The following is a 140,605-nucleotide window of genomic DNA, read 5'->3' on the forward strand; positions in this document are numbered from 1 at the left end:
ATTTGAGTCGTCATCACCCCACCGCCACCAACCTCCCAGCGCGGCACAGTGTTGCCAGCATGGCTGGCAGGGCATCCCAGCCATCAATCCTGGCGTAGTGTAATTAACATAAAGCAGAAGCAATTAATGGATTGCATTCCTAGTCCATTAAACCTGCGATGGATTTGGAGTTCCCCCGATCTGACATTTAGTACCTTTTAGCCAGTTAAATACCAATTGCTTATTAAAAAACTGCTCGCTGATGTTTAGTGCCTTCTGCGATGAATGGCTGGCAAGCAAACCAGGTTGTGGGGCAACAACTGCTTGCAGGCCGACTGGAAACGTGCCAGTGCGGAGTCTGAGTTGTTTAGCCAAACGTAATATGTTTTTTTTAATGTGTGTGTGTTGGGGGGAGCAAGGGCACACTGGTCCTGAGTTAGGTAGAGGTATCTGGGAATGATTTTTCTGTGCTGTGTGGTATTTTTGTACTACTCAAGGATGAAGTACAGGATTTCAAGAAGAGAAGAAATCTAAGATACTATGCTTTTATTTCAGGGAATCCCACCCCCAATGTGTTTATAAAGTTTATAAATACACTGCGGGGAAGAATTTGCTCAAAATGGCTTCTTCGCACCATTTTCTATCATCAATTCTTGCTGGGGAAAGACTATTTCTTACCCTGTTCTGTCCTCAGTTATTCAGCATCTCCTCCTGCCAAAATCAAAAGGGACACGGGTGGTGCTGTGGGTTAAACTACAGAGCCTAGGACTTGCCGATCAGAAGGTCGGTGGTTCAAATCCCCGCGACGGGGTGAGCTCCCGTTGCTCGGTCCCTGCTCCTGCCAATCTAGCAGTTCGAAAGAACGTCAAAGTGCAAGTAGATAAATAGGTACCGCTCTGGCGGGAAGGTAAACAGCATTTCCGTGCGCTGCTCTGGTTCGCCAGAAGCGGCTTAGTCGTGCTGGCCACATGACCCGGAAACTGTACGCCAGCTCCCTCGGCCAATAAAGCAAGATGAGCGCCACAACCCCAGAGTCGTCCGCGACTGAACCTAATGGTCAGGGGTCCCTTTACCTTTACCTGCCAAAATCACCATTGTCTGTTTCCCTGCTTGCTTGAGGAAGGGATGTGGCTCAGAGTCAGAGCACACACTTTGCATGCAGAATGTCCCAGGTTCAGTCCTGTGTAGGGTGGGAATATCCTGCACCTGAAACCCTGCAGAATCGCTGTCAGTCCGTGTAGATAAGGGTAATCTAGAGATGGACCAACTGTCTGACTCGGTATATAAGCCAGCTTCCTTCCTATGTTTTTATGAGGCTGCCATCCCACAGCTCTCAAAGTTGCTACTTGCTGTCAAAAAATATCTGTGATGCACCCAAAATGCTATATTGGCCAGTCACATTTGAGCCACATTATGTGACGTCACACTACCCCAAAGCATGCAATACAGAGCGTGATGACACAATGAGGGACTGGCTGTACATCACATTTTGCTGTTTAAAAACACGGACAACCTGACAGACAGACATCCTGCCCCACTGCAGAATGAACGGTGCAATCCTATTCCTGTCTGCTCAGGAAGTCCCACTGAGTTCCATGGGATTTACTTCCAGGTCAGGGTGTATATAGGACTGCAGTCTTGAACGTTTTTGAGTTGCTGTGTTTTTAAACTGAGCTCTTAGAGGGCTTAAAACAGGGGCAGAAAAACTTGTCCTCCAAATATTGTAGGATTCAACCCCATCAACCCCAGCCAGCGTGGAGTTTTAACCAGGTCTTTGGTTGATTTGATAGACATCCCTTGCCCTTTTAAAATGTGTTTTTTTTTGGGGGGAGGGGTGCTATTGGGTTGTTGTTTTTATTTTGATTGTATATTTTGTGGTTTTACATTTTGATTTTGTTCTGTGAACTGCTCTGAGACCTCCGGGTATAGGGCGGTATATAAATATTATTATTATTTTTATTAATGGGAGTTGTAGTTCAGCAACAAATGGAGGGCCAGAAGTTAGTAAAGTTTTTAAATGAGGATAAACAAAAAAAGTTAAATTCTTATGGTCAGTTTACTAACATACTTGCTTCAGAAGCCAGCAGAGGCTTACAGTCTGTTACAGACTGAATGAACAGCAGGATGATAGATGCCATTCAACAATTTCAGGCAACAGTATTAAGAAAGGGGGCGCCAGCACTGATCTTGGCTTTGAGGCGTCCTAAGTATGTGTGAGTGTGTGTCCCTCTTTCCATCTGTGAAATACTGGAGGGCACGTTTTGAGCACCTTGGATGTGAGCACAACAGGATTCTCCAGGGGTTCTGCAAGGTTAACTACCTGCCGGGGGGGGGGGGAGATGCCCGTGGTTATGATTACAAGCCTCGGGTGCAACATAAAGTAGAGGAAACAGCTCTCTTCTTCAAATTTATTCCTAATTTCCACCCTGATGTGCTCTGGGACACGCAGGCTTGTAAGAGTTAACGATGCAAGCATAAGGATTTGTGGGCACAGCTCCAAAGTAGCAGGCGTTGCCATGGCAACATCTGCCATCCTAAAAGCACAAGGATCTTTGCTTGCAGCCTCCAAGATGGGTCCTGAGACAGAAACCCTGGCAGTTCCCAGAGACCGCAGCTTTGGGCCTCGCTCTCGCCAAACCGGATTGTTGACAATTTGGGGGAGCTAGTTAGACAGGGGACTTTTTTGGGAGTGGGGAGGTAGGAAGAGAGACAGAGAGAGGAAGCAGCTGGAATGCAACTGGAATGCAAAACAGGTACACATAACCTACACAATGCACTTGCCTTTTCAGCATGCCTTTACAGTATTATTATACAGCGGTACCGCGGGTTAAATACTTAATTCGTTCCGGAGGTCCGTTCTTAACCTGAAGCACCACTTTAGCTAATGGGACCTCCTGCTGCTGCCGCGCCGCCAGAGCACGATTTCTGTTCTCATCCTGAAGCAAAGTTCTTAACCCGAGGTAGTATTTCTGGGTTAGCAGAGTCTGTAACCTGAAAGCGTATGTAACCTGAAGCGTATGTAACCCGAGGTACCACTGTATATTTAACTTTCTACTAGGACACCTTTAGGGATGCTGGTGGCACTGTGGGTTAAACCACAGAGCCTGGGACTTGCCGATCGGAAGGTCGGCGGTTCAAATCCCCGTAGCAGGGTGAGCTCCTGTTGCTCGGTCCCTGCTCCTGCCAACCTAGCAGTTCTAAAGCACCTCAAAGTGCAAGTAGATAAATAGGTACCGCTCCAGCGGGAAGGTAAACGGCGTTTCCGTGCGCTGCTCTGGTTTGCCAGAAGCAGCTTAGTCATGCTGGCCACATGACCCGGAAGCTGTACGCTGACTCCCTCGGCCAATAAAGCGAGATGAGCGCCGCAACCCCAGAGTCGGCCACGACTGGACCTAATGGTCAGGGGTCCCTTTACCTTTACTTTTAGGACACCTTTAAAATACAAGACACGGATGGGGAACCTGTGGCCCATCAGATATTGTGATGATCCAGCTCCCATCATCCCTTACTACTGGTACCATACTTGCTGGGGCTGAGGTCACACTATCCTATGACCTCATATATTACAGGAGAGACTGTGTGGTGTAGTGGTTAGAGTTTCGTACTAAGAAGGCCTGGGTTCAAATCCCCATTCGGCGTTGAAACTCACTGGCTGACCTTGGGCCAGTCACTGTCTCGCAGCCTAACTTACCTCCCAGGGTTGTTGTGACGATAAAATGTGGGGGGCGACGATCACGGAAGCCACCTTGAGCTCCTTAGAGAAAAAGGTGGGGTATCACTGAAGAAGAAGAAGAAGAAGAGTTTGGATTTGATATCCCACTTTATCACTACCCTAAGGAGTCTCAAAGTGGCTAAGATTCTCCTTTCCCTTCCCCACAACAAACACTCTGTAAGGTGAGTGGGGCTGAGAGACTTCAGAGAAGTGTGACTGGCCCAAGGTCACCCAGCAGCTGCATGTGGAGAAGCAGGGAAGCGAACCCGGTTCACCAGATTACGAGTCCACTGCTCTTAACCACTACACCACACTGGCTCTCACTGCAATAGATAAAATAAATATCCCCCATCCCAGCTTCGAATACTCTCATGCAAATATTTTAACATTTACTAATGTGGGCAAAATGACTAAAATACAAATTTTAAAATAATTTTAAAAACAACCCATGCTGCTAAAAGGGTGCTGGAGCAGAAAATAAATAGTGGAACATGTGTTGGGGGGGAAATGATGATAGGGCTCATTTGTCCAAAATGTCACTGCACACATCAAAGCTGCTCACCCTTCTTTACAAAGACTGAAGAGAAGCACCAAGGCAATCTGCACAGGTGGAGATTGTGCTGCTGTTTTGTTCCTTCCAGAAATTCAGATTTTGTGAGCTCTCGAAATGGATGACGCTTGGTGCGAGGGAACAATAATTTGCTGATTTGCTGTCCAAGTTGGGCAGACTTCAAGCTCTTCCTCCTCTCCATGGTAACCAGCAGTGGCATGTGGCATTAGGAAGCCACAAAAGCTTTGGGCTAATGACAACTGCTGGGATAGCTCAGTCGGTAGAGCATGAGACTCTTAATCTCAGTGCCGTGGGTTTGAGCCCCACGTTAAGCGAGAGATTCCTGCATTGCAGGCGGTGGACTAGATGTCCCTTGTGGTCAATTCCAACTACAGTTCTGCGATTCTATACCACCTACAACTCCCAAAGGGCTTGTCCACACCAGAGTTTACTGTGTGGCGCTGTGGGTTAAACCACAGAGCCTAGGACTTGCCGATCAGAAGGTCGGCGGTTCAAATCCCCGTGACGGGGTGAGCTCCTGTTGCTCGGTCCCTGCTCCTGCCAACCTGGTTCGCCAGAAGCGGCTTAGTCATGCTGGCCACATGACCCGGAAGCTGTATGCCGGCTCCCTCGGCCAGTAAAGCAAGATGAGCGCCGCAACCCCAGAGTCGGTCACGACTGGACCTAATGGTCAGGGATCCCCTTATCCCTTTAAACACTCCTCCTTAAAGAGGAGGGTAATCTTTTCCTAGAGATAAAGCAGGCATAATCTTTGAACGTGCCCGAATAGTCAAGGGGGGGAGGTCAGAATTAATGCTCATTAAATACCGTATTTTTTGCCCTATAGGACGCACCGTCCCATAAGGCGCACCTAGTTTTTCGGGGGGAAATAAAGGGGGGGAATTATTTTTTCCCCCAGGCATGGGGCTGGGGCGGGGGAAGCTCGAGCTTCCCCCGAACCCAGCCCCCAAACAGGCAGCTCTCTGCAAGCCGTGGGAGCCCAGCGCTGGCTCCTGCAGCTTGCGGAGAGGTCCGCGAAGCCTGGACGCGCTGAGCTCAGCGCGCGCAGGCTTCAGTGTGCGGGCAACCCTCCGCAAGCAGCGGGAGCGCTCCCGCTGCTTGGAGAGAGGTCCGCGAAGCAGGGACGCGCTGAGCTCAGCGCGCGCAGGCTTCAGCGTGCGGGCAACTCTCCGCAAGCAATGGGAGCCCAGCACCAGGCTCTTGCTGCTTGCGGAGAGGTGCGCGAACCCTGGAGAGCGAGAGGGGTCGGTGCGCACCGACCCCTCTTGATCTCCAGGCTTCAGCGAAAACCTGCATTCTCCCCATAGGACGCACACACATTTCCCATTCATTTTTGGAGGGGGGAAAGTGCGTCCTATAGGGCGAAAAATACGGTAGTCAACTTTGTCTAATGTCTCTGAAAAACAAACAAACCGGGATGAGTACAGTGGTACCTTGGGTTACATACGCTCCAGGTTACAGACTCCGCTAACCCAGAAATAGGGCTTCAGGTTAAGAACTTTGCTTCAGGATGAGAACAGAAATCATGTTTCGCGGCGGCGCGGCAGTAGCAGGAGATCCCATTAGCTAAAGTGGTGCTTCAGGTTAAGAACAGTTTCAGGTTAAGAACGGACCTCCAGAACGAATTAAGTACTTAACCTGAGGTACCACTGTACTCAATAAATAGGTAATTGGAAGCTCCCTTCATTTCAGCAGCCTAACTTCAGGGGGAAGCGGTTGCTACAATTGGGAGTCAAAAATTCTTACTGCTCTGTTGCAAATTATTCAAGAAATCTACCAGTAGATCCTAATCTGCCTTCTACCAACCCTGTGCAGATGCTCTGTAAAAAGTGAGTGAACAAGATGTGGAAATTCTAGAATTGAAGCTTATTATGGAAGCAACCATATAGCCTCAAGTAAGCAAACCTCACATTACTGAGGAAGGCAAAAAAGAAGAAGTAAAGGTCAGGCTGACATACCAGCACACTGTACCCAGTAAGCTGTGGGAAACCTCACTGATCCATTTTCCAAGTTAGGTGAACGTGACCCAGAACTGAGATTGGATCAAAGTGATTTATGGAGCTGTTATGTACTAAGCTTGGATCCTAGAGCAATAGGCAGGTAGGATCCTAGAATGCAACAACTGATTGGCTTGCAGGAGAAGACCAATCAGGCTCCAGGAGGAAGTTAATCAGCCTATTAGGCTGGTAGGATGCAACAACTGATTGGCCTACAGAAGAAGACCAATCAGGCTCCAGGAAGGAAGCAGAATCAGCCAATCAGACGGGACTCATTGTGTAAATGATGTACAGTGGTACCTCGGGTTAAGTACTTAATTCGTTCCAGAGGTCCGTTCTTAACCTGAAACTGTTCTTAACCTGAAGCACCACTTTAGCTAATGGGGCCTCCTGCTGCTGCCGCGCCGCCGGAACACGATTTCTGTTCTCAACCTGAAGCAAAGTTCTTAACCCGAGGTGCTATTTCTGGGTTAGCGGAGTCTGTAACCTGAAGTGTATGTAACCTGAAGCGTATGTAACCCGAGTTACCACTGTATATAAAAGCTTGAGGTTTGGGGGGAAATTTAATCACTTTACAAGCTGCAATAAAGAGCATGAAATCACTGCAGGACTCAGAGTATATTTCAGGAGTGCCACTTTGATGTATTACAGTATTTTAATATTTTTTTGGAAGCCGCCCAGAGTGGCTGGGAAAGCCCAGCCAGATGGGCAGGGTATAAATAATAAATTATTATTATTATTATTATTATTATTATTATTATTATTATTATTTGGATTTCCATAGGTCAGCCCTGTACGACTGCAGATTTATCACCTGCACCCTCCCAAAAACTTAGGGAAAGTAACCCAAACAAACCTGCATCTGCAACAGAACAGGATGAAATTTAGTGAATTTCATGGGAATTTTCCCCGTAAAAGCTAGCCTGTGCACAGTGCTGATTGGTCGTCCTTTGTGTCAGTCAGTCAGGAAGCCACCTTGTTTTACAGGATTTAAACAGCTGCTTCCGGCCTGCGCCCACAGCCAGCAGACTGATCGCACAGTCAGCAAAACGTAGGCAGGTCTGGTGTGTCCACCCCAAATGCACACACGCACCCATTTCCATTCTGTGAAATGCCAGCTTCAAACTTCTGCACATCACACAACTGTCAAAAGCACAGCACCTCTGTGGAGTTGACAACTTGAGAGGCAGAAAGCGGCTTCCAGCAGCTGCCTGACACATGGAAATTTAGTAGGCGGAATTTTCCCTTCCAATTTATCTTCATACCAGGAAAATATTCATGGGGTCGATTTATCTGGGTCAGGTAGCTACAGATGAAGGCACAGGTTTTTTTTTAAAGAAAAGACGGCAACTCAACATTCCAGCTGTTGCCGCCAGCCTCTCTCTCCATGAGTCAGTCGTCCTCACAGTCTGCATCCTTCCATCTGGACTGGTTTCCCCTCTATGCCCTCCCTCCCATCCCTGAAGGAAACTGCCACTGTGTAAATGGGGGAAGCACCCCATTGCCTTTTAATGTAAATGGCTGTTTGCACAGCAGTGTTGCAAGGGAGGCAATGATTGGTGTAACGGCCTCCCTTGGCACAGCTTTACCCCAGTGACAGATCACTTTGCATCATCCAGTTAAAGCCCTCAAGTGCCTTTGGCCAGCTCCACACGCAGAGAGAGACCTAATAATTCTAGTGCTTTAAGCAGGCACTTTAAACAGTGGCACATCATAAACAAGGCGAGGGCCATGCCAGCTCCTCCAAGCAGCTACATGCATGGGACAGAGTCCAGGAGCCTCAGCTGACGGACGGAGATTCCTGACACCTGTTTGCTGCCAGCTCTAGGGAACGGAAACCGCTTCACACTGTCATTATAAAACAAAAACTACTAAACGCCTCTGTGCATTTGCTCTTTGGGATGTTTTGGACCTGTGGCCCTCCAGATCATAGCTGTCAACCGTCCCGTATTTGGTGGGAAAGTCCCTTATCCCAGCGCTCTGTCCTGCTGCTGTCCCTTATTGATGATGTCCCTTAAATTTCCCGGGTTTCAAAGGAAGCAGCTCCTCTCCCTCCCTGCCTGCCGGCCAGGGAGGACAGAGACTCCAACTGTGTTGCTTGGCTGCGTTGCTCACCCAGTAAGGAGTCTAAGAAGGACTGGGGGGTGGAGCTTGCATGCCTTGTGCCGATCAAATCGGCCGCGTTGCCTGGGGACTCGCCTTTGCTCAGCGCTTCCCAGTGGAGAGGCGACGGTGGTTTTCCTTGCTGCATCCCCTTTGCCAGGTTGCTGCGCTGTGGGAACCACCGCTTGAGGCTTCGTTTGGCTGCTGGCTGGGCTTCCTGTCTTTGGCTTGGAGGGGCTCAGAAGTTGAACATACCTGTGCTGGAAAAATCCCTTATTTTGGCTGCTGATCCCTTATTTCCGAGGCTGCTGGTCCCTTATTTTCAAATCTGTAAGTTGACAGCTGTGCTCCAGATATTGCTGAACTCCAGCTCCCAGCAACCGCAGACAGCCTGGCCAATGGGCAGTAGGAGCTACTATTCCAGATTCACCATCCCTTTTTAAATGCATGTCCAGGTTGTGAATAGTGCCATGCACCTTGCCAGTATTTTGCTGGCCCAATCAGGAAACCCAAATTCTGTCAAGGAACCAATATTGTGGGCTGAAAAGCCAGTAAAATCCAGTTTCTACCAAGCTCTGTCTGTAGCTGTTTCTTTTCTTACATCTACATTCCAGCCTTTCTCCAGGAAATCCGAGGTAGTGTTCCTCCTCCTCATCTCCATTTTATCGGTGGCTTTTTTCAGCTGACGCACAGTTCCGGAACCTCTCAGGTAGGTACTATTACACCTGAACGACAGACTGCACAAGGCACTCGGTTGCACTCTTTCTCACTATGGCAAGTTGTAATGCCTATAATGTTTAGGTAAGGCCTGATATTTTGATGGAAACAGACTGTCAAGTTGTGCACCCATAGCAGTGACCCTAGGAGGAATGACCGCTGGGAGGAGTGCAGAGAGAAGAAACACCCTGGTGCATCTGCAACAGTACAAGCAGACACCTTCACCTGCCCCAGCTGCAACAAAACATGTCTTTCCTATATCGGTCTCTACAGTCAAAGCAGGGACACTCCTCCATTGTCTTCTGAGACAGATGGATGCCAACCAACCAGATATTCTGATGGGTTTTTAATGTTATCATTCTACCTATAATCAAAAAATGTTTTAGGAAGCTGCCTTATAGCAGACCAGACTCTTTGTCCATCCGGTATAGGAATGAGGACTCTCTAGTCCCAAACTTGGGTCTCTAGCTGTTTTTGGACTACAGTTCCCATCATCCCTAACCACTGGTCCTGCTAACTAGGGATGATGGGAGTTGTAATCCCAAAACAGGTAGAGAACGAAGTGTGGAAAATCCTGCTCTAGCCCATCGGCCAAGATCAGTCTGCGAGGCCCAGCTTGCGGGGTTATTGGGTTGTTGTTCTTATTTTGATTGTCCTTTGTGGTTTTATATTTTGATTATGTTCTATGAACCGCCCTGAGACCTCCGGGTATAGGGCTGTGCTGGTCCCGGGGGGAAGGTTACTGTTACCGTAGTCAAAGTTCAGTCCTGAGTCACTAGCCTGGAAATAGTTCACAAGGTGCGAGGCAAGGTCCGAAGCAGGGAGCCGGGCGGGGACAGGAACACTCGAAGATCAGAAGCAGGAAGCCGGGCGGGGAACAGGAACACTGGAGGAACAGGACTGGATGCTGGCCGAAACAGCTCTTCAATGACGACGTTGCTCCCGCAACCTGGGACCGGGCTGACTGGCCTTTATCTTCTCTGAGGCCAGGGGCAGTCCCAGCCCCCAGGAGCCCCGCCTCTCCTGGCCTTAAGGCGAGCACTCCTCCTGGGAGAAACCAGTTCCCTTCACCTCTCTGCCCTAAGCCTCTGCAGTTCAGGAGAGGCTGAAGGGTTACTGGGCCCCGGGGGAGACTCACCTGTAGACACTGAGTCTTCCAGCACCTCTGGGGCCAGAATGGATTCACCTGGTGCCTGCTCCTGAGGATCTGGCACAGGTGCAGGCTCCTCAGAATCCAGGCCTTGCCCCAGTTCAGCCGGCCCTGGAGGCGGGGACTCCTGTGCCGGCTGGGATTCCTCCGGTTCACTCTCAGAATCGGAATCCCAGGCCATCACAAGGGCAGTATATAAATTCAATAAATAATAATAATAAACTACATTCACTTGCTGTGACGTCTGTTGAAGAGCTAGATGGTGAGGTTCAAGCATAACAGGGTTTGCCTTGCCAGCTCATTCCCTGCAAGGAATGCACTGGCAAAGCAGACTCCTGCAGCCAGTAAAATGAAACCTGCCACTCATCAGCCAATAAGTTCAGTCTTGCTCAGTTTGGATGCGTATGCCTGCTCCCCTACTGGGAACAAACACTCACCGTCAAAGACAGTGCTATGGCCCTTTTGGAAACATCCTTGTGCTGTTCTTTAAACTTCCAAAACCCAGTGGTTTAAAGAGCACTATGGGGCTGTTTGCAAAGGGGATTTGTTTGGGATGTTACTTTGCCTAAATACCCTAGGAATTCTTTTTTTAAAAAAAATATGGCAAGGAGCTGCTGTCGAGCTGCCCTCCATCAAGATGATTTTCAGGCTGGGTCAGGATCAGGGCAATATTTCAAAATGCACGTTTTTGGTTGCAGATTTGGAAGGGATTCTCTTCCACAGAGTTCAGGTCTTGAAGGTTTTGCAGATTCACAATCAAGCAGACCTTTGTGCCTGAGCAGAGCAAAAAAAGAGGGAGGCCAGTCCACAGTAGTGAGGAGGCTCCTTCCTGCGTGATGTCTCCGGGAAAAACAGGTCTCTTACCAGTTTGGCATAGAACAACTAGGTAAGCTCTCCTGCAGTGCAGTTATTTTCACATAATTTAAGCAAGACTGCATGTGTATTCCAGAGCATAGCTGTCAACTTACAGATTTGAAAATAGGGGAGCAGCAGCTTTGGAAATAAGGGATCAGCAGCCAAAATAAGGGATTTTCCAAGCACAGGTATGTTCAACTTCTGAGCCCCTCCAAGCCAAAGGCAGAAAGCCCAGCCAGCAGCCAAATGAAGCCTCAAGTGGTGGTTCCCACAGCACAGCAACCCGGCAAAGGGGATGCAGCAAGGGAAACCACCATCACCTCTCCGCTGGGAAGCGCTGAGCAAAGGCGAGTCCCAGGCAACACGGCCGATTTGATCGGCACAAGGCATGCAAGCTTCACCCCCCAGTCATTCTTAGACTCCTTATTGGGTGAGCAACGCAGCCAAGCAACACAGTTGGAGCCTCCCTCCTCCCTGGCCGGCAGGCAGGGAGAGGAGCTGCTTCCTTTGAAACCCGGGAAATTTAAGGGACATCATCAATAAGGGACAGCAGCGGGACACAGCGCTGGGATAAGGGACTTTCCTGCCAAATAAGGGACGGTTGACAGCTATGTTCCAGAGCCTCCCACCCCCGCAAGTGCACTGCTGCAAGCTAGAAATCTGGCATCAGAAAGCCCCCAGAGAAGGTAAGATGACGTTGCATCAAAGCAAGTGTTTCCCCCCGCCCACGCACACACTTTCCACTGCATCCTCCCATCACTTCGCTTATTGCAAGAAGTCCAATCCTTTGGGAGGTCTTGCAGAGCAAACTGCTTCCCCAGCCAACTATAAACGTGCACCCTGAATTTGCCAGTGTATGACTGAACCCTACTCTGAAACAGCAAGCAGTCTGGTAGCACCCATTGTCCCCACCCGCTCTGAGTACAGTGCCTTATCAGGAAGGGATTGCAGTCATTCCCACGCAGGAGCCAATCAGGCAAAAGGAAAGATCAGGCGCACAGTGACACAAGGTCTGCAATAAGGTTTCTTCTCATGGCAGCTATGCTGAACTCCAGCCACAGTCCCACTCCAGGAGATGCGCTCAGGGGGTTAACACAAGATAATAAACTCCAACAAAGTCAGCAGGGAGAGCAGCAGGGAAAATGCCAGGATAAACATTAGAGAGACCCCCCTTCAGCTTCCGCTACCTGTCTGCCCCAGGTCTATGGAAGGTTGCAATATTCCCCAAAGCGAAAATCCGGACAAAGTTGAGCTGCTTTTCTTTTCTCAGCGTTGTTGAGATATTGGGGGGGGGGGGGACATCTTCCCACAAATAAGTTTGGGGCTTTCCTCAGTTTTTGAAAGATTCCCCCCCCACACACACACACAAAATAGCCCGCCCCCCTTGCCATATGTCTGGGTTTTCCTGGACGTTTTTCCAATCTAACGAAATTCCGCCCAGACGCAAAATGGCTTCCTGATTCCCGGAACATGTCCAGGAAAACCAGGTCGTAAGGGAGCCCTAGCAATTTAGGGGTCCTGTGACAACAGATCAAAATAATATTGATTTGATCTTGAAATAATATTGGTTTATTAAAATTGGTTGGTTGGTAAAATCAAAAGCATATTAGATCATTTGTGAGGCCGCCACCCCCAACCCCGAGATTTCGACTGCCAAGAGGCCTCCACAGGATTTAATCCGACACTGAGAATTTCTAACAGGCAGAGTTTGGGTACAGGTGGCTACTCTTCATTAATGTAACATATAGGACTTGGCTATACAAATATAAACGTTTTAAGTGTTTGTTTTAAGTGCATTATACAAATTTGACACTAGATGGCGATGGTGAGCTTATGGCAAATTCAATATATTTTTCAAAACTTTATTATTTTTTAAAAAAGCATTTTCACAGCGTTTTTTATGTGTCTGGATTCCACCATAGTCAATTTCTTACCATACTGTTGGAGTCCCACTCTGCACATATGCCCAGCCTTTCAACCCAGCAATAAACTACAGGACCTGATTTAAGGTTCTGATTTAGTGTGTAAAAATCCCTATACAGTTTAGGACTCGGATTCTTGCTGGAAATGTTTGTGTGGATTCAATCCCACCCAAAGAGAGCAACAATCTGGAAGCCCCCCCCCCCAAAAAAAATATTCCCATACTGTAGTTTTGGTTCCCTTTACAGACACCTGGATTGCTTTAGCTGAGAGGGACAAACTTGCCTGGATTAGACTACCCCACCTCCAAATGGTCTAGTATTGTGAAGCAAGCAGTTGGCTAACTACTTTGTTTCCATGGCAACATATTTGCCAAGCATCAGGGCTAACAATTGTCTTTTGTCAAGACCTAAGAGGCTTGGCTAGGTCTTGCTGGAGGGCTGTTAAGAAAACTCCTGTTCCACTGGTTCGACCACTTCAGCAGATACTTGTCCAGCTGCCAGTCTTACAGTCATAGATTCATCAAGTCGCAAGAGGTCTCTCGTGGTCATCTAGACCAACCCCACAAAAATCTGATAACACCAATGCTCAGAGGTAATGTGTTTCAGTAGACTCAAAACACAAGGGGTGGGGGAAGTTGACTATCACACTCAGGGCCGGATTTAGGTTTGATGAGGCCCTAAGCTACGGAAGGTAATGGGGCCCTTTATATGTCCAGCTGTCCTTTGTCAACAACAAATTGTCACTGTTTTTTGTCTTGAATATATGCTATATGGTAATTTATGAACCTAACAGGTATCTAAAGCCATTTGCACATAACAAATAGGAGCCTACACAACACAAAACACTGTTGCTGTTGTTGTTTAGTCGTTTAGCCGTGTCCGACTCTTTGTGACCCCATGGACCAGAGCACGCCAGGCACCCCTGTCTTTGTTGCTGTATGTAGGTTTTATTTTATTTGTTTTTTATCTTATATTTTGGAAATGTACATCCAGTTTTTTCCCCTTTATTTTTTTTTGGGGGGGCTCCAAGAGAGTGGGGCCCTAAGCTATAGTTTGTTTAGCTTATACATAAATCCGGCACTGATTCACACTTTGGCTAACTTACACGAATTTTGCTTGGCAGAAACATAAAGGTAAAGGTACCCCTGCCCATACGGGCCAGTCGTGACTGACTCTAGGGTTGCGCGCTCATCTCGCTCAAGAGGCCAGGAGCCGGCGCTGTCCGAAGACACTTCCAGGTCACATGGCCAGTGTGACGAAGCTGCGTCTGGCGAGCCCGCACCACACACGGAAACGCCGTTTACCTTCCCGCTATAAAGCGGTCCCTATTTATCTACTTGCACTTAGGGGTGCTTTCGAACTGCTAGGTGGGCAGGAGCTGGGACCGAACGACGGGAGCTCAGCCCGCCGCGGGGATTCGAACCGCCGACCTTTCGATCAGCAAGTCCTAGGCACTGAGGTTTTACCCAGAGCGCCACCCGCGGCAGAAACATACTGAAATCCTTATAAGAGACATGTCACCATCCAAGCCCTGCTAGTTGAGTCCCAGAGATATCTGGCTGGCCACTGCTGAGGACAGGATCTTGAAATAGAAGGTGAAGATGATATCGCACCTTGCCTGCTGCTTTTCAAACCAAAGAACCAAAGCAGCTCACCATGAAGACAAATAAACAATATAACGACATAATAATCCAAACCCTACCACTGAAACCACACACAGAAGGCTTTTATTATTAATCAGGCATCATTAAAAGCAAACAACATGAAAATAAAAAGAGCCATCCGAATACCATCAAATCTCAATAAGGGCCTGATTCCCACCAAACCTCCAATATATCTCCAGTCCTGACCCACAGGCAATCATGTTCTGATCTTAAGTTCTTAAGTTCAGGCCTCCTGCCACTGTTCTCCAACTTCAGCTCACAGCAGTAATATGGGGGCACTGGGGAAGGGGTATTGGGTATTTTTTATTTTGTCATCCTTGGACAGATCTCAGTGTTTGAGGACAGGTGTTTATTCCTGCTGTTCCCGCTAGTAGAAACATAGCCAGACCTATAGGCCTTTGTTCCAGACCACAAAAAATAGTTCTTCCGTTATTCAGTGGGGAGAGGAATACATGCTCAGAGGCAATCTGTCCTATACTATGTCTTTACATGCTTACAGGTTGTGCCCAATGAATGAAAATAGGTTCTTGAGTGGCGTCTCAGGATCCAGGTATTTACAGTGGTAGCTCGGGTTAAGTACTTAAACTGTTCTTAACCTGAAGCACCACTTTAGCTAATGGGGCCTCCTGCTGCTGCCCTGCCGCCGGAGCACGATTTCTGTTCTCATCCTGAAGCAAAGTTCTTAACCCGAGGTACTATTTCTGGGTTAGCAGACTCTGTAACCTGAAGCGTATGTAACCTGAAGCATATGTAACCCGAGGTACCACTGTATTTGTTTTAAGATATTTATGAATTGCCCATCATCCTAAATCTCTAAGAGATTTACAGCAAAAATAAAGTACAGAGTTAGCATGCACCGCAAATAAAACAGTAGAGTATAAGGAAAGTGTCCAGATAAAATTAACGTACCGGAAATGCTTGCTGAAATGAAAATGTTTTCACAGCACGGCAGAATCCATAGAGTGTCAGCATCCATCTCACCTGGAAGAGCATCTGTTTTGCTTACAGAAGGTCCCAGATTCAGCCCCTGCCATCTCCAGTTAGGGCTGGGAGAGAACTCACTCTGAAATCCTGGGGAGCCGCTGGCAGTCAGTGTTGACAATACTGAGCTAAATGGATGAATGGTCTTTGTATAAGGCAACTCCCTGTGTCCCTATCTTTCTATGTATCTCCACTGGATGGTCTGTTCTGAGTATAGTGGTACCTCGGGTTGCATACGCTTCAGGTTACATACGCTTCAGGTTACAAACTCTGCTAAACCAGAAATAATGCTTCAGGTTAAGAACTTTGCTTCAGGATGAGAACAAAAATCGTGCTCCGGCGGCGCAGCAGCAGCGGGAGACCCCATTAGCTAAAGTGGTGCTTCAGGTTAAGAACAGTTTCAGGTTAAGTACGGACCTCCGGAATGAATTAAGTACTTAACCCGAGGTACCACTGTATAAAGAGACTTGATTTCTGGGAAAGAAGGCACTTCCCAAAGCTCAGTCCCTGATCATCTAAGTGGTTCATGTTATTTTATGAATCGCCTTTTGCATGTGTCTTTAGGTGAGGGGAGAGGGACTTTCTTTCATTCATCAGGCAATGGCTTTTTCCACCTGCCTTGCTCCACTATCCAGGCCTAGGAGCCTTTCCCAGACCAGGACTTTGAGAACGGCAGAAGCAGCTGAGAAGACAGAAGCCAAGTTCAGGGATATTTTTTAAAAGTTGTGTGTCCTCACTTCTCTATTTGATCCTTTTACTGTACATGGTTTTTTATGTTTTGTGGAATTTTATGCATTGTGACTTGCCATTATTTTTATTGCTTATAAAAAGGTAAAGGACCCCTGACAGTTAAGGGCAGTCGCGAATGACTCTGGGGTTGCGGTGCTCATCTCGCTTTACTGGCCGAGGGAGCCGGCATTTGTCCGCAGACAGTTTTTCTGGGTCATGTGGCCAGCATGAATAAGCCGCTTCTGGTGAAACCAGAGCAGCACATGGAAATGCCATTTACCTTCCTGCCGGAGCAGTACCTCTTTATCTACTTGCACTTTGACGTGCTTTCGAACTGCTAGGTTGGCAGATGCAGGGACCGAGCAACGGGAGCTCACCCCATCGTGGCGATTCAAACCACCGACCTTCCGATCGGCAAGCCCAAGAGGCTCAGTGATTTAGACCACAGCGCCACCATTATTTATTGTAAGTGTAAATTGTTTAATTATTATTGCTGATATTTAATTTTACTATATACTATTATACAGTAATGGATTATTGAATATTGCTTTATTTGATATAAGCTGCTTATTCTTTATTTGATATAAGCTGCTTATTCTTTCCCAACATCAGGGTCTTTTCCAGGGAGTCTTCTCTTCTCATGAGGTGGCCAAAGTATTGGAGCCTTAGCTTCAGGATCTGTCCTTCCAGTGAGCACTCAGGGCTGATTTCCTTAGAATGGATCGGTTTGATCTTCTTGCAGTCCATGGGACTCTCAAGAGTCTCCCCCAGCACCAGAATTCAAAAGCATCAATTCCTCGGCGATCAGCCTTCTTTATGGTCCAGCTCTCACTTCCATACATCACTACTGGGAAAACCATAGCTTTAACTATACGGACCTGAGCTGCATATGTTAGTACTAACACCCACTGGCGGAGGAAGAGGAGTGCAGGGGGAGCACACCACCCCCAGCAGCATGATCCTGGTGGGGTGCCATAACAGCCGCCCCCCCGCCCGCACTGGGCGCCACGCCCCCACAGGTGGCGCAGCACGTCCCAGGGATGCGCACCAGCCCCACCCCGCCTGCTCTCCACCCCCCAGTGCCAGAGCATGGAGCTCCGCCATTGCTAACATCTTGAACTTGGCTCAGCGGAAGATGGGTAGCGAGTGCAAATCCTGAAAACCAAGGTGTTGCATACTGGCGGTAGTTTGTCCCCACAAACAGCCTAGCCGTTGCATTTTGCACTAGCTGTGACCTCTGGAGCAACCTCAGTGGTAAGTCTCACATAGATCTCTTTGCAGTAATTCAGCCTTGAATGATTGATAAACCGCCCTTTGACTGGATTCTTGGTGCCTGAAAGTTCAAAACATTGGCCCCATCTGCATTAAGCTGTATCAGACTGCATTCAAAAGTCATGACTTCCTCCGGAGAATCCTGGGAACTATAGTTTAAGGGTGCTGAGAGTGGTGTAACAATCAAACCCTCTTCCCAGTGTGGGAATTATAGCTCTGTGAGGGAAATAGCACTCTCCTACTGACTCTCAGCAACTCTGGTTCCCAGGATTCTTGGTAAGGAAGCTATGACTGTTGAAAGTGATATGACGATGCTTTGACTGTCTAGTGCAGATGGCGCCATTGTCTGAAAGAAATCCACACTTCTCATTCTTGCTCATTCCCTGACACAGACAATTGCAGAGATAGCATCCCTTTGTCCTCTCCAAGCTTTCCACTTTAATGAGGAACGCCACCTTCTGGCCACTTGGAAGTCTGCTAGGCAGGTTATTACATAGACATAGAGAGAAAGGAGGGATTGATCCTGCACACTTCTTGCAGGCCAGGCTGTTTTGGGCTGGTGATGGTGGTCTGCTGGCCCTCACCCAAATCCGTGGCTCTACAATTGAGTGTCAGATGCACAACCAGCCCATGAGATCTACACTGTTGCACAAGGCTGTGATTGCTAAGGCTGTTGTAGAATCGAGGGCTGCATTGTGTTGGAAGGATATATGTGTTGGTGCTGGATTACCGTAGTTGCTTCAAGAGATCGCTCATGCCTTTAAATGTGAAATGAGACTAAACACTGGCCAGTAACTAAAGGAGGAGGCTGCCGGCTTCCTTATTCACTCCCACATTTCTGTTGCCCCTTGATATGTACATAAAGAATATATATGTTCCATTTCTCTTTTGATGGTGCCAGTAATTATATTTCAGTGTGCTGGGATTTCAGCCAGAGTAATACACAGTTTATAGTCAAATAACTGGATCTAGGAAACTTAGATGCAAACCTTTTTAGCTTTGAAGCCCACTCCGTGACCTGGGGTGAATCATTCCTTGTAAAAACATGCACACCTTCTGCACATGCAACAGAATAATAATAATAATAATAATAATAATAATAATAATAATAATAATGGCCTATATATAAAGTTGCCTTATACCAAGTCAGAGAATTCCTGCACTCTCGCCTATAATGATTTTCCAACTTTTTGCATTTTAAAATATTCTGTGTCTATCTATCTGTGTCTATCTATACCCCAACCAGTACTGATACAGTGGTACCTCGGGTTAAGAACTTAATTCGTTCCGGAGGTCCAGTCTTAACCTGAAACTGTTCTTAACCTGAAGCACCACTTCAGCTAATGGGGCCTCCCGCTGCTGCTGGAGCATGATTTCTGTTCTCATCCTGAAGCAAAGTTCTTAACCCGAGGTACTATTTCTGGGTTAGCGGAGTCTGTAACCTGAAGCATATGTAACCCGGGGTACCACTGTAATCTGTTCTATAGATAAATATGCAGAGCTGTGTGTACCGGCAGCCACTGCATGCAAGGATTTGTGGACTGGAGCAGCAATCTTGCATGGGCAATAGAAGAGGTGGGACCTGCAAGTAAATGTTGCAGCGTAGATTTCCTCCGCTCAGTGCCTGCAAGTTAGAAACTTGGAATGTCATCCCACAAACTACTGTAGTTCTGTTAGTGCAAGGAACTTTGGCTGTGCCCAATCACACATGTTTTTAGGGCATCTTCCAAATTCCTGAGTCTTGATGTTTGTGAAAAAGACCACCTTTTATATCAGCCTATACACAGTAATCCTGCACATATGACTGATCAGCTCACCTTATATAGATCAGCTAAATGATTAACTTCTGGTGACAACGTTGTATGTTACACATTCATTGACCACTGAGGAAGTGTCCTTGGTTGAAAAATGTTTGGTCTTTAGCCTTACTTTTTATCATTATTTGTCACATTAGCATGATGTGAAGGCATCATTCTTCTTGGTATCATAAACTAGGGTTTCCGTATTTCAAAAAGTGAAAATTCGGATAGAAAAGTTGTTTAGCTTTGGGGGGGGGGCAAAGGTTTGGGGGGGGCATCTCAAATAACATTGAAATATTTGAGCTATTTTAAAGGGAACTTCCTGTCATAAATGCTGTGTTTTAGAAATTTCGTTCCTATGTTTGATGCATGGCCATACAGTTTGTAAGACTGAAGTTGAATTTTCTTTTCATACACATTTTAGCAGGGGCATAGCGTGGGGGGGGGAAGGCTGCCGGGGCCATTGCCCCAGGGCACATTTTCTAGCGGGGGGGTGCGCATGCTACTCACGCTGCCCTCCCCAAGCCAGCCCTCTGCTGTTTTGCGAGGCTGTGGGATCACAAGGTGGGGAAAACCATAAAGCCAGCCCAGGCCTCTACATAACTCCATCCTTATTTCAGACACCGTGATATACAGTGGTACCTCATGTTACATACGCTTCAGGTTACAGACGCTTCAGGTTACAGACTCTGCTAACCCAGAAATAGTGCTTCAGGTTAAGAACTTTGCTTCAAGACGAAAACAGAAATCGTGCAGCGGCGGCAGGAGGTCCCATTAGCTAAAGTGGTGCTTCAGGTTAAGAACAGTTTCAGGTTAAGAACGGACCTCCGGAACGAATTAAGTTCTTAACCCAAGGTACCACCGTATTGATGTATCGCGATGTTTAGCTGCTGCTATATTACGATGTTGAAAAAAGCAGATATCGCCCAGCCCTAGCACCTGCATACAAAGCTTGTGTGTTACGACTGCTGGTATTCAGCCCCCTTAAGCAGCCCCCGGGTGGAAATTGCTGAAATGTCTGGATGTATGGCAGCCCATGTTGGTAGCTCAACCCCCCCCCCCTTTATTTTCCCCTTGAGATTTCACAGAAACAGCTCAACAACTTTTGTGTCTCAACAACTTTTTGAAATATGGCAACTCTACACTCGGCGATTCGAATCTCTATGATGGGGTGAGCTCCCGTTGCTCAGTCCCAGCTCCTGCCAACCTAGCAGTTCGAAAGCACCTCATAGTGCAAGTAGATAAATAGGCACCACTCCAGCGGGAAGGTAAACGGCGTTTCCGTGCGCTGCTCTGGTTCGCCAGAAGCGGCTTAGTCATACTGGCCACATGACCCGGAAGCTGTACGCCGGCTCCCTCGGCCAATAAAGCGAGATTAGGGCCGCACCCCCAGAGTCGGCCACGACTGGACCTAATGGTCAGGGGTCCCTGTACCTTTACCTTTACACTCTGCTCATGCTCAGAGGTGGCCTTCATTATTCCTCCCCGTGCTGAGGCCCTGGCATGGACAAGAAGTTCTGCAACTGGCTTCCTGATGAGCCCTTCCTCCAAAAATCCAATTTTTACACGTGCCTCAAATGAAGTGCTTGTGTCCATCCCATTTAAATGAGCTTAGCATGCACAACCTAGACAGCATCTTAAAAAGCAGAGACATCACCTTGCCAACAAAGGTCCGTATAGTTAAACAATTGTTTTCCCAGTAGTGATGTATGGAAGTGAAAGCTGGACCATCAAGAAGGCTGATCGCTGAAGAATAGATGCTTTTGAATTATGGTGCTGGAGGAGACTCTTGAGAGTCCCATGGACTGCAAGAAGATCAAACCGATCCATTCTTAAGGAAATCAGCCCTGACTGCTCACTGGAAGGACAGATCCTGAAGCTGAGGCTCCAATTCTTTGGCCACCTCACGAGAAGAGAAGTCTCCCTGGAAAAGACCCTGATGTTGGGAAAGATGGAGGGCACAAGGAGAAGGGGACGACAGAGGACAAGATGGTGGGACAGTGTTCTTGAAGCTACCAATATGAGTTTGACCAAACTGCGGGAGACTGTGGGAGACAGGAGTGCCTGGCATGCTCTGGTCCATGGGGTCACAAAGAGTCGGACACGACTAAACAACAACAACAACAACAGCATGCACATTTGCCCATTGGCATGCCATGCCAGGGACTGGTGACCCGGAAGGGCAGCTCTCTCCCCTCTCAAGCTGAGCTGTTGTTATGACCACCATGAACCAGAGTGAATGACAGGCAGGTCCATCGTCTCCCCTCTCCCAGATCAATCAACCCATGAGCGAAAAGAAACCCCTCTCTCTTTCTCCCCTTCTGACCGACACCTGAGGAATTTGCCTGAAGCCACACGGCTGACAGCTCCCAGATGCCGCCCCTGCACAGCCGGTGCATTTACTGCGAGCAACCGAGGGTCACGTATCATAAACCCAGGCAGTGCTACAGATGTCTTCATAATATTTTACAAGAGCTGTGTGCAGCGTTACCCATATTTCAGCTGGGAGCGTGAGAGTGAGAGAAAGCGATAAGAAAGGGGACGGCGTAAAGGAGCACAAGGTTGCGTGGAGCTCACGGTGGAAACTGGAGAAGGCTTTGAGATTTTAAAAGCCTTAACAAAAGGGGGCAGTTGGGGGGGCAGGGAGGGGGGAAGAGAAGAAACTGTTCAAAGTCTGCTTCCTGATCCACCAGCAGTGCGGGATTTAGGGCGGTGCAGGCAGCTCCCCCGAACAGGGCACTGAGCCAAGGAGGCGCAAAATAATAATGAATAAAAAATGGATTTTTGTGAAAATAATACTTTATTGGGGGATTATTTTTGTCCTTGCTCAGGGCACCATGTGACCAAAGTCCACCACCAGTTCTTCCTCCCAACTTTGTTGCTGCCCCTTTTGTCTTACATTTCGCTCTATCAGCTTTCTCCCAGAACTATAGTTCAGGGTTTGCAAAAGAAAAACCCTGGCCACCTAGAAAGTTAACCAAAACTGTGTTTGGAACCGGTGGGAGGTGAAAGCCAAAAGAATGGAATTATGCTTAAATTGCACAGTCCATTGCTGGTCTTGGAGCTCCTGCCACCTGTGATGTGTGGCAGTGGTGGACATTGGACTCTGAAATTTCAGCGGTGCCCTGCGCGATACTAAAATTCCCCCATCCACCTCTCACACTCAGTTCTACAGCACTGTTGCAGCACCCCCTGCAGTGCAGCCAAACCAGTTTCGCTATGCTAAAACCGCCTCTGTGTGTGGCTTTGCACGATAAGGTCCCAGGTTCAGTTGCAGAAAGCAGGACTGCACAATACAGGCAGTGGGGTGTAGTGGTTACAGCAGGTGGTGCCCTCCTGATGTTGTTGAACTACAACTCCCATCATCGCTGACCATTAACCATTTTGAGTAGGCCTGGTGGAGCAGGCATGGTCAAAGAACAACAGGAGAGCACCAGTTTGGTTACCCCAGGTCAGGGTGTTGGGTTGTGGGCTTGGGAGTTGTTTTTGTTGTTGTTTAGTCGTTTAGTCATGTCCGACTCTTTGTGACCCCATGGACCAGAGCACGCCAGGCACTCCTGTCTTCCACTGCCTCCCGCAGTTTGGTCAAACTCATGCTGGTAGCTTCGAGAACACTGTCCCACCATCTCATCCTCTGCCGTCCCCTTCTCCTTGTGCCCTCCATCTTTCCCAACATCAGGGTCTTTTCCAGGGAGTCTTATCTTCTCATCAGGTAACCAAAGTATTGGAGCCTCAGCTTCAGGATCTGTCCTTCCATGAGCACTCAGGGCTGATTTCCTTCAGAATGGAGAGGTTTGATCTTCTTGCAGTCCATGGGACTCTCAAGAGTCTCCTCCAGCACCAGAATTCAAAAGCATCAATTCTTCGGCGATCAGCCTTCTTTATGGTCCAGCTCTCACTTCCATACATCACTACTGGGAAAACCATAGCTTTAACTATATGAACCTTTGTTGGCAAGGTGATGTCTCTGCTTTTTAAGACTAGGGTTCAAATCCTCACTTGCCCCTGAAGTTCATTGGGTGACCCTGGACCTGACACATTCAACCTAACCCCCAAAACCACAGAAAGTTGTTGAGCTTTTTTGATGAAAATGCCAGAAACACACAATTTCCCAGATGCATGGCAGCCCTATTCTGAGGGGTTTTCCCCACCCCAGCTGGTTGAAGGGGCAAAGTGGGAAAAGAAGGAGGTCTTGTGTGTTGGCTCTCGCTAGCGCAACTATTTCGCTGAATACTGAATTTAAAATTAAAATTTAAGACTGATGTTTGCAATCCATGTTTTTGGCAGTCTACGTAATGCAAAGTCTAGCTTCAAAACTGTTAAGAGAAAGACATAACTGCTCTAATTCTGCTTTGCGACTGCAAGAGGGAAAGAATTTGAGATAGACATCCCTTTGGTTCCTTAATCTTGAGAGAAGTATGTGCTTAATGTTATCAGGAAAGTTTAAGAATCGGAGCTCAAGGAAGTATTACGATGATTTGGAGTTTGATTTGTTGCCTCTGCAGCTGGCTGGCTCGTTGCTGATTTATACTGTGGACTCGGTTGTATATGTACCTTTGGGCTATATGTTTTCTAGCCTTGGGGATGTGTTTCTTTAATTATATTCAAATTAATAAAAAGTTAAATATAATGGAAAGTAAATCTGAGTCACATTTCCCACATAACAAACTCAAAACTTCAGAATCCCTCTATCTACTACATAAATTTCAGCTCTATAAGCCAGCCTTCTAGGGCCAATTTCAGCAATAACTCAGAGCAGGAGTGGCTCAAACTATCTTGTTGCCTTGGATGAAAATAGCTTGTTGCACTGGGATCGGAGGATCAGTCATGGTTGCCCTACCAGTGAATGAAGCAAGGCATTCATTGGGGTGAGGGCGTGACTGGGAGCCATTACTGCTGTAACCCTGAGAGTTCTCCAAAGTAGCCCACGAGTACCTGGTAAATTTGACAACTCCAAGCAGCTGAATTGATTGACTTGAATCCAGACTAAGTTAGTATTTGTTGTTGATTAATCGCCTTCCACAGGTTAAAAGCTTTGGGATGCAACTCAGCTGGTGGGTTTGCATAGGAGAAAGGAGACACAGAGGTGGAATCTAGGCACATATAAAAAACATTGTGAAAATGCTTTTTAAAAAAACGTTATGAAATAATATATTGAATTTGCCATATCTCACCATCACCATCTAGTGTTGCATTTGTATAATGCACTTTACAACACACTTAAGACGTTTTATTTGCAGCTGTATAGGTGAGTCCAGAGAGGACAAACTTCCTAAACACTCTTCCTGACCTAACTTGTGCTGGCCTTTCCTAAAGTGTTAGAACAGGGGTCTGCAACCTTTTTCAGCCATGGGCTGGTCCACCATCCCTCAGACCATGTGGGATGGTGATCAGGATTTGTTTTTCAGGGAGATTAGATGATGCTGGCTATTTATTGGGGATTCATTTGTTTGCAGGGAGGTTAGACCAGGCATCCCCAACCTCAGCCCTCCAGATGTTTTGGAACTACAACTCCCATCATCCCTGACCACTGGTCCTGATAGCTAGGGATGATGGGAGTTGTAGTCCCAAAACATCTGGAGGCCCAAGGTTGGGGGTGCCTGGGTTAGACATTGCATCAAAGCAGGCATAGACAAACTTGGTCCTCCAGATGTTTTGAGACTACAATTCCCATCATCTCTGACCACTGGCCCTTTTAGCTAGGGAGGGTGGGAGTTGTAGTCCAGAAACATCTGGAGCACCAAGTTTGCCTATGCCTGCATCAAAGCGAGTGTTATCCTGCAATATCCTGATCGTAAAAAAAAGTTCATTCTTTTAGAGAGGCAGGTCTGTTGCCTCCCCACTAACTATAATGGCGCAACCTTAATTTGCAGGTACATGACTGAACCCCATCTGAAGCCGGAGGCGGCAGTGGTGGCGGCAGCTGAGGAGGCGGCCTGAGGGAGGAGGAAAAGGAGGGGATGGGGAGGGACGCAGAAGAGCGGCTCTTCATCGGCCGCCACCACAACACAACCGCCTCATGCCGGGCTTGCGGGCGGCGTGGGCAAGAGTCTCTCTCCCTCCCTCCCTCTCTCTCGGGCGGGGAAGGGCTGATGGAACTCCTCACGCCAGGACAACGGCAGCCCCGACATGCTGCTTAGCATCCCCTCCAACCAGTGCAGCATCTTAATGTAGTGATTTCCCCCTCTGCATCACTTTCATAACTCTATTTTTATAAATCATTTGCCCACCCATAATTCAAATTTTTACTACAAGTTTTCTGTCAATCCTACCAATGTATGTAACTCTTTAGAATAGCTTTTCAACTAAATTATAAACTTTCCCCATTCCTTATTAAAGAGGTCCTCTTCCTGGTTTCTAATTCTGCCTGTAAGCTTAGCCATCTTGACATCATTCATCAGTTTTGTCTGCCCCTCTTCTTTGGTGGGAGTTTTAGACCCTTAGGATCATCTAGTCCAACCCCCTGCAAAACAGAGTCAGTCGCAGCAAAAGCAGCATGGCTCCATCAGTGCCGAATTTCTGTACAAGCTAAGCAAAATCCCTTATTTTGGCTGCTGATCCCTTATTTTCGAGGCTGCTGGTCCCTTATTTTCAAATCTGTAAGTTGACAGCTATGCTCTCTGGCATGTAGCTCACACAGCTTTGCACACAGGAAATTATCAACGTAAGGCCTGAGAGCTGAAAGCAACCCTCCCTGCCTGGTCCTTTTATAACTGGAGGTGCCAGGGGGTTGAATCGGGGGGGGGGGGGGGAACGTCAGCATGCAAGGCCTCTGCCTGTCTCCCTCTGCTGGCACCCGGTAGACACCAGACAGAGGTCTCAACACTGTCACATGAAAACACTATAGCTTTGCAGGGGTTGTGGGGTGTCAGATCAACACAGCCCAGAGAGGATGAATACAGTGGTACCTCGCAAGACGAATGCCTCGCAAGACGAAAAACGCGCAAGACGAAAGGGTTTTCCGTTTTTTGAGTCGTTCCGCAAGACGAATTTCCCTATGGGCTTGCTTCACAAGACGTTTCGTCTTGCGAGTTCTTGCGAGTTTGTTTCCTTTTTCTTATAGCCGCTAAGCCGCTAAGCTGTTAATAGCCGCTAAGCCGCTAATAGCCGCTAAGCCGTGCTTTGAAAGACGAAAAAACCGCAAGACGAAGAGACTCGCAGAATGGATTAATTTCGTCTTGCGAGGCACCACTGTACAGTATTTATCAGAAATATCTTCAGCTCATGGGCTAATCTTGAGAATGGGTGACTTTTGTTCATTCTTGCATTGCAGAAACGGCCTGCAGGACTAGCGAGGAGCCTTGCTTGACTAGCAGCTTCACAATGGCTGTGGGTGAACAGCCGGTTTTAGCCTGGCCTCGTGCACATATCCGCAGGAATCCCCTGGTTTCCTCCAGGCACAAGTGCCACCTGGTGGCCACTTGGAGAGCAGCAACCCCAATCTGTTGACAAAGCCACGTCAACTTGATTAATATCTGACAATTAATAAATATGCACGGTAAATTCATAAAGTTTCTGTGTACTATAAAGTCGCCATAAATCCCAGGCATCTATGGTGTAGATTAAAAGCATATAAATACCAAGGATATAAAATATTACCGATAGTAAAAGAGTTTGTTATATCCCAATTATGTTTCCTACTTTGCTTTTTCATCGCATTATATCTACGTGTGTGTGTGTGATTCTGCTGTTGTACAGTGTAACTGAATCGCATAAAATATGCTGGGCTTTCAAGCCATTTGAGACACTTTAAATGGCAGCGCTTTTAATTTACTTGTTACATTGATGTTAAAGCTCGCGGTAACTTTTATTAATAAAATCGTCGCAGCCACCATGTGCAGAAATGCAAACACAGAATTGTCTTTAGACCACCTACAAAAATAGCAAGCTGCATTAGACCAAGCCAAGCCATTGGCCCATCTAGGTCAATATTGTCAACACTGACAGGCATCAACTCTCTGGATTTCAAGCAGGGGTTTTCCCCAGGGGTTGAACCTGAGACCATCAGTCCTGAAGTGGCAGGACAATGGAAAAGAGGAAGAGGATCCTGGCGAGGTGTGTAGCCGGGACTGACACACAAGCTGGGGATGCGGAAGGAGAGGTTGGTGTAGGACGTACTCACGGGGTGATGGAGGGTGACAAGGGGTTGGGGGTCAATGCACAGGAACCAGAGCAGCAGGACCCACCCCCAGAGCCAGAGGGGCCCCAGTCTCCACGAACTATTGGGATTCCATTCCACCTTTTGTTGCAGACATGGGATTGTTGCGTGTCACATGTCTGTTTACATTCCGGCACAGATTGCTGGGTCCCGTGAGCAGAACTTCCGCTCTGTGTATTGCTTTTGTTTTTGGTCTCTCTATTAGAAGACAGCAAGAAGAGACGACATGTTTCTTTGCCCTGATTTATGTATAATATATCCGTAGTTTTAGTATGTAACTGCAGCCTCAAGCCTCTTCTGTTGTGCAGTTTACACTGCTGAGTAAAGTATGCTCAAGTCTGAGTCACTGATCACGTCGGAACAGAGGTTGATGAATCTCCACAGCGGCAAGGCTGAAGGGAGACGCTCCAGCTCAGGCTGACCAGCTGGCCTTATGACCGCCAGATTCCGACACGAACATGGTGGGGCTCTGAGGTGTAGGAACAGCGGGAGGGACACTCTAGGACAGGGGTCAGCAAACTTTTTCAGCAGGGGGCCGGTCCACTGTCCCTCAGACCTTGTGGAGGGCTGGACTATATTTTGGAGGGGGGGGGAGAACGAATTCCTATGCCCAACAAATAACCCAGAGATGCATTTTAGATAAAAGCACACATTCTGCTCATGTAAAAACACCAGGCAGGCCCCACAAATAACCCAGAGATGCATTTTAAATAAAAGGACACATTCTACTCATGTAAAAACATGCTGATTCCCGGACTGTCCGCAGGCCGGATTGAGAAGGTGATTGGGCCGCATCCGGCCCACGGGCCTTAGGTTGCCTACCCCTGCTCTAGGAGGCTGAGGCAGGCAAGGGCCCACAGCCCAGTTTGCTAGCTGGCCATGTGGGGCTCGCTAGCTCTGGGAGGAGGTGTGTGATTCCTCAGCTGGAGTTGGCTCGGAACAGGTGAGGGTCACCTGTCTCATGAAACCCAGACGCTGCAATCAGCAGGCATAGCTGAGCAGGCAGCAGAGCTGAGGTGCTGTGTCTGCTTGAGTGTCCATGTTGATGGACCTCAGTTTGGATGCTCCAGGTTCTCTGCGGGACTGTGCTTTCAACAGTTGGATTGACCCTAGACTGGGGGACTTGACATACTGACTTGCCGCCCGGGGTTCAGGACATTCTGCATGGAAAGCAGATGCTTTGCCGCTGAGTTATGGTTTTCCCAAAAAAAGTTGTATGCCCATTTCCTTGAGAATAACTTCAGTAGTGAATGTGCACAGAGGACAGCAGATATAATCCAAATGCTTCCTTCAGGTACCCATCACTGCAACCTTTCAACATCACCCTCAATGTCGCCGATAACATACGATGCTCAATACGACTATAGAGAAGCTGAGGACAATTCAAGCAAAGTAGTTTGGGAGCAAAGAAAGATCTGTCACTTTTATGGGTTGCCACCTAGTGCTTTTATTGATTGATAAGTCTGATTACATTTGTGTACTGTCCAGCCAAGTATACAAACAGGCAATATACATTTGTATACTGCCCCATTTGCATAGCGCATACTGGGTGGTCTGCATAAGCCATAAAATACAAAATACCATTCGCAATAAAATAAACCAATTCGCAATAAACCGAAGCAAAATAAATCTCAGCAGCTGCAAAAGGATGCAGGCAACCGGAATCGGCATAAAACGCAGCGGCTAGAATAATTTAATCAGTTTACAAAACCAGCATAATCCCCAGCAGAGAAACCTTGGTGCAAAAAAAATATCCAAAGCACTAGGTGACTTGTGATTAAAAGGCAGAACAAGATCTTCACCTGGTGCCTAAAAAGACTATCGTATGAGCACCAAGCAAGCCTCTCTGGGGAAGGTATTGGATAAACAGGGTGCCACTACTGAAAAGGCCCTTCTTTTTAGGAGCCACCTTCCATATTCCAATGGGCAGAGGAACCTGGAGAAGGACATCCACAGGTCATTTCAAGGTCCAGGCAGGTCTGTGGCTGGGGCCCATTCTGACTGATGGAGCAGAAGGCGTAGAGTCCAAAATGTAGGGGCACCCAGAGCCAATGACAGGCAAAGCCCACAAATTCTAGTTTCCCCCGCACCCTCCCTTCTGAATTCTGCAAGGGTAATGCTGAGACAGAAGAGGAGGACCAAACTGAGTAGCTGGAAAGCAAGCAGGTGGGGGGCTGGCTGAGGTTGGTGGGGCAGTGCCCCATTTGCCTCTGTGTGCCAGCCTCCACCAAAGGAAGAAATAGAACAGGCACAACCTTTTTTTTTAAGGAACACAGGAAGCTGTCTGTATTGTCTACTCTAATTGACAACTGTGACTCTAAGGTAGAGAGCATGGGTAGGCAAACTAAGGCCCGGGGGCCAGATCCGGCCCAATCGCCTTCTAAATCTGGCCCGCGGACGGTCCAGGAATCAGTGTGGTTTTTACATGAGTAGAATGTGTGCTTTTATTTAAAATGCATCTCTGGGTTATTTGTGGGGCATAGGAATTCGTTCATTTCCCCCCCCCCCCAAAAAAAATATAGTCTGGGCCCCCACAAGGTCTGAGGGACAGCAGACCGGCCCCCTGCTGAAAAAGTTTGCTGACCCCTGGTAGAGAGTCTTTCACACCACCAGGGACAGGATTGTTTTTTAGTTAGAACAGTCATGGGTTGAATCTGGACGTTCTGCAAGCAAAGCAGTATACCCTCAATCCGAACTAAGACGTGGTCCTCCCTTCCATTTCAAGTGTGCTAGCGGAGGCCACCTCATGAGAAAAGAAGACTCCCTGGAAAAGACCCTCATGTTGGGAGAGATGGAGGGCGCAAGGAGAAGGGGATGACAGAGGACGAGATGGCTGGACAGTGTTCTTGAAGCTACCAGCATGAGTTTGACCAAACTGCGGGAGGCAGTGGAAGACAGGAGTGCCTGGCGTGCTCTGGTCCAGGGGGTCACGAAGAGTCGGACACGACTGAACGACTAAACAACAACAAGAGGAGGCTGATGAAAGTCATAGTCCAAAACAAGTGGAGGGCTCCACATGGCTGCTATCCCATAACTAAGTTTCTGTAGTGTAGTGGTTATCACGTTCGCCTAACACGCGAAAGGTCCCCAGTTTGAAACCGGGCAGAAACAACATGAAATTTTGAGAGCCAGTGTGGTGTAGTGGTTAAGAGCGGTAGACTTGTAATCTGGGGAACCGGGTTCGCGTCTCCGCTCCTCCACATGCAGCTGCTGGGTGACCTTGGGCTAGCCACACTTCTTTGAAGTCTCTCAGCCCCATTCACCTCACAGAGTGTTTGTTGTGGGGGAGGAAGGGAAAGGAGAATGTTAGCCACTTTGAGACTCCTTCGGGTAGTGATAAAGCGGGATATCAAATCCAAACTCTGCTTCTTCTTCTACTACAGTATGAAGTTCCTGAAGCTATGGTCCTTTGGACTCTCTTTAAGCTGAAGAAAAGCAATGAGAGTGACTAGTGGGGTGCCACAGGGTTCTGTCTTGGGCCCGGTCTTATTCAACATCTTTATCAACGACTTGGATGATGGACTCAAGGGCATCCTGATCAAATTTGCAGATGACACCAAACTGGGAGGGGTGGCTAACACCCCAGAGGACAGGATCACACTTCAAAATGACCTTGACAGATTAGAGAACTGGGCCAAAACAAACAAGATGAATTTTAACAGGGAGAAATGTAAAGTATTGCACTTGGGCAAAAAAAATGAGAGGCACAAATACAAGATGGGTGACACCTGGCTTGAGAGCAGTACATGTGAAAAGGATCTAGGAGTCTTGGTTGACCACAAACTTGACATGAGCCAACAGTGTGACGTGGCAGCTAAAAAAGCCAATGCAATTCTGGGCTGCATCAATAGGAGTATAGCATCTAGATCAAGGGAAGTAATAGTGCCACTGTATTCTGCTCTGGTCAGACCTCACCTGGAGTACTGTGTCCAGTTCTGGGCACCACAGTTCAAGAAGGACACTGACAAACTGGAACGTGTCCAGAGGAGGGCAACCAAAATGGTCAAAGGTCTGGAAACGATACCTTATGAGGAACGGCTAAGGGAGCTGGGCATGTTTAGCCTGGAGAAGAGGAGGTTAAGGGGTGATATGATAGCCATGTTCAAATATATAAAAGGATATCCTATAGAGGAGGGAGAAAGGTTGTTTTCTGCTGCTCCAGAGAAGCGGACACGGAGCAATGGATCCAAACTACAAGAAAGAAGATTCCACCTAAACATTAGGAAGAACTTCCTGACAGTAAGAGCTGTTTGACAGTGGAATTTGCTGCCAAGGAGTGTGGTGGAGTCTCCTTCTTTGGAGGTCTTTAAGCAGAGGCTTGACAACCATATGTCAGGAGTGCTCTGATGCTGTTTCCTGCTTGGCAGAGGGTTGGACTCGATGGCCCTTGTGGTCTCTTCCAACTCTATGATTCTATGAGATTAGCCCAGTCCCTCCCATCCTGCTTTTTAGCAAATGTCTTTTTGTTTCACACTGCTTTTTAGGGTGCCATCTAGGTTTCAAATCCACTGCTATCAGATTTTAAGTTCTTCTCCTGCCTGTTTGAATCGTTTAAGGTTTGGGGGTGTTGCCTATTTAATTGTTAGATTTTTTTACACACATACACATTCACAATTAAGCAAGGGAGTGTTTTCATGCAAAACTTTTTTTTTTAAAGAAAAACATGTTGCCTTTCCAGTTCGTTGCTTAACAGCGACATGTACATTGTTTCTTTATTTTGCTAACCTTACAATTACCACAAAAACACTTTTTAGACTACCTTTTTTAAAATAAAAATAATCACACAATAGAGCTAAATAAAACTATACATTTAAAGCACTCTGATACCACTTCAACTGTCATGGCTCCCCCCAAATAATCCTAGGTAGTGCATTTTGTTAAGGGTGCTCACCCCACAGAGCTACAATTCCCAGCACATTCACAAAATACACTGCCCCGGGTTCTCCATGACTGTTGAAATGGCAGAAGAGTGCTTTAAATATTTGTGTGGTGACTTTTCAGTGGTGGCTCCTTGGCAATGAAATGCCCTCCCCAGCGAGGCTTGACTGAGACATATTTTTGGTGTCATTTAAGTAGCAGGCAAAAATACCTTTCCTAAATTTCCCCAGCGATTTTAATGTGTTCCGGCTATAATTTACTTTCTGTGCCTCTTTTTATATTGATTTCACTATATGTTTCACTACTGATTCTGTTTTATTGTATGTGTTCTTAATTGGCTTTTGCTCTCGTCGTAATTCACCCTGAGAACTTGGTGGTAAACAGTATGTGAATACTTAAAATAAAATGGGGATCTGACCCCAACACACAAGACAAGCTGGCTTACTAGTCACTTATTATCTGTAGATTCTGCTCAAATTTTATTTATAGTCTATTTTAGATAATCTTATAATCTACTTTTAATCTTGGTAATACATTTCTGGAGATTTTATTATTATTATTAAAGAGCCCTTAATTATTATTTTTGGAAGGGAGATGTTAGAAAATTCTTACACTGCATTTTCTCCTTTCTCCCAATCTTACACCCTTGTGCATTTTCCAGAATTTTTCACGACAGAAAGCTCAATGCTGCCCGAAATGCACCTGGCTCCTCCTTTGCATAATGAACCATTGTATATTTGGTTTTGCATCGTAAAGGTTGGGCATCCCATTCTTTGCATAATAAGAAGCTTGACCAGAGAAGCATGGCTACTGAAGTGTTGTCTGCATTGCAGGGTACCACTTTGGACACCAGGTGGCACTAGAGGAAAAGCTCAGAGAACCCCTCCTGCTCCCAATTCTCCTCCCAGGAACTAAAAGTGGCAATAGACTTTATTAGTGCATTGAGCTTATTCTCACCTTATAGCCAACTTTTCTTCTGCAGAGCTGAAGGCATGGGGTTTTCAAGTCATTTCCCAACCAGTTAATGATCACAGCAAGACCTGCTTGACTTCAGCAAGATGGTTGCATCATCATGTTGCCTTCAGACCAGTGAGTTTAGGAAAAGCACTTTCTCACAGGTAGCCTCAATCCCACATCTGTAGCAGGGGGATAACCGTACTGACCTACTGCCCGGTTCTGTTGTAAGCATTGCAGAGATCATTTCTGTAAGATGCTTTGAAAGTAGAGCTAAAAAAAACCAGCTACTCTAGCATTGATCTTCTGCTTTCTAGCAAAATGCCCCTTTGTAATGGGACAATGTCTTATACATGGCAAAGACTGTGCATGCGTGTGTAAAGGTAAAGGGACCCCTGACCATTAGGTCTAGTCGTGGCCGACTCTGGGGTTGCGGCACTCATCTCGCTTTATTGGCCTAGGGAGCCAGTGTACAGCTTCCGGGTCATGTGGCCAGCATGACTAAGCCGCTTCTGGCGAACCACAGCAGCGCACGGAAACATTGTTTACCTTCCCACCGGAGTGGTACCTATTTATCTACTTGCACTTTGACGTGCTTTCGAACTGCTAGGTTGACAGGAGCAGGGACCGAGCAACGGGAGCTCATCCCGTCGCGGGGATTCGAACCGCCAACCTTTTGATCAGCAAGCCCTAGGCTCAGTGGCTTAGACCACAGTGCCACCCATGCGTGTGTACAGGCACGCAAAATGCTGTGAAAATCCGTGTCAGTGAGGGACATCCTCTGTCACTGTCAGGAGTGACGGGCAGATTGATTCCCCAACTCAACGTTGTCCTTACATATATAAGACTTACCTACCTCCTGTTCCCTCCGATCTCGGCCATTAGGAGCGAAGTGTGCTTGGATCTGCACAGTCCCCCCTTTTCACTCTTCTCATTCTTGGTCACACAGGAATGTGATGAACAGAATCTGATTTGTGTTCGTTTGTTCATTAGATTCCACATCTACTGGGGGGGGGGGGTTGGGGGGGGAGAGAGAAGCTGCTGGGCAAAGAAGCACAATTCCTGAGCACTGGCAATCCTGGCTTTGAAGATTTCTGCAAGCTTTGCCCCCATACGTTTACAGCCACGCTTTTGCTTTTTTTGTGTGTAAATCATTTTTACCTACCGTATTTTTCGCTCTATAAGACTCACCAGACCATATGATGCACCTAGTTTTTGGAGGAGGAAAACAAGAAAAAAAATATTCTGAATCCCAGAAGCCAGGACAGCAAGCGGGATCGCAGCTTGCTGTTGTGGCTTATGGGATAGCTGCACGCAACCTATCCTGGAAAGTGGGATGAAGGCTCCCCTTGCCTGGGAGAGGCTGCACGTGGCTAAGGCTCCCCCAAGAGCCGCACTCCCTTTAAAGAGCACGTGGAGCGTGTGTGCACCTCTTGGGGGCCCCAAGAGCCACACACACGTTCCATGAGGCTCTTTAAATGGAGCGCTAAGCAGAGCCTCCCGCCTGCATTCGCTCCATAAGACGCACACACATTCCCCCTTGCTTTTTAGGAGGGGAAAAGTGTGTCTTATAGAGCGAAAAATACAGTACTTTAAACAAGAGGAAAGGGAAAGGACAAACTGCACAGATGTTCAAAGCCAGGCTTTCACATTTTATTTCTTCATTTTAGATGGATGCAGAGTTTTCCCAGAGTTTTTTTTTAGGGAGGATGGTGCTTCCGGCGGGGCTGGAGGCGGGGGGCAGCGGCTGGAGGGTGGCTCCTCTAGCGGGGAAGAGGCAGAGGCTGGACGCGGCGCCTCCCGGCTCAGCTGGCAGCTTCGTGCCACGGTGGCCACGGCAGATGGAGGCTCTGGGGGTGCGGCGCTGCTGCATGGCGGAGGTGGGTGAGGGCGGCGCGCTGATGCCAGGAGGTGCCACATCCAGCTTCCACCTCTTCCCTGGCGCCCTCCAGAACCTGGCACCACTAGCCTCTATGGGTAAGACGCCCCTGCTCACACATCCACCCCCACACCCCTAATTGGATTGGTTCCACACCAAGGTCCATTAGCATGGGTGAGGCAATTTCTTTCCACCATCAATCAGAAAGTAGAATCAAAACAGGGTTTTCTGCCCAGTTCTCACTATAGTGCTATATTACTAGGCAATGCTATTCTTCCATGGCTGAGACTCTTCTGCTTACTCGCCAGTTAGAATTGGCCCACACGGCGTTGTTATTTAAGTATAATGAGAAGGATTTCCGATGTATTTAAAATATAGTCTCCCGGTCTTTGCTCTTTATACACTGATCTGTCAGGGTCTCTTTAAAGCACTAGGCAGTTCACTTTCTTTATATAAATCCAGCAGACCCTCTTCTCCTTAATCGCTTAGTCCTTAGTTAAGGGGATTGAGGAAGTTGGAAATTTTGCCACTGCTCTTACCGTTTGGGGTTTTGAGGCTTGCTGATGAGGATTGCTCGGGTATAGGTTCCCTCCGCCACCTCGCCTCCTAGATGGGATGCAAACTTCAGAGAGTTCCTTTTTTTAACGCTGCTGGACCTTGTCAGTTCTGGGTCACCCCCCGGAGCCTTTTGGGGGGTCGCGTAGCCTCCGCGTTGCCCCCCCAAATTTCCTCTATCAGCTGCTGAACATGGAGAACCCGCGAAGCACACCCACAACGGAAGGCGGAAAAACCCGGAAGCCTCCATTCCAGATTTAATTCAAAGTACAGCTTTTTAAAAAAACCTTTAAAGCCTTGAATGGCTTGGGGCCAGGAATATGCACCTGCCCTAACGTGGAGAGCTTCCTCTAGGTTTTGACATTCCCAGTCCTTTTTTTATAAAACACACACACACACACATACACACACACACACACCAATCAATCAATCAATCAATCAATCAATCTGTTTTTCAAGTTCTGGAATCAATGCTTATCTGCTTTTATTCTTTACTACGCTGGAAGTTTTTATTTTAGATGATCATATATGCCATTTCTATGTTGGAAGCTGTCTGCAGAGACCAATGTTATAGGGCAGCGTTTTATATACCGTATTTTTTGCTCTATAAGACTTTTTCCCTCCTAAAAAGTAAGGGGAAATGTGTGTGCGTCTTATGGAGCGAGTGCAGGCTGCGCAGCTATCCCAGAAGCCAGAACAGCAAGAGGGATAGCTGCTTTCACTGCGCAGTGATCCCTCTTGCTGTTCTGGCTTCTGAGATTCAGAATATTTTTTTCTTGTTTTCCTCCTCCAAAAATTAGGTGCGTCTTGTGGTCTGGTACGTCTTATAGACTGAAAAATACGGTATATTATGGGGGGGGCACATCTTTAAAGTTGTTTAATGTTACAAATATTATGCCTGAATTTTTCCTTTCAACTTGACAGCTCAGGGAAGATACCTAGCGTCAAAAATCATATAAAATCAACTCCTTTGCTATTTTGCCCTTGGAAAAAGGACTCTTTTTCCCTGCCACCTCACCAAGTGTGAACATATATACACACCTCCTACCCCAGGAAATGCCCAGAGGTGACAATTCCTGGACTCAGAGTTAGCCAAGGGAAGAAAATCTCATCACCAGACTTGCCTCAGGCTCCAGACATACTTTGGGTGTGTGGGTACTTAAGACATGTTTGCCTATGCTAATCTTATACTTGGGTGTTGCCCTGACATATCTGTCCATGCTAATCTTGTGTAACGCTCCCCTTTAGTGATGTAGCAATGATGTACTGATGATGCTGTGCAAACTGTATTTTGGGATATGGTGGGAAAGTTTTAAAAGTCAATGTCACCCCATTCTCTGGGTTCACTCGCTGCTGTTTGAACCTGTTGCGTGACAATAAAGAATGTAAGTCTACTGACTGCTGTTTTGCTCCAAATTACTTGGCTGGAACTTCCTTATTTTACTGACCGCGTGGACCCGCGGGGGACTTGTACCCCGAAGAGCTGGGCTGTTGGATAGTCTCTCAACCCAGAATTTTCCTTAACAGTAGCAAAGACCCCTTGTTAGGCTGCAAATGAAGAAGCAGCAGAGCCTCAGAGAGAGGGAAAGGTTAAATATGTTGAGGTTAAAGATGGGTTCTTTAGGGACGCAGGTGGTGCTGTGGGTTAAACCACAGAGCCTAGGACTTGTCGATCAGAAGGTCGCAGTTCGAATCCCCGTGACAGGGCGAGCTCCTGTTGCTTGGTCCCAGCTTCTGCCAACCTAGCAGTTCGAAAGCACGTCAAAGTGCAAGTAGATAAATAGGTACCGCTCTGGCGGGAAGGGAAACGGTGTTTCCGTGCGCTGCTCTGGTTCGCCAGAAGCGGCTTAGTCATGCTGGCCACATGACCCGGAATCTGTACGCCGGCTCCCTTGGCCAATAAAGCGAGATGAGCGCCGCAACCCCAGAGTCGGCCACGACTGGACCTAATGGTCAGGGGTCCCTTTACCTTTACCTTAAAGATGGGTTCTCAAAAAGCTGAAGACCATGGGCCAAATAATATATAATAAATATATAATAATATATAATATATAATATATAATATATAATATATAATATATAATATATAATATATAATATATAATATATAATATATAATATATAATATGGTGACCACAGGTCTCAGCTACGATGGGAGAAACAGCCAATTTTGCTCACGCCTGCTGTGCTTCTGTTGTTGGTGGTTTCCAGGGACGCGGACTTATAAAAAATATTGGGGGGGCCCGGGAAAGCTCATGAATAATAAATAAGCTCATGAATATGCAAATAAAGTGGCGCCGCCTCCTCGTGAGCGAATAGGGGAGAGCGTGCTGCGCCTATTAATCAGCTCCAAAGGAAATTGGGTGGAGCTTTTGCTCGGGAGGGAGGGCAGGAGGCATGCAGCCCGCCCCTCCCTGTGCATTTTGGGCTGGGGGAGGGGCGGCGATGGCGCTCTGCTGGAGGGGCGCCGGAGATTATTGGGGGGGCGGAGCCCCCCCAAACGAATTTTTGAGGGGGCTCGGGCCCCCTCAAGCCCCATGGAGTCGGCGCCTATGGTGGTTTCCTCCACTGCTCTGCTCTTCCTCGCTAGGACAAGCTTCTCGATCGATGCAGCAACCAGATTCAAAAGCAGACACCGGAGGAGCTAAAGAAAAGGACAATAGCCTGTTCTGAAAAGTAACCATTTATTTGAACCAATACAAGAAGTATGAAAGAGTGGGGATGAGGAACACAGGGCAGAGGAGAGAGGTTTGTTTGTAACGCGTCAAACTGTACGACAAATAGCTCCTTCGCTTAAAAATCAATTTTCACACTTTAAAAAACAGTGTAACATACATTAGTGGAGAATCAAAGAGCTTGGCTAAAATGTCACCACAAGGGAAGCTCACATGTACACCCCCCCCCTGCAAAGTTAATCAACGTTTTATTGTGGACGGCAGCATATTACTGGGGTGAAAAGGGAAGAGTGGCCACATCGCCCCAGTAAGGCCTCCTTCCAGCGTTCACTGGAACTTTTAACACTGATCAAGTTGAACCTCGATATGCTTCACTTCCTTGCCCCACAGGAAACTCTCAAGGTCCTTTCACACAACCACTCTGCATGTGGCTGAGCTTGTTTTTTTCTGCTCGGATCTGACCAAAGTAGTCATGTCGTCTGAACTGTTTGCTATAAAGCAAAAGCTACAACTTTACAGCCTCTCTCCGAAAGGCTTCAGAACAGGCTTCAGTTTGTTGTGAACGGGTTCAGGCAACCTTATGCACCCAAATGATGCCTGCATCCAGGCAAGGTGGAAAAATAAGGAAAGGCAGCGAACCACCAGATTTCGTTTGAGAGCTGGCTTTGGGTTTTGAAGTGATGACATAAGGTATTGTCTTGGATGTCTCTCTTGTGCAGCTAAAATTCACTTCTTTGTGACCCGTGGTCTTTGTTTCTGATAAACAAGAAATTCAGATCTGGCACAAGAAATTTAGGATCTAGCTCAAAATGCTTTTTTCAAAAGGCTCAGAGAACAGGAATCGACCATATCCAAAACACAGCCTGCTATTCTGCTGTAAGCTAAGCAGCAAGTTGCAAAGCCTAAAGTTGTTGCAAAAGTTGCAGGTAAGATCTAATGCTCTCGTTCACAAACAGAAGGCCTCTCCAGTTTTGGGTATCCAAGAAAATTCAGATCGTACTAGGTGGATGCCCAGCTTCTCCCCTCCTTCTGCTGCCTTCTACACTGTTCCCCACTAAGGGGACGAGGCAGTGTCATTACAGTGCACGTTGCCAAGGAAAGATTTAGATGCCACCCCAGGTAAAAATTAGACCGTTAATCAAAAAATTAATGAGTTTAATTAAAACAAAATTAATTTTCTCTCTCTGAATTTTATTTCATTATTCTAGGCGACTGGGATAACAATTCACTTCTTGACAGCATGCTAAGAAGAAGATGCGAAAGAAGACTGCACCTGTAAATTGAATGTCTCACCATGAACTTAATCCATGATGAATACAGAGAGGAAGTACTCAATTTAAAGGCGCGGGGGGGGGATCTTTTAGAGTTCTTTAAAGCCCCAAACAGACATGCACACATGCACACCATTTACAAACCTCTAATAAAAGCCCAGATCTAAAATTCAAACCTCCCCCATCAACTCATCAGACATACATTTCCCCACAACTTCCAAATGTAAGACACCAAAAAAGCTAACATCAAAATGCCTTTGTTTTGCCACTGAAACATTGAGACCAGGAGCCAAAGAGGAGGTAGGATCATTTCAGAAGCCACTGAAACGCAGCATGAATGGCTTAGAGATCCTAAGATGTTTTCAATCAGCTGGCAAGTTCTATACACCTTGCAGGATGTTCAGCTGACTGGAGGGAACTGGGGCGGCGGGGGTCGGTCGCATGGCTGGTATCCAAGAATCCAGCCATGCTTTTGGGATATATTTAAAAGAGCTTTCTCTTTTTTAAAAAAGAAGTGTCTTTCTGAACAGTGCTGCAGCATATCATCAGTTCACGTTGTGAAACTCGCTAAGGTCTACTTCCTTACATTTCTGCCTACTGAGAAGATTAAAAGGGATTTTCGGTTTCTCTCTCTTAGCAGGTTAGGCAGCTGAACCATTTTGTGGGTATGTTTAGCTTGGCAAGGGAGCTTTAAGTACCACATACAATGTCCAACTGTGACAGGGGTTGTGTGCTACCTCAGACTAAAAGTGCATTTTTTAAAAAAGTTGAGAGAGGAAAAACAGAATGACATTCGAGTTATTTTAACCTTTCTCCTCCCTGGAAAGCTGCATATGGGAGTAGATATTTAAAAACACACATGCAGACCAACAAATGCAACACAGAAATTGTAGCACAAATACTTGCAAGGGAGAGAAGTGCTAGCGGGTTTTGCTTGAAATGGTTTTAATGCAGTGGTATTATCAAATACCTACTAATTTCCCCAAAGGATGTCTTTTCTTTTTCTTTTTTTAGCCTGACACACAAGTGCTTATAATCACCAGAAGTCCTCATTTTCAGCTCTAGAGAGAAACATCTATTAGCAGCAGCTGGCAAAAAGGATAGTGTTTATGCTGCAACGGGGTGGAGGATAAAGAAAATATGTGCTTCTAGTGCTCTCAACGCTGTTCCCACGAGGTTTACAGGGGTAAGGGGCGGGGGGAAGCACTGTTTGATCTGGTGGAACTGTGGGGTCTTTTACAGAGAGGACCTGGGAATTATCCTTATGAAGGGAAGGCTCTCTTATTTAGCCTGCGCCCTACTGGCAGGATGTCCAGCTGTAAGAGGTCAGGGCACCTGCACCTTTGACAGTTGTGTGGAAGAGGGAATTTCAGCAGGTGTAATTGGTCAGACGATTCACTCTTCTACACAGCTATCATAAGGGACAGGAGCCCTGTTCTGTTTTCCAACTGGCCACCCCTACCTGAACTAAACACACCGACCTTGGCCCATACCAGGCAATGTTGCTGCTAGAGGCTTGGCCTAGGAAGCTAAAGAAGGTGGCCACAATATGGAAACTCGAAGTTTCGATATTGCAGATTTTGGTCCACAGAACCAGTGGTGTAGCGTGGGGGGAGCTGAAGGGGCCATCTACTCGCAGACAGTTTTTTGGGGGGTGCCTCAGCTCCCGTTGCTCAGTCCCTGCTCCTGCCAACCTAGCAGTTCGAAAGCAAGTCAAAGTGCAAGTAGATAAATAGGTACCACTCCAGCGGGAAGGTAAACGGCGTTTCCGTGCACTGCTCTGGTTCACCAGAAGCGGCTTAGTCATGCTGGCCACATGACCTGGAAGCTGTACGCCGGCTCCCTCGGCCAATAAAGCAAGATGAGCGCCGCAATCCCAGAGTCGGTCATGACTGGACCTAATGGCCAGGGGTCCCTTTACCTTTTACATGGCACCATGCCCCATTGTGAGCTGTTGCAACATGTGTGCACCCTGGCCCTCCCTGCGAGCCCAGCGCTGCTTGCTGGGGCGCACGTCTGTTTGCAGTACCCCGCAAGCCCCACCTCGTTCTTGCAAGTCTCACACAGCGATGCTGGGCTTGTGGGGTGTCATGAGCGCGCTCCACTTTGTAGCAGTGGGCAGGGATTGCTCCGGTGGTGCGCCCCACCCATGGCTCCACCCCCACAGTGTACCCTGCGCATGCCCCAGTTGCAAGCGGGGAATGCTTCGCCACTGTGCAGAACTGCAGAACAGGAAAGATGTTCCAAACGGCAGACTGCAGTTCGTTCAAAGCTTCTACTCTGCGGTGGGCTTAGATGTGGTCCCTTGCTGTGGACTCCTGATACCTCTTTACTTCTTTGTCCACTTCCCCAAACTGCAGACCACATGGAGACAACTAGTGGCAAAGAAGAAGGTGCAAATGGGACTTCAGAGGCTGAGAGCTGTTTGCTGGCTGATTAAGGGCATCTAACTCTCAGTATTGCCTTCCCAGATGCAATTCTTCTTGACTCCTATTCCTCAGTCCCCCCCCCCATCTTTTTTTTTTTTTTTTGTTAAGTAGAAGGCAGAAGCTATAATGAATCACAGCCCCCCCCCCCCAAGATGGTGAGCCTCATACCTGTAATACCTTCAGGTGCATAAATAAAATTTGGGTCATTCAGCAGCTTTATTTTTCCTGCTGTTTCAATTCAAACAGATGGCTAACAACAAAAGCAATAATAACGAAAATAAGATGATGGCTATTTTAAACCATTTGTTCTTTCCATCTTTACAGAATACAATGCAAAAAATTTTTTTTATCCAACTGGCCCTTTCCAACAGTTGTAACTAGGGAATGGGGATGGGGTGGGGGGGAGAGAAGACAGCTTTCTGTGAAGAAGTGTAGGGAAACAAAAGGAACTCCCCCCCCCCCTTTAAAGTAACTATATTCGAAGATCAGAGCCTTCTCAAAGAACTCTCCAAGTGATTATTTGTTCACGGTGCAAAAGTGGCACAGATCAAATTAAAGTGGAGTGTGAAACCCATCTATCCTCACAAATCTTGCTTAGCAGCTGCTATATTCTGCCTGTTCAACATGCATGTGTTTTGGGGACTGAGTGAAGAGATGCCAAAACACAGAAATGCTGGTGGAGTCAGAAGAGATGGGAGATGGGCAAGTCTCTAGTGGCACAGGAGTTACAAGCAATAGCACCAAGTCAGCTCCTGCCACCGCACCATATCCAAACCATCCACAAGAAGCGGTTCTTGACAGTGTGACAGGGCTCAGCATACAGAGGCACAAAATGGAATGATGCGGAACCGCTTTGACTGACTGCTGTAGGAAAAGACAAAGCTGAAAACCTCACAACGCCAAACCGAACGAGGAACTGCCACCAGGCTTGGGACTTGCATTGGTGCAAACACTCTGTCTCACCCTTCTCCCCTATAAAAAGCAAGACGAAAGTGGTTGGGAGAAGAGGTGTGCGTGTGGGGCAGGCAGGGAGCAAAAGAGTTAACTCCTAGACCCTGAAAGGAAATTAGCAGGAAATGCAAGTACTAGTGGCATTTCACTTCCGAGGCAGAAGGCTAGCCTACTTCAAACTGATTCTTTTGCACGCTCCCATCAAGTCTCTTACAAAGTTGTAGGATGCTTATCTGTCCTTAGGTATCCAAAAGCGCAGCTGGTGAGAAGCCTGCAGCAATCAATGCTAATACTGTCAAGCTTTCCCTTTTATTGCCGGGAGTTACACCAAAATCTGTCTGCAAAGAGGGAAGATGAAGCTATTAGTGAGCGTCAAAACTCTCTAAAGGGCCCTAAAGTCCTATCTAGATACTACACAATACAGACATTCCATGTGAAAAAACATGCATGGGCATTGTCATGAGAGAAGGGCACGAAGGAGGGGAAGACTGCTACCTGCTTTCTGTGACTTGGTCCTCCAGCCGCTCACCGTATGGAACAAGATGGGGAAATCAACTGCCGAAAGGACTTCTAAGGGTTAAACAATCCCAACACCCTCAGCGTGGAATAATTACTTAGCCGCCACATTGCTGGTGCAGAGAAATGGGATACTTTTTAGGGGGCAGCCAAGGAGAGACAAAAAAGTCTGTCCAGAAAACTCTTGCATCAAGATCCGTGTGCTACGTATAACCAAGTGCTTGAAAGGAAAGCATGCTCATATGAGACAGCTCCTCTAAGTGGCCAATTTTCTTTTAAAAAAAAAAAACAACAAACATACCTGGGGTAAATGGCGGAAATAAAAGAGTTTGCCCGCATCTCACAGCAGAGGTTATTATGTCAGAGATGCCTGCTGCATGTGAAGAGAGCTATCCGAATGACGAGAGAGCCCAGAAAATAATCCAATTTTGGAAGCATGATTTCCAGCTGTCTTTGGAATAGCCACAACAAAGAAGGCTCTCCAGTATGGCACAAAATTTGGCTGGGCTGCTAGTCCTATCCATGTACTGCAAGATAAGAAAAACAAAAGGAAAGAGGTGGTAGGATACTAGATTTTGATTGCATGAAAGGACTGGCTGAAAAAGGAGGAAATTGTCCTTGCTAGCTAATTAGTTTTTAATGGTTGCCTTCCCAAATTACCTGCTCCTGCCCTGCAGCTAGAAAACTGAGTGTTGGCTGAGTGGAGCTGGTGCAAGTGACATTGGCATTGGGAGTCAGGATGAAAACCGGTACCCAGCATCCTGGAACCCAATTCCAGCAAAACGTCAGCAATTCCTAAAACAACGAAAATGGCCCCATGAAGTCCTGGCTTGAGAATTATTTGGGTAATCTCAGAATCCAAAGAGTGTTCTGAGTCAGATAGGTCTTCCCGGTACCCCCCGTCAGTTTTACAGTCTTCATATAGGCCAATGGGAAACAATAACCCTTCACTCTCAAACTGATGCGAAAGTGAGGAACCTGGGGGGGAGACAAATGGCCTGGAGACTCAGAGGGATTTCAAAGTGAAAACAGATTTGGGGGGATTGTGAGATAAGGGGAACAAGGAACACACATACACGCACACACGCACACACCATGTCAATCTTTTGGAGTGAAACCGAACGTGACTCACACCATTAATGTTATGGCTAACCCAACCAATATCAACATTTCTCCTGTGGAGCACAGTAATAAGCACATTTTCATGGATGCATTTGGGTGGAGGGGAAAGGAGGGTGGATATGTACAACTATGGACGGACAGAGGACCCTGGCCACTTTAGCTTTTCACTGCTTCCCGCTCTTTGCTTTCGGCGTCTTCTGGGTACGCGTGCCAGGTCAGTCTCTCTTCATAAAACGCTATCACAATTTGAGGGCACTTGACGTTGGCTTCTTTCGCTAGAACCAGGTCAGCCTCATCCGTGTCTTTCCTGAAGAGGTAAGCGAGGACAACAAGAGAAGGACTCGTCACTAGTTGATCAAGCAGTCACACACACACACACACACACACACACACACACACACCCAATTGATTGGTACATGAAAAAAGGGGAGCTGGGCTCAAGTAACCTTCCTGAAGGAAGCAGCACCAGAGTAGGAGAAAACATATACCGGTATTTAAGCTAAATAAAAAAAAATCCTTCCACTAGCACCTTAGAGTTATTCAAGCCCCTTGTCCACGGCAAGGCAGTGATGCATGAAGGGACATCCCATGGACTGCAAGAAGATAAAACCTATCCATTCTGAAGGAAATCAGCCCTGAGTGCTCACTGGAAGGACAGATCCTGGAGCTGAGGCTCCAATACTTTGGCCACCTCATGAGAAGAGAAGACTCCCTGGAAAAGACCCTGATGTTGGGAAAGATGGAGGGCACAAGGAGAAGGGGACGACAGAGGACGAGATGGTTGGACAGTGTTCTCGAAGCTACCAGCATGAGTTTGACCAAACTGGGGGAGGCAGTGGAAGACAGGAGTGCCTGGCGTGCTCTGGTCCATGGGGTCACAAAGAGACGGACACAACTAAACGACTAAACAACAACAAACAACAAAGCACCTTAGAGACCAACTAAGTTTGTTATTGGTATGAGCTTTCGTGTGCATGCACACTTCTTCAGATACATTGAATCTGTCAATTAACTGGGAGGAGGAAGGCAGCTACTGCAACCCCAGTGGTGTGTGTGTGTGTTGCATACATTAATTGTCAACTAAGGGACTTTTTTTCAGTGAAGAAGCAATTTATAAACATAATATACATATGCAATACTTATAACAGGCTGCAAGTGTCGACAGGCATAATCAATAAATGAATCAACTAAATCTTTAGTTGATTAATGGGAGCAATTTTAAATCAATGAGACTGAATTAAAGCCATCCTTGTTTTACATTTCAAGGTAGTATCTTTTACAAAATGGAAGAAAAGTTTGGGGGGGGGAGGAAGAAAAATAAAAATATTGAAAGGTGGCCTTTCCTATTAATTAGGTTGTTGTTTTTGTTTTTATTATGGATTTTGTGTTTTTATATCTTGATTTTAGTCTGTGAACCATCCTGAGATAGGTTTAGGGCAGTACAGTGGTACCTCAGGTTACATATGCTTCAGGTTACAGACTCCGCTAACCCAGAAATAGTGCTTCAGGTTAAGAACTTTGCTTCAGGATGAGAACAGAAATCGTGCGGTGGCCACGCGGCAGCAATGGGAGTCCCCATTAGCTAAAGTGGTGCTTCAGATTAAGAACAGTTTCAGGTTAAGAACGGACCTCCGGAACGAATTAAGTACTTAACCCGAGGTACCACTGTATATAAATTCTAATAATAATAATAATAATAATAATAATAATAATAATAGCTTTTGTTCATAAATGGCTAATTAAACTTAAATTTCCTACAATATCACAATGAATTGATTGAAGCACAGATGGTTTATCAACTTAAAAAAAAAGATTGACAACTCTCATTATATACTACTTAATGTCCTGGTCAGCAACTGGCTTTCTGGAGGACTCTTTGAGGAGGGAGCAAGGGATGGCTGCCAACCATTTATTTTGCCACAGTTGCCTTTAATCCTCTAGGTTGATAACTGGAGGGCCAGGTTGGCATCTCCTAGGGTACCCAATCTGACACAAGTGCTTCCAGTTGCTGAACCCAATCCTAGTGCAGTAACACGGATGTTCTAACCAGTGTTTGAATGCATACTCAAACAGAAATCTCTGCATTTCTCCCTTTTTCCTGCTCCGATTGATGAGAGGCGCAAACACAATTTTCTCTGCTGTACCCCTTCTCCAAGAGCTGACTTTAAGATTAGGGCTGGGTTGCCAAAAGCAAGCAACACTGTGCACTTCTTTTCCCATCAAAAGGATGTGAAGAGGGGAGAGGAAGCAACAGAGCAATGCCTCGCCCTCAATCTTTCTAGGAATTGTACAGTTATGGGTAGGAGTGCTTCATTCAATCAATTAATTGGTTAGATCAATCAATTAAAAATACTCCAACTGGTTAAAAATGTGCATCTGTGCATTACATACAGCACAACCAAGCACACACTGCAGGAAATACTATTGACAAAAATTGAATGATTCTTTCAAGCCTGATTGCAGCAGAGGAAAGGATTATCTGGGCACATGTTTGGCCAGGAATGCCATGTTGGAAACCCCTGATTTAAATCAAAGGACGTATGGTTTTCTTTTTTGTTTTACCCCTGTGCAAATGCAATTGATTAATAATGAATCCCTGATTTTATTTTTTACACCACCCAGAAAACTATTCCTGTTGAGCAACTGATAAATGGTTGACTAAGGTAAATGGCAGCCCGAGTTTGAAATGTTTCCACCTAACATTATAGGGGCTAAATACAGTACAAAAAGGGGGCCACTTTTCCTGGATCTCTAGAAGCATAGAATTTGGCTCCTGTACTTGTCCACACAATCGTTTGATGGCACAGCATATTGAAAACTGCTACTATAAGCAAACTTTTTAGTTATTTTTTTCAGCTTAACTTTGTTTCAATTTAATTACGCTTAAAATGTTGTGCTTCAAAAGGTCAACTCCCAGGATTTTTCTTTCTTTCTTTACTCTATTGGCAGGACTGGAGGCTTGCCCTGTATGTTAGAGATTCCTATTTTAAAATGCATTTCCTATTTTAATATCTCAAGGGAACTGCATGCAACCGATGAAGAAATCATATAGTAGAATGTACAACTACACGAGATGAAATGTAAGCTTGCTTTGTAATCTAGCATCTTTTTTTTTTTTTAGAAAATAGGAATAGGCAAAGGCAAAACAGAGGTAAGGCAAGGGTATACAAAGAGGACAATTTAGCTTGACCAGTATACTACAATAACAAGAACAGAAATGGGCAATATAGCCTGGATGTCCATCCACTCTCATTTTCTATGCCTTGCTTTGAGTTTAAAAGCTTCTGGTGATACCTGAGCTTTCTGCAAAGGCACTACAAAGTTGCTAGACATTGCGTATCTCATGACATTTACTGGTAAAGGCTACCTAGCACAGATTAGGGCTACAAACTTTTTAATTAATTAACTGGTGCAATCAACTCAAGACTTCATTACCAGTTAACCTCCACCCCCAACACATACACAATGGTATTAGTGAGAGGCTATAGCAAGTAAACAGTCTGGGACTGTTAAAGGTAAATTTGATAAAGGTAAATTTGCAGACTGCTTTTCCTTGTGTCTGTGCCCAACATGAACAGTTACGCCCTGGGAAGCAAAGGTTTTCATGACAGTCGTCAGAAACTGAAGCTGGTAATCCAGACTTTTACTTGCTTTTTATTATTAAGCCGATGAAAAATAAAATATTGACAAATTGCCTTTCCTTAAACAGTACATTATTTATTAATTTATAAGCTACTTCTCTTCGCTTCAAGATCCCCAAAACAAAACAATCATTCAAGTTTTACATTTTGTCAATCTAAATAATATACATATTATTGGTGAGCATTTTAGGTTCTTTTGCAACCTTAATTCAATAGAATTCGTTTAAATGCCAGATAGCAAACACGTTTCATTAATGACCACTGAATGATGTCAATTGCAAAGGTAAGATTTAAAAGTGATCCAACGCAGAGTACAGATTAATTAAAATGAGTGTTGTTAAACTTCACAATCTGTTTCTGCAGTATTTTGCAATAGAAATTATTCCCACTGCCTAAAAAGAGATTAGCTCTTTTGAAGTAATTAATTTACCCAATGATAGCAAATGTGATCCAGGGGATAATTTGGTTGTGTACCTATAAGCCCAGGGCTCAAACCAAAGCCTTGGACAAGCCACATTCCCTTAACCTCAGCTTCCATTTATAAAACAGCAATCACAGCAAAATAGTTCACAGGGTTCAATGGTGCTGAGCACTGTAAATAACCTTTGCACATTTAAAACAGTCTACAAAATATCATCGTGTTAATCTGCAAAGCATTTGTCTCATTGAACAGATTCCTTGCTCTACAGAATTCAAGTGAGCTGGAAATTTCAAGATTGGATATTCATCAGCTATTAATCATTGCCTTCCTTGGATGCGTCACCTGGGACCAAGCTACCATTGGACATGGGCCTCATATAAATGACTTTTTATAAATAAAAAAAAAACAGGGATTGTTCCACACAGGTGATTTACCAAAGGTGAAGTTCTCCAGTTTGGGATTGTAGCCCTTACAGGGTATGGGGGTGTATTTCCGCAACCAAGAGGTGCCAGAAAATACCCCTGGGTACCCAGGGCGTTTGGTCACGCAGTAGAACGAACCAGGGAGAGGTGAATCTACCAATTCTTCTCCCCGCGTTCCTGGTCTCTGTGTTCCCTCCAGCCCCCTCCTCCAAGGCGCTGTGTGCAGCTGGCTCCCCTCCCCCACCCTGTCTCAAGAGGAGCAGGCACCATCCATCTCAACCCCGCCAGCTTCAGAGACAGCAAAGCCCAGGACAAGGGCTTATTATCTCTGCTGCATTGCTACAGGGGAGGAGGACCCAGTATCGAAATCTTGCGGGGCTGGGGCTGGGGGTGGCGGAGGGGAGTTGAGGAGCAAGAGGCAGCTCCCTTGAACACAGCTGTGCTATAACCTCTGCCAGGCAGATAAGCCAGACTCTCCCAGCTCTTTGTTTCGGGCTGCTGGTGGGGGAGGGGCTGCTGCATATGCAGCGCGGCCATCTCTCTCTCTCTCTCTCTCTCTCTCTCTCTCTCTCTCTCTCTCTCTCTCTCTCTGCCCAGAGAGGCTTCCAGCTGAGATAAGCCCAGGAGCAAAAACAAGAGGCAAGTCCAAACCTTCCCCCGAAGGATTTCCTGTGCTCTCTAGTATTTCTTCTTCTTTTGGAGGGGCGGGGAGGGGGGCAGAGATGTGGAAGGGAAGGGGCTTGTGTATCTTGCAAAGCATGATATACAAGCTCCAGGTGTAGAGCATTTTGCAGAGCAGAGGGAAAACAAAGCCTTAGCAGAGAAGCAGAATGAAGTGTCCTTGGGCCATTTCGCCACAGCACCTCACCCTAGACTATTCTGGTAATTTATTGGCTGCTTTAAGAAGGGCCGCCGAGAGCAGGAAAACCAGACAACAGGGTCAATATTAAAAAAAAGAAGAAAGAAGCACACTCACCATTTCATTAGGAACATTAAATCGCCACAAGAGTCTGTGGCTCCAATGATCTTTTCCGGCTCCAATCCTCTTTCAAAGCCCCTGGCAATATCGGTGCTCTGGTGGAAAGAAAGACAGAGAAAGAGAAAGACAGTTTACAAAAACAATTCTTTCCTCCTCCCATTCTTTGGCCATTTGTTAATCTCCCTCAACCATGAGGCAGAGGGGCTTCAAAGGGCACCGAGAATCAGGTGATAAACAGATGTGGTACATGGCTTGATGGTAATTAGCAGATGAGGGAAGAGGCCTTATCATCTTTTCTTCTTCTCTCTTTTCTTTGACATATCTTCTTTATGAAATGTTTGGGGAGAGGAGGAAAGGGGAAAGAAACCTAAAAGGAGGGGGGGAGGGAGAGAGGTAGAGAGAGAGAGAGAGAGAAGAGAAATAAAGAGTCGCCATTAAAATGGGCTAGCAAAGCGATGGATAGATCTAGGGAATTAAGTCATCTTGCCTTTGCAGCTGCTGCAGCAGCAGTAGCAGCAGCCATTCGTGATTTCCAAGGCTCCCCATCCCTGCTACGCCTCCCCCGCTCCAGAGCGCACCACCTCTACGGGCTCTCACACGGTCCTCGAGGTCTTTGTGCCGGTGCCGTCAATGGGTGTGTCCCATTCATGCAGTTGGGGCGCTTTTTTTTTGGTTTGTTTTTTTGTTTGCAAGGAGAGAGCTTAAACCGCCGGGGCCCCAGACAAGGGTCGGTCAGCTCCCTCTGCACATACCATCTGAAGGCTGGTAACAGCGTTCAGTTGCTGCAAGCCTGGAGCGAGCGTGTTCTCCCTGCTTTGCAGCAGCAGCAGCAGCAGCAGCACCGCCACACGCTATTCGGAGGGAGATCCACACATTTGTTGCCCACACATGCTGTCTGGTAGATGCGGCTAGGCAGAGCAAGCAGTTAACAAAGAGGCAGGCGGCTTGACTTTTTCGAGGAAATAAAAGCAATTGCCAAATGAAGAGGAAGAAGAGGAATTAAAAAAAAAATCTCTGTGTGTGTGTGTGTGTGTGTGTGTGTGTGTGAGAGAGAGAGAGAGAGAGAGAGAGAGAGAGAGAGAGAGAGAGAGAAAATGCAGACTGAATACAGAGGACAACTCTAGGGGACCTTGGGGGAACTAATGAACCCACAAATCATGTAATAATATAATACAACACTTCATTTCTCAGCTTCTTCATATTGCATAAAAAATCCAGACCAAACTCCTGGTTTAGGACAGTTTGGACTAACAATCACCTCTGGCTTTAGTTAAGAACACTTTAAATTGAACTCATAACAGGGCCAGAACAAGATCATGTCTGTGTGGAAAATTGTAGCATATGAGGGGGCCCCCTATTCCCCCCCAAAAAAAATTGGAGTGGGGGCTTAGTCAAAACTGGCCACTAAGATTACTGAGCCCTTACAACAAATATCTAACTCAACAGGTATGTATATGGGCATTTTTAAAAAAAACTTCTTACTCCCCAAAGTGCTGATGGCCATGATAGATCTACGTATAGCTGTTACAACTCCCAACAGCCTGGTAGAAAAGGATAAGTGCTTTAAAGAAAAGATTTGTTGGGTAAAGAGAATCTCTTGTGCGAACAGTAATTGGATAGTGCACTAAGCCAAAACAAACAAGCAAAAGTGTTCTCCTTTTGAACTATTGAGTCTCCAGTAGCTATTGTTATTTGCTGTGATCTCTAAAACAGTCACAGTGTTAGCAAGGCTAGCAGATGGCTCAATATAAGGGCCAAAGCTACACATGGCTTTAAAAAGAGGGGAATGTTTTTTTTGTCTGTGTGTGTGTGTGTGTGTGTGTGTGTGTGTGTGTGTGAGAGAGAGAGAGAGAGAGAGAGAGAGAGAGAGAGAGAGAGAGAGAGAGAGATTTCGATCCAAAGGACATGTGCATTCTCCCCATGCTCCTTTTGTGCTTTAAAATCACATGCCCCACCCACCTTACATATGACTGGAGGAGACCCATGGAGGAGACACAGGTTACATGCCACCATTAAACATAGTTTTGCCTTGGATTACCAACTAAGTTAAAAAGCAGTCTGGGCTGGAACTGAGACCAGTGCTCAGTGCTGTCTCACTCTGCCTTACCAAGCAGCCTAGCTGCACATGGAGATTTGTTTATTTATTTTTTTTAATCTAAGTTTTACTTAAGAGAAGACCTACTGAAATTAATGGACCTAATCTAGCCATGTTCACTAATACCAATGAGTGTACTTCAAGTAAAACTTAGCTGACTACCAACCCACCTCTATCAAATCTCCCTCACGACAGAAAGTTTCATACACTTATTTTATTTATTTAAATATTTTTATGCCTCCCTTCAGTAGAACTCCTAGGGTGGCTTGCAAGAAAATGAGAAAAACAAAAAAAGGTTAACAACAAATATAAAAACAGCAATAATCCAATAGCGCAACTAATCTTTGAGCACACTGCTGAAACTGTGAGCAGCCAGGAACGCACAACAGAGTCTTAATCTGAGATACAGGATCTCTTATATGACACATAGACACAGACCCATCTTTTTCACAGGCCTCCCTGTGTTCCTCTCCCTTAAAGAGCACCACAGGCTCTAGTGTAGAGACAATCATAAGTGCACTGAACTTTGATAACCAAAGCATATACCAAGAAAGAATAATGCTGTACCGCTGCAAACTTCCTCTCTTGAAAATCACATCTTTTGATGTGGTTTCAGTGGCTAGGTCAGACAGATATGGGATTTTCACAACATGTGTTTTATATGTGATTGATTATTTAAAACATTTTAAATATATATGTTTAGTTGTCAGCTATCCTAAGCTCTGGAACGGGGCTAGATGGATGTTTGAATGCCTTTCCAGCTCCCCGCTTGCTCATCACATTTATATCCTGCAGATCCTGTTAGGAGTTCAATGCAATCTCACTTTATCCTCACAATTCTGAGAGGTAAGTTAGACTAAGAGAAGCAGAGTAACTTGCTCAAGGTCATCTAGTGAGCCTGTGGTCCAAATCCCATGCTTCAGCCACTACTATACCATACTGGCTTCCAAAGAGGGAGCACTATGAACTGAGCTTCTAGCCTCTTCCAAGGCTGGTGCAGACATGATGCTTAACCATGATTAAACATAACAAATGGCCTTAGCCTTACTATCTGGGTTCTCATCAGCTGCAAACTAAAATGTGAAAGCATGACTTAAAGCAAGATTGCTAATCGCAGTCACGACATCTATGGTTTCATCCCTGTATGCGCAGGCCACGACACCAGAGAGATGGGAATGCCGAGTAGACATACTGCAAGTCAAAAAGCAGATCTTTTCCAAACTAATATTTATAGTCTTCCTCTTTCTATCTGTGACTCAGCCTCCATCTACACCTCATGCCTGGACTCTGGCTCAACCATAGGAGCCAATTCCTAGGGCCCATGGGGCTTCAGTTCCCACAATAAAATATTTGAGGGGCTGATCCCCCCCCCCAGTTGATGGGCATTCCCATTCAAATGGTGTGTGTGCACTGTGTCATGTGATCAATTATGCAGGGTGGGGCTTACCTGGGCCCCCACAATATTTATTCAAGTTGGCACTCGTGAGCTCAACCAGCAACAGCCTGTGCCTACAATTTGTGACTGTCTGATACGTCTGTCCCAGCAGTCCAGCAGAGACCTCAGAAAACATCTGCTGCAGCCCATAACCTAGAGCTGAAAAATTATCAACAGAGAGATCAGAGCTATTCCTTCTTAAAACGGTACAAAAGCATCACTGTAGTGAAACAAGGAGACCAGGGAGCTTGTTGACATGGAGGTGAGCAAGAATATGCAGGAACGTCTGCAAACCCAGCTCTGAAAAAAGACTACCTTTAGAAGAAGAGTTTGGATTTGATATCCCGCTTTATCACTACTTGAAGGAGTCTCAAAGCAGCTAACATTCTCCTTTCCCTTCCTCCCCCACAACAAACACTCTGTGAGGTGAGTGGGGCTGAGAGACTTCAGAGAAGTGTGACTGGCCCAAGGTCACCCAGCAGCTGCATATGAGGAGCGGGGAAGCAAACCCGGTTCCCCAGATTACGAGTCCACTGCTCTTAACCACTACACCACACTGGCTCTCTTTATCTAGCTGTTAAGAGATAGCAAAGAAAGGCTACAACAGAGCCTCATGCTAACAGGTGGGGAACCTCTGGCCCTCCAGGTGTTGCTGGACTACAACTCCCATCACCCTGAATCATTGAGTATGAAGGCAGGGGCTGATGGAGTCCAACCACATCTGGAGGTCCAGAGGCTTCACATCCCTGCTCTAGCCAGTGCAGGAAGAAATGCAGCGGCAGCTCACAATCTCCATTCTGGAGCAGAAGCCATCTGAAGTGTCCAACAGGATGGGGAAAAGGAAATGAAAGAAGTTACCATTTAGTGCCTGCTTCAAGAGAAGCCACAGGATTGCAGACAAAGGAATAGTACTGCTGTGGGTTCCAACATTTCTCTGACTCGTTCCACACCTTCTGAAACAAATCCTGTGTTTTGTTGGGGATGGGAAAGAACAGCATGGGGGGGGGTGTTGCTAGTAGACTTTGAACATGACAATGAACACTCTCAACTCTTTGGAATGAATCAGTGTCACTTGAGGTATTGCCAAGGTGGCATAGGCGCCGACCCCATGGGGCCTGAGGGGGCCCGAGCCCCCTCAAAAATTTTATTGGGGGGGCTCGGCCCCCCCAATAATTAAAAAAATTATCGCGCGCCTTGGCTCCCGCGGCCGGCGAGGGGAGCCCGGGCCGCGCGCGGCTGCTGCTGCCGCCTCTCCTGGGGGCGCCGCCTCCCCGGGCGGGAACGCTGCGGTTGCGCGAGGGAGGAGGGCGGCCCCCGGGGGCTGGGAGAGCCGGGCTGCCGTGGCCGAGAGGGCTGCTCTGCCGGGCGCCGCTGACATAATTTAAGCAAATTATCGCGCGCCTTGGCTCCCGCGGCCGGCGAGGGGAGCCCGGGCCGCGCGCGGCTGCTGCTGCTGCCGCCGCCGTTTGTGGTCATGGCGGAGCTGCCGCCTAGGGAGGAGGGGAGAGGGGGCTGGCGGGGGGGGGGCAGGCGGTGAAGGGGGCTTGGCTGCGCTCTCTCTCTCTCTCGCTCTCTCTCGGGCTCTCTCTCTCTCTCTCTCTCTCTCTCTCTCTGGCTCTCTCATAGGCGCCGACTCCATGGGGCTAGGCGCAGCACGCTCTCCCCTATTCGCTCACGAGGAGGCGGCGCCACTTAATTTGCATATTCATGAGCTTATTTATTATTCATGAGCTTTCCCGGGCCCCCCCAATATTTTTTATAAGTCCGCGTCCCTGCAAGGTGGCTAAGAGGCCTGGAGCCACAGATCCTTGATGAAACTTCACCCTGCTCCTAGAATGGAGTTTTATCAAAGCCATCACAAACTCAGGGAAGGCAACAGCTGGAAGGTGCTCAGTGGCAGGCACCTGACATTCTCTACTAATTTCCTGTTTGCTTGCAACTCCCAACTAAACATTCCATAAGTGTATTTGGAATTTCCCCTGCACCTCATTTAGCAGGTACTTCAATGAGAGGTGCCTGTAGCATTTCAAGATAACCCACTTCCCTTTAAATTCCTATGTCTCTTGCTAATTTTTTGCACAATTAATATTTCCCCATTCCTGTCTCTCTCAGCAAACAGGGAAAGAGCAACCATGTGTGTCCCTAGATGGCACACGAGCATTGATTCAGTTTATGGGTCTTAGCACCTCTATGGTTGTGGGTGGAGGAGGCCGATAATCTGCTACAGCCACAGGAAGAAGAGTAGCAGAAATAACCCCTTAACATTTCTAAAGAAAGCATGCCTGGGAGGAAAAAACAGGGATGTGAAGGAGAGGCCTGAATTACAGGAATACTAGATGCCACTGTTTAGGGTACGTTGGTCTACAAACTTGGGGAAGGGTACTTGGGTGGGTAGTACTAGGAATTGGAAGTGAAACACCTGAACAGGAGGTGAAAAGCTGAGAGTTGCCCAGAAGTTGTCAAGGAGGAATGCCCTTGGCTCATCTGCCTGCCAATGGTACAATGCTAACTTGTATGATGTTGCTTTGCCCTCAGTTAGGCAAAACAGAGCAGGGTCAAAGAGCATCTAGGGCTCCTGAAGAAGGCAGGTGAGACAAAGGACACCATTGAAAGCTGTGGAGGAACAGTCCCTCTTTCCTCCTATGCACACAGTCAGGGCGGCTCAGCACAGCCAACTGCTGATTGAGTCCAGGCCAGGTACACTGGAGAAAACTTGAGCAGTGTGGGCAAGTGGGAAAGTGAAACCTTGGACGGTGAATCCATGGGTCGGTCGGTCACTCACTCACTCACACCCTCTACCTGCCTGCCACCATTCTCCCACCTCCTGGGTGCCATTGTTGCTGAAGTTGGTACTGACGGTGGAAGGCACAAGATCTACCCACCAGGGAAGAATGGCAGATGAAGCTACATGGAACTGGCGGAAATGACTGGCAGAATCCGAGACCAGGGAGACGAGTCGGTGGAAGAAGATTGGAAAAAAATTTAAAGTATATTTACAAAAATATAGCAAAATTAATGAATGTTAGAAGGATGCTGGAATGAAGTTACATGGTTTTAGCAGAAATGTTATAAAGAATTAAGTAAAAATGGATTGTTAATGGGCCAAAGTGTAAAATTTAAGGTCAGATTGGGTTAAGGTAAATTATAGAACAAAAATTGAGAAAGATGGAAAGGATTTGCTGAAATAGCTAAATTGAATTAGAATACAAAAAAGGGAGGTGTGAGGAGGTCGATGAAACAAGTAAATGAAAGACAAAGATATGGAAATACTGGATGTGTTTTTAAATGTTTTTGTTTTTAATTTTTTTATTGTTGTGCTGTATTGTTTTTTATTCTGCTTTTTATTTTTTGACGTATTGTAACTTTTTATTGTCTCCCCCCCCCTTTTTGTAATTGTTAAACTTTTAATAAATATCATTTTAAAAAAAATAAAAATGAAGTTGGTACTGCCAGGCCAATTGCCTCTGTCAGGAGGGCAGCACATGTCTGGTTTGTACCTTATAATGTAGTCTGTCCTCTGTTCTGAATAGGGTTGCCCAAGGAAGGTGGACAGGAAGCAATACTGCAAGAGAGCGCGACAGGCAATCACTGTCCTTTAACTCATCACCACACATTCAGTCCCAATGCATTGAAGTGCCAGCAGAAATCTGCCCAAGCCAGGCCTCACTTGAGTAGAGGCAATATGTAAGGACGCAGCACAGCCTCCTCCTACCAGTATCCAATCCACACTAGCCAGGCTCCTTTGAACATGTCCCACGTTTTTCCCCTTTGGGGAAGAAAATGCCAAGGAAATCATCATCACTGTTCCCCTCTCTTGGCAGTGGTAAGAATAGCTGCAGTTGGCTTGTACATTTAACAAAGATACCATCATTGTGATGCACCCCCACTTGATATTGTCTTTGATAAATGTTACCAGAGCAACAGAACCTCATAATCCCCACATTGGCTACCAAAATGTCACTCACTGTCCATTAACATGAGGTCTACAAAGATGGTGGTCTGATCAGTGGTGGACACTTTGCTGGTTCATAGGTCCCAGCACCTGAGCATTTTGACTGCTGAGGCAGAGCCTAGACTGTCGTTTGACTGTATGCTTTAAATCTTAACTGCTGATAGGATTCTAAACTGTGGTTACCACTAGCTACGGTTAAGTGTTATGTCTGCAACTGGCCCTAATGGACAAGTCCTAAAAACCTGAGGCACTATGTCCAAGGGGAATCGTGGCATGTTAAAATGCTGGAGGAGACAGGATGTTTCGGCAGGAACCAAACCACTCATTTTCACAGTGGACAGTTTTACTTCTCAAACTTTAAGGAGAATACATAATGGGTTATAAAACTGTAATCCAAACGCACTAAGGATAACCTGCTGGATATGAAATATACGACCTTATTACCCCTTATGATTTCATTAAGGACCGACAGTAGCAGTGCAGGCTTGAATCTCTAGTGACTTAGCCATAATTTTGTACAGACACAGCTGTAAAGGGCAGGGCATTTCTTCAAATAAGGTTATAAAAAAATAACGAACACACAGAACTGCAGAAGATTTTTCTCCTCCAGGAAAGGAAAGACAAGACATAAAATGCCACTCAACAGATCCTCATTTATACCAAATTTCATATGTTCACATTCCCCTATAAAGATGTTTTAATAACCCATGTTCTCATGTCTCCTCATGCATTGGCTAGTGAATTCGGCAAATTTTAAAATGAAGGGGAGAAATGCCATTAAGCTTTAACCAATCAAGGTGATACATTTGACCTTCACAGTATTTCCAATACCTGTAACTTAAGTCAGCAAGAGCACTGTCTTTACAACATCGTATATAGAGCGGTGTGTGCTCTGTCATTTGAAGGCCCCAGTGTGCAAGCATGGAGCAGGGCACAGAAACCATCATCCTTAGAAGCTCAGATTAATGTAAGAATGCAAAGATAAGCCAGAAAGTAAAGTGTGTGGACAATTCCTCATGAAATCTCAGAAGCAGGAAGAACTGAGGGAGCAGAATTTCAGGGCCCCACATTGGGTCATTTGCAGAATTAATTATGTGGAAAATATATTGGTATTGTGTACACAGGACATAGGTTGTACCCTGAGCTACAGGAGTGGAAAGCAGCTCACACAGCCAGTCTTTCCCTGCCCTCCTGCATCTCTAGAGAGCCAGGGGAATCTATCAAATATTGTGAGCTGTGTTTTATGCAGTAGGAGGGATGAACTGCAATTGCCCCTTCCCACTACAGCTCCATAAGACTCAGCCCAAAACATTTGATACGCCCCTCTGACATTTTGGAGAAGCTTTTCACATTGTACAGATGGCTGCCCAGAGGAAGAAGGGAAAGACCAGTTGCAGAAGCAGAGCTTTGGATGCAGCCCATAGAATTTTGATTCCTCTCAGCAGAGTATACACAGGCTTGATCACACTGAGGCAGCTTGCGTTTTCTAAGTGAATTGTAAGAATTTATCCCTCAAATTCTTTTTGGCTTGCATGCCTCGTGAAAATCATATAAGGGTTTGAAATATGGAGTAATGACTCCTAGTAAAGATACGACAGGCTTTATCTTGCCTATCTCAAAAGAGGCTTTTCTCTGAACATAACTTTGCAACATTCACCTAAAGTTTCATCCAGATCATAGCTACCCACACTCTCTGTACACTAAGCTAAAATTATGGAAGTAGAAGAAAGAAAACGTAGCCTTTTCTCTCTCTATTAGAGTATCAATAGATTGTCTGATCCACATTAGCCTTGTATCCATTACAGCCTGCAGTACAAACTGCAGCTAATGACCAGCACAAACTAGAAGAACCAACATGTATGGTGTGATGAATGTGGCCAGAAAACATGTCTGTGACCATTCAAAGCCACTACCTGGCCTGCCCTTATATCCACAGCATTTACTCTTTCTTTGCCAAGATTTTCCAGGCACATATACTGCAGCACTCAGAATTTCAACTCTCAGTTGTAAAACTGTGACCCAATCTACTTGTTGCATACGTATTGGGAAAGAACTCTCAGTTGCTTAGAGAGGTGTATTATGTCCTCCCCTCCATAACTGTAATTGAAATATCTAATATTTTTGTAGAAAGCCCAATGCAGCTAACACAAAATTAAAAGCAGCAATAGCAAAAATATCAAAACAATTCCATAAAACTATTAAGGTTCTATTAATTCATCACAAGTTAAACAATACATTATAATATTTCAATAACAAACTACCTAACAAAATATCAGCATAACACCAAGTAATCTTGAAATATTATTCTCCTGTGACCCTCTCAAAGGTAAGGAGGACCTTTGACTGTAAGGACACAGCGGTTGTGAAAGATCCATTCTCCCTCACTCAGTGCAGGGTCTGGCTTCAGAACTCATATGAGGCTAACTTCAGAACAAGCTTTCCCTTCCTTACCTGCTGTGGCACATCTGCTCTGAGCACCCTGCTGTTACAGCAGCAGAGGTTAGCCATTTGGGCAGTACATTCTTAGCAGGTGATTCCTGAACCATGGGTCTTCAAATTGCTTCCCCGCCCTTTCCCCCCCCCCCCCCGATTCTTTTATGTTAAGGCTACTCCTTCCAAAGAAAAGTGACAGAAAATTCAGAACACAATCACAAAAAAAATAAGCCGTTTCCCCCCCCCCACTCACAAAACTCTCTACGTTGATTTGTGAGCTTGTTTACTGTCACAGTTAGAAGAGTGCATTAAAAAGGATTTTGCTTTAGCCAGGCGTTCAAACAGTAAATTGCATTTCTTCCAATCTTAATCTGCTCTAGATAGTACTGTGAGGCTCCCTGCTTGATTGTTAATCTTTATTATATTTTAAAGGCCATAATTATTTTAGCGATTCTTTTCTTTACAATGAGTGGCGGCAATTAGCTCATCCTGTTTTACAGGGTAGTTTTCCCTGAGAGGGGTATGAAAATTGGCACAATGAAGCACAGCCAACCTGAAGCTTTGCTCTGGGGACGCAACATCTCAAGTCCTTGATTTTTAAACTTAAAATCCTAAGGGTTTTTAGGATGCAGTTTTAAACTACCAAGTCGAGTGCCACTAGCATGCACACACATACATCCAGTGCTGGAATCACTGAGATGGGGCAAACCTCTGGAAGTGAAAAATGCCAAGGCGAAAAGCTCACCTCTCTCTTCTTTTTGGCTTTGATGTCCTCAGTATTGTTGGCAAGGCTTGACTTCCGCTTGGCACTCTCTGATTTCTCCCGAGGCTTGTTCTCACCTTCCTTCATTTTTTTGTATTTTTTCATAAACTCAGAAATCAGTTCAGGGCAGTCAAGGTTCTTCTCAGGTTCCCAAGTATTATGCTCCCTGATATAGTAAAAGAAGGACAACAGTGGGGGACAAAATAACAAACAGAAAAAAGTTGAAAAAGTTCCCATTTAGTGATCACAGACATCAATTAAGAACTGAGTGAAGAATTACCCTGCACAAGAAAATCTGTATGGAGAAAAAACTGTTCCAGGTTTTTAGGGAAGACTTAGAAAACCAATTCAGAAGACCTGATGCTCACGATGGATTGCTCAGAGTAAGAGTTGTTTGAATCTCTGAGGGCTTAAACAGAATTCTGTGGTAATTTGGGATTGGTTTCAGCTGCAGTGGGAAGAATTCTAAGCACAACATTGCCCTGATTTCTAAAAATCCAATGCAGCTGCTTAAGAAATTGTCATTCTTCCTAGCCACCTTGACCCTTGCACAGGACTGTTTCCTTAAAAAATTGGTTTCTAACACTTGCATTTGAAACATCTGACCAGCCCTGGTTCTAGGAGGTATTTTTGTTTAAAGGGTTACATACTCTTTGAGAGATTTCCCCAAATTTACATTAGGAACAACATTAGCAGCATTTAGAGATATTTGTAATAAAGGAATTAATCACACCGTCACTTACGTACAGGGAGGCTTCCTATATACCATAGCTGCAAGAATGCCTACAATGCAAGGGATTTATTTCTGAGAATATAGCCTTGTCTTAGATACAAGCTGTTCTAAGAACAGTACCAGAGATACTAACTGAACACAGATTAAATAGGAACAGTTTAATCATATCATTATTAGGTTCAACTAAATGAGCAAACATTCACATTTCAAAGAGCCCTCTTTCAGGCTTGACGTTTAAACAAAACAAAAAGGAAAAAGTGGGGGGTAGTAGAGGAAAAGGTCACGTTAGACTAACTGGGTTAGTTTGTGTCCAGTATATGAGATTACAGGTTGCAGCAAAAGCATATTGAAACACTGAAGCAATGGTTACGATTCCACACAATGCTCAACCACAGTTTAGTGCTATGTGGCTGACTCTCCACAAGCCCAAACAAAGTGTTAGCCTCTCAAGTCCCCCCCTCCCCACCTCTTCTTCAGCCAGAAGGAAGACCTTTGGCAAGTTTAGTTTTGCTTTCAAAGGATCTCAGTTTAGTGTTGCATACAAACCAGGGATCCCAGTTTAAAGCAATTCTTAGTTAAACAAGCCCATACTTTGAGGCTGGCTTTGTTTAGCAGCGAACCACTGTGAGCTGCAAGCCAGGATTCCTGGTTCATACGTAATGCTAAGTCAAGGTTCTTTGACAGTGAAGCTAAACTAAACAGAAGTCCTCCTCCCAGCTCCACATAAGGAAAAAGAAGGCAAAAGCACACAAGCAGAACACTTTGCTCAGGTTCAGAGAGGCTCATCCACATAGCACTAAATAACAGTTTAGCATTACGTGTGAGCTGGATCTAAGGCTATTTTCCTTGGAGATTATTTACTTTTATATTTTCAAACTGAGCATGGTCTAAGGGACACAGAATCATTTTGAACAACTGAATCACCGCAAGCCCAAAGTGCTCTTTTTTGATGTGGTGCTGATGAAGAAATACCCTTTCAAATGCTGCACAGCAGGGCAATGTGTCAGTGTCTGCTTGATAACTTGCCTTCCCAGAATCAGGTGGTGTGCATCCATTTAAACACCGTGGCCTCAAATCTGGACTCTTACATAATGAATCACGACTGTCCTTCATGGAACCGTAAAACCGGCTGCCAGAACCCCGGACAAATACCCAGGGTACATATACATACAAACACATACATCGACAAAAATCCTTTTTAGAGCAGTTCTTTTGTACTGGGACTAATGAGAAGGGCTGTGCTTTAAAAAAATATATGAAATCAATCAAAATGACATACTAAGTTAACTTAAGCTCTGCACCCTGTGCAAATTATGCATTTTGCATATATTTGCTTTGTATAAATCTATTTCAGTTCTGGTAATTGTGGAGAGGGCCAAAGTATGCTGAAGCTACTGATTTGTTTCCTGGAAATTATTCTCAGCTCATCTCGGTGTTTGAGATTCAACAACCTTTGCTGACAACTTTCAAGCTTATCTTAATATCCTTAACAGCTAGAAAGTTGTATTTTTGAAAAATCGAAATAAAAAATCATAGCAGAGATATTTGGGATACTCAAATTTCACACCCAGCACCAAATTCTGTGCTTGGACAACACAGCTCTGAAGGGAGGGGAAGAGGATTAACGTTCCTTTTCCAAAGCAGCAGTTTAAAGCAATCCACAAGAGTATTTGATCAAAATGCCCTCCCAAATCAGAAACCTCAAATGGAAAACTATTTAGACAATAAAGGTAAAGGTACCCCTGCCCGTTTGGGCCAGTCTTGCCAGACTCTAGGGTTGTGCGCTCATCTCACTCTATAGGCCGGGAGCCAGCGCTGTCCGAAGACACTTCCGGGTCACGTGGCCAGCGTGACAAGCTGCATCTGGCGAGCCAGCGCAGCACACGGAACGCCGTTTACCTTCCTGCTGGTAAGCGGTCCCTATTTATCTACTTGCACCCGGGGGCGCTTTCGAACTGCTAGGTTGGCAGGCGCTGGGACCGAGCAACGGGAGCGCACCCCGCCGCGGGGATTCGAACTGCCGACCATGCGATCGGCAAGTCCTAGGTGCTGAGGTTTTACCCACAGCGCCACCCGCATCCCTCCCTTTTAGACAATAGTGCTGGTGAATAACTCAAGTGGAACTACCAACTCTGTGAAGTGAGAGAGGGAACGCAGATGCCAGGATTTCCAAAACACGCTTTAAGGTCCCAGGCCCTCGCCTCGTGACCCACTCATTTAAATGGATGCACGCCACTCTTGTCTGGAGTGAGGAAAGCAAGCTCCCACCCATGAAGGTTTTTTTGTTTTTAAGGAAAGCTTGAATGAGGGCAACGGAAGTTAAATTTGAAGCACTGCCTGGAGCTCTGCTAACAAGAAAGCTCAAAGCCCACGTCAGAAGGAAAGTTGGACTTACTCAGAGAATCCTTTCCACTTGAGAAGATACTCCACTTGACCCTTCACAACACGCCTGTCTAGAACCTTCTCCACAACATATTCCTCCTCCTCTTCAGAGGACGAACTATCTGCTGTCCTCCTGTTTCTCTTTCCCATAGCGCAGAAGTTGCACCTAATGCACAAAGGCTACCCAATTCCTGCAAATCGGAAGGGAAACGTTAATTGGCGATAACTGAAAACGGGTTTCTGTTTCCAGAGATCTCACAGTGCATCACCCACTCTGTAACGGCACATCTCTCAAATGTTTCACTGTCTGCTGGCTAACAGTCGGGGCTGCGAGGGGGATCTGAGGGCAGAGGAGGCTAACAATTAGTATATAAAAATAAGCTAATTTTAAAGGAAGAAGGGAATAAACAAATGAAGCATTAGGTCTTTTCTTCCAGGCCATTTTTAAGGTGCATGATACAAATGTAACAATTCCACAGAGCCACATTATATGCCAAACCTACCCGCATTCACCCGAAATATCAACCATGCTGATACTAGTCATTAAGCATTGTCCCAATTGAACAAATTGCGATGCTCAGTAGCAAGAAAGGAGGCTGCATTTATCTCAAGATAAATAAACAGGCATGGCATGAGATTGTTTCACAGGGTGTTAAATACCAGCTCTTAGCGTAGCAGGTCAAACTGGAGCTAATTCAAGAAAATCTTTAATAAACATTATTTATTAAAAAAAGAGAGAGTGAAAGAATTGCGTGGGTGCTCATTATGAATATGAAACTCCTGGTGGGTAGGTCAGCTGTATGCTTCAAAAGAGAATTCCCCTCAACAGCATATAGTAATTTATTCTCTCTTCCTGCAGTAGCCAATCACTTCTAAAAAGGAGCAGAGCTTCCATTTGAGCTACTGTACTATGTTTTAATTTTTATCACATATATACAGCTTTTAGCAAGGAAAATGATTTACCACCTTCTTCTTCTTGTTTGGACTTTACAGCAGTCCTTCAACTGTTTCATTTTTTGCAGACTGGGATGCAAGGCTAAAAACTAGAACTAGGCTATGCAGGAAGTGCATGCAATGACAAGAGCCCAGCCTGGAACCCAGATTCAGCACTGGACCCACTGTGAAGTCAACCCTAAAAATGACAAAACAGATGTACACTACAAATGTAGGATACTGTAGAAGTGAGCAGATACCTGTTTCAGCAAGGCTAAAAGCACCTTGGCTCACACCAGGAAGGCACGATAGGCTTAAAACATTATTTAGGAGGGCAGGAGCTCAGAGAAAACAGGGTTAGGATCATGCTGCTGGGATCATACTGAACAGAAATAGCACCTGTGCTCAAACTCCTGATTAAGTGGGTGTAAATATGCACAGTGTACAGGGGTCAGCAAACTTTTTCAGCAGGGGGCCAGTCCACTGTCCCTCAGACCTTGTGGGGGGCCAGATTATATTTTGAAGGGGGGGGGATGAACGAATTCCTATGCCCCACAAATAACCCAGAGATGCATTTTAAATAAAAGGACACATTCTACTCATATAAAAGCATGCTGATTCCCAGACCGTCTGCGGGCCGGATTTAGAATGTGATTGGGCCGGATCCGGCCCCCGGGCCTTAGTTTGCCTACCCATGGTGTGGACACTTCCAGCTACTATGTTTCTCTAGGGCCAAATGTGAGGAGGGACGGACCATAAAATAAGCCATGCACAAGCCTTGTTACTGAAGAACTGGAAGCTGCGATCTAGGAAATGTTTTGTAACTTACACCAGTTGCATGAATGTAGAGAAAAATTGGTTTGCATCCCTAGATTTCCCCTATTTTGCATGCTATTTCCAAAGAGAAGATTAGATCTATCACTTTGTGCAACAGTAACTTATGGCAGGGGCATTGGTGCCTATCAGCTGTGGATTTCAGGAATATGAGGGGAGGGAAAGCAGGTACTTCAAAGAGGAAAGATCCAGGATTTTTTTAAAAAAGGAAAACGGAAAAGAATGAAACTCAATTTTGTTCTGCTGCAACTTCTTGTCACACACACTTTTTTTTAACATTAAAAATATCTTTGAAAAGAAAGGTAAGATAGTTGGCCCGGCACTTTATTTTGGTTCAATGACAAATTAAAATAATGTAAATGTACATTTTTTAAAAAAATGAACAGGAAAATATATTCGAGTGATGACTAACCTGTGGTCCTCCAGACGTTTTTGGACTACAACTGCCCCTATCTCTGAACACTGGCCATGCTGGCTGCAGCAGATGGAAGATGTGAGTCCAACATGTGGAGAGCCACATGTAAGCCACCTCTGTGCTGGGGGTGGGGTGGGGGTAACAACTGAGAAATACTCTTGTGGAACAAAAGGATGGATTTTTAAATTTTTCTGCCCCATTTAACATTACTTGTAGCCCCAATTAACATTCAAATGTAGCCCCACTTCTGAAATGTTAAAAGCCGATGACATTATCTGAAATTTGGATATTGCCACTGTAAAAATCAAGATATTTATACCCACAGAATAAAAGTTGCAGACACGTTTCTGAGTATGCAGTCTTTAACTGGTGAGTGTGTGATGCAAGTAACGCGCCAATAAAATTACTTAGAAACCTCACATTAACAAGAGAAACTCTTCTCAAAAGCAGAGTTGAAATGACGAAAAACTGAAATGGATTGATTCTTTCAACAGACTAGTGCCTCACTGCTACGGCTACAATAAACTGGACTGTGGTCATGCTGGTATTCATGGATCAGTAGTTAAAGTTCTGTCACAGCTAGTTATAAAAAGGCATATTTTTCCAGGGATTTATAACTTGGCTATAAAAATTCACTGCAGCTTGAAATATGGGCTTATGAGGTCTCAGACCCTGAGTGAAGTTTAATACCACCCAAAAAAGGTATGTGTCTGTGGAAGAGAAATCAATTACACCATTTGAGTTACAAGACTGAAAAAAAAGTAGTTACAGTTGCTTTGTGCTCTTATAAATTACACAGCTTCCAATTTTAACAAGTCTGAATTTAGCAGATGATTAGTTCATAAACACTGTGTGGTCCAGCTGTGCTTAGCAGAAATTTTATTTAACTTTCACTTACGGGTTGCCCTCACAGCTCTACCCCTACTGCAAATATTTGCCATTGTGAAACATGCGCACCCCTATCACAATTAATTGCACATTCCATATGCAGACATGAAATTAGGTGTTGCAGTCTTGAACAAAACACAGTAAGAGGGCTTATAAATGGAAGTTCTTAATAATTTTCCAAATGGAGACACATTACAAGTTCCCTGGAAAGTGCATATTTTTATAAGGCTATTAAATGTGGTTTTTAAAAGAAATTAACACAACAACAACAACAGAGAGACTTATTTTGACGGAAACCAGGAAATTCCATGTTGAAGCAGGCTCCCATTTCTTAGCTGGAATTTCCTGACTTGTGTCAGTTTAGGTCAGACAGCTAACATATTAAACGGTTATTATAACAGATTCTTTGCCCATAGGAGTCTGCCTGGCAGGCCTGTCCCAGGGCAAAAGCAACATAGTAACCAGTGCAGCCTGAACAAAATGTGTGCACTCCCAAACAGTATGTAGTTGTGGGCATGTTGTCATTTACTATACAGATTATGTAAAGCTAACATCCTATACAGGGAGAAAGATCATATGGAGATAACAGATGAAGACAGCATGCAAAAAAGTGTTTGTGCTTTTGTCAGAAGGCAGCTGTCTAAAAGTAACAGGTTTCTACTATCTGCCCCATGCAACGGACAGAAATAATGCACTTTCTTACTGCCAGGGCTTCTGAGACTAAAGCTCTAGGGGAGCAAAAGAAATGAAAGGGGTGTGTGGGTTCTGCTCCATCTGACAGATCAACGAAACTGCCAACAATGGCTGGGATTATGCTAGCATTTTACACAATGTTAACGTCACCTTGCCAACAAAGGTCCGTATAGTTAAAGCCATGGTTTTCCCAGTAGTGATGTATGGAAGTGAGAGCTGGACCATAAAGAAGGCTGATCGCAGAAGAATTGATGCTTTTGAATTATGGTGCTGGAGGAGACTCTTGAGAGTCCCATGGACTGCAAGAAGATCAAACGCATCCATTCTTAAGGAAATCAGCCCTGAGTGCTCACTGGAAGGACAGATCGTGAAGCTGAGGCTCCAGTACTTTGGCCACCTCATGAGAAGAGAAGACTCCCTGGAGAAGACACTGATGCTGGGAAAGATGGAGGGCACAAGGAGAAGGGGGCGACAGAGGACGAGATGGTTGGATAGTGTTTTCGAGGTTACCAGCATGAGTTTGACCAAACAGCGGGAGGTAGTGGAGGACAGAGGTGCCTGGCGTGCTCTGGTCCATGGGGTCACGAAGAGTCGGACACGACTAAACGACTAAACAACAACAAAACAACATGCTGTTACCCACTTTGTCTCTCTACAATGGAAGCATTTGCACTTGGCAGTGGTAATGACCACGTTAAAACCAACTGACTTAACACTGTATGTAACCATAATAGTGCTTTGCACTCTGATTTAAAACTATAGTATCTTGCAAAACCTGAGGAGTTAAGTATCTCCCTGCCTGGAAAGAGGATCTGTTTAGTATACCTTCAGAAGGCTACAATCCATAAAATATTCCAGCGAGTGGGTACTGAAAAAGAACCATATACATTTAAACCATGGTTTTATAATTTGTAAACAGTGAGCATAGTATCTTAGCTAATGAACACTAAGTGACAGGATATGGAGAGGATGGGGAAATCTGTGCCACAAGTTCATACTGAACCTTTGTGTTTGAGTAGCCTTAAATAAATGTATCTACACTGCAAAATTCCAATAACTGTGGGAATGGGATCAACAAAACATGGGCAGGCTGAGCAGTCTTCAGATTGTGACCAACACCAATCAACTCTTGGGTTGCATTCAACAAAGTAGTCTTATTCGTGCAAGGACTTCTGCCTGAAGAATGGGATGACTTCTCTGTCCTCTTCCCACATGTCCCCTGATCTGGTGGGTTGGGGGAAAGCCCAGAACAGGTTGAGAGGAAGTCCCATTGTGCAAGCAGAAGTCCTTGGACTAATGGGACAACGGATTTTCTTAATGAGGATCAGCGACATGAAGTTTAGCTTGCAATGGTGCTAGTATGCTGTCAAGTTCCCTAAGAGACTCCTATGACTCAGGGCTAAAATAGGGCTCAGATACTGTCAATTTAGAACATAGAGCATAACCATTCTATAGCGGAATGAAACACCCTAATCAGTGTTCGTTTATGCATGTCAAACAAGTCTACAGGACCAACCACTGCTAAATGCCTTCATAATTTAAAGGTAGCTGTGATAAATTGTAAAGTTAGACAAATTAGTGGTGTCCAGGTTTTAGGAGGTCTGTTTGAATGATTTGAAACATATATGCCAGGATAAGTATGATAAAATCTCTAACTGGCATTTACTACACTGGAGATGAAATATTTTATGACACTGTACCACTATGATAATCAATATCCTGCAAATACCTAAAAGAGGAAAATTAATATGCTTGTGAAATCATATGTATGCCTAACACAAAGCGCACACAAAGATGTAACATCTAACATACAATGGTTGAGAAATGGACGCAGGCCAACCCACTGAGGCCGAATGCAATTGTTAGCAGGCCTTGTGACTTACAGAAGATAGGGATAATTATCTTTATAGGGCCAAACCACCCTTGTAATTAAGTTTAGAAGGCTGCAGGTGCTTCTGGATCCCGGAGCCAAAGTGACTTAAGGAAAGATTTCTGGGTGGTATATCTTAGGGACATTTATGTCTACATTCTTAAGACAAGAATAAGCTTATAACTCTGGATATACCTAATAATTGGGGGGGGGGAAGAGTCCTACAGCACATGCTAACACATTTAATAGTACGTATATTAACTCTGGCAGACAAAACAACTACTTCCTCAGACCCCCAGCACATGAGATAAAGACATGGGCATAGCCAAGGGGAGCAGGGAGAGCAGCCGTCCCCCCTAGATCAAGTAAAACAATAGAAATAACTAACTGGTCAATCACATCAGTTCTGCCCCCCCCCCCCCCAAAAACAAAAGTTCTGCCCCTCCAACAAAAATCCTGGCTACGCCCATGGATAAAGATAAAGGAACATATCCTGAAGGCACACACAGCAAACATAAGTAGAATGGTCTTTATGTTTTTATATGCCCTGGGACCTTGTGGTGAGCAGCAGGTAAGAAATCTTAAAAGTAAATAAATACTGTAATAGGTTCAGTCCACTGAAATGAACAAGATCCAATAACATGGCGCAATCCAACAAAAGAGTACCCATGGGTGGGAGCTTCATCTGCATAGATAAACTCTTTATTAACGCATGTGTTTTTGTCAACATTACGGGGTGCAAATTTTACTTAAACTTTGGAGGAAACTGATGTGGTTGTTGCTAGTCTTTTGGCCCAGTAAGAGGGGAGGCTAGTGCTAAAATAGCAAGTACAGCACTGAGGCCCGGATAAAAAAAAATAAAGTTTACAAGTAGTTTTTTTACTTGCAGTTGAAGGACCAGACCATAAACCTTAGGCTTTATTCAGCAACACAAACACAACTATTACTAAGTCTTCTATACGTCTATGGAAAGTGATAATGGAAGAAAAGAAAATAATAATTAGAATTTCGTATGTTTTATATAAGCCCCAGTGCCATCTGTTATTTGTAAGCCATATGGAGCTGGCATTTACAATATTCTGGTGATACTGTAAAGCAATCCCTATAACAGAGCATTTAAGATTTAAACATTTAGTTACAAAAACATAATCAAGATATGCATTTCCTATAGTAATTCCCAGTCCATAAAGTTTTGTTATGCTTCCAGCAACACTCACATTGTGCTATTTGATGCAAAAACAATCCCTGCGAATGTCTCACACTTAAAATTTTAAATGCTAACATAACCCCCACCAAAGGACTGAAAGAAAAGCTCTGTTAAGTCTGCCCATGTACCAGAAAGTTTATATATCGAAGAAATGCCTGAAGCCCTATTACACAACAAGAAAAAATAATATGGCTAAAAAGCAGTAATTAAATAAGAACCCAAGGAGAGCCCTGATGGATCAAGCCAAGGGTCCATCTAGTTCAGAATCCTGTTCCCACAATGACCAAACAAATTATTATTTTCTATTCAATCACTTACCTGCCCATGAAGGTCCCATGATGAGTTACAGCAATTTAAAAATACAGGATTAAAAACACGTTAAAACAAATGTCTATGGGAAGCCTGCCAGCAGGGCACAAGTGCAACAGCGTTAAATTAAATATTTTCACTGTAATTAAATATTTTTGTTAAAACTAAGTAAGATATTTTGTCACCATTTTGTCAAATTTCCTGTATTTACAAATCTTTTGATCAGTGTGCATTTAATAATGTACCATCACATAGGGATTCGGTACCTGGCTGAAAGATCATGTACCCCTACTCATACAAATTCACCCAAATTCATCCTACATTGTACACTACACATTTACATGATCACGTATTTTATTTTATTTCTACACTGTATTTAGACAACTTTCAGCTATGCCGCATCGGCGCACTTAATTCCAAACCAGGTTAGGAGAAGACAGGGAAATTTCAGTACAAAAGGGAAGGGACAGAATAGGGAGATACGTGATCCCTCACCCATTCCCATTTCCTAAGCAACGGTTCTAAGTTATGAATCTTCTAGGTAGATTTTGTTGCTGCAATGACCATTATTGTATTTCTCCAACTTCAATCTTTACAAACATAGCTAATCTTTACAAACATGCCTTAGACATCCCAAAGAAAATGCATGTGATATATCTGCTAAAGTTCTTTCTTTCTTGAGGCAAATCACTGTGCAGAAAAGAAAAAGTGGGGTTTTCTGTTGGTGAGACACAGGACAATTAAATTAAGGCCATTTAAAAACCTCGTTCTTAGTTACTAATATCAGAGCTACTGGAGGGCCTGGATTCAAACTGAAATCTTTGCCTGACAGGAGTTTTTCTGCTTCTGGATGCCATGTAGCTCTAACAAAATCTGTTATTTCTCAATTACTATACCTTTTGTTTCTTAAAAAAAACCAACACCTTTAGTTTGAAGAGGAGGAGGCAGGAGGAACATCGCCTGGCTATTGTTTTATTGATTTAATATTCTGAAAATGCTTTGAGATTTTTATTAAAAATATAAAGCGGTATCGAAATAAATATTAAAATAAATAAATAAAAATCTGAATTTTTATACTGAAATAGATGCTTACCTATAAGCAGAGAGTTGTTGTAAATCAAAAGTATGAATTCCACAGCCTTTGGATCCTAAAATTCCACTGTGTGTAAAGACCATTCTACTAACTGGGAGGATTGTGGGGGTTTTTTCCCCCTCCCCCCCCCCCAATACCCCCAGACTGGCTTCAGATTATCAGAGGACTCTCCATAATTGGTTTTTTTGGAGGAGAGAACAGAGAAATTATTTTTCATTTGTCCAGTGCAATCTTTGAGAACCGTCTGCTTTTAAGAAACCTGATGAACTTTCTGGATCCTGTCAACAAACCTTCACAAATCTACAGTGGGATAACATCTATGCCATAAAGCAGTGTCCTGGTTTCTAGTAACAATTATACAAGGGAAAAAAGCTTGTATTAAGTTCAGTTCTTGGGCCCACTCCCTGCTAGAGCCCACAAAAACAGTCACATGCCTGACAATGCCCGTAGAAGTTCCAAGCAAATATTCAGAAAACTAAGATAATGGCTGAAGTTTAATCTTCTACCAAAAATTTGATGAAGGGTTTGGCAGTGCCTCTTTTAATGCGCAGTATAGTTTTGTACTCCAGTATCACTCCAATGCATTTGTCAAACAAATTACATTTAAGCTATATAGCCTAGAACTTAGACACATAAAACCAAAATAGTATTGAACTTTCATCCACCCCGTGCAAGGGTACCCTTGGCAGCCTCTTAACCATCCATTATAATCCAAAGCAATTTCTCTCTGTAGCAATTTAAAAGCTGTAAAAAATATAATGGCCGATGACAGGAGAAACAAACCACACCAGAAGTTATTGAACCTTGTAGGTTCTCTCAAGTGTCTCTATTGACATTTAAGTGTGAGTTATTGTGCCACAATATCATAAAATGTGCTCAGTGTTGCAGATATATTGTTATTTAAATGGCACCCAAAAAAAATCAGCTCCCAAGAAGAGGTAGCTACATCTTACAGAAAGAGAAAGCTTTCTTATAACCTTGCTGCTGCGGAATAGGAATTTCAGTTACTTAATTTAGAGAATTGATACAAATGGTTCCCCCCCCCCCCACACCCTGCTTATCGCTCACTTGGTTCACAAACAGAAAAATCCAACAGACTTCAATCTCAGAAGTGTAGTTTATGAACAAATGGTGCAATGTGGACTTAAAAAAATAAATTTATAGAAGAATTCATTCCACAATTTATTAAGAACTATTTCTGCTTCCTGCTAAAACGCATGGCTGCATTTACCACTGCAATAAATGGCTTGACCACAATCCTGAGATGAAATACCTAAGACTAGTGTTGTGTGCCTTGTAGGACTTCTGTCACAGGTCAACCCTCTTCTACCCGATCCCAAACAAAAACTAGTGTCACAGAAAGAAAACTGCATATGCATCTTCCTAAAGTTCTGGATGGAGACCAGATTTTCCCATTCTCTAGCATTATGTTTTATTATCAATAAGGTCTACAATAGCCCAAATTTCTGTCAGAAGGAAAAGAATACCCCCAAAACTTTTGTACCAGGCACCCTTGGTCTGATAAAAGAATCTAATATATCAATGACTTGGATCCTAACTAGGCTTCCACTTACTCAGGCACGTCCAACAGGTAGATCGTGATCTAGATCACTCGACTTTCCTTCTCCCTAAAAAAAGCTCAGCAACTTTGACCTGAACCCCCCAAAAGGAGTAGATCACTGCCAGTTTTTAACTGTGAGTAGACTGCAGTCTCTTGGGAGTTGGCCAGCCCTGCACTAACTGAAGGACTCCTTCCATTCACAGACAGGACTGAGAATCCAGCAGAGGAACCTGCCAGCAGAGGAGCAGGGAGGGCATTTTTCACCAATTTCCCACTACACCTGCAGTACCCCCACCTCCTGGTACCAGGGGCATAGGAAAGGGGGGCCGGGGGGCCGCCCCAGGTGCCATAATGGAAGGGGCTGACAAATTATCAAGGAACAATTACTGCCCTACTAGGGCGGTTCATAAATTTTTTTTTTAAAAAAAACAAAATGCCTCCTCCGAAGGTCTTATCTTACTACACTAGGGATTATATAGGTATATCTGAAATTTCATGCATATCAGTTAATATCTTGACCCTCCTCCACGAAAATAGCTGTTTACTTGGCCGTTTTCCTATGTCGTGAAGGCTGAAATTTCAATTCAGTGGAGCAGGGTCAAGATATTAACTGATATGCATGAAATTTCCGATATAGCTATATAATCCCTAGTGTAGTAAGATAAGACCTTCAGAGCAGGCATATTTTTTTTAAAAAAAAGTTTTTTATGAACCACCCTACTGCCCTACCCTCCACTGGGCTTCCCAGGTCCTGGAAAGTCGGCCTATGTGAAGAAAATGAGACTAGGCTGAGTAGATTAGGCCTTGCCTTGCCTTTGTCCCGCAACAAAATCTTGATTTTACTGCTGTGGGTTTTTTTGTTTTGGTAAACCACTTTGTAGGTTTTTTAAAAATAAATTTTATTAAATAAACAATAAATATAAATAAAATAACACAAGTCAAAACACAGTCCATCCTGTAGATTTAAGTCTCCGTCCGTAGTCGCCTACTTGTTATCAGAGGCCCAGAATCTACATTCCTTTGTAAGAAAATATGAAATAAGGTAAAACCATTTTTGCAGGCAAAAAAATAAAAATCAGTGTGTGGGGGGTGACAAGAAATTTTCTGCACCGGGTACCACCTGACCTTCCTACGCCTCTGCCTGGTGCTACATCCAAATGGCCAGCTCTGCCGCCCCCGCCCCCCCCATCCGCTCTGGTAACACTAGAGCACAACCTAATGCTGCCATCGACATCAGGGATTCATTCACCTGATCATCTTTCCAAGGTGATATATGCCATCATCTGCAGCAATGTCTTTCTGCATTCCACATAGGACAACACAGGCCTGCCTCCACACAAAATAATAAATGGGCATGAATCTGACAGTAGAAATGACACTATTCGAAGCCAGCAAAGGACCATTTCAGATTCCCAGGACCCTCTGTAAAGTGATCTTGGAGTAAAGGAGGTTCAAAGGAAAACTGTGACACAAAACCACTGAAGTACAACACTTCAAAGGATTCAACGCTATCCTTTGTGCAAAGGATTTTTAGCACATTATATATGCTAACTGGCTTACCAATGTCAGGATGTCTGTGTTAAGAACTGTTTGGTGAATTGCCACTATTAAGTACTTTGCTGCACTGCCATTTCCCTCTGAACTCATTGTAAACAAAAAGGTAAAGGTAAAGGGACCCCTGACCATTAGGTCCAGTCGTGACCGACTCTGGGGTTGCAGTGCTCATCTCGTTTTATTGGCCAAGGGAGCCGGCGTACAGCTTCCGGGTCACGTGGCCAGCGTGACTAAGCCGCTTCTGAAGAACCAGAGCAGCGCACGGAAACGCCGTTTACCTTCCCGCCGGAGTGGTACCTATTTATCTACTTGCACTTTGACGTGCTTTTGAACTGCTAGGTTGGCAGGAGCAGGGACCGAGCAACGGGAGCTCACCCCGTCGTGGGGATTCGAACCGCCGACCTTCTGATCGGCAAGTCCTAGGCTCTGTGGTTTAACCCACAGCGCCACCTGCGTCCCTATTGTAAACAAAACCTCCCCCCCCCAAAAAAAAGTATGGATGTGTGTGCCTATCTATCTATCTATCTATCTATCTATCTATCTATCTATCTGCAATTCAAGATAGTCCACCAAGGCTTATGGGAGGAATGGATCTTTGTCAGTCCCAAGGACCATGTTGCTTTCTGTACAAATTTTAACCTTTGTACAGTGGGCTAGTTTCTACACATACTCACACATGCCTCTCTATCCTTCAATTCAACGCTCAAGGGCACATTCCAGCCAGCCAAAGACACTCAAAGAAAGTCTGAAGCAGGGTCACTGAAATGTGGCGGGGGGGGGGGGGCAGCCAAAGGAAAGCCCCAAGTAAAGATGCAAAATTAAAACCCACTCCCCCCCCCCCACCAGGAAGAACAGAAACTTTGGAATAAAGGGGAAAATATGCAGTACTCCCTTTTTTTAGCATCCTTTACTGGAAATGACTTTGTTGCTTTAGGAACGTAAAACGTTTTATCTGCAATTTGGTTTCCCATAAAATTATCATATTTGGCTTATTAAAAGTACAGTTTATTAAGGCAATAATTACAAGCTGAATTTACTTTTTGGTACAAACGATGTTACAACCTGCTGAACTATAAGGAACCTAGCATCCCTTTTGCTTTTGCCAGTTTCAGTACAGTAAAACAAATTATGTCTTCTGAAAAAAATATTTCAGCCCTCCTGTGTCAGGCAGACATAAAGCACTTAGTAATTCCATTTATAAAAAGCTGAGAAAAAGAGTGGCAGGGAGGAGAGGACCAAAAGGCAATGAATACGACATGAAATTCAATCATTATCTTTTTTCCTCAGCTATCAGAATCAGTTGTTTATATTTGTCAATGGATTTATAATGGACCTGAAAACTGGTGGTATGTCCAGATTGAAACAAGTTTCTCGACCCCCAGGTGTGGGGAACCTTTCTCCCTCCAGCTGCTGCTGAACTACAGCTCCCATCATGCCTGGCCATTGGCAATGCTTGCTGGGGCTGATGGGAGTTGTAAGTTCAGCAACATCTGGAGGCCCAAAGGTTCCCCCAGACTTGCTCTACCCTTTCATGTGTTCGTTTTTTTTATTGATTTGGTGTATTTCCAAGCATAGACCACTTTCTTCTACATGCTGCAAAAGATGGAGGGTTACAAAGTAGCCGAGAAGCAAGAGGAGTCAGGGGTTGTGCTGAGCAGAGGCTTGCAACCATGTTGCAGGAGGGATAGGTTTGGCAGAATCCCAGTCTGCATTCCTGCGCTAAGTAACTAAAGATGTTCTGGATTCTGCAACATTTGAAAGCACATCTGGTCCTAAGTGTTCTGCTTGTTTTGCAATCCAGTCAAATGCAGTAGCAGTGCTATCATCACTTACATTTCTGCCTTTGAATCTTGGATCCAACAGATTTGCAGCGTCAACAAATTTCTATTGCTCTGCACGTTCCCCTACTCCCAGTTCTCTTGAGGCCCAGTCAAGTGAAGGGGACAGAGACAAATCCACCAACTGTGTTGTAACAAGATGAAGACGCAACTTCTCTTGTGACAATGGCAGTGTGCCCTAGAAGCAGAAATGTATTTTGCGCTTGCATTTGAGACTTGGAAGTCTTAGTGTACAACTTTGAGAATTGATTGTCCTCAGTGTACAGGAACTGTAATGATCTGATACTGTACTTACATAGCAATCTTCCAGTTACCCAGGTTTTTTTGTTTTGAAAGAGTAAAAATAATTTTGAGAAGTACATGGTCGCCTGCTCTTAAATATTTTATTCATGTAAAATGAAAATAAAATATTTCACACACACCACTTTTCAATTCGGGGGGACGGGAGGGGGAACTAGCTTTGGAGAAACCCCACATCATTTTCTTCCATGTCTTTACATTTTTAGTCTCCAACCCTGAGCTGATGCCCTAACTTGTGCATCTTTAAGGTGTTCATCTTTGTTGTTTCTAAGGTACAATGTTAGCCTGACAGCTTTCCTTTACAAAGACTATACCAAACTAGGATCTGGGTAGTCTCTCCTTAAGACAAAAGGAGTGTGAGATACTTCAGACTCAGACCAAAAATTGTGCAAGCCTCGACAGGTCTTTGTTCTATAGAAGAAATTTAAGAACATCAGTAGAATATCACCTTCATGCACACCCTAAGCTTCTACATCTATCAGTTTCAAAAGTTCACAGCAAAGTCTCCACTGGGTGATTTACAGCCACATTCCAGTGACTCAAGATGGGCCACTGTCTTAGAGCATTAGCATTTAAATTGTGACAACTAAGCCTTACCATTAACACTCTATTGAGATAAATAAGGGAAATTTACACCTCGTTTTGATGCAATTTCCATGCATATGGCTATAAATACCAGACACAAAAGGTGATCTTTTTGCCCAGAAGCTTTGTCTAAACCACCCCTCTATCTTTCCCATCCCACACCATTCCCCTATATTTCACATAATTGCTTGCCTTGCTACTTTTGGTTAACGCAAGCATCAGTTACTTAGAAACAGTCAAAGCCCAAGAAATACTGGAGTTACTGGAGGAATTCTCATTTGAATGTTGTTATGTTGCTTTGGTAAAGGAGATATTTGAGAATCCACCCTGATGAATTTAGGAGTTACAAGGAGAGCAAACCATATCTCTGTCCGTAAAGTGCTCACACAGCTGGTAAAACACTTTTGTTCAACAGAAGCAGTCAAAAAAGTCCAGAGGGCCCAGAGCATGAAGCAGCTGGCTCTATCACAACTCATTAAGATCTTCTCTAGGTATTCTTTGAAAGCAGTTGAGAGAATGAGCTGTGGCCAGTGCGTGTTTATGGTTTGGAAGGAAAAAGTATCTGATAGTGTAGACTGGGGGACAGTAGAGAGGCAGCTGCTGTAGCACAGTGACAAACATCACTTCTAGTAGATAACTTTAGACAAATCTAGTTGTGGTTTATTAAACCATGGCTTAGTTTTATATGCACACCCTGCCCTGCAGGTTAACTATGGTTTGTCTACTGCAAAAAAAAACCCACAATCTGAAACCATGGTTTGTTTCTGGCTTACAAACCTGGCTTACTTTCACCATGGCTTAATATTACATCTGAATCCAGCATTTCCCTAACCATAATTTGACCACCTCACCCCAGAAACTACAAAATATCATATTGATTTATAGCATGCTTTTTTTCCAAACAGGGACTCAACGTGGCTTACAACTAAACTAGGTTACTGTATTAAAATGTATTTAAAAAGCAATGTTTGAAAACAATTAAACATTAGCAATACTCACACATACATACACACATGATCATATACAAAGGTATGTTGGAGACAAGAGCAGCTGGGAAACAAACCAAGCTAGTCATAATTTTGTTTGATCACCTGTGGGTGAACTCATTGCTAACTTCTAGTTTGTTAAACAAACCATGGCTCAGTTATGTCTGAACCGAGTTTATTCTCAGCCCTGTATCTGCAATATGGCAATGATAAAAATACTGTATACAGTCATACTGTACTGTTATAAGGATTGCTAAAATTTGGAAGGTGAAGTTATTTGAATGCTCAAGAAACACTACATAAATTTGAGGTATGATTATCATCATTTTATAATATCCTGTAGGGTGCTGGAGTACTGAGTACCAGCTATGGACACCATTAGTGATTAAAATGTCATTTTCTGTAAATGCACACTTCTGTTGCTGTGAAGGACAGGTGGGGAGGGACAAAAAGCTAAAACTGATCTAGACCCTACAATTAAGCCACAGGAAGCAGAAATGCTATCTAACCATTTGGGTCAACATGGACCACTGCAACAAAATTACTGCAATGCAGCTACCACGAGATTTTGATTTCACATGCGCATAACTGTATAGGTCTTCCTATTTCCATCTGAATTGTTCCTGTGCTTGATTTTAACTGTAAGCAATTTTTCCTGGCTAAACAAAAAGCTCCACTGTTTTATAATATAGGAGAAATAAAAATTTGCAACTCACAAGGAAGAAGAGAATGCCATATTTTAATCTGATAAACTGCTGTAGTTTAGAAGACACAGATCCATAGCCGCCTGTCTGGGGACTAGTGCCTCTGCCTCTTTTTAAATAAGCAGTTTTGAGCTAATAACAACAAAACGTAGGGAAATTACTAGGAATCTATAGAAACTTGCCAGCATTTTCTTTGCATAACAGAAAAGAAAAATCTTTTAACACCAACGAAGCAATGTGAACACACATTTAGCATATATAGAGGATATGTAGCACAACTATTTCACTTAGCCTTCACGTTAGCTCATCATAAAGAGAAGGGGTGTCCCAATCACTTTTTAAATGCTTGCTACCTTTAGGACGTGGGATGCGGGTGGTGCTGTGGTCTAAACCACAGAGCCTAGGGCTTGCCGATCAGAAGGTCGGGGGTTCGAATCCCCGCGACGTGGTGAGCTCCCGTTGCTTGGTCCCAGCTCCTGCCAACCTAGCAGTTCGAAAGCACATCAAAGTGCAAGTAGATAAATAGGTACCACTTCAGCAGGAAGGTAAATGGTGTTTCCGTGAACTGCTCTGGTTTCGCCAAAAGCGGCTTAATCATGCTAGCCACATGACTTGGAAGCTGTACGCCGGCTCCCTCGGCCAGTAAAGCGAGATGAGCAAGCAACCCCAGAGTCGTTCGCGACTGGACCTAACGGCCTGGGGTACCTTTACCTTTACCTCCCTTTAGGGCAACACTTCATGTACCTGATAAAGGACTCTATTCCACGAAAGCTTACCCCATAAGTTTAAGGTGCTGCAAGACCTAGTCTTCTGCAGAAAAACAAAGAACACGGTTCCCTCTCTGGAGATCCTGGGTTTTAGTAGCAGCATCCTGCAAGACAGCACTTGAGTGACATATCAGGTGCTATGGCACCTTCAGGCATAAGATGCCTTTTAAAAGTGCAGCATGAAGGTGTAGTTCAGAGGCTTTCAACCTTCTTGAGTCCACGGCTCCCTTAACCAACTGCACTCTTTCTGCGACATCCCTGTGGGGCTCAGGAGCCCAGCTATGCCACTCCCTGCCTGCAGAGCTGGCAGCCTCTCATCCTTTTTCAAACACCCTCCCTTGCGGTGTGTTCCCTCAGCCTCCTCTCTTCTCCCCTCTACTTGGGAGTTCTTTGGGCAGCCGCGGCTTCTGCCCCTGGTCTCTAAGCTGCCCCCCCCACCCCAAAGAGAGCTGCCTCATCACACTGCCCCACAGGGACCTGGGAAGCAACCCCTGGTCAGAGCCAGAGGCACCATTTGCCTGGGGAGCTTGTGGCCAGGGCTGCTGCAACAAACAGCTATGTAAAACCATTGGGAGGCAGAGACGCAAGAGGGAATCCGAGGAGGCAGGGAAGGACAGTGGGGCAGAGGCCAGTGTTGCCCGTAGCACCCCTGACCATCTTTCAAGGCACCCCAGGGTGCCACGGCACACTGCTTGAAAACCACTGGTGTAGTTCAACATTTGAAAGATCAGCCACCCAATCTATAAATTTGACATGCTGCTGCCTTATAAAGCCACAAAACACTAGTGTCATGCCCTATGCCTTTCAAAACATTTTTTGATTCTTATTATGGTTTGATGAAATGCAAGCTTAACCTAAAAAACACACACCCAGAAATGTCCAGCTCACAAGATTATTATACAGTGGTACCTCAGGTTACAGAACTCTGCTAACACAGAAACAGTGCTTCAGGTTAAGAACTTTGCTTCAGGATGAGAACAGAAATCGTGCTCTGGCGGCGCGGCAGCAGCAGGAGGCCCCATTAGCTAAAGTGGTGCTTCAGGTTAAGAACAGTTTCAGGTTAAGTACGGACCTCCGCAACGAATTAAGTACTTAACCCAAGGTACCACTATATTGGTCTCATTTGCTAGATAGGTTTCTGGGGAACGTTAAGCCACTGGTCATAAAGCAAGAGTTGTGTCTCCACAGCACAGACAAGTTCTGTGGAGGTGCAGTCCTCTTACACCAGAGGTGTATACTATGTTCCCTTCTGTCCTGATCATAGGCCAACAACCCAAGCTATGCACTGTTTCCTCTGCCTAGTCAAGAACGTGCTCTCTTCCCTGCTGCAGAACAAAGCTCTCTTGCAACTCAAGAGAGGCTGGAGAACTTCACTCGTTTTTGGAATAACAGCCTGGACAAAGGAACAACAACGGTGAAGTTAAATGTAATCTGAGAGCTAAACTAGATGGTACGAAAAACACCTCAGGATCTCATGATACATGAGAAAGAGGAGATGTAACCCATAAAAGATAATGGTTCTCATGTCAGGAGCTTTTGTAGGTAAGAGTGGCTCTTACTTCATGTATGAAGTATCGTGAAAATTATGGAGAATGTATACATACACAGATGGCTGGAGAGAAAAACTGCTTGGAAAGGCAAGATGTTAAAAAGTCAATGCATACTGAAAGCAAAGTTAAGTACACAAGACCTAAGGTAAAGGTAAAAGGTAAAGGACCCCTGGATGGTTAAGTCCAGTCAAATTTGACTATGGGGCACAGTGCTCATCTCCACTTTCAGGCCAAGGGAGCCAGCATTTGTCCATAGACAGCTTTCCGGGTCATGTGGCCAGCATGACTAAACCACTTGTGGTGCATGGAGAACCATGACAAGTGCTAGAGCACACAGAAACACCGTTTACCTTCCTGCTGCAGTGGTACCTATTTATCTACTCACACTGGTATGCTTTTGAACTGCTAGGTTGGCAGGAGCTGGGACAGAGCAACGGGTGCTCACCCCATTGTGTGAATTCGAACTGCTGACCTTGCAATCAGGAAGCCCAAGAGGTTTAGACCACAGCGCCACCCGTGTCCAAGACCTAAGGTAACAACAACAGCTTCATCAATAAAGATGGATCCAGGTATACCCAATTCTTGCTGGTTAGTGCTCCGTTTGTGTGACATCATACATGAGTGAATTTTCATCAATTTAGGACATGATTCAAGCCACCAGAAATTGTAGTTTTTCACTCTGCCTGTCTCCCACCCACTTTTTTGAGAAAAGAAAAATAAGGTTGTGGGAGTTTGAGATGTTCATCTGTTTGTTTTTCTGTGTTGTGATTTGTTGTGTCTGATTTGTGTCGTTTTTATTATGCAGATATTACTTTGTTCAAAGTAAGCCACAGAATGGTACTGCTGGCAATCAATGACATGCCACTTTGGAGGTGTATGAACTCTTGAAGGTGTAGATGATTTTACTCTATTCTGTAATAAATGTTGCCTACTTAAATACAAGGAAAGAATTAGTACCGAGATTAATGTAACAAGAAAGCAAGGCTATGTTTCTGTATGGTGTGTCAGAACATTCGTTAAACTGCAATGAGTTCTCTATGTGCTACTATGCTTCTAGAAATTTAAATTGCTTAACTATGTTTCCTATACTTCATGGGGGGGGGGGGGGGAGACAAGAAGAGGAGATTACAATAAAATCACACCAGAAAAGGGAGTAAGTTACAAGAAAGGGACAAAGCCAAGGGCATAAAACTCCAACTGAAACATAGGTGATAAGATTTCTGAAAGGTATTTTTTTGCTAGAGGAAAAAAGTTAGCATTTATGCCTTGCTACCCACAAAATATAATTTTCAAAAGCATCCTGTTTGAGAGTCAAATAATTTTATTAAATGTGTCAGGAGGCTCTCAATGACAACCTCCATTTACCTATTTCAAATCCAAATACTTTCACCAGGAAGCATATCAAATACCAAAATACAAGAGTCAATAATGTATTTCCAAAATAAAGCACCGAATACAGTTACATTCAGCAAAATATTTTATTAATACAGGGAACTCATATACATGTTATAAGTACACGAGGAGCTTGTTTTGCAAGAAACTGTATGAAACAAAAAATAAGGCATGTTTAACACAATTGAAGGAAACAACAATTTTAGGACTATTTATGGGTTGGATCCAGAGAAGCACAAGTGTAAAGACACTCACAGAAGAACCTCTAAACAAGTACAGCCAAATCCCCACTCCCCATTACAGTCCCCACACCCCACCCCACACTTTTCTGGAAGACTCCTTGACCCAGGAGAAGTTTTTCAGAAGCCAAAGGAGGAGGAGAGGAGAGGAAGGGATGGGAAAGTCCCTCTGTGTGAGCATTCTAAGGCTTCCAATATATAGATCCAACTGGGTTTTACTGTTGTTGTTGTTTAGAGATTTACTGAGCTTTCAGCATAAAGTTCCCAGAGAGAGTTACCAATATCCTACCTCTTTAATTGGTTAGTTATAATGCCATATGAAAATACCGAGAATACTGTGAGTTCTTATGAACCGAATATCAGCTTCTAAACTAATGTAAAACAAATATCAACTTCTATACCTCCAGGTACAGGGCGGTATATAAAATCAATCAACCAACAAATATAAATAAAAAGACATTTCCTAAAGTTGCTTTGCACTACAGGATAGTTGGCATCAATGTGCCTGATTAGTGTTCGTCTTGTGATAACATCAGTGTTTCTATTTAAACCTGAAAATGTACAAATGTAACATTTTGACCTGAGTGAACACTGTATATGAAGTGTCAGAATAAGACCCAATTGTACATAAATCATCATTATTAGGCACCCCAATTTTCTTCTGGCAGGAAAGTACCAATCAGAGCAATCAGCACTGATGGATCCTATAAGCAGCCATAAACACAGAGATCTTGCTTTTGCAGTTATGCCCTTGGCTGTTATAAATGGGTCGGTTTCTTACTGTAAAACAGCAGCCTCTTTAAAGCACATTGCACCTATTTTTGCATCTAGCAATGATGCTTAAAACCCAGTCAACAATATACCTCTTCATTCCATTTTCAGGTTACCCGATCTTCAGGTGGTTTCATGCTGCTCTGTAAGATTCTGATTGGGGTACTTTAGTAGCATGGATTCTCTGAAACAAAACTGCAGGATAAAAACGCAAATGAAAATATTTTAAAGTTTGGTATAATTTTTTAAAAGTGTATTAATATATACAAATGTATCAATATAGGATGGGGGGGATACTCACACTCAGATGTGCTCTGAAGTTTCTAATTCAACCAGATATTGCTGTAGTCTTTTCTGATTTGCGAGGCATTTACTTTGCCTTGACAAGTTTCCCATCTTATGGAGCACAGGAAACAGAGAAATATTTTCCATCTAAAATATGAACATGGCCATTTCAGGGATGATACTAAAGTACTTGTATTAGTTTCCTATTCATCCATACTGGATTAAAAGGAGGTACATTTCCACACAGATTCCAATCAAATAAACATGCAGAATCAGTATTGCCATTTCCCCATTGTTTCCCACTGGAAGACACTGAAAGATCCATTAGGCCTCAGGAAACTTCTCATGACCACAGCATAACCCCACATCATGCAAAGAACTGAAACCAAATTAAGTAAGACATGGTCCAATTCTCTCGGCCATGGGGCTCACTTGGGTGGCCTCAGGGTTTGAAATTAGCAGGGTGCCAGGCACATTTTGCACCTAAAGACTCTCCATTTGTGAGCATCTCAAAAAGTCTGGGTGCCATTTTTTGCACCTGGCTGACACTCAAGGATTATCGAAATGTATGTGCTTTGAAGCCTTGAAGTACATGTTAAGGATAGACAAGATGTTAAGGAGTTTAATAATAAAGAGTAGAGTGTTTTGAAAACTGAAGTATGGTACCAGTGGTGACTAGACAGTCTGTTTAGGGGTCCAAAACCCAGGTCCCAGAAGTCCTAGCTTTTCAATCCCAGTTTCTAACATTGGGTTACCTTAGACCACTGTCTTGCAACCTAATCAGTCTCTTTTAGTTCTTTGGAATGGACATCATTCCGGTGAAAGGGAGTGGTATAGGAAAAAAGATGTTAGGATGTCACTATACCAGCAAGATTTTAAGCAGAACATTGCAACTTACATGCAAAGAACAGTAAGCAGCATTCCACTTATACAACTCACTGTCTCTTGTGCCAGCAATGAGCTACTCCATCAGGAGAACATTCTGGACTGGCATACAATTTGGCACCACAAGAAACCAATTGTGCACAAGGGAAAGTGCCTTTCACACACCCTAGACCATGGCTGAAGTCAAGCCAATGAGTTTCAGTCTTGCTTTTCTGTGAGCACCAAATTCATCTGTCCTTTAATTATTTTATGGAGCTCCAGAAAGGTACATGTTTAAATACTAGAGACAGATAAAAGATAATCTTGAACAAATCTAGAAAGTTGATAGGAGATGCTCTCCCACCGTTTCCCAATTTACAAGACTGGCATATTTATGCTGGATATGACAGGATGAATTTACATAATGGAGATCCAAGTGACTGGGGAGGACAGAAAGGGAGATTTTCAAAATAAAAAACAGCTCTAAATTACACCATATTGTGGCCTTTTAAACTCTAGGAATGGCAGAAAGGTTTCAGTGCTGCACACAATCCTTTGATGGAAATTTCAGGTGCTGTTACTTTGGGTCCTAAAACCTGGATTTGAACATTTTGGAGCTTTATGCTGCTGCTTCCTGCAGTACCCAGCAGGTGTTGGTAGTATAACAGAGATTCTTTATTTTTATTGGAGGAAAGAATTTTTCGGCCACTCCCTTTTGTATGTGCAAATACTTTTTCAGGGGTGTGGATTAAGCACTAAATCATGAAGGTAAAAACAAGAAGAGAGCTGTACAGTATGTAGAAGAAAACATTCTTTGTTCCTGTAGCTTTTCCTGAAGCATTTAGTATATGCAAATATCTTAAAAATCAACACCATCCTATTCTACACTCCACTATGTAGCTGTGTGGTAAAAGGCCCACTATTTCTTATAACATCCATTTAATTCAGTTCACTTTGAAGAGAACCTGGAAAGAGGTTTGAAAATTTGGTAACCTACCCACATAGTTGGTATGATCAGAGAAAAATCCATCATAATTTTGGATCAGTTGTGTAATGCAATAATGTAATGTTTAAACAAAGGACACATCCAATAAATTTGAAGGATAGCGTCAAATACTTTTCAAACACAAGTGTTGCTTGCGCTAAACAAGACATAATGGCCTTGATCTAAATACCACTGTGTGCAAGTAAAAAGCTCTCCATTTGTTGGAAAAGGGGTTGTCTTTTGGGGGTTTTCTTTCATTGGCAGATATTAATACTACATTGAATCCTACTTTGAAGCAGCTGGAGGTGGTGGACGAGGGGTTGCAAAAGTTTGGGTACATGCATGAAACATCTATATATTCTGTTCAGTATAAGTTCAGAAAAATATCCTATAAAAAACTATGTAGTACACATAACTATGTAGTAAAAATAACTTTGTAGGGTCTTGTATCAAGTATGGTTTTTGATGTGCTAGCATTGTACTAGAATATTTTTAAAAATCCATTGGATATTAGTTCAGTATATTTTTTATATTGTACCAGAAATACACATAGAAAAGTTGCTTTCTTGTTTATATTGGGCTTGTTCTTTCTCCCAAAATCCCACAATATGCTGTTGCTTTTAACCAGATCCTTCAGTGACTTCAGTACAGGTGTGCATGAATGCTGTACAGTCGTACCTTGGATCTCAAACGTCTTGGCTCCCAAACAAATTGGCTCCTGAACGATCGAAACCTGGAACTGAGTGTTCCAGGTTTCAAATGATTTTCAGAAGTTGAATGTCTAGTGTGGTTTCTGCAGCTTTGGTTTCCGAACGTTTTAGAAGTCGAAAGGACTTCCGGAACAGATTCCGTTTGACTTCTAAGGTACAACTGTACTTCCCTCAGAAGCCACTGAAGTGCTTAGCAATACGCAGTTTAAATTTCTGGGCCCACACACTGTTGATTGAAGTAGGCCAAGAGAGAATTAGAGGAAGAAGAAATGTGGGGCAATGATGTGACTACAATACAGAGTGTCCTATCGCTGGAGCCCGATGAGTAATTTGGCGAGTTTTGCATCCACATCTTACACTATTTACCATGCTGGAATGTCCTAAAGCAATTTATTTTGCCTTTTTGCAAAAGCACATATACAAATAATTTTATCTCAAAACACCCAGTTTAACTTTGATGTTTGATGGTCTCACCACCTTTAACAACTCAGTATGCCACAAAAAATATTAAACAGTGACCATTTCTGACCCCCAAACTAGCAGCAGCCAACTTGCTAAGAAGCAACGCAGATGTGAACTAGACTGCAAAACAATTGAGAGCTCAAGTTCTTAAACATTTATTTAATATTTTGACAGATGCAGTAATTTAAATTAAAAATATCACAAGTCATTTGCAGTTCAACTACTTAAATTACTGAATTACTTCTGGTAGGATATGAAAATGGTTTTATTAGTACAGCAAATCAGGAATACAGATGTTTGGTTGCATATTTCAAGTTGCTCTGGACAGTTAATAAGCAGATCTGTCTGTTTGTTCAGGAAGTGCTCAGACAGCATGCTGGGGAAGACAATATACAATAACTAGAAAAAAAAGTTATATTGTAAAAGAAAATACAAGGGTAAATGATAGTAGACAATTTGCCTGTTGTAACTTAATTGGCTTCTATTTTAACATGGGGGGGGGGGAATTCATTAAGAAATAAAAGTCTATGTTGTAGCATAACATTTTATCACTTTCACAATAGTTACTGTGCAAACAGAGAAGGCGCAGAATTTGAAAAAGGAATCGGGTTGCTGAGTTTTGGATATTGTTCTTGTTAGTATGAGGGCAAAAATTCCGCTTTTGTATCCATGTGTAGATATACAATTGTGGAATAAACTCACATACAGCATCAGTAATGAAAGATGCCTGCTTTTATTGATTTTGAAGGGGTAAATGGCAACTTCCACCCACACAGCAGGACTTCCCTTTCCTCTGCTCCCCAAATATGTTTTGGATTGTTGAGAAAACTTCTGGAGGAAATCAGGGTTAAGGAGGGCTTAAGGGGGAAGGAGAGGAAGAAAAAAACCAATTGCGTCCACTGACACGATGAAGCTGCCACAATCTTCTCTGCCACTAGAACCAGGCCGTGTTCTCATGCCGTAGAGGTAGATGCAGCCCATGGTGTAACTTTAAATAAGTGAAAACCTTCCCAAGAAGTTTTAATGTTTAAATTCTGCTACTTTTTTGTTATTCTAAGGTACTTTAAATTTAGCTTTCATATTGCATACACACAGGCACGCATATGTATGTATCACCTTGTATACAGTGGTACCTTGGGTTACATATGCTTCAGGTTACAGACTCCACTAACCCAGAAATAGTACCTCGGGTTAAGAACTTTGCTTCAGGATGAGAACAGAAATCATGCTCTGGTGGCGCGGCAGCAGCGGGAGGCCCCATTAGCTAAAGTGGTGCTTCAGGTTAAGAACAGTTTCAGGTTAAGTACGGACCTCCGGAACGAATTAAGTACTTAACCCGAGGTACCACTGTACAAGTAATGCAATTCATAAATGGGGAGGAATAGAAAATAATAGAATTAACAAGTAATTTACAATTTGCATGTTTAGCTTAATGCTTTTCAAGTCATGGGGCGAGTTGGACAAAGGTGGACTTGCTAATCACTATTCTGCTGTCTGGCTAAAAAAGAGTTCATCCCCCAAACTAGATGATTATTTTTTTTACCATTTCGTTTTTTAAAGATCCAAGTGTCTTGTATAATCTAGTTCAAAAGGAAATCTAAACATTTACTAGAAACACATTAAACTTCCTAAAACCAGTATCACAGCTACCTACCAAATAGAATGAATTAAAGATTTCATTTTTGAGTAAAGTAAACCACAAGGGAAACAATGTATATTTTTAAAAATACAGTCGTACCTTGGAAGTTGAACAGAATCCGTTCTGGAGCCAAAGTGTGGCTTTTGATTGGCTGCAGGAAGCTTCTGCAGCCAATCGAAAGCCGTGGAAGCCCTGTCAGATGTTCGGGTTCCAAAGAACATTCGCAAACCGAAACACTCACTTCCAGGTTTGCGGCGTTCAGGAGCCAAAACATCCAAGTGCCAAGGTGTTCGGGATCCAAGGTACAACTGTACTGCAAATGACACAGCCAAGAGTAGTGTTTTGGAAATAAACCAGATCAAGTCACCACAACAAGCCAATATTCAGGCAAAGTGCAATTGCTCAAATCCTCCTTCTGGCCATGCGGGAAGAGGCAAGTGTGCAAAACTCACACAGCAGCTCTTTCCTGTTCGTGCACATAATTCTAGAACTCTGATTTAGTGTAAGGTGCGAACCAGTTCAGTGTGTTCAGTCAAGTTATGAATGAAATACAATTACTTTCTATCTCAGGAAGAAATACTATTTTGCACAGTAACTAACCCTTGCATCATGGAAAGCTATGAAAACTTGCAGTTAATCTTATACATGTTTACTCACCCACTTTGTTCAATGGGATTTACTTCTCAATACAGTGGTGCCTCGCAAGACGAAATTAATTCGTTCTGCGAGTTTTGTCGTCTTGCGATTTTTTTCGTCTTGCGAAGCACGGTGTCAGGAAAGTTTTGGAAAAGCTTCAAAAATCACCAAAGTCTTTAAAAACCTCAAAAAAGGCTACCACACCGCGTTCTATGAGTTGCTCCTCGAAGTCAAGTCGCAACTGTATTAATGGTGTTAAGAAAAAGGAAACAAACTTGCAAGACGTTTCCGTCTTGCGAAGCAAGCCCATAGGGAAAATCGTCTTGCGAAGCAGCTCAAAAAACAAAAAACCCTTTCGTCTAGCGAGTTTTTTGTCTTGCGAGGCATTCGTCTTGCGAGGTACCACTGTACATGTACATAGGTTTCACCACTTTAGTCAAGGAAATGGATTTTGATTAATAGACTTACATGTGTACAGAGAGAAATCTATCTTGTCTTATCTCTAAGCAGGAAAAAAAATACAATGCAAAAAGTACATGGGATACATGAACAAAGAGTTTTGATTCTGTCTATGTAAAGGCATTATTTAGCTGCAAACCATGTTTTATTTGTTATGGTATCTATTAGTATGAAAGCTTGTTCAGGAAGGAAATGAATTTCAGTAAGTGGGCAGCTTTGATTTTGAATCTATTTTTAAAGCCTAGAGCCTTCTCTTCCAACATTTCTCAGGGACTAGCAACCCACAGCAACTAGATACCTGACAAGACACTGAAAAAAGACATTGAGCAGTCACTTCTCTTCAGGTCTCTATACCACTCTGCTTATTGTTTATCTACCCATTTGTAGCAGATATAGCTGCTTTCATCTTCACATTACTCAGTTTTTTCCTTCCAGTCAAGTTAAACAAGATGGCAAGAATGGAAAAAATTCTACCTATGCTGAGGGTCACCCCTATATGTGCAGCATTTGTGTACCTCATTTAAATCAGCTTCCACCTAAGTGTGGCTGAGAGCCAACTACAAGCTCCTCAGCATCCCAGCTGTCATTTCAAGTTCTAGATACCCATAATTCAATGTATATTCTACAACATGTCTGTACTTGGGATCCACACATAATGAATTCATCATCTGCACAAATCACTAATGACCTTTGTGTAGACTCAGCCCTGGTGTGAAGAAAACTAAACCTGATTTCTCTTGCTCCCCTACCCAGCAGTAGGAAGGTGACTCGGTGATCTGCTGAGGTTGTATTTAAAACTATAGTTGTTCTTCACACTAGAACATTGCAGCCCTACACTGTGTGCAGCAAGATTTTAATTTTCTTTCTTCATGGGACAAACAGCTGGACAAAAAGCGCTAAGCCAATTTTCAAATCTTACTGTCGACAGTAATCCAAAGCATTAAGTGCCATTACACCTACAGATACTCCAGCTCTCTGGATTGAATAACATTGATTTTATTTGAGAAAACGGTAACATATATATTTGGACATTTCTTTATCAATTGTTATGCACAATAAGATATTCTCTATGGCTTGCAGCCAACAAATCCAAGTATGCACTCTCATTCCCTCATGTTGGATCAAGCATAGTATCTTAACATGGAATTGCTGTAAAGACCAACAGAAGTCTTGTAAAGAAGAAATCATTATTATTATTTTAGGACTCTTTTTTTCCAGTCCAACCAGCTATCAGAATAAGCAAAGCAACTGCGAAGGGGCAATGTGAATGAATGTGAAGAGGGCCCCTTCGCTCCTTACTCTCCAACAGCAACCACAATAGCAACACCAAAACTTGCTGAAGTGTGAACCTGGGTTTGTGGACTATGTCCTTCCTCTGCAGACTTCCCACTCAACACCCAATTCTCAACGTTTATTTTATTTTTTTAAATGACTATTTCCTCCCACTGTGTTTTCAGCGGTTCTTTAGTTGTAAACTGCCTTGAGTCCAGTCAGGGGGGAAAGGCGGAGCACTAATAAGTTCAAGTTTGATTTCCTCCCCGCTTTCTTTTTCCTTTCTCCTCCTTTGAAGAGGCTGCATCCTAATGTTTTAACTTAATCTTTTAAATTGTATTTTAATCCACCTGTTTTTATTACTGTTAGCCGCCCTGAGCCCGGATTTGGCTGGGGAGTGCGGGGTATAAATAAAAATGTATTATTATTAATAATCCAATACAATGATACCCGAATATTCCCCGAACTTGCCTGTGCTATATATATGTTGGGCACCAAATAAGTTGGGAACTATCTTCCATTGGGGGGGGGGCTATATTTCATGGAAAGTTTCTGGAATTTCGGGTTTTGGAAACTCGAGTAGAGGGGAACGTGAAAGGCTGGCGGATTCGCCTGGTTGGCTTGGACTGTCTCCGGGGTCGGGGGCGAAGGAGCGTGTGAAACAGCGAACTCCCCAGAGACGGCGGGAGGAAAACACGAGGCAAAACTCCAGCCCTTCACAGCCACTTATCCTCGAGCGACTAAGGCACGAAGACTTTCTCCGGCGTGAATGGGCTGAACGTGGACGGCAGACTAAAAGAGGTTTCTCTAAAAAAGTTCGCGGGGGTGTACAGCTTTGAAAATTACGGGCCGGGACAAAATACTGCAAGGCCATATGTAGTCAAAGGTATGAGACTGAGGGAAAGCTGACGGCGGGAAAGCCTCCCACTCCTAAAGAAAAGCGCCATAGTACCGAGGCCCCTCGCCATTGGCCATCCTCCGCGCCAATCAAACAGTTACGCTAAACCACCCGCCCCACAAGCAAAAGCGGCTTCCCCGTTGGATAAACCGGCTGCCACTCCACCCTCCGACCCTCAATGGTCTAACCCGCCCAACTGCCTCAACCCTTCGACCTGTGAGTCTGTCACTCAGATTCCAACGCCCCGCCTCCCAGAGCGCAAGCCCCGCCCCCTTTCCAACGGTACCTCACAGCACGGACAGGCTCCCAATCACGCCAAAACCACGCCCCCCTCCCTCGGAACCGCTGGCTCCCGGTAACGCGGCCCCGCCAAGATTGTTTCCCGTGGTCGCTCACCTGGGGAAAGTAGCGGGCTCGGAGCGGAAGCAACTTCCCCCTCCCTGGTTTGTAACCCCTCACAGCCGCCGCTTCTGCGCAACGCCCGCCAAAAACCCCGTCCAGTGCGCACGCGTCAGCCCCTCCGCCCCCTTCCCAACCTCACTGCGCCGGCGTGAGGCGCGCGCACTTATCAAGTCTCCCTTCCTCCCCTCCCCGTTATTCGTCAGAAGCAGGACTTTGTGACGCATGCGCAAGGTGTGCAGCGCGCTTCAGCGTAGGTTTGCCTCAGAGGCATGTTGCACGTATTGAACTCTCTTTCCTCCCGCACCCCAAGCCCAGCCCGGCTCGCGCCTTCACCATACCAACCACCAACACAAAAAACGCTCAGGAATACCAACTTAATTCCCGCCTCTATTAGAATGAATGAATAAAAAGCTAACCAACCCCCAAAAAGGGTATCCGTTGGTCCCAGCCAATCGCAAGAAACCTGCGTTCCGAACTGCCCAATGAAAGAGAAACTCTTGCGACTGGTTATTTGAGGAGTAAAGGGCGGGGAATTCCGTCCGAGTCGGAAGAGTGACAAAAAACCCAACCAACGGAAAGCCAACAGGGGTACGGATAACGGAGTGAAAAGGGCGGGGTCACTACGAGAGCTTCCAATGGAAGCAGAGCAATCTGGCCGTTGTCCAGTGAGAGGCGACGAAGCCGAGAAGCCTGCCCAATGAAATGGGGCCGGTGTGGGCGTTACTAGTGAGGCGGCGGCGCACTCGGTGACTCGGCCCCTTTTCGTCTCGGCTTCAGCGAGAGGCAGCGTCGCTTTGTGGGAAAGCCGGGCTAGGCCTTGCCTGTAATTACGCCGCCGCCATGTCGAAGTCTGAGGTAAGAGCCCTGATTACGGGCGGTTTAGTTCCATTCTTTCGACCCTCAACCTGTGGCTTGTTTTTGTGGAATTATGTTTCCTTTGCCTTTAGGGATCGTCCGATTACGGGTGCGATATGTCTCCTCACGAAGTAAGTCTAAAAAACAAAAAATGTATATATTCCTTATCCCGGAATTCTTTTCTCTCTTTCCCCAACATTTGCCTCGTCTTCTGCTTCAAGGCCTAATGGCCTCCGGTCGGCCTTCCTTCCTTTGCCGCCTGGCCTCTTTTTTCCCCCGCCTCCCCTCGGGCTACGCATGCGCGCTGGCTTTCCAGGGCAGGCGCCATGTTTCACAGTGCGTGGCGGTCACCGCTTCTCTTCCCCGACGCTTGGAATGGCTGCGCCTGCGCTCTGCGGGCAGGAGGATTGGCGCGCGCCTGCGCACTTGCCTCCGGTTCCCCTTCTTCGAGTTGCGTGGGGGATGGGGACGTGCGCGGACCACGTGCTCTCCTGCTTTGTCTGCAGTCTCTCGCCCCCCCCCCCCCGCGCAAATGTCGCCAGTTTCTCCTTTCGCCAACTTTCCCTTGCAACCGTGGATGTCTTTCACGCTTTCGCCCCTGTCTCTTGGGTGATAATTTTCTTGGGATTCGTGTACATAATGCATGTTTATCATTCAGTAGGGAGACCTGTCGTACGTAAGCACGTTACTCCCAACTAGGTATGTAGAACTTTGGGCGCTACTATTAGCCAACAGCTTGAAAATCTTGGCCATTTTAGGGCTACAAAGTTTCTAGCTCTGCCAAGAGACCTAAAATACTACAATGTTGCCATCCTGTAGCTGAAAATAGACTTGATGCTTTCCTGCCCCCTTTAGGTTTTTTCCCCTTTTCTTAGAAATGGATTCTGATAGGTAGCTTGTAGTCTTCCTTAGAAGTGTGTTTATTTGTAGAAGGGCAGATTTAAAGTGAAGGAAGAGCAATATTCTTGGAAGGCATACTTGTGCTTTATAAAATTAAGCAGCAAAATACATAGCTGATGCATTTCCTATTGCTTTAATACATCATAATGTGTAGCTGAAAACAAGAACAAGAATAAAAGGCATAAATAATAAATAAAAGGTTATCAGAACAAGAATAAAAGGCAATCCTTGGTTATTTGGGATATAGTGATTATGTAAAATAGTGACAAATGCAGGATTGGAGTGTGCCCCTACTCTTGTTGAGAAGCTTTGCTGGCATGTTGATACCAGTTAGGGTGCTAGCAGGGAAATAGGTAACAAGTGTGCTAACTCATCCAAGGATTATTGTGCATTAGTAGGCCTGCTTATCTACATGAAGCTGTAGTTCGATGGGAGTGTCCTACAGTGCCACCTTCCTTGTTCTATATTTCCCTACTCTTCTCTTTTTCAGTCCCCCAAGGAACCTGAACAGCTACGCAAACTGTTCATTGGCGGCCTAAGTTTCGAGACAACAGATGAAAGCCTTCGCAATCATTTTGAACAATGGGGCACACTTACAGACTGTGTGGTAGGTGTTTATATGGGGATTGGCATTTCATTTTGGTGGGGACATTGGTTACCGTATTTTTCGCTCTATAACACGCACCTGACCATAACACGCACATCGTTTTTAGAGGAGGAAAACAAGGGAAAAAACATTCTGAATGAAACAGTGGATGTATCATTTTTGTGCTTCATGCTGTGGCCACAGACATGTGATCTGATGGTGAATTTGGGGTGACCCAATGCAAAGATCCTGAGGATCCATGTGGATCCATGCTTTTTAACCACGTTTTTGCACCATTGCAGCCCCAGGCAACAGTGGGTGCGTGATTTTTGGGGGGCAGGCTCTAGCCATGGACATGCTATGTGATCTGATGGTGAATTTGGGGTGACCCAATGCAAAGATCCTGAGGATCCATGTGGATCCATGCTTTTTAACCACGTTTTTACACCATTGCAGCCCCAGGCAACAGTGGGTGTGTGATTTTTGGGGGGCGGGCTGTAGCCATGGACATGCTATGTGATCTGATGGTGAATTTGGGGTGACCCAATGCAAAGATCCTGAGGATCCATGTGGATCCATGCTTTTTAACCACGTTTTTGCACCATTGCAGCCCCAGGCAACAGTGGGTGCGTGATTTTTTGGGGGTAGGCTGTAGCCATGGACATGCTATGTGATCTGATGGTGAATTTGGGGTGACCCAATGCAAAGATTCTGAGGAGCCATGTGGATCCATGCTTTTTAACCACGTTTTTGCACCATTGCAGCCCCAGGCAACAGTGGGTGCGTGATTTTTGGGGGGCAGGCTGTAGCCATGGACATGCTATGTGATCTTATGGTGAATTTGGGGTGACCCAATGCAAAGATCCTGAGGATCCATGTGGATCTATGCTTTGTAACCACATTTTAAGTGGGGAGGGAAGGAAAAACAAAGAAGGGAAAAGGAGCATCAGAGGGGTGTAGACGCAGCACCGGAGCACAGAGAGGAATTAGAAGGAGACACTCTGCTTTCCCCTCTGCTTGCCTGGAGGGGAGGGGCTTTCCCTGCTCTTTGTTCCTTTTGAGCAAACACACAGCAACGAAACAGAGGAGGGTGGGCAGTAAGACCCTGAGGCAGAATGCAGGAAAGCAGCCACTTCCTCTTTTCAGGTTTCCCTTCTCCATGACTCGTGATTTGATTTTTTGTCTGATTTTTTGGCTCCAGGGACCACACATTCGCTCCATAACACGCACAGACATTTCCCCTTCCTTTTTAGGAGAAAAAATCTGCGTGTTATAGAGGGGAAAATACGGTACAGTGGTGCCTCGCAAGACGAAATTAATTCGTTCCGCAAGTTTTTTCTTCTTGCGAGTTTTTCGTCTTGCGATGCACGGTTCCCCATAGGAATGCATTGAAAATCAATTAATGCGTTCCTATGGAAACCGACTTCAGACCAGGTCCGGGGGCAGTCTGTCCCCCGACCTCTTCTGAAGGCTGGGGGGGGGGGACAAGGGATTTTCTTCCCACCACCAGCATTTTAAAAAACCCCGGGGCGATTTAAAAGCCCTCCGGGACAGGCAGGCAGGGGGGACAAAGACTTTCGCCCCCCGCCCGCCTTCAGAAGAGGTCCAGGACCTCTTCTGAATGCGGGCGGGGGGCAAAAGTCTTTGTTCCCCCCTGCCTGCCTTCAAAAGCCCTCCTGCCTGCCTTCCCGGGAGAGCGGAGAAACGCAGCACTGCCGTTTCTCCGCTCTCCCGGGAAGGCAGGCAGGGGGGAGCAAAGGCGGGGGGACCTCTTCTGAAGGCGGGATTGGGGCGAAAGTCTTTGCTCCCCCTGCCTGCCTTCAAAAGCCGTCCGGGACAGTGGAGAATCGCGCTGCCCAGTGCGATTTTAAAGCCGCTGTCCCGGGTTTTTTTAAATGCTGCTGGGCGGCAGCGCTGCCGCCCGGCAGCATTTTAAAATCGCCCCGGACAGCGGAGAAGTCCCCCGCTGTCCTGGGGTTTTAAAAAAACCTCCGCCCCCCGCCAGGCTTCGGAAGGCTGCTCCGAAGCCTGGCGGCGGGAGGAGGTCCGAGGACAGTGGGGAAGACGCGCTGCGCTTTTTCCCCGCTGTCCCGGAGATTTCCCTATGGGCTTTCGTCTTGCGAAGGAAGCCCATAGGGAAATTCGTTTTGCGAAGCGCCTCCAAAACGGAAAACCCTTTCGTCTAGCGGGTTTTCCGTCTTGCGAGGCGTTCGTCTTGTGGGGCACCACTGTACTTGGTGTTGTAGATGGCATTACCCAAGAAAAATGAATGTTTTTGAGTTCTGTAAGAATCATGAATTCCATGGCATGCTATGATGTGTGTTGTATCCTTAGAACAAAGTGAAATAATCTGACTTGGCTTTTATACTAGGTGATGCGAGACCCAAACACTAAGCGCTCCAGGGGCTTTGGATTTGTCACCTATTCAACAGTGGAAGAGGTTGATGCTGCCATGAATGCCAGGCCCCACAAAGTTGATGGGAGAGTTGTTGAACCAAAAAGAGCTGTATCCAGAGAGGTGAGAGCTGCTGTCGGCTGCACTAGTGAGGAGTGTGCCAAAGTGCTGTACAGTGGTACCTTGGGTTACAGTCGCTTCAGGTTACAGACTCAACTAACCCAGAAATAGTACCTCGGATTAAGAACTTTGCTTCAGCATGAGAACAGAAATTGCGCGGCGGCACAGCAGCGGGAGGCCCCATTAGATAAAGTGGTACCCAGGTTAAGAACAGACCTCTGGAATGAATTAAGTTCTTAACCCGAGGTACCACTGTATTAGTTTCCTGTAGCTGAAGGCCATAAACATTGTGTTCATGTACCTGGTTATCCAGAACTGCAGTTAATGCAACTATATTAATACCAGTAGGGAAGTTTACAGTAGGGAAGGTACAATGTAATTAAAACTATACTTTCAGTGCCAGTAGGTCATGGAATATTTAACCTGTTGCATCCTTTTGTTTTTTTCAACCATTATAGTTAATAATGAAAGTCTTGGGTGGTATGCCGGGTCCCTGTGCATTGCTATATTTTACATGGCCATAAGAGCAACTATTCTGTTGGCTGGTATTCATGTAATGCTGTAATCCAGTATGTGCTCTGGTCAATTCCTGGTTCTGAATACACAGGATTTGTTTAGTGTGGAGCAATTCATGTTTATTTAGAAGTGTTCTCCCCCACCCACCCCACATTCAGTGGTGCATACTTGTGGTGCTCTCCAGCTGGAACTAATGGGAATTGTAGTCCCACAACCTCTAAAGAGCACCTGTTGGCTGTCTCTGAACTACAGCACATAGCCTTGATGTAAAATATACACCAGTCTTCAACTTAACCTAAACATGCTGTCTGTATGATAGCTTTCTCCAGTACAGAGAGTTGCAGAGCAGTGATTGGGAGAATAAAATGTTAGCTACTGGCTCACAGTTGATAATACAAGCCTAACATTGCATTTATCCTGTCTTATTCTAGGACTCTCAAAGGCCTGGAGCTCACTTAACAGTAAAAAAAATCTTTGTTGGGGGAATTAAAGAAGATACAGAAGAGCACCACTTAAGGGACTACTTTGAACAGTATGGCAAAATTGAAGTTATTGAGATCATGACTGACCGTGGCAGTGGCAAGAAGAGGGGGTTTGCCTTTGTTACTTTTGATGACCATGACTCTGTGGACAAAATTGTCAGTAAGTGTATTATTTGAGTTGGTTTGACTTCCAATTTTAGAGTTGCAAGGGAAATACTGACAACACTTTGTCTTCTTTATATAGTTCAGAAATACCATACTGTGAACGGGCATAACTGTGAAGTCAGGAAAGCCTTGTCAAAGCAGGAAATGGCCAGTGCCTCATCCAGCCAAAGAGGTGAGTTTTGTGGCTTTGATTGATATGAACCTAGACGTCTAGTGCCTCTTTGTAGTGCTGAATGTTGTTCTTTTTTTTGTTAGGTCGTAGTAGCTCTGGCAGCTTTGGGAGTGGCCGTGGAGGCGGATTTGGCGGTGGTGAGAACTTCAACCGTGGCAGCAGCTTTGGTGGCCGTGGTAAGGACAAATTTACTGGTTACTTTCAAGATTTAATGTTGACACGAGGGCTTCAAAGACTTCAAACACTTATTCCAAAGAATCTGCCCAGGGCTCATGTTTTATAACCCCCCCCCCCAAAAAAAAACCCAACTGCACTAAAATGGGAGAAGAAACCTTATTTCAGTGTCTAGTTATTGATTCAAATAGATGGAAGTTTAACTACCATGCTACAAGAAATAAAGGAGCAATGCCCCAGTGCAGCTTGGTTTTTTGTTTTTTTTTAAAGGTATAAGAACTCATCTAGAAGACAAATTCCCAGACCTCTGTATTCTGGTTGAGGATTTGCAGGAATAACTTGCTTAACTTCTCTAGAAAGATAGTAAGAGAAATGTTTGGAAAATGTTTTCTTCATAGCCTGCTTTGAATGTGTTTTTAATAGCTGTATTTTAATAAATCAGCTAAAATTTAATCACCCGTCATCTTAATGAACTGATCCCGGTGCTAACAGTAGTGCTCTTTCTCAGGAGGGTTTGGCAGTCGCAGTGGCGGAGGTGGTGGCGGCGGCGGCTATGGAGGCAGCGGAGATGGCTACAATGGGTTTGGCAACGATGGTAAGTTTGCATCAACTGTGCTTTGAGGATGCAAATCTTTCCAAAGTGGCTTACAAATTAAATTGAAAGGCACTTAACATCAAAAGACTATTATCAAAACCCAGCAGCCTAACTGGACCCTCCCCCATGACAGCTGGCAATGGATAAACCTGCGGTTGGGGGGCAGGTAGTCTTTGATACCTTCCCCAGCTTCCCTTCCTCTTCAGGTTCTTAAAAATATTTTCCCACGTATGCTAATTGAGAACTTTATGCTGTGAACAAGAACATGTCCTTTTCTTAAAGGCTATGGAGGTAGTGGACCCGGATACTCTGGAGGAAGCAGAGGTTATGGCAGCAGTGGCAGCTATGACGGCTATAACAATGGAGGTGGCGGCTTTGGTGGCGGCAGTGGTGGTAAGTGTTACGTTTGGGTGGTAAAATAATCAGCTGCGTGCACAGTGCGGATCATTACTTTGGTTTTGACAAATTCCCAGTGTGGTCTTGGCATTAAATTTCACATTTGCTTCAGTACCTGTTGCCATATGGCAAATCCTCTACATCTTCACGTAAAGTAGTAGCAACAAGAATAATAGAAGCCGAATTGTAAAGTTGGAAGACACTCAGAAGGCCATGTAATCAACCCCCTGCAATGCAGGTGGCCACCAAGGGGATCGAACCTGTGATCTTGGCATTATCAGCATCAGACTAACCAACTGAGCTAACTGGCATGCTTCAAGGCAAAGACATAAAGATGATCCTGTCAAAAGGACTAAATACAGAAAAATCTATGAATGCCAAACTTTGTATAGTTCAATATTGCCTTTTATGACTGCAGTGAGTATAAGCTTTAAAGGTCTTGATGCACACACGAGACTGCTTTGTTTAACTGAACTTTTTGTGTTGGTAGCAGGGGATCTTTAAAGCATAATTTAAAGATTTCTTTTTTTAATAAGGCACTTTTTGAACGCAGTAGCTTAAATAAAAAAGACCACCCAGGGTAACCAGTGTAATTCCACATTTTGCAAAACTGTCTCTGGAGAAGATAAGCAGTATGTATATCTTCATGTGATGCTGGGTATAATAGACAGGGATGGCAAATTGTTCCTAGTTTGGTAGATGCAAGTAACTTGTTGAAATCATCGCTTCTTACTCTCTACAGGAAGCAGCTTTGGAGGTGGTGGAAGCTACAATGACTTTGGCAGTTACAACAACCAGTCTTCAAACTTTGGGCCCATGAAAGGAGGAAACTTTGGAGGCAGGAGCTCTGGGCCATATGGTGGAAGTGGGGGTAGGCGTCTTTAAACTGTAGTAAAGTTGAACCGCATGAACTTCTGTTTTGTTCCTTGATCGCAGGGAATGGGTGGGGGGATAAGTCTACCTAGTAGGACACTAGAGGCTAATTCCTACCTTGCTGCTCCTGTTCTTGGCTGTATGCACCTCTCTGAAAATGCAACTTTGATTATTTCAGGTGGCTACGGTGGCTCTGGTAGTGGCAGTAGCTATGGCGGCGGAAGGCGGTTTTAATTCCTAGGTAAGAATCTTTCTTTTAACCATTGAAGAAATACGCAGTGCTGATGAAATTTAATTGTAACTCTTAATTTAGCTGAGCAAAGTTATTGTAGTTTAAGCTTACTTGGACTAAAATACAGATGTTAAAAGCTAATATATGGATTGGCAGTCGGTGGGAAGAAGCTTGCTATTGGATTGTAGCTTTGAGTCTCAAATGTGTTTAGATTAACAACTTTATTCCGTATTATTCAACAGGAAACAAAGCTTAGCAGGAGAGGAGAGCCAGAGAAGTGACAGGGAAGCTACAGGTTACCACAGTTGTGAACTCAGCCAAACACAGTTGTGGCAGGGTAGAACTGCCTCATGAAGACATGTGTTAGACAAGCGCTTGTTTGCAAACATCAGGACTGTATTTGTGACTATCTGTAACAGGATATTTTAGTTTTTGTGTTCTGTGGAAAGTGCAAAGCATTCCAACAAGGGTTTTATGTAGATGATTATTTTTTTCCACACCCATGCTGTTGATTGCTAACTGTAATAGACTGATCATGACGCTGAATAAATGTGTCTTTTTTAAAATGTGCCGTGTATAAGTTAAGTTTCACTGTAAGTCAATATGTACTGGTTTTAGCTGCATAGTTGCTGTGCAGGCTTAGTTTAAAGGGTATCAATGCCTGTTGACAGGTCTATAATACTGTGTCAAAGACCAAATAGCAGTACTGCCCGCAATTGCAATGGCAGTATAAGCACCTGCCATTGAACCCTTGAAATGGCACTTTGGACTCATAGTAATATTTATATTGGGGTATGCTGTGATACTTGTGAAATCCAGCTGGTTCTGGATTACCATAGATACGCTACCAGAATCAGCCCTGCACATTTTTAAATTCCACACCTTTTAAAAGTCTTAAAGCCAGGGCCAGTTGATTGAGTCTGCTGAAGGTTGTAAAATCTCCAATACTGGAGCTTAATGCCAGGTCCAAATGGTTTTTGCAACCTGTTCCTAACGGGGGTGGGATTTGTTTCCATAACCGAAGAGGCTAGTAAAATATGACTTCTCATCTGCCCCTAGCTAAATGTTTGGGGTTGGTCTGTGAAATACTACAATTATTAAGAAGGCATTGAGCATCCTAGTTAACTGGGGAAGATTGGAACAAAACAAGTTGAGTTCTTTACTAAGTAGCTAGACAACAGAATTATATTAGTTTGTGTATGTTGGGCAAAAGCTTTTAAAAGCTGTAGATCTTGGTAAAGACTCCACAGTTATGTAGCCTCTGTCTTTATGGTTGATTAGAATTTTTTACTGGAAGCAGTTGTGTTTAAAATAGTGCTGTGAAGTGAACCACCAGTACAAGGATTTCCACGTGTAACAACAACTCTCTCCTCCCCTTCTACCCCAATCTGCTGACAAACCCTTGAACAGATGGGGATTTCTGTTGTGCAAATGGAAATACTTGTGCTGATGGGATGCAACATTGCAGCATATAAAAGAAATGGGTCTGAACGTTCTTGCTGGGTTAATAAACAAAGCTTTCCTGATTAGAATGCAGGAAAACTCCATAGGGCCATTGGTTAATGCTGGTGCCTAAGAAAAGCAGTACACATGTGAAACTGGTGTATGAGGCAGCTCCCCAACAAGGCTCCTCCAGTTTCCTGGCCTCGCCTAGGAAGAGCAGCTCTTTTCTGTCAGCTTTAATGCTTTTAAATTCTTTGGATTAATAAAGTAAAGTTAAATTAGGCCCCATCTGCATTAAACGTTTAAAGCAGCATCATGCCACTTTAATGTTCATGGCTTCCCCCAGAGCATCCCGGGGTCTGCAGTTGGTTAGGGGATTGCACCCCTAACAAATGGCAGTTCCTAGGATTCTTTGGGGAAAATAATGACTTAAAGTGGGATGCTTTAAATGGTATAGTGCAGATGGGGCCTTAGTCTTGTGGGCATTGAAGACACTACTTGTCTGCTAAAAGCACTTTGGTAATTATTCCTACATCTTCTAATCTGAGTGGGACAGCCGATAAGTTCTGTCTCACATAATGGCTTAGATGCACTTGAACTCTGCAGCCCATTTTTGGGATAGTCTGTATTTTCTTTTTTGAAGAAACAGTTCCAGGCATTTCTCCCTCCCCAGTGCAGTTGACAGTAGAATATTGGCCTCTTGGCTGTAATAATTTAAAACTGCTTTCTGGTCTACCTTTCCATTCTGTGAGGTGGAGCCAAAACTGCACTTAAAAGTGGAGGGTGGGAGGGTTTGTATAGTGCGGGTTTTCCCAATATTTGGTCTCCAGCTGTTTTTGGATTATAACTATCAACCTTAGCTAGCAGGACCAGTGGCCAACGATGGTAGGCATTGTAGTCCACAAACAGCTGGAGACCCAAGTTTGGGAAACCCTAGTATATTGCTCCAGCTAATCTTCACTGAGACCTGAGCACACCTTATGAAGGATTTCCATCCTAGCCTCTTGTTGAAATAAGACCAGTTTTAACGTGTGCTTAAACCTTTTTCTAAAGCTGCAATGGTGTTTGTATATATATCATTTTGTTTGACTGGTGAATGGCTTAATTTAGAATGCAAAACTGATAGTCCTGATGGGTTTTTACGTGGCTGAGTTTGCAATAGCAGGCGGATCCTTATTCTGTTGAGGGAGACGAGACCTCAGGATTCACGAAGTAATGCTCGGTTTTGGCATGGTAGCATAACCACAACAGAGGAGAGCACGCCAGGATCCGAAACCTAAGTAGCTTTACAAAATCCGGGAGGCTTGCAGATGGTTGAGCTACTAGGAACGGCTAGCAAGCATAGCTCCGAATGGCTTCCAGCTCAGACGCTACCACAGCTGAGAGTAGACGCGTGTTGAGTCGAGTGGACAGATAAGCCAGGTGCAGGCTTCTGCTGACTAGAAAAGTGCTCAGTGACCACCGGAAGGAGGCAGACGAGAGTAAGGATCCTTGCTCTTAGGACTAGCAGTCAGACGCAGAAGGAAGGAAAGGTTATATTACTGTACTGGTAGGTAAGAACAGATTTTACTTATGTCCTATACAGTTTTGTTATCCTGCTAAACTTTTCTCAGAGGCTGAGTTTACCTTGTAAATACTAGTTGAGCTACTTAAATTTTCCCAGTGCTGTAAAATAAGCATTAGATGGGTAGAACATAATATTGACTTGCCTATTTTTTTTTTATAAAAAAAAATTTAGTCACAACATGGGTGATGAAATGTACTTAATGAAATCACTGCCTCTTATCTCCTCCTCGGGTAGCCTTGTGGACTTATAAAAGCATAGTACCACAATGCAATGGCTATACTGCTGTAAATGCAGACTATTTTGGGGGGAGGGGACTTCCATGCAAAGTACCTGTTAAATGTAATAGAGTGAGGTCGTATTGAGTATTTTAACACGTCTTCCTTTTTATAGGAGAAGAGCTGTCCGGTGCTAAAACACCTGCTCCAAGACAAATGGACTAGGATGCCCCTGGATCTCATTTTCTGTTAAAACCAGGTAAAACCAGCCAATCCTAAGAAGGTGGGTGAGGCAGAATGTGGTGAAGTGACTGGGTGCAATAAAATACAAGAAGCACTTGATAGTTAGCTGTAGGATAGAATCATAGAATTGTTGGAAGGGACCCAAGGATCATCTAGTCCAGGCATAGCCAAACTCAGCCCTCCATATGTTTTGGGACTGCAACTCTCATGATCCCTAGCTAACAGGACCAGTGGTCAGGAATGATGGGAATTGTAGTACCAAAACATCTGGAGGGCCGGGTTTGCCTATGCCTGATCTAGTCCAACCCTCTGCAATGAAGAAATATGCCAGGTAGCTGCTATGCAGAATGAACCTGTAACCTTGGCAATATGAGCACCACACACTCGAATCAGAGGTGTCCAAACTTTTTTCAAAGAGGGCCAGATTTGATGAAGTAAAGGGCCATGAGGGCCGACCAAAGTTGTTGAGGTGTTTGGGTTTTTTAAGGATTTTACCCCAGGAAATAAACTGCCATGGCCCACAAAACGGACTTTGGACATGCCTGCTCTTAATCAACTGGGCTAACTTTCAATGGATTCCAGTATTTTGTTTTATTTCTAGATTGATAGGCAAATACTAGGCTGCATCTAGGAATGAAGAGTAATACTAATGTGTGTTCAAATGTTCCCTGTGTTTCATCCTTTGTTCTTTTCTTGCAGGACTCTTCAACTTCACGTACCACAAAGCTTTCCAAGAAAGTTTAAATGGCTACTGGGTAGCTGTATACAGAAACTATTCATGTGAATAGCTGTTAAGTAATTTATTTATTTTTTGTAGCAACTGGGTTGCATTTTCAGAGTTGTCAACTTCTAAGGCAGTAGTGAATTCCATAATATTCTGACACAGCCTTCTTGGCCTTCATATAAAAACAGGGTTGAACTCCCACTTCATTGTGCACCTTTCATTGCAGAATTTATTGAAGTTGACCTACAATTATGTCTTCAGATTTCAGCTGCTCAACACCTACAATTTCTCCCTTCCATAAATAAAATGACTGGGGCCAAAACCCCCATCTTAATAAAATGAGCAATATTTTGCATTTCTTAGCATTGTTTTTCAAGCAGGGACAGACACAGATTAACTCGGTTGAGGCGCTCTGCTCCTTACACAGCGCACACACAGCTTTGTTGAAATCATCCTGCTTCCCTGAAATACATTGGGTGTCTGTATTTGCTCTAGCAGCCAGTTCCGTCGGGTTTGTAAAACACAACCGCCCCACAAACCTTCGATGCACAAAACCAAAATGACTTAAAATACTGATGCTACAATGCAAAGGGAAATGCAACATGAGGCACGATTTAACCAAACAAGTTTATTCTGTAGAAAGATTTAAGTGCAACTTATTTACACATTGTGAGTGCCCATGCTGCTTTGCAGGCCAGATGTGTTTTGATGCCCCAGTCCTCTCCTGCACAAGTGTGTTCTGCCCAACACCCTGGTACACTTCTACTGGGGGATGCAGGTGGCCTGCATTTCTGGAAAGCAGCATGCATTTTAAGAGACCACATTATGTTGTTGATTTCCATGGGTAAAGAGCAAGGGGTGATCTACCAGAGCTAGTGCAAGCCTGTCCCATAATAAGCTGGTGTAGCATTTACAGAGGCTTCGAACTTCTTGAGCCACAAGCTAGCCTCCCTGCTAAAACTCAGGTTTGCAATACGCAGTTGGCTAAAACAATTTTGTACCGCACCTCAACAATCTGGAAGCGACAGTAAGATCCCCGGACAGCATCTGGTTCTTAAAAGCCTCTGCTCTTTCCTGAGCCTTAGTCAAGTAGGCTTGCATAATTTATCCTAGCAGAGCACGGGTCATAGAACCAGTTTTGGTTCCTCCTCGCAGTTTTTTTGTGGAAGGGTTCATTCACTTCCTTTTGTCTCATTTCTACGCACAGGTCTCTGGCGTGTGGTTTGTTTTGGTGCCTTTACACTGTTCGCCACTGAATCGGAACAAATATCGATTGGATTTTCTGTGGATTGATGTTTGTTCTGATTCAACAGTAAACTGGGTTTTCCTCGCGAAAGTTGCAGAGCAAAAGGGAAACCTTGGATTTGTATACGGGACTTGTGGGGAAAAGGGCACTGTGGGTGAGCCTTGTATTTAACTTCAAATGCCTGAAGTGCTTGTAGCCAACAGCAAGCATAGTTCCACAAAATGGGGGGGGGAACGGGGGTCTGAAGAGTCCTGTGTGCTCTTAATGGAGCATGACTATGGCTAATTCTGAAAAGATTGCAAGCAGCCTCATTTTCTGTTGAATTTTCAGATAGGTTGAAATTTTGTGGCTCCTACATTTTGGAAGCACTCCCCTACCCCCAATCTTAATATTCTGCACTGGAGGGTATGCCAACCCCTTTTGAGAAACACTGGATTCAACTCCACTAGTGCTAATTCATTTGGCCCTCTAGAGCAGTGTTTCCCAACCTTGGGCCTCCAGCTGTTTTTGAACTACAATTTCCATCATCCCTGACCACTGGTCTTGCTAGCTAGGGATGATGGGAGTTGTAGTCCAAAAACAGCTGGAGGCCCAAGCTTGGGAAACACTGCTCTAGAGTGGTCAGGGATGATGGGAATTGTAGTTCAAAAACAGCTGGAGGCCCAAGGTTGGGAAACACTGCTCTAGAGTATCATAGAATCATAGAGTTGGAATAGACCACAAGGGCCATCGAGTCCTAAATTTAAGAAACAGGCTGTCTGGGCTAGACTCCCAATTCCCAACATCAGGCTTGCTTCCTGAGCTTGTGAGCTGAAGTCCATCATCTGGAAGACCTTACGTTTCCCATCACTGCTCTAGAGACCTTGTAGTTTCCGAAGACCAGGAAGGCAGGGTGGGTGGAGAATTAATTCTGATCAGAATTAAACGAGTTGCTATACCTTTTGTTAGGAGACAGATCTAACACCACCATACAGATCTTTTTTCAGTCTTGGTGCTGCATGCCAGCGGGTGGGTGGAGGCAGGGGCAAAAGTAGGAGGAACAGTGAATGCAAGTTTGCTTTTGCACAGTAGAATAATAGAATCTTAAAGAGTTGGAAGGGACCCAAGGGTCATCTAGTCCAACCCCCTTGCCAGGAGGCAAATTTCACATTCAATGCAACCTTTCCACTGAGGTAAGCAAGAATTCTTGGGCATGTGTCATTGAGGCAGCACTTGAGGTATAAAGCAGGAGGCCATGCATGAGTTCAGAGGGCCATATAAAGAGGCTTGGAGGAAGATTTGGTTGGTCCCTGGCTTGAGGTTTGAGATTCCCCACTCCCTGCCATAATGGTCTGGGAATACAGTCGTAGCCTGGTTGCCAAACAATGTATTCTGAGAGTCCTGCAGCCAATCAGAAGCTGCACTGGACATTTGGCTTCCAACAACCAGAACACACTCAGTTTTCAATTGTTTGGGAGCCGAAACGTTCAGCAACTAAGCCGTTTGAGATCCAAGGTACGACTGTACTGCCTTCAGTAAACAGTCTGGGAAAGACTCAGCTTAGAAATGGTGTGTGGATGAAGCAAATAATGTCAAGCTAACAAAAGTGATTAGTTTGGCTAGGTCAATAGTTCTTTGGCTAGATTCTAGTTGCCTTCAAGCTCCCAGAGCTGTTTCCCTCTCCCAATTCTGTAAATCGGTTGTGTGTTTAAAGAACAGCCTAGATACAGTCATAAGCACTTTTAAGTTCAGAAGCAATGGCATTTGTTCAGTTACAAATATGTATATGCGTTCATTTGCCATGTGGCTTGCAATAGACCGTGCTCCTCTGTTTGGGTAGCCTCAAAGCCTGAGGTGGAGGCTCCTTGAGTCTCCTTGAAAATAGTGCAGGGTTGCTTATTTTGGGTCTATTCAATCCCTGCAATTCCTCCCCCCAGAATCTGCTCTGTTCAGTCACTGGGGTTGTCTGGCTGGTTGTTTCGTGGTACCAGGAAGACTCCGCCATCTGCCGCGAGCTGCAGCACATACTCTTCAGGGGAGTAAGTGTTGCCAGCTTCGTCACGCAACATGCAAAAGACCTGGTGGTAGAGAGCCCCCAACTTTTGCTTGGTGAGCGCTAGGGTCCTGTTAAACTCTCCTCTGTCCTGTAGCAGCCGCTGCCGCTCGCAACTCAGCTCCTCCAGCTCCCGCTCCAAGTGAACCAGGGTCTCTAGCTTGCGCTTGCGGCAATTCTGAGCCGCCACTTTGTTCTTGCCGCGCCGGCGGATGTCTCTGATCAGAGCCAGCTGAGGTTCGCTCAGCGGGAAGCGTGTCACCAGCTCGTTGAAGTCGTCCACGGGCAGGTTGATGATCTTCTCGACTGGGAAGGGGATGTTCATGGCAAGGGCCCGCCGCTCGTCCCGACTGCCCACCAGCTCCCCACGTGGGCTCCGCCCTTTCTCCAAAGAATGTTCCAGGGGTGGGTTGGCGCAGGGCAACTCTGGCACAGGGGGCAACATTGGGTAGGGTGGTGCATGGTCCATGGGGTACAGTGGCGCATACTCTGCCCTCTCCAGCCCCTCTGCTTCTAGGGACTCTGCATCGCTGTAGTTAAGGGACAAGCCAGAGTCTGATTCCAAGTCCTCTTGGGGCTTGCAAGGGCCTTGTGGCCCATAGCAACTGGCCAAGTCCCTCTCCAGCACCATCCCTGGTGCCCCTTTACATTCGCCCAGAATGGCAGGTCCAGGAGGCTCAAGGGAGGACGAGATCAGCATGCCGGTGTAGCTGTAGACAGTGCAAGGGCCTGGCAGAGTTTCTGGGAAGGGGCGCTCGTATGCTGGAGCAGGATGGCTGTAGGAAATCGAACAGTCCCCCATCTCTGTGCACGGCCCATAGCTGGGAGGAGGCACCATTGGTTGTGCATGGCCGCATAAGGCAGGGTCATAGCAGCTTTCAGATGGCATCTCAAGGCCCTGCAGGGATGAGAGAGAGGTGCTGAGCACAGGCTTAAGAGTTCACACAGATTTCCCTGCATACAAGGGTGTAGAGTCACAGCTGAGGCTTAGGAGGAGGGAGACACCAATCAAGATCCAGAGTAAGGGTCAGCAAACGTTTTCAGCAGGGGGCCAGTCCACTGTCCCTCAGACCTTGTGGGGGGCCAGACTATATTTTTTTTTGGGGGGGTGAATGAATTCCTATGCCCCACAAATAACCCAGAGATGCATTTTAAATAAAAGGACGCATTCTACTCATGTAAAAACACGCTGATTCCTGGACCGTCCGCGGGCCGGATTTAGAAGGTGATTGGGCCGGATCCGGCCCCCGGGCCTTAGTTTGCCTACCTATGATCCAGAGATTCAGAAAGCAGAACTTAGAACCCAGGAATTCTGGCTCTTGTTCTAAGCTGTTTCCCGACTGCTGATCCCTTAAGTTCCAACTTCCATGCAAATGAACTCCTGTTCCCCCTCTCGGTTTAACTCCTTTGATTCCACCTACAGCTTCCGGTTCCTTTTCCAACAGAGGCCTCCGTAGGTAGCAGCTTTCTCCTAACAATTTGCTCTCCCCAGCCATCTATTTACCCAGCACGTTGCTCTTTGATGACTAAATAGGTGTTCCAGTCTGAGCATCCCTCAGTCACAACCCTCATCTACTCATTGGCACGCCCTTCTGCTGCAAAGCACACTATGCAGGGGCGGAAGAGGAGCGAAGGAGCCCCTGCGCAGGTGCCTACCTGGCGGAGATGGATGGGTTGATAGCATTCCCCCTAAGAACAAAAGGCCGATTCATCTCATCAGACAGATCCCGCATTGTGCACCGTTCCTCCCCACCTTGCATCTCCCCAGGGTCAGGTGCTGAATGGGGCAGTGTTGGGAGAGTCATCATGAAGGAGGCAACTGTACGCAATGGATACCTGCCACTCTGCAACTGACTTGGTCCACGCCTCCGTGGAGGACCTAAACCCCCATGCAGAGCTCCAACGCTGTCTAGGATGCTACATGTTCTTCTTTCCTCTCCCTAATAGCTCCTCCTCTTTCACGTTAGCTCTGAAGGAAACTCCACGGAGGTCAAGGAGACCTGCTCCCAGTCAAATGCAGAGAGGACTACCATCTTTGCTTCAGCAAAATGTTTCCATAGCAATACCAAAAAAAAAAAAAAAGTTGGACACCCTGTTGGTTTTCTCCCTGGACGCATTCTTTAGGAGCTGGGCTGTCACGCTCTTGCAAGACATGGGAGGGTTTCAATCTTGCATTCTTCTGAGGTTTTGCAAAAGGACAAATAATGATAAAAGGAAGGCAGCTCCCCCCACTTTGAAGCAGCAGGGATGAGTAATGGAAAAGGAGGAGGGAGAGTAGAGAGGAATGCCCTCCTTGAAGGGAATGGCTGGAGTTCTTTTAGGGGGCAAGGTTAAAGGTAAAGGGACCCCTGACCATTAGGTCCAATCATGGCCGACTCTGGGGTTGCGGCGCTCATCTCGCTTTATTGGCCAAGGCTCAGCTAACGGGTCATGTGGCCAGCATGACTAAGCCGCTTCTGGCGAACCAGAGCAGCACACGGAAATGCCGTTTATCTTCACGTTGGAGTGGTACCTATTTATCTACTTGCACTCTGATGTGCTTTCGAACTGCTAGGTTGGCAGGAGCAGGGACCGAGCAATGGGAGCTCGCCCCGTCGCGGGGATTCGAACCACCAACCTTCTGATCGGCAAGTCCTAGGCACTGTGGTTTTACCCACAGCGCCACCCGCGTGCCAAGGGACAAGGATACACTGCAGATATTCATTGGTGGTTTCACTTGCTAGTTTTATAATCTCCAATACTAATGCTGCAGATGATAGTGCTTCCATCTCCTCCTAAAGCTCTTTGCTAGCCTGAGCGGGAGAAAGACAAACAGGAAGCCAAGAGGGATAAGAAGGAGCCCTGTGGCCTTTCCCCTGGGGGGGGGGAGGGCTGCCCCTGCCCAAATGCCACAACCTTGTAGATAAGGTTACCAGACATCCCTGTTTCCCGGGGACAGTCCCCGGATTTACAAACCAGTCCCCATACAAAATCCATTGAAGCTGAAAAGTGTCCCCAGATTCATTGAAAAAAATCTGGTAACCTTAAAACTGCAGCAAAGGAAAAAGATCTCTCAATGCGTAGTTAAGGACTATTGTGACATCAGCAGCCAATCCCATCTCTGCCCCCTCTGTTATGTCACAGAACTTGAACACTGGTGGGGGGCATGCAAAGTGTTCATAGTACTTTCACTACTGTCTCTCAAGTAGCACAACTGCCTTGTTAAGGTAAGCCAATATGATCATCCCCCTATTGTAGGTGAGTTGTGCACATATCTCCTTTGTTGTCTCTGACATAATATACCGTATTTTCGCTCCATAGGGTGCACCAGACCATAGGGCACACCTAGTTTTTAGGGGGGGGGATAAAGGGGGGAATTATTTTTTTCCCCCAGCCCCAAAGAGCAAAGAAGCCAAGACAGCGAGTGGCTTCCTCTTTAGCCGCGCACAACCTCTCCGGCTGGGAGAGGCTGCGCGCGGCTTTGGCAAAAGCCAAGACAGAGCGGGATGGATCCCGCTAGCTGTCTTGGCTTTGTTTTTAGCCGCAGGGCTGGGGCGGGGGAAGCCCAAGCTTCCCCCTATCCCAGCCCCCAGAACGGCCTGGGAGCGAAGGCGAGCCTGCCTTCGCTCCATAGGACGCACACACATTTCCCCTTCATTTTTGGAGGGGAAAAAGTGCACCCTATAGAGAGAAAAATACGGTAAATGAGCAGCACAGCGTCCAGCAGAGGAAAATCCGGAACGTCACCCCACTTCGCCTGTTGGAACCTTGAAGAACTGCATCAGACTATGATTGATTGCTGCAGGATCTAGGAAATCTGGCTGCCCTGTCTTGCACCTTGGAGGAACTGCCTATAGGTTTACATTATAATACCTGACTACACCAGGAAGTTTTCCATGTGCATAGGGGACGCGGGTGGTGCTGTGGTCTAAACCACTCAGCCTTGGGCTTGCCACTTGGAAGGTCGGTGGTTCGAATCCCCGCAACGGGGTGTGCTCCCGTTGCTCGGTCCCTGCTCCTGCCAACCTAGCAGTTCAAAAGCACGTCAAAGTGCAAGTAGATAAATAGGTACCGCGCTGGCAGGAAGGTAAACCACATTTCCGTGCACTGCTCTGGTTTCTCCAGAAGCGGCTTAATCATGCTGGCGACATGACCTGGAAAAACTGTCTGCGGACAAATGCCAGCTCCCTTGGCCAGTAAAGCGAGATGAGCGCCACAACCCCAGAGTCGTTGAGACTGGACTTAACTGTCAGGGGTCCTTTACCTTTTTTTACTCTGGTGCATATACTTTAGCATAAGTAATAGCAATTGATGTGGGTTGTATCTGTCAAGAAATCCTTGCTCACTTGCTTCCCAGTTATTCCAATTCACAGGATGACATTTAAGGTGTCTAGCAGTGAAAGGTGTTGGGAGGGGGGACTCAAGGTTTGATTTACATTGGAGATGGCCCCTCTCCCTCTGTGCCAGTGAATGTCTGTCACCTTTCCAAGTCTTCTGAAAGCTTTCCCCTGTTCAGCTGAGAAATGTGACATTGGCTCTCATTGGTCAGAAGGAGCCAGATGTCACCAAATCCAATTCGGGCTCAGAGAGTCCTTTAAAAACTACTTCTGGCCCAGAGATGGAAGGAAGACAAAGTCACAACTAGAGAAGAATGGCTGATAAAGATGATGGATTACGTTGAAATGGTGAAAATGACCAGGAAAATCAGAAATCAAGAAGATAGAAATTTTACTAAGGAATGGGGAAAAATTATAATTCTATCTTGGAGAACACTGTAAACAACTAAAAACTTTGGCAGGATTGTAACACTTGTAATGAAACAAGAACTATGGGAAAACACGGATTTTTAACAAAAAGGAGAATTTTATAAGATGCAGTTGAAAAAAGATTCAAGTGGTAGATGTGTTGGTCTGATGCAGTAGAAATATATAAACAAATAAAAAAATTGTCTAGTAGCACCTTAAAGACCAACTAAGTTTGTTCTTGGTATGAGCTTTCATGTGAAAGCTTGGTATGAGCTTTTAATACAGTGGTGCCCCGCAAGACGAATGCCTCGCAAGACGGAAAACCCGCTAGACGAAAGGGTTTTCCGTTTTTGAGTTGCTTCGCAAGACGAATTTCCCTATGGGCTTGCTTCGCAAGACGAAACGTCTTGCTAGTCTTGCGATTTTTTCCCCGCTCCCCCCCCTTTTCTAAGCCGCTAATAGCCTTTTAGCAGCTAAGCCGCTAAGCCTTTAATAGCCGCTAAGCCGCTAAACCGCTAATAGCGCTAATCCGCTAAGCCGCTAATAGGGTTGCTTCACAAGACGAAAAAACCGCTAGATGAAGAGAATCGCGGAACGGATTCTTTTCGTCTTGCGAGGCACCACTGTATCTGAAGAAGTGTGCATACACACGAAAGCTCATGCCAAGAACAAACCTAATTGGTCTCTAAGGTGCTGTGGGTTAAACCACAGAGCCTAGGGCTTGCCGATCAGAAAGTTGGGAGGTTCGAATCCCCACGACAGGGTGAGTTCTTGTTGCTCGGTCCCTGCTCCTGCCAACCTAGCAGTTCGAAAGCACGTCAAAGTGCAAGTAGATAAATAGGTACTGCTCTGGCGGGAAGGTAAACGGTGTTTCCGTGCGCTGCTCTGGTTCGCCAGAAGTGGCTTAGTGGCCACATGACCCAGAAGCTGTACGCCAGCTCCCTTGGCCAATAAAGTGAGATGAGCGCCGCAACCCCAGAGTCGTCCATAACTGGACCTAATGGTCAGGAGTCCCTTTACCTTTACCTAAGGTGCTACTAGTTGAAAAAAGGAATGTTGACAGAACTCATGGAGGGGCAGAGGGAAGTCCAAGGGAATCCTTTGTATGTATGATTATGATTATTATTTGAATATAAATGTAAACTGTAAAAATCAATAGAAAATTGGGGGGGGGGGGGAGAAAGTCCTTTAAAAAAAGGCTGCCCTATGCAGCATTCTCCCATCCCATCATCAGGGGTACAGACCTTGACCACTCACTGGGAAACTGACCATCCTCACTACTTACTCATAAGTAGATTGAGAGCACTGTAGTGTTAGTAAATAGGTTAGAATTCGTCAAAAATTGGAGTGACTGGGTTCTTTTTGTTTTTTGGTATTCTGTTTGAACATTTGCCTTACTGTCTTATTTGGGTAAAAATTATGAGAGAGGCAAACAACAGTATCTTCAGTGTGGGAGTCTGCTATAAACCTCCAAAGCCAGACAAAACATGGGATGACGTCTTATTATAGCAGATTACCAAACATTCAGAGATATAGTAGTCATGGGAGACCTCAGCTGATATCCGTCAGGACTCGAACTCTGCCAAAAAAAATGTAAGGTCCAACAAATTTCACAATTGCCTTGCTGAAAATTTCATTTCCCAGAAGGTGGAAAAAGCAACAAGAGGATCAACTCTCTTGGACCTGATCCACACCAACGTAGTGAGAAGCTTGGGTGGAAGTGACCTACTGGGATCCATTATGCAAAGGGAGGGGAAAGCTGGATGTGGTCAGATGCACAAACTCTGGATTTTAAGAAAACAGATTTTTAAAATCTTAAGGAACTACTGGGTGAGATCCCTTAGTCAGAAATACTCAGAGAGATTAAGATGGATGGGAGTTTCTTAAAAGGTGATATATTGAAGGCACAGTTGCAAACAATTACGACAAGAAATTGAAGGAGGCGGCAGCTAAAGAAAGCAGTGTGGCTGCATAGGGAGCTTTCAGATGGGCTGGTGGGCTCTGGATGTTTTGACTACAATCCCTATCAGCATTGGGACTGATAGGAGTTACAGACAAAACATCAGCATGGTGAAAGCTGAGATCCAGCATTTGTTCTTCAGTTGGAGAGACAATGACTTTCTGGGATAGCAGTGGGACAGAGAGTTCTTCGTGCAGTAATCACATGCCCTTTCTCCCCTCTTGTTCGCTTCCAATCCCCACCAATTGCTAATTGCAGCGAAAACCTTCTCTTAGCTGCTGCCTTGGCCAGTTTAAGTAACTCCATGCCATCATCTCCATAAAGTTGTTCCCGATCTCAACTGCAACCTGCCTGCTTATCTGATACACATTACCTGATACATTGTGTATCATCTGACCCATCTAATGCAATTATTAAGTTTGCAGATGACACCACCATAATGGGTTTAATAACAGGTGGAGACGAATCAGCGTATAGAGGGGAGGTCCAAAAAATATCTACATGGTGCTTAGGGAACAATTTGCACCTTAATATCAGCAAGACAAAGGAGATGGTGTTGGACTTTCCGAGGAAGAGAGGAGAACTAGCCCCGCTGTACATCGGGGAGGGCTGTGTGGAAAGAGTCTCTTCCTTTAAATTCCTAGGAGTTTATCTCAGTGAAGACCTTACTTGGAAAATAAATACAACCCAGGTGGTTAAGAAAGCCCAACAGAGACCCATCTCCTCAGAGTATTGTGGAAGAACGATGTCAATCAACATTTGATGATCTCCTTCTACTGGTCAACAATAGAAAGTGTCCTTTCATACTGCATCATGGTGTGGTATGCTGGTTTGACATCATCTGATAGGAAGTACCTACAGAGGGTGGTGAATACAGCACAAGATATTATGGACTGTCCCGTGAATCCGCTGGATGAAATAGCGGAAGAACGTTGCCTCAGGGATGATTCACACCCTGGCCGGCACTTTCTTGATCTCCTGCCCTCGGGCAGAAGATATAGAAGCATGATTAGTCGCACCAACAGGGTAAAGAACAGCTTCTATCCGTGGGCTGTTAGGCTGCTGAATGAAAAGATAACAACAGGCAACTGACTTTCAGGTTTGGTGTGTGTGTGTGTCAGTAAACGAGGGGAATTAAGACTAAGAGAGCTGAGTGGGGGGTGCTCGTGTAATCTCACTGTATACAAGTTGTACAAGTGACAATAACGCATTTCAAATTACCTGCAGTTCTGAGATGGACAGGATTTCTTGCCAGGTGAGCTCCATTTCTCCTTGGGGGCCAAGCTCCCCGCCTGCCAGGGGATTGTGCAAGGGGAGGAAGGTTCCCCGAGCCCATCCTTGCTGGGGTGGGAAAGGGGGCATTTTGTCAGGCCGGGCCCTGCCCAGCCTCTGCTCCAGCTGGGTCCCCCCAAAATCAGCCGTGGCAGCAAAGTTCTGCAATGCAAAAAGAGAAAACGGAGTGAGATGGAACTCAACCACTGTGAATCTTTCATAGGAAGAAGCTGTTGGTCTATCTAGCTCCATTGTTATGTACTGAGTTGAATAGGATCCAAAATGCAGCAGTCTGATTGCTATATTTTGGATCCTATTGTTCTAGGACCAGTCTGACTGCAGCTGTTTGGAAGCATACAGCATACAGCTGTTTGGAAGCAGCCTAAATGAAGCACGGCCTTCCGAAAAGGGGAGCAGGGGTAAGAGACCATGAAGTCCACAGCTAAAATGACCTAACTGCACATCAGGGCAATGTGAACCAAGTGCGTGCCTTAGCACACTTCCCAGAATCCTTTGCAACTATTTAAGGATGTTCCTTGGCAGGTACAGTGACGTGGCAGCAGTATCTGAAAGGTGAACATTGGAGAACCACTCATTTGCGCATCAAATCTATTTCAGTGTACAGCGGTACCTCAGGTTAAGTACTTAATTTGTTCTGGAGGTCTGTTCTTAACCTGAAGCACCACTTTAGCTAATGGGGCCTCCTGCTGCCACCTTGCACGATTTCTGTTCTCATCCTGAAGCCAAGTTCTTAAACCGAGGTACTATTTCTGGGTTAGCGGAGTCTGGAACCTGAAGCGTATGTAATCTGAAGCATATGTAACCTGAGGTACCATTGTACATAACAACAACAGTTAAAAATAATAACCAGCTTTTGTTTCAGAGATGGGGGGGGGGGGCTGAAATAAAACCACAACCCACACCTTCCACCCAGAAGAAAAATGCCACTACAGTGGTACCTCAGATTACATATGCTTCAGGTTACATACACTTCAGGTTACAGACTCCGCTAACCCAGAAATATTACGTCGGGTTAAGAACTTTGCTTCAGGATGAGAACAGAAATCGCGTGGCAGCAGCGGGAGGCCCCATTAGCTAAAGTGGTGCTTCAGGTTAAGAACAGTTTCAGGTTAAGAACGGACCTCCGGAATGAATTAAGTACTTAACCCGAGGTACCACTGTATATGGGAAACATGTAATGAACCTGGGCAATGAAAATGGCAGATGAAAATGGACTGAATTAGATGTGAACACAGCTCTAGAGTTTGTGGAAGCACTTGGGTTAGCAGCCAGCAAGGTTAGTGGTAGACAGCAACCTGTGTTTTGGGGTCAATTTCCTATAAACCTTTCACACACACACACACCGCTCCATGTCTTAGTCCCAGCTTGGCATGGGTGGGACTGCCCATCTGGTCCTTGATAAAACTCCCTCTGCTCCCCACATGTTCTTACCTCAGAGCTGGCTCTGTGAATCTGCAGCGTGCAGCTGCCTGGATTAGACATTCATGAAGCCACGAGGGTGCCCAACTCTGTTTCTGCAAGGGAAAGATAAACAGCCTTCTTATAAGCCACAGAGTGTTTGCCCTGGAGAGAAGGGCTGGGGTTTGGGGGCTCTCTGGACTGGTAAGGCAGCAGGCCAAGAAAAAAATGGGCAGAGATCAATACAGGGAGGCAGAGCCATAGCTATGGGGATAGTGGGGTAGCCAAGTATTTTTGCCCTGAGTGTAGCCTCCAGAGGGGTGTCATTGAGGCTCCGTGTGTGGGGGGGTGTGTGGGTGTGTGTGGGTGTGTGTGTGGGTGTGGCTTTTCTATTTTTGCTTTTGCCAAACTGGGTCTTTGACTCAGGTGAAATAAAGCCTAGTTTCTCCCCTGCAGGGTGGTTAAAGAGAGAATGTTTCTGGGAATTTGGTGGGATAGGGCAGGGCAAGATTTGTCTTCCTACTTCTTGTGTACTAAGTTGAATAGGATCCAAAATGCAGCAGTCTGATTGGTCCTAGAACAATAGGATTCAGAATGCAGCAGTCTGATTGGTCCTAGAACAATAGGATTCAGAATGCAGCAGCCTGATTGGTCCTAGAACAATAGGATCCAGAATGCAGCAGCCTGATTGGTCCTAGAACAATAGGATCCAGAATGCAGCAGTCTGATTGGTCTGCAGGAGCCACCCAATCCAACTCTGGGTGGAAGTGAATCCGCAACCTGATTGGCCTACAGGAGAATCCCAGAATTAGCCAATCACGTGGGGCCCATTGTGTAAATAATGTATATAAAGCAGACATTTCAGGGGAACTTCCATTCCTCACTACTCTGAGCTGAATAAAGAGCATGAAATCCACACTTGACTCCAAATATATTTCACCACTGCCTTTTCGTTTCTTTATTTCTTTCTTTTTTGCCTTGGAGACTGGATTTTTCATGTTAGTTTTTTAATTTGTATATTGCCTTTCTACATTACGGTACCCAAGGCAGCTGACAAGCCTATTATGCAACGATACCCAAATACATCATTGTGCACCTAAAAACACTGGTGGAACAGACTCAGTTCTGTCTGGCCCTGCCATCCTCATTAAGAGTGCTGTACTTTGGTTGGCGAAGACCTGGGTTCAATCCCTTACTTGGGCTGGTTCCTCAACTTGCCTATTCTTGTGACTTGAATTTAATTTTAGCTGCTTTTGATATTGCAGTTTAAATTGTTGAAACCTGTCGAAGGACCTGATGTTAAAGGGCAGGTAAAAAACTGGAACAGTGGCCAGCCTGATACAACTTAGAGAAGTCCACAAGCAGGGCAGAAGAACGAAAGACCTCCATCCACACACACACCGTCTTATTGGTCCACAGCACCTGGTGTTCAGAGGCATCGAAACTGGATTTTTGCACTAAGGAAGTGTGGAAATGCAGGAAAGAAATGATTAATGGAATGACAGGTAAACACACCACAAGCAGATCTGGGTGAATGCAGGATAAATGCTCATTATGACAGGGGTCAGCAAAATTTTTCAGCAGGGGGCCAGTCCACTGTCCCTCAGACCTTGTAGGGGGCCAGAATATTTTTTTGGGGGGCGGATGAAAGAATTCCTATGCCCCACAAATAACCCAGAGATGCATTTTAAATAAAAGGACACATTCTACTCATGTAAAAACATGCTGATTCCTGGACTGTCCGCGGGCCAGATTCAGAAGATTGGGACAGATCCGGCCCCCAGGCCTTCGTTTGCCTACCCATGTTGTATGATCACCATGCAAACAAATCAGGATAAATGCTCAGCGAAGGCTGAATATAATAATCCACATAAGCTTTGTGCAAGCAAATAAGGATGAACGCTTTAGAAACAGACTGTCTGAGGTAGTCCTGAGGCCGCTTTCCTATGTCCCTGCGAAAGTAGAAAGCAGCCCCAAAGATACTGCCCCATAAAGTGTTAAGATTCCACAGCCCAGACTGCTCTGCTCCTGCAGCGGCTTCCAAGATGAGAAAGTACCCGCCTGCTCATTGCGCATGTGCCCACGATGCTGTCAGAGTTGATTTATGACCCCGCAAAGGCAATCTGGAGAAGCAGATTGGTTGTGTCTGGGTTGCACCAGCAGCAGCCCTTCTGACTGGGTGCCAGCCCTGAATGAAAGAGGATCATTGGGAGTTCTTGCTTCTTCCATGATTACCATCAAAGGCTGATAACAATGGAATGCAGCTGTTTCTGGGGTATGGCGAGGCCACATCCACAGAAGAAGAATCTTTCTTTAAGCACAGGGATCCCCAGCTGAACCGTATTCTCCGCCATGTCTATGTACAGTGGTACCTCGGATTAAGAACTTAATTCGTTCTGGAGGTCTGTTCTTAATCTGAAACTGTTCTTAACCAGAGGTACCACTTTAGCTGGGATGCAGGTGGCGCTGTGGGTTAAACCACAGAGCCTAGGGCTTGCCGATCCAAAGGTCGCTGGTTCGAATCCCCGCGACGGGGTGAGTTCCCATTGCTCGGTCCTTGCTCCTGCCAACCTGTCAGTTCAAAAGCACGTCAAAGTGCAAGTAGATAAATAGGTACCGCTCCAGCGGGAAGGTATACGGTGTTTCCGTGCGCTGCTCTGGTTTGCCAGAAGCGGCTTAGTCATGCTGTACGCCGGCTCCCTCGGCCAATAAAGCAAGATGAGCGCCGCAACCCCAGAGTTGGCCACGACTGGACCTAATGGTCAGGGGTCCCTTTACCTTTACCTTTTACCACTTTAGCTAATGGGGTCTCCCACTGCCACCGCACGATTTCTGTTCTCACCCTGAAGCAAAGTTCTTAACCCGAGGTACTATTTCTGGGTTAGCAGAGTCTGTAACCTGAAGCGTCTGTAACCTGAAGCGTCTGTAACCCGAGGTACCACTGTATATCCTGTGATTCCAGGCAACCGCACACTGAGAAAGCCCAGGAATGCTTCGTTGGCTACTGGATTTCTGAGAATCTCAGTACTGTACCAAGCTTTTTTTTCCCCTCCAAAAAACCCCGCTAAGTTACTAGACCTTATGGTTGCAAAAGTATGCTTAAAAATAAGTGGGCGAAATTTCATCAGAAGCCTGAGGAGCTGTTGAATAAGATTTCCTGTGGTTAAGGGTGGAAATGTACCACTCCCCTTGATTAACAAAAGAATGAATTTTGCAACATTCGTTCGTCCCTGTGTTTGCACATGGAATATGCACAGTCCTGTGTTCCCAGGCCTCTTCTCCCCTTTTGAGCCATAAAAACACAACCCCAGCTACAATATATCACACCGTAGCGGGCAAGGCTGTGGCCAGGTGGCTTTTGCCGCTGCTCCCTCTGCTGCCCAAGCACAAAGGCTGCGTACATAATAATAATAATAATAATAATAATAATAATAATAATAATAATAATTTATACCCCGCCCTCCCCAGCCAAGGCCAGGCTCAGGGCGGCTAACAAGCAATAAGAAAAACAAGTTGAATGAATACAACTTAAAAACAAGATTAAAATACAACATTAAAATATTGAGACATTAAAATATTAAAATGTAGCCTCATTGCAGGAGGAGAAGGAAAGGAAAAAAGAAAGAGAGGGAGGGAGGGAATCAAATTGGCTCCAAGCCAAAGGCCAGGCGGAACAACTCTGTCTTACAGGCCCTAGAAAAAGAAATCAGATCCCGCAGGGCCCTGGTTTCATGAGGCAGAGCGTTCCACCAGGGGCCAGTGTTGAAAAGGCCCTGGCTCTGGCTGAGGCTAATCTAACTTCCTTAGGGGCCAGGACCACCAGGGTGTTGCTGTTTATGGACCTTGAGGCTCTCCATGGGGCATACCGGGAGAGGCGGTCCCATAGGTACGAGGGTCCTAGGCCGTGAAATTACCAGCTTGAAATGCAGTTAGGTCGTCCTTTTCCCCCATTCGATTTGAAGCTGGTTTAGGGAGAGATCCAGTATTATCTCAGAAATGAGAAGATAGATATAATTTGTGGCTAGCACCATGTGCACTATCATTTCCCATAGCAGTGGTGGAAGTGTGCTGGGTGTAAATGAGAGGCTGCACAGTGTTGACGGGCAATTTCAAGGCCCCTCTCCTTTCTGGATCTTCAAACCAGACTTGGGCAGGACAGCTCTTCACACACCCTAACAGCCCTTCAAACCAGCCTCAAATAAATTCAGTGGATTCCCCTTGTAGATCATACAAATTAGCAGCCTGCTTGGAAATTGCCATTCATTCCAGGAAGAAATTAAAATTTGGTGGAGGGGGGGATGGGAGTGAGAGTCAGGCATGTCGGCTCTCTCTGGGGCCAACCTCTAAGTCAGGGGTCAGCAAACCTTTTCAGCAGGGGGCCAGTCCACTGTCCCTCAGACCTTGTGGGGGGCCAGACTGTATTTTGGGGGGGAATGAACGAATTCCTGTGCCCCACAAATAACCCAGAGATGCATTTTAAATAAAAGCACACATTGTACTCATGTAAAAACACCAGGCAGGCCCCACAAATAACCTAGAGGTGCATTTTAAATAAAAGGACACATTCTACTCATGTAAAAACATGCTGATTCCCAGACATTAGTCAGAAACCACCCTTAGCCATGACTAACTTTTGCTGGATTGAGCCTACTGTTTCAAAATGTTGTTGCCCACTCCAGAGCCTGGTGGATTACTAACCTATCTATATTTCTGCAGGAAGCTGGGAGGGGAAGCATATGCCAAGAAAGATAAAATACAGAGTGGGACCATGTCAGTACTTCCTGCTCATCCAAGGATTTGAAATTCCTCCTCTAAGGAAGGTACACGCAGGGACAGCAGAAACGTCTTAGGCAGCCGCATGCTGTGTTCGCTCCTGCTTGCCAGGTGGCTGAATTGGGAAAGTCACTGAACCTTGTCTGGCTGGCTGGCATCTTTGAGAGGACTGAGAAAACCTGTGTGCTAAAGCAGGGATGGGAAACCTCAGACCACGTATGGACGTGGCCCTCTAGTCCTAGCTCTCTGGCCCTTGGGACTCTCCACAGACCACACCCTCCAACCAGTCTTCCTTTGCATGTTTTTGCCTGGCTGGAATTGTCCTTGAATGCTGGCAACGCATAGAAAGTAGCCTACTGTATAAAGGTAAGTAAAGGTAAAGGGACCCCTGACCATTAGGTCCAGTCGTGATCGACTCTGGGGTTGCGGCGCTCATCTCGCTTTACTGGCCGAGGGAGCCGGCGTAAAGCTTCTGGGTCATGTGGCCAGCATGACTAAGTCACTTCTGGCGAAGCAGAGCAGCACACGGAAACACCGTTTACCTTCCCGCCAGAGCGGTACCTATTTATCTACTTGCACTTTGACATGCTTTCAAACTGCTAGGTTGGCAGGAGCAGGGACCGAGCAATGGGAGCTCACCCCGTCGCGGGGATTCGAACCGCCGACCTTCTGATCGGCAAGTCCTAGGCTTTGTGGTTTAACCCACAGCGCCACCCGTATAAAGGTAGAATTCACATTAATTGCTCTCCCCACTTTCCCCTCTATCCCTACACACCGGTCTGACACGTGGCCCCTAGCTGGTTGCCTAGAAGACAGTGTGACCATTAAACCCATCCACTGTCAAGATGGAAGATTATCATCATCATTATTTATTTTTATGCCACCTATCTGACTGGGTTCCCCCAGCCACTCTGGGCGGCTTCCAACAAATTAAAACACAATACAACATCAGACATTAAAATCCTCCCTGAACAGGGCTGCCTTCAGATGTCTTCTAAAAGTCAAATGGTTGTTTATTTCCTTGACATCTGATGGAAGGGCATTCCACAGGGTGGGTGCCACTATCGAGAAGGCCCTCTGCCTGGTTCCCTGTAACCTCACTTCTTGCAGTGAGGGAACCGCCAGAAGGCCCTCGGAGCTGAATCTCAGTGTCCGAGCTGAACGATGGGGTGAAGATGCTCCTTCAGGGCCAAAGCTGTTTCGGGCTTTAAAGGTCGGCACCAACACTTTGAATTGTGCTCGGAAATGTACTGGGAGCCAGTGAAGATCCTTTAGGACCGGTGTTCTATGGTCCCGGAGGCTGCTCCCAGTCACTAGTCTGGCAGCCATGTTCTGGATTAGATGTAGTTTCCAAGTCACCTTCAAAGGTAGCCCTATGTAGAGCGTGTTGCAGTACTCCAAGCAGGAAATAACCAGCCCATGAACCACTCTGGCGAGACAGTGCGTGAGCAGGAAGGGTCTCAGCTGGTTTACCGAATGGAGCTGGTAGACTGGCTTATCTATGGGGACATAGCCACAACTTTCATGTTACTATTGTGACCACTATTGGCCATTGCCAATCAGAACAGAGTAGAAAATAGCCCAAGGGTTCCCTTTGGACTGCAACATGCTGCTGACACAACAATAGTTCATCATCGCTGGAGTCATCCTGGACCGCCTACAAATCCTTCTCCTTTATTATATGTCAGGTGATGATTTTCCAGTGTTACCACATTATTGCCTTTTGGGGGAGCGCCCATGCGCTATACCACAACGAAAGTGGAACAATAATCATCGTCTTACTTGTAGGCCGCCTTTCCATAGTTAAAACCATGCTCAAGGCGGCTTACGATGCGAAAAGATTTACATAATTACAAACATAGCAAAAGTAGTCATAAACCATGAAGTAAAACACACCAGAAAGTACACAACCCAACTGAACAATCTCCACATAATATCTGAAAATAAAGATACAAAAAAAGTATACATAGCAGCAGCACAACCCCCTAACCAGGCTTCCTCAACCTCGGCCCTCCAGATGTTTTTGGCCTGCAACTCCCATGATCCCTAGCTAGCAGGACCAGTGGTCAGGGATGATGGGCACTCTCAAAACATCTGGAGATCTGAGGTTGAGGAAGCCTGCCCTAAACAATATCTCAGCTCAAGAGAGTGTTCAGCGGCTTCAGCTTTCGTAGCTGGAGTCAGTCAGTCAAAAACAGAAATTTAGCCTAGTTTGGGACCACCAATTGCACTGTAGTAAAATCGCACCACGTGACTGCAATCAGCTAATAATAATTTAATGATAATTTCATTATTTCCACCTCGCCCATCTGGCTAATGCATCTTATGCTATGTAAGGCTTTAAAAAATTCAATTTCCTTGCCAACAGAAAGGGAGAGGGATTAGGCAGAACTATTAAAAACCACAGTCTACTCGTGTGATTGAAGTGCAGGGATTTGGGCATCTTTTTCAAAGCAATTGTTATCTGAAATATTGCTCTTCCAACCCCTCCCTCCCCACTGCCAAGAATATTTGTGGTATGAAAAGTTCCAAGATTTGGTTAACATCAAGAAATATAAACCTATTTAAAAATAACTATGAAAAAAATTTGGCTTGAGGTAAAAAGAAATTTAGAAATATGGAGTAGAATGAATCTTTCATTGTTAAAAGTTCCAAGATTTCAGGGGGATGTCATGGGATTGCACTGATTGGAGGTGAAGCAGTACGCTCGCCCCAAAACTTTTGCAGGTGTAAACAGTATCGGAAGTGGGGTCAACGGTAGCCACCCCAGCACCATCGTAAGCACAAATCTCCATGAAAGCACAATGGAAAAGACATCTGTGCTGGTCCACTACACATCTCAGGCCAGACTCGCAGTCTTTCTCAACCTGTGGGTCCACAGATGTTGTTGAACTACAACTCCCATCACCCCTAGCTAGCAAGGCCAGAGCTCAGGGATGATGGGAGTTGTAGTCCAAGAACATCTGGGAACCCACAGGTTGAGAACCACTAGGCTGGAGTCTTCAAGCCCAGTAGCCTTTGTATGTGTGTGTGTTGCATTTGTGATGCCCCCACCCTCCGTTGATTTGAGCCATCCATCCCTCTGGCCATGCTCTCCAATGTAACTGTGGTGCGCTCCTTCTCCCTGGGGACATTTATGGTGTGTGATGCGCTCATAGGCAAAGTACTGTTATTGTGGGAGGCCCCAAGGATCTGAAACTGCTCTGCTCTCTTCCTCCCGCCCACCCCACCCCGGAACCTCTCTCTGTGGTCTGCTATCGCCTCTCGCCCTTTGCTTTTCCCGTGCGCATTTCGACAGAGACTGGCCCTGCAATTTCCGATCCTCTGCTGGGATGTTGCATAAGAAGAAGAGGGGAAAAAACCCCACACCCAGAGCTCCTGAGACACCTCAAGTCTTCTGAGGCCAACGGTGGTGATGGGGGAGAGAAAATGCATTAATATGAGCAAGGCTTCAGCAGGATTTCTAAACTACAAATTCCTCAGCTTGTTTCTCCCATCCCAACAATAGGTAACCTGGCAAGTTAGGAAAAGGAAGAGGCGATGGAGGATGCCAAAACTGCCAGCATTATGGGTGCAAAATGGAATCACCAAATGCAGATGCAGAATACCTCTGAACACCAGATCTTGGGCCCAAACAACAGGGGATGAGCATTTGTGTTATGTGTCTACCAAAATCTTTTGACAATGACGTGAGGCTAGACTCAGTAAGGTGGCTCTTAGTTCTTGTTGACTTGTGGCATTCATTATCACATGGTGTGCTGGTTGTTCCCTAGGTTGGTTTTTTTAAGTGTTGGATTAAACCCGGTGTGAGGAACCTTTGGTCTTCAAAGGTTCAGATGTAGCCCTACAAGTCTCTTTCTCCAACTCTCAGGAAGAAGAAGAAGAGTTTGGATTTGATATCCCGCTTTATCACTACCCTAAGGAGTCTCAAAGCGGCTAACATTCTCCTTTCCCTTCCTCCGCCACAACAAACACTCTGTGAGGTGAGTGAGGCTGAGAGACTTCAGAGAAGTGTGACTGGCCCAAGGTCACCCAGCAGCTGCATGTGGAGGAGCGGAGACGCGAACCCGGTCCCCCAGATTACGAGTCTACCGCTCTTAACCACTACACCACACTGGCTCTCCCCAGGCTACTACCCCTCTCCCCAAGCCCCCAGGCCACACGCCTCTGCTTCACGCCCTGTGTATTTCTGCCTGGCTGGAATGTGTTACTGAACTGCGATCATGCCTCTCACTTGCCTGGAAGGAAGACAGAGGGGTGTGGATGTATGTTGAAACCTCTGGCTTTTGCATGGCTGAAAATCAGCCGGTAGAAAGACGAGTTGCACTACTTGCTCTGCCCATTTTTGATTCTGGCCGATCATGGCACACAGCTTTACTCAGGACAGATTGTGGCCCTCATGCTAAGCAAGGTTCCTCCATTCTAAACAAGCTCATCTCTGGTCCAACCAAAGATCCCCCGAATGGGGCAAGCCTTCCCTTCCCACTTCTCAGAAGGTGGTGTACCAGCCACACCAGGCGTTTGGAAATGCCCCATGGCTCTGTCATAAACCCATGCTTTGCATGTCTGAGCTGCCAGACTCAACCCCCAATGTCTGCAGTTAAAACAGGTGGGGGGGCCTGCGGTCCTTCCTAATGCTGCTGAACTACAACTCCCATCATCTCTGACCATTGCACATGACAGCTGAGGCTGATGGGAATTGGAGAGAGTCCAGCAACAACCAGAGTCGTGTTAGCAGGGTCTAGTTATAGGTGATGGGGAAAACCTCTCCTGGCTTGAGACCCTGGAGAGACAATACCAAGGGCCACATTCCCTTCTGTGAAGCCTTTCAGGGGCCATATCATTCCAGAATGGTAGGCGAAGCTGTAGGTGGAGCCGTGAATGTAATTTTTACCTTTGTATAGTAGGCTAGTTTGTACATACACACTCAAACAACTCTATCTTCCATCTGGACAAGCAAAAGGCACCATCAGAGATCAAGAACACTTTCCAGCCAGGCCAAACCATCTGCGGTGCAAAGCCGTGGCAATGAGTGGCGCAGAGAGTGGACTTGTGGCCTGAGAAGAGTTCTGAGATCTCCACCCCTGCCCTAGACACACATGTAGAGCCTTTATTCAGGTGGAACCTGCTTATAATGGCCCCAGGTGTGTAAGATCTGAATTACCTGTGTGTGCTTGGTGCACACGTACCCACAGTTACATATAGGACCCACACATTGATAGGAGGGAATGACTCCAACTCTGTCGCCAGGGCAGAAAGCGAAGCAGCGCAGAGAGTTCTGTTGCCAGAAAGCAGCTATAACGCTGGCTAAAATGTATAGAACAAAAAATGAACTGTAAGGAAATGTAAGGAAAAGGAAGGTACTTTTTACCACATGTGGTGGACATGTAAAGAGGTAAAAGCTTTCTGGGAAATGATATATAATGAGTTAAAGAAAATGTTTAAAAACACTTTTGTTAAAAAACCAGAAGCTTTCTTATTGGGTATAGTGGGTAGAGAGCTACTGAGACAAGATAAAAAATTGTTCTTATACGCAACAACTGTGGTAAGAATTTTGTTAGCCCAAAGATGGAAACAACAGGAGTTACCAACAAAAGAAGAGTGGCAGATGAAGTTGATGGACTTTGCAGAACTGGTGAAAGTGACAGGAAGAATCCGGAACCAGCGAGATCAAGCATTCCAAAAGGACTGGGACAAATTTATATTATATTGGAAGGACAACAGTAAGCAATTAACATCATTAGCAGGGTTATCTGAAGATTTGTAAGATGAAATTGCTACCTGTTCAGGTTGAGTGATATAATATTTTAGGTAATGATATAACAAGGATGGGTCACGGGTGGCGCTGTGGGTTAAACCACAGAGCCTAGGACTTGCCGATCAGAAGGTTGGCGGTTCGAATCCCCGCGACAGGGTGAGCTCCCGTTGTTCAGTCCCTGCTCCTGCCAACCTAGCACTTCGAAAGCACGTCAAAGTGCAAGTAGATAAATAGGTACCACTCCGGCGGGAAGGTAAACGGCATTTCCGTGCGCTGCTCTGGTTCGCCAGAAGCAGCTTAGTCATGCTGGCCACATGACCCAGAAGCTGTACGCCGGCTCCCTCGGCCAGTAAAGAGAGATGAGCGCCGCAACCCCAGAGTCGGCCACGACTGGACCTAATGGTCAGGGGTCCCTTTACCTTTTATAACAAGGATAGGAAACGAAGCGAAATGTAAAGATGTAAAGTTTAATTTTGTAAACCAACAGACGGGAGGGAGGGAAGTTCTTAGGCTCAGTTGAGCCAAAGAGATAAAATAAAAGGGTAGAATGTTACGTAATGTGATTATATGTGAAACCAATAAAAATCATTTACAACAGAAAGCAGATACAACGCAAAGACTTCTGGTTCTATCCAGGAGAGGGCATTAGATTGAGAACACGTGTACATGCATACATGAACACACACATGTGTTATTCATATTTCTATCTGGAATATACACGCACGGAGAAACACACACATATTTTGGAATGTTCCCATAACACCCAGGTAACAGTGGTCCTGAAGGAAGCGTGTGTGTGCTGCCCATCTCCACCAACACAGATTGGGCAGGGAGTAATTTGTGGTGCTATTGACAGATGCCGCTGCACACAACACAGGAGGAAACAGCATGGCAGAGAGGAGTGATATGGTACACAAAGATCAGAAGAAGGCTGCTCAGGAGAAGTTAAAACTTCCATGTTAACAGAGGGACCTCCAAACACACACACACAAAGTCACATTCCTATTACACAATGACACCTCTGGCAAGCAGGTTGACTAGACAGTTTGGATCATGTAGATTAATGCACCACCACAAACCATAAAGGGGAAATAAACAAGGTCCAAACTTCCCTCCCCTGTACACTTAACATGTAAAATAGGAGCTGTCGGAGCTAAAACCAAAACGCCACACATCCTGAAAGTCCCTTTGCTCTGGAAGCCCTTATCCCAAACTGCAGATGAGGGGTTGGGAGCGCATGTAAGGCACTCTGAACATGCTCAAAGGCACTCCTTTTTATTCCTGCCACCTTCCAAGGAGCTTAGGGTGGCCTTTTAGCATAACATCAACACATCTGCTAGCCTGAGGGAGAAGGGTACTGGTAAAATCCTCCTTACGACTTGCCAGGACCATACTGCCAGGAGCCAAGCTACAATTTTAAGGAGGGTTGAAAGCAGTTTGAGAGAGGTTTTGCTTTATACAATGCACACAAATGTTCCTTTTTGCCTGCTGCTGCTGCCTCTGGATAAATAAGTTTTGCAGGTTTCTGAAATAAGAAATAACTTCTTCAGCAGAGGCAAAAGGGCAATGATACAAATAAAACAATTTAATATATATTTATGTATATAAGCAGTGCTTTTTTCTGGGGGGACGGGGACGCATACCCCTAAACTTTTTGAAAATCTTTGTGCTTTTGTCCATTTACTGTATTTATTTTCCCCGATTTGAACTATAATGTGGTGATTTTCTTGAGTCAAAATGAGAGTACCCCTAAACATTTTTTTTTGTAGAAAAAAGTACCATATATAAGTCTCTCTCATTCTTTCTCCCTCTCTCTCTTTCTCTGTGCGTATTTGTGTCTTTCTCTCCACCATGCAAACAAACACTACCATCTCTCTATCTCTCTAGTCAACGTTATTCAAAATAACTTGGTTAAAGGTAACCCTCGGGACTTCATAGCTAAGCAAGGCTTTGAATCTCACACGCAAATCCAGTGCTCCACTACATTCCTCTGGCTCATGTGCCTCACGCATTCCCAGACTCAAGAGACATATTTTCTATAGGGCGTTTGTGATGATTTGTGTTCGTGCTGCTGTCAGGGCTGTCAGACACAACCCCACCTTCAATACTATTTGTTTCTGCAAAAGCGTTTGGGCAGTTATACTGCTTCATTTCCCACCAGTACATGCGCTGAAATCCCATAACTTTTCATACCACAAAAATCTAAGGGATCGGGTTGTCTCACTTTTATTACATGACAGCCCCTCCAGACAGCAATAGCACTGGGAAAGCATCATATGTGTAATAAATGGATCTCTTTTCCTATTGACATCAGGCAGCAGCCTTCACTGTTCTCTTTGCTAAAAAAATGCTTTTGTTTAGAAAAGGCTAGCTGGCACGTGTTTTAATTGTGTGTTTTTTAGCTTGTTGATTTCTATTGTTTTTGAGTGGTTTAAATAGTTGTTTTTAACTGGTTTTTCCACTTATTTTTAAACTTATTCCTTTTTTCTAAACTGCTTTGATGCTTTATGGCAATCAAGCAGTAAATATTGTGAAATAAATAAGAAAATCACAGCTAATAAAGCAGAATAAGACCACCACCAACACCCTGTTATTGTGTCAGGAACATGCTGCAAGAAAGCACCCCAAATAAAACATCAGTCTGGAGGGACCCTGAGCCACAACACCCAAATCCAATACCTGCACCTCAGCCCTGGATTCAAATTAACCCGGGGTGGCTCATTCCAGAGAGAGCTGGCCGGCTACACACTTCCCTAAACAACTTCCACCTATCGTGGACCCAAAAGTTTGTGTTTACTCCAGGATTCCCACAGGTCATCTTGCATCATAATATGGGGGGGAAATGCCTTCACAAGCATGCATGAAGCAATTGCATACCCCAGCTCAAGAAGTATGGGGATGTTTCCTTTTGCAAATGCCCAACTCCCCACTCCCGCTGTTATAACAGCTGTGACAGCCACTTTCTTTCATCCTCACACAGGCTGGTTGTGCTGGCTTGCAACACAAATGTACACGCACAAGACCTGGATTAGGTAAAGGATGTTTCTCTTCATCTGTGTGGTTCTGTATTGCTGGGTTGTGTTTGTGCACAAGGCTGCTTGTTGCTGGCTTGTTTGCAAGTGAACCTGCGCACTTCAAAAATGCCCGTGCAGAATGAACGGGTGCAGGGTGTGTGTGTGTGTGTGGCAACAACTGCAGCAAGGAAAGGCTAGTTTACAAATATTTTGCAGCAAGCAAATACACACAGCCATTTAACATCCTAACCCAGAGTCTAAAATTACCTCTCTGCCCCACAGGAGAATGCTGCAGCCTAATGCCATAGTCAGACCATATATTCAAAGTCGCGGGGAATACTGGGAACTGTAGTTTCTTAAGGTTGCTGGGAACTTTAGCTCTGTGAGATCAGAACCCTTCACAAACTACAGTTCCCAGGATTCTGTGCAACCATTAAAGAGGTGCAATAGTGCTTTAAGAGCATGGTGCAAATGTGACCTTGGTGTGCGCCATTTGAATGTACAAATGTTCTGCTCCCTTCCACCCCTGGGGTGCAGGAAATAATTACATTTTCCCTTGCAAAATGAGACACAGTTGCTCAGAAAAAAGAGACTCGACGGGAACAAGCCATTAAGGTTCCTGATCAAAACACCCCATAAAACGCACCTGCAACTTCAACACTGGATAAGGGCAGCTTCTGAGGGAAAGAAGCTTCTTTGCTCCTCATTATGAGACGTGAACACAAAAAAGTCCCTGGAGCCCATGTTGTATGAGTTCAGTCCTTCTGAAAAAGCTACCTGCCCAAAATAGTGAAGGACCTGACATGGAGGAGGCAGAGAGCCTGAGGGACTTCTGTCAACAACCAGAGTTTTCTGGGGGTGGGTAGAGGGAGCGATTTGAAGGTGATGCCTATCTACCCCATGGGCCAGGGAAATGGCTGGCCCTAGAATTTCTAACATTCATTTGGGAAAGGGGGGTGCTCCCATAGGAAGAGCGGCTCGGTTTGAGATCCTGCCCCCTCTTCTTGCTCCTGCTACAGCCTTCACCCCTCTCTCTCACCTGGCCACGCAACCAAGGAGACAAATAGCCCCCGCCTCGCTAGAGAGGGCTGCAAACAATGGTACCCTTTGAGGCAGTGGCGGCATGGCTTCTTACCTGCAGGAATTCCTAGCTGCCTGGGCCAGGTGTGCAGCCGGAGAGGGTGGACGAGGAAGCAAAAAGGGGAAAGGGTCTCCTCTGGGATGTGCAGGAGAAAGGACCCCCCCAGTTTTCCAAGCGGTGGGTGCCGTTTTCCCTTGACGGGCTAGGACTGCTCGAAAAGGGCCCTCAAGGAGCTTCCATCGCTGCAGCAGTCGGTCCCACAGACTCCAGGTGGCCAGAGCTGTACAGTGCGTGTCCCGCCTCGCCTCGCTGGGGGCTGCTGATATTACATAACAGGAGCCGCCCCTGTGCAAGGGGCAGGGAAACCACAGGGCCGGTGGCGGCGATGGCTCAAGGGTTTTCTTCCCTCCCACAAAGCCTTGTGTTGCACCCTGCCTTTCCAAGAAAGGCCACAGAGCCGTCTCCTATCTGCACTTACAGAGCTCGAAGGAAGAGAGTCCACAGAACACCACAAACACACACACACACACACCACACAAAGGAAGAAAACTAGAGAGAGGGTATCTGCCGCTCCGAGGCTACCCTGGCACAAACATACCCTGCAAACAGATATAAACGAACAGGGATGCCAGAGAACGGAATAAAACAAAAGGGAAGACAAGCAGGAGTACACGCAAGACGGCGCTTCAATACACAGCACAGGGCCGGCTCTGTCATTAGGTGGGGTTAGGCAGCTGCCTCAGGCGGCAGATGATGAGGGGCTGGGAGAAGATGGAGTGGTATGTGTCATACGGCCTGCCCTGCGCCCCCTAAACTAGCCTGCTGCACCCAAGTATAGTGGCGGGTGATCTCTCTCGCCTCTTGTCGGTTTCTGTATATGGAATTGGTGGAGGTGGTGAGGCGCCATCTTGTCCTTTGCCTCAGGCGGCGGAATGTCTTCCACTGGTCCCGAATGTGCAGGTCACACTCATGTTGTGACACAACCTAAGTGTTCCCACCTGGAAGGAATAACTGGATGCAGCGTGAGAAAGTTCACGACAAACGCTCCACAGGGACACACTGCAAGATGGTGCTGGGCGTGAGGAGAGGTTACATTTCAGATACAAGGTCGCCATTTAAGAAACACACAAAGAGAACCAGAGGTTGTAGCTATGCTACAAACCTGAGGAATTTTTTTTTTTTAATGCTTTAAGTGTTCTTGGGGTTTCTTGAGAATGGTCGTTTTGTGGCAATGCTAAGCATTCCTGGGTGAACGTCTTAATCCTGTCATGGGGTTACAGTTCCCAGGGTTTCTTGAGGGAAACCATGACAGTGCACTAGATTACAGTAATAGTGGAGACATACCCACCCAGTTCCATGCCATTCTCACTGTCTTGCACATATCTTTCTCTTTCGCTCACTATCTTCCATGCTCTCATAAGCTTGAAAAAAGAGACAAGGCATGTATTTTTGTAAACTAAGAAATCTATTCTTAGATTCCTAAGAATTTTTGTAAACTAAGAAATCTATTCTTCTGCTCACTTGAAACCAATCAGGGGTCAGCAAACTTTTTCATCAGGGGGCTGATCCACTGTCCCTCAGACCTTGTGGGGGGCCGGACTATATTTTGAAGGGGGGGGGGGATGAACGAATTCTGTTCTACTTGTTTAATATTATTTTAAAAGTCGGTTGAGAGTTCCACCTGCAGTTGTCCCACCTCCTTCTGCATCTGGCCCTGCCCAACACGGAAACCCAGAGGGTTGTCCATGAGGAAACATGGCCCACTCTGGCTAACAAAGGTTCCCCACTCTTGCTATAGAGGGATGTGGGTGGCGCTGTGGGTTAAACCACAGCGCTTAGGACTCCCGTTGCTCAGTCTCTGCTCCGGCCAACCTAGCAGTTCGAAAGCACATCAAAGTGCAAGTAGATAAATAGGTACTGCTCCGGCAGGAAGGCAAATGGCGTTTCCGTGCGCTGCTCTGGTTCGCCAGAAGCGGCTTAGTCATGCTGTATGCCGGCTCCCTCGGCCACTAAAGCGAGATGAGCGCCACAACCCCAGAGTCGGTCACGACTGGACCTAATGGTCAGGGGTCCCTTTACCTTTTACTCTTGCTATAGGGCAACTCTCATGGCAGCCACTCAGATGGATAAAACCCATTCCATAAGTTGCCTCCTTTCGTCAGGTTGCATGTTTACAAAGCAGGATGCCATCACAATGTAGGGAAATTGTATGACCCGGGCAGAATCGCTGCAAAAATATCTGTAGTTTGCCATGATTGGGGAACGGAAGGTGGCAGAGTGTGTGTGTTTGGGGGCAGGAATGGGCAGCTGAAATAAATCCTAGGATGGAACGCATTTCTCCTGCTCAAGGTCCTTTTCCCACCCTGTGCTGCCAAACATAAAGGTAAAGGTAAATGGACCCCTGACTAGTCGTGGCCAACTCTGGGGTTGCGGCGCTCATCTCGCTTTATTGGCCGAGGGAGCCGGCGTACAGCTTCTGGTTCATGTGGCCAGCATGACTAAGCCGCTTCTGGCGAACCAGAGCAGCACACGGAAACGCCGTTTACCTTCCCACCAGAGTGGTACCTATTTATCTACTTGCACTTTGACGTGCTTTTGAACTGCAAGGTTGGCAGGAGCAGGGACCGAGCAACGGGAGCTCACCCCGTCGCGGGGATTCAAACCGCCAACCTTCTGATCGGGAAGTCCTAGGCTCTGTGGTTTAACCCACAGCGCCACCCATATCCCGCTTCACTGCCAAACATAGTCACATGTTAAATTAATTAAGTTAAAAGAACCGGTCATACATCTGTATCGATTGCTGGCTTAGAAGGTCATTAGCATATTTTTGGGGGGATGGGCAGTTTGTCACATGAGCGGTGATGTTTTGCTGGGTTGTCCATACATCAGCACACATTGACTTCCATTTGCTCCTCACTTGAGCGCAACCTACCTCTTTTCGTTCCCGGCAGCCCAAATGACAGGAGTGTGCCTTTTTCCAGTTGCACATCGGGATTTCAACAAACAAGTTTGGAGGAGTCGTTCTCTCGAGGTCTCACGCCATGCGGAGGATTTCTTAATTGCAGTACGTATACGGGGACTTTGAAGAGCTTGTGCAAGACCTCTTTTTCAGGATTTTGGTAGAGCTAAATGCTAGTCTTGTGCAACACCACTCTATACGTACATATTTTTTTTCAAGAAACAACAACAAATGGAGATAGATGTTGCTCCTGTCCGAAAAGCACGAGACTCCCTTTAGCCCACAGTGAACAGAAACAAATGTATTTCAACAACCTGTTTGCAACATAAGGACCCCATCTGGAAGCACCCTTACACAAAACTATAAAGTATTGTGTTCAGTGGAACCGTCTCCCTGTCAGCATCGCCCTTGAGCCAGTGCCACCGACTGGACTCATCCACTTCAGCCGCCTACTGGGCCAGGCGAGCTGGGGTAGCACTTCCAGAGACCACCTTCTGCACAGGAACAGGTCTAAGTGCTGTGGACTCACAACTCAGAGTTGTGACCACCGGATTCACTCCAACAAGAAGACAGTCGTCGCACAGCAGAGTACAGACAGCAGAGTATAGCAGAGCATAAACGACTCGGAGAGCAGCTCTGTAGAATATCTTCTTTTATTCTATCTACAACTATAATACACAACTATGTACAGAGCTAAATGAGGTCTAAACGAAAATGCTGAACTGCACTGAGTGTCTGCAGCTGCTCTTAGCAGCATCCTTATCTATACACACAATCTCTCTCTAACACTCAGTCTCTCTCTCTCTCTCTCTTTGATGTGAGGCTGGAGCGGAATAAGTAGAGAGCAGAAACCGCCCCCTCCTCTCTGGAGAATCAGCAGAGAACATCAGCAGATTATTGGATATGGGAGGGGTGAAATCTCCTCACTCCCTGGTAAGCGTGCCCAGAATTGTGGGCACTTCTGACTGTGGCTATAGCTTAATATCTGACCCACTTCCCAAATACCTACAAAGGATGTGTGCAATCCAATCCAGTGAAGATGGCTCAAAAAACCACTGTTTTAAAGCATGGTTTGCTTGGATTGATCACATTATGCCACATAATATAAAGAGGCAAGGGGGGAGAACCTCAGGCCTGGGGCTGAAGGCAGTTCTCCCAGTATTTTGGGTGTCAACACTCTCTAAAGCTCACACCATCCCCTGGCCCGACTCCGCAACCTGCTCAAGTGCTTCTGGCCTGGCTAAAATGTACCCTCTAAGGCTCTCGCTTGCCTGGATTGAGACTGGAGAAGCGAATGGGTGTCCGTAGAACCCTCTGACTTTTGCGTGGCTGAAGTGCAGCCACATCCGAAAGGAAGAGTCACCTCCATTGTCCAACCTGCTTTTGCATCCGGTCCTGCCCATCACTGGAACATGGCCCCCAGAAGGAAATGTGTCCCTCTCTGGCTGATAAAGCTTCCCCACTCCTGCTATAGGGCAACTCTGATGGCAGCTGCCCAGACGGATAAAACCCGTTCCAGAAGCTGCCTCCTTTCGTCGGGTGGCATGTTTACGAAGCAGGATGCCATCACAATGTAGGGAAATTGTATGACCCGGGCAGAATTGCTGCAGTAAAATGTCTGCAGCTTGCCATGAATGGGGAACAGAAGCTGGTCAAGTGTGTCAGGGGGTGGGAGGGTGGGTAGCCAAAACAAGACCTAGGAAGGGATGCATTTATCCTGCTCAAGGTCCTTTTCCCACCCTGCACTGGCAACCACAGTCACATCCCACAACACTGCCCACCACAGGAAGGTCGTTACTGTGGTTTCTGTGGCTCCTCCTGTCTCTTTCTGCCATATGGACAACTTAAAAAAACAACAAAGAGTTCCCCAGGGGCTGGATCTATTTCTGGATATTCCCTGTAGGCGTCTTTGCATGCAACACAGGAATTTGGGCAGAGAGACAGAGATGGATGTCACTGTCACGAGAGCTGTGTGTATTGCAATCCTGTTGCACTTCATAGGGAAATTCCAGAGGCAAGATTATTTTGGCTGCCCACTGATTCTGAGGGCAGCAAGAAGCCGGCATTTGAAAGGATATTGTAGGCATGGCTATCAAGTGGATGCCACTTATGTAGGCTTGCTTGCAACCCTTCCCCTGTAAGATTCAATCCAGTGCCTTAAAGCAGATGAATGAAGGGAGAGACTTGGCTTTCCGGTGTGAACATTCCGGGTATGTTCGCATTAACACTCCCACTGCTAGTTTCTGAAGTTATCTTCATGTGACGTTAGCCACAATCTCTTTTGATTCTGCAGCTTCTTAACAAATATTGCTGTTAGATGCAGTCTCCCCCCACCAGCTTCAGTCCAAGCAAACTTAAGCAACATTCACTTCATACTTCAGAATTGCGTGCAAATTTGTGACAGCCGTTGCACATGTGCAGATAAGTGTGCAGGCAAAGATAGCTTCATGAATAGGAGTTCTGGGCGGGTTGCAAGGGGCAGGGAACCCAAAAAGGCCATGTGAGTTGGGTGACGAGATCTCTGCCCCCTCTCTGGTGTGAACAACATTGTGCAAATGGGGCTTGAAACACCTTGGTGTGTTTTAAGCCGTGAATGTGAACATATCCCTTGTCTCCAGCGTGGCACGGTGGGCTGTTTTGGTTCAGGGCGATGAGTACCTTCCCCCTGCTAAAAGGCACGACTTAGTTGTTGATGTGTTCATGCAACAAATGGAGCCAGGATCAGTCCAGCAACATCTTATTTGCACACAGACTGTATGCATGTTGGGTCTCAAGGGCATCAAAATTAGACGCTGCATGTTATGTGTGACGAACAGCATATGCATACATATCAGCACACATGTTGGATGTAATGTGTGAACAGCCTTAAGCGAACAGGGCCTTAAGGGGGACACAGAAGTCCAGAACGGCAATTGGAAGGGGCCCCAATCTAACCCTCTCTGAAGCCTCTATCTGCCAAGGCCACTCCCCACAGTCTGTGGGATATTATGAAACCAGAAGGGGAGGAGGGGAGGAGGCAGCTGGCAGGGCCAGGAAGGAGCCTTGTGTTGAGTTATCAGCTCCTCACAAGGCATCCGCCTTCCTGACTTCCTGTGCAACTGGTCGACAGGCTTCTGCGGCAGTTATTCCTAAGCCAAACGCTTCCCTCCACCAACAGTCAGGATCCCCCAGAGACAGACCAGCTGAATATCCTCACCGCATCATGATGCTCAGGGGGCAGAGGTGCCAGGAGGGGCTGGGGATAGAGACCCTCACCCATCATCATGTATGCATATCCTTGCAGCGGAAACAGAAAAAAATCCTTAGGGCTATAGTCCTATGCATACTTAACTTGGGAGTAAGCCCACAAAAAAAGCAGGGACGCGGGTGGCGCTGTGGGTAAAAACCTCAGTGCCTAGGACTTGCCGATCGCATGGTCTTTCGGTCCCGGCTCCTGCCCACCTAGCAGTTCAAAAGCACCCCTAAGTGCAAGTAGATAAATAGGTACCGCTTTATAGCGGGAAGGTAAACGGCGTTTCCGTGTGCTGTGCTGGTGCTGGCTTGCCAGAGCAGTTTCGTCACGCTGGCCACGTGACCCGGAAGTGTCTCCGGACAGCGCTGGCCCTCGGGCTCTTAAGTGAGATGGGCGCACAACCCTAGAGTCGGACACGACTGGCCTGTACGGGCAGGGGTACCTTTTTAAGCCCACAAAACAATAGCTATATAAATCAATGAGACTTGCTTCTGAGTAGACATGGTTATGAGTGGCCAGCTCCTAATTCTTTCCTAGGGTTTGGCAGCTCTGCTGATGAAATATGGCGTTTGCAGCTTTCCGAACCGCACGGAAGGGGGGACATTACACCAGATGGGGTAGCTTCTGCCACCATTGCATTAAGCACGAGAGCAGAAGCCATTTATTTACTGAATTTATATACCGCCCTATACCCGGGGGTCTCAGGGCGGTTCACAGAATAAAATCAAGATATAAAACCACAAAATACATGATAAAAATAAAAACAAAAACCCAATAGTCCTCACCCCCAAAAAACCACATTTTAAAAGGGCATAGGATGTAAATCAGGTGAACCAAAGGCCTGGTTAAAAAGGAACGTTTTTGCCTGACGCCTAAAGGTGCATAATGAAGGTGCCAGGCAAACTTCCCTGGGGAGAGCAGTCCACAGATGGGGAGCCACTGCAGAGAAGGCCCCGTTCTCGTGTTGCCACCCTCCAGACCTCTTGACGAGGAGGCACACGAAGGAGGGCCTCAGAAGATGATCTCAGGGTCCGGATAGCTTTACACGGAAAGAGGCGGCCCTTGAGGTATTGCGGTCCTGAGCCGTTTAAGGCTTTATAGGTCAAAACCAGCACTTTGAATTGGGCCCGGAAACTAATTGTTAGCCAGTGCAGTCAGACCAGGATTGGTGTAATATGCTAAAACCGTCTTGCTCCGGTGAGCAGCTTGGCTGTTGAATTCTGCACTAGCTGAATTTCCAAACCATCTTCAGAGGCCATACTAAAACAACAACAAGAAAAAATCCC

At 45.5% G+C, this 140,605-nt stretch overlaps 3 protein-coding genes and 1 non-coding gene across 12 annotated transcripts; 2 read left to right on the forward strand and 2 right to left on the reverse strand.

Moving 5' to 3' along the window:
* Nucleotides 1-30,647: 30,647 nt before the first annotated feature.
* Nucleotides 30,648-30,720, forward strand: TRNAV-AAC (transfer RNA valine (anticodon AAC)). Its single transcript has one exon. It is a non-coding gene; the product is annotated as a tRNA-Val (tRNA).
* A 13,277-nt stretch (nt 30,721-43,997) lies between these two features.
* Nucleotides 43,998-93,704, reverse strand: CBX5 (chromobox 5). 3 transcript variants are annotated; one of them, XM_028709115.2, is made up of 6 exons: nt 93,191-93,340; nt 64,109-64,286; nt 60,963-61,146; nt 57,330-57,394; nt 50,300-50,397; nt 45,048-45,146 (listed from the first exon to the last, which is right to left on the reverse strand). In XM_028709115.2, the coding sequence occupies exons 2-5, from the start codon at nt 64,243-64,245 to the stop codon at nt 50,316-50,318; spliced, it is 468 nt and encodes a 155-aa protein (XP_028564948.2). In that variant the 5' UTR covers nt 64,246-64,286; nt 93,191-93,340; the 3' UTR covers nt 45,048-45,146; nt 50,300-50,315. The 3 variants fall into 3 exon arrangements, with proteins under 3 accessions (XP_077779990.1, XP_028564941.1, XP_028564948.2); XM_077923864.1 differs by lacking the exons at nt 57,330-57,394; nt 93,191-93,340 and adding an exon at nt 93,617-93,704 and having other exon boundaries at nt 43,998-45,146; XM_028709108.2 differs by lacking the exon at nt 57,330-57,394 and having other exon boundaries at nt 43,998-45,146; nt 93,191-93,339.
* Nucleotides 93,705-93,894: 190 nt separating this feature from the next.
* On the forward strand, nt 93,895-106,191 carry HNRNPA1 (heterogeneous nuclear ribonucleoprotein A1). Of its 5 annotated transcripts, XR_013391755.1 has the most exons (13): nt 93,895-94,051; nt 94,144-94,182; nt 95,442-95,558; nt 97,909-98,055; nt 99,000-99,210; nt 99,295-99,387; nt 99,471-99,563; nt 100,070-100,156; nt 100,439-100,549; nt 101,295-101,423; nt 101,604-101,666; nt 105,058-105,141; nt 105,825-106,191. XR_013391755.1 is itself a non-coding variant. In XM_028709079.2 (12 exons), exons 1-11 carry the CDS (start codon nt 94,037-94,039, stop codon nt 101,657-101,659), a joined length of 1,098 nt encoding a protein of 365 aa, XP_028564912.1. In that variant the 5' UTR covers nt 93,895-94,036; the 3' UTR covers nt 101,660-101,666; nt 105,058-106,191. The 5 variants fall into 5 exon arrangements, 4 of the variants coding, with proteins under 4 accessions (XP_028564912.1, XP_028564902.1, XP_028564928.1 ...); XM_028709079.2 differs by having other exon boundaries at nt 105,058-106,191; XM_028709069.2 differs by lacking the exons at nt 105,058-105,141; nt 105,825-106,191 and adding an exon at nt 101,900-102,223.
* Nucleotides 106,192-108,799: 2,608 nt separating this feature from the next.
* On the reverse strand, nt 108,800-133,538 carry NFE2 (nuclear factor, erythroid 2). 3 transcript variants are annotated; one of them, XM_028709044.2, is made up of 5 exons: nt 133,183-133,538; nt 119,904-119,959; nt 118,536-118,618; nt 117,033-117,245; nt 108,800-110,025 (listed from the first exon to the last, which is right to left on the reverse strand). In XM_028709044.2, exons 3-5 carry the CDS (start codon nt 118,584-118,586, stop codon nt 109,024-109,026), a joined length of 1,266 nt encoding a protein of 421 aa, XP_028564877.2. In that variant the 5' UTR covers nt 118,587-118,618; nt 119,904-119,959; nt 133,183-133,538; the 3' UTR covers nt 108,800-109,023. The 3 variants fall into 3 exon arrangements, with proteins under 3 accessions (XP_028564877.2, XP_028564870.2, XP_077779991.1); XM_028709037.2 differs by lacking the exon at nt 119,904-119,959; XM_077923865.1 differs by lacking the exons at nt 119,904-119,959; nt 133,183-133,538 and adding an exon at nt 132,694-133,156.
* Nucleotides 133,539-140,605: the final 7,067 nt, after the last annotated feature.

The sequence above is a fragment of the Podarcis muralis genome, chromosome 2, assembly GCF_964188315.1.
Source record: "Podarcis muralis chromosome 2, rPodMur119.hap1.1, whole genome shotgun sequence".
NCBI classification, from domain to species: Eukaryota; Metazoa; Chordata; class Lepidosauria; order Squamata; family Lacertidae; genus Podarcis; species Podarcis muralis.

Coding starts and splice junctions, on each gene's coding strand:
- NFE2 (XM_028709037.2), bottom strand. CDS start 118,586: ATGTCTAATCCAGGCAGCTGCACGCTGCAGATTCACAGAGCCAGCTCT. Junction 117,246..118,535: donor TTCACAGAGCCAGCTCTGAG/GTAAGAACATGT, acceptor TTTGCATTGCAG/AACTTTGCTGCCACGGCTGA. Junction 110,026..117,032: donor TGTCCATCTCAGAACTGCAG/GTAATTTGAAAT, acceptor TCATCCCTGCAG/GGCCTTGAGATGCCATCTGA.
- CBX5 (XM_077923864.1), bottom strand. CDS start 64,245: ATGGGAAAGAGAAACAGGAGGACAGCAGATAGTTCGTCCTCTGAAGAG. Junction 61,147..64,108: donor AAGTGGAAAGGATTCTCTGA/GTAAGTCCAACT, acceptor TTACTATATCAG/GGAGCATAATACTTGGGAAC. Junction 45,147..50,299: donor TTAATGTTCCTAATGAAATG/GTGAGTGTGCTT, acceptor TTACCTCTTCAG/GAAAGACACGGATGAGGCTG.
- HNRNPA1 (XM_028709079.2), top strand. Junction 94,183..95,441: donor GCGATATGTCTCCTCACGAA/GTAAGTCTAAAA, acceptor TCTCTTTTTCAG/TCCCCCAAGGAACCTGAACA. Junction 99,564..100,069: donor CAGCAGCTTTGGTGGCCGTG/GTAAGGACAAAT, acceptor GCTCTTTCTCAG/GAGGGTTTGGCAGTCGCAGT.